Below are 144,179 nucleotides of genomic sequence, written 5' to 3'. Positions count from 1 at the left end.
CCAATGTACTAGTAGCATTGTACTACATGTTGATCAAATATTACATGCTGCTCCTCACAGTGAAGTGACAAGACCCTACGCCGGAGATGACAACTGAGTATAGACGCCGTGTTCGGCATACCATAGTCAGCCTCACCGTCTGTAGTCACTATCATCATGACTGTAGAGCTAGCCTGCTTACAACTAGTCGTGTTCGGCATAATTTCCTGTGTGTAGATGCCCAGGCATTGCACGGAACAGCAAGATTGGGGGTGGACGGTGCCGGCAGCGGAAATTGCGCCAGTTTTTTCATGGCCTTCTAGATGCGGTGGGGAGGAGATAAGGCTAATTGTGAGACACAAGGAGTTGTTTGTAAATAGGGAACAAGTGCGGGCATATTTTTGCAAAACTGGAGAAGTTTGGTTTGTATGCGTCAGATCTAGATCCGATGGCTATTGGTGAAAGATGGCAGGCACAACATCATGACCAACTCAGGACCTCTTTGATTTGCAGGTTTTTGAAAACGCAGGAATAGGGAATGACAATATTACAAGTTTCAAACTGATATTACAAATGTTAGGAGTAATGCTGCATGTACGAAGAGGGAATTACTAGGAAGTTTACGTAAGAACTTTTGTTACTTTAGGTGGATGCAGCATTATCGTACAAACTAAAATCCACCGCCCTAACAAGTCACTAATGGGCAAATAAATTTTCGAGTCTCTGGCCACGTGATGTTTCAAAAAAAAATCAGCTTCTGCAGAGACTTTGTCATTTAGGCTTAGAGGCTTGCGGTGATCAGCACACCATTCATTGTTGCGCCAGAGAACGCCAAACCTCATTACCTTGAGCACACTTTCCTCTAGAACAAAGAACCTGGCCAATTTAATCTCAGATGTGCTGCCTTGGTAGTCGATCAAATCAATTTCTGTAAGATGGAGATCAAGGTAGTCGATGAGATTGTTATAGTGGAGCACATTTTTCACTTTCGGGTCTTTTTTATCTTCAAAAGAAGAGAACATATTAGAGCAGATGGCTGTATAAGATTGCCATATCATCAAGAGGTACCAATATTATTCGCTCATACGATAGGGTTGGTGGCTAGTGATATTTTTTCACTCTCTCTCACTCTCTCTCTCTCTCTTTCTCTTTCCTCTCATTTACCTAGGAGCACGTGAAGAGCTTGGGCATTTGTTGCCTTCCACTATGTGGCTGATGCCATATTTCTCAAAAGTATGCCACATAATATGCATCGATGTCAAATCAAAATATGTTGGCACTGCTCTTGCGATGTAAGAGAGTTGGCACCGCTATGCACACAGACCCACATGTATAAACAAATCAATCAAACCAACTACACCATCCTCTCCCTCTCCCAAACAAGTGTATTTTATTGCCTCAGTCCTCTCTCTCTCCCACGCAAGTGTTTTTTCATTCCGTGAGTTAATTTGGCATCGGAGCAAAGTAGGTGATCCAGATTGGGGCACCAGGTGAGCAATGAAGGGGCACCGATGCTAAATGCATCACAAGTGAATTTGGCACGTGTTTTGGCCTACATAGTGGAGGGCCGTCATAGCCCACTTTTATACTACCTCGTATTTAGTGTAAAGTTTGACCATAGATTTTCCTAAGAAAATGCCAATGCATGTCACCAAAAATTGTACCATTTGAAATTATGTTCAAATACGAATCCGACGATATAATTTTTAGGGACATGCATTAACATTTTTTCAGTTAAATCTATGGTCAAATTTTGATAATACAAAATAGGAAGAGTAAACAGGACGGAGGTAGTACTTCCTCTTAGGGTAACCATAGAGTTACTAGTCTAAGTTACTTTCTACTATGACTAGCCTAGGCTACTATAGTAGTACAACAAAAAAACAATGAAGGTGATCACATGAGAAAAAAAATACTAAAAACATTTCTTTCGGTGTAGTGCATAGATGCAATTTTGAACACTACACTTGATGCGGAGCATCCCACGATCATCCCCATGGACGCACCTACACCTCCGATGACACCACTTGGACCAATGACAAGAGCCCGAGCCAAGGATATCGAAGATAAGGTGAACCCAGTCCTCTCCGAAATTCCACTTTCTATGGATGAGACATGGCTACTACCTAAGTCCAAGTTGTTGTGCATGATTAGGTACCAAGAGGACCCCCCCCCCCGAAGATGCACATGAAGATGTACAAGTCCCCAAGTTCACGAATGAAGGGAACAAGTGGAAGGAGTCAAGTAACCTCCCAGGCTCCAGACATCCGGCCACGACCCCGGACGTCCGGCCCTTGGAGCTTCTCCCACCACAGCCGCTCAGCCACCAGAAGCTACAGGCCCCGGACATCCGGCCTCGCAAGCTCGGACATCCAGTCCTTCCCGAGCCCCCGGATATTCAGCCCCCGTCCCGGAAATCTGGACCCCTCCGAACCCGAGAGCAACTAACTAACCGATCCAGCCCGGACATCTGGCCTCACGTGAAAGCCCGGACATCCTGCCCGATGCCCGAACGTCCGGCCTCCCCTATCTGTGCAAAATGAAGGGCCGAGGCCCGTGTACCCCCTCTCCCCCCTAGACTATATATACTCCTCCTCATCCTACTTTCTAGGGTTAGCAAAGGATTAGCTCATATTTCGTGTGAGAGCTTTGCTCATCCACTTGGTTACCTTCTCCTCGGAGATTTGAGCCTCCACCGGAGAAGATCCCCCAAGCGGATTCAAGGCCCCTTTTAGGGAAGAACTCAAGACCTCCTAACAGAGAAGACCGGCTACCCTTGTATCATCCTTAGTTGTCCGCGGATCGTGTATCTTTCCTTATGTACTCGATGATGTAGCACATGTGTGACTTATTCATGTTGGTTTAGTGTTTCCTCTTGTGTTTACCCCATGTTTTCCCTCATTCCCATCCTCTTGTTCTTCGTGTTCTTCGCGGGATCCGCTCCTTTCATGAAAGATCGGCCGATTAGGGTTACACCCTACATCATCTTGGTATCATGAGCCACGTTGATCATGATTTCGGAGCCTCCCTGTTGTGTTTTCTAGTCTAATTTTGTTCATTTCGTCCTAAATTCGAAAATTCCCCACAAAAATACCTGCCAATTTTTTTTGTGATTTGTTGGTGTCATGAAGTTTTGTTGGATTTGATCCGCAGATTTCATATGTTGCAGGTAGATCTAGCTTTCCATCCACCTTTCCACAATTTCCATCTAAAAATTTCTCCGAATTTTGCCCGGAGTTGACCTCTCCTCGCGAAGATCTTCGAATTCATCCCTGGATCCAGAGCCCGGACATCCGGCCCGACAAGCCCGGACATCCGGCCATCAGGCCCGGACATCTGGCCCCTAGCAGCACCACTTCCTCTCCACCGCCCATTTTCCGCCCATTTGTCGGCAGATTTTGTTCCGGTGCCCACATATACTTCCGCATACCTCCACCACTTCCGCATAGCACCACCATATACCACATACCACCACCATCGCTTACCAACTCCAACTCCGACAATTTTGGTCCAATTTTGCTTTGAGGATTTGAGTTGTGGTACCGTGTCCTACTTGTGTCTCGTCTATTTAGGTACGGTTTGTCATCAATATCACCGCCACTCATCTTCGCCATGGACGCGTCATCAACAACGACCACCTCGACTACATCTTGGTACTCGTGCCACCATTTCGACACTTTACCATCCACAAGAAAGGTAACCTCACCTTGGTATTTGACATATCACTCTTGCCATTTCATTGATAGCCATCTTAGCCTTACTCCTTTGCGTTGATTACCCATCGAGACTAGCCTTTGAGTATTGCCGGCAACGAGACTTGTGCACATTAGTGATCATACTTCCCATAGCATACATACATCATTGTTACATATCTTGGTATCATCTCTTGTGTCACAAGGTTGTCATCGCATACACAATTGCTATCTTGGTTCGTCAAGCACTGCATGAGAAAAGAGCTCAAACAACATAGAGACAAACAAGCTTTTAAGCAAAAGGGAAAGATACGCAAAGATATTTTAAGAAAGAACCATAGCATCATACAACATTAAGATTTTCATACTCGATCATCTTGGATCATATCATAGAAACACCTTGCATAGAACATACTTGCGATAGAAGTCATTGCATTTTTGCTTAGTAGGTTGTGCACAAGCCTTTTATCCGCCTATTGTGCAACTGTGCTAGCGTCTCTCTAGTGTTGTGCAACAAGAGCATTTTTGTGGATTCCACATTTTGGCTCATCCTTGGTTGCCCAACCCCCCTTATCTTTTTGCGTGTGTGTTTCCGTGTACATTACATTGCTTGGTCTACTTGTTGCATTGCAATCTTGCGAATATTTTCCAACATTATTGAAGCTCACTTACAATTGCATCAAATTTTGTGCCACCATCCGAACCAAGCTCCACCATAAGCTTTTACTTTTGTAGCTATGAGAAACCGACAAGAATTGGTACCAATTGTGCTATTTACTTGTCCACATTGGAGTGATCATTGATCCACTTTCAACTTCAGTCAAGGTATATTTGGTATACGTTGTTCTCTCCCTACCACTCACATTTTTCTTGGAATGATGGATAGGACAAGTACTTCTACCAACCCACACTTCATTGAGCACGACGACGACATAAAGTCCTACGTCACCAAGATCCACCTCTTTGGTGCACAATGTGATTTGCATCAAGAGCAACAAGAAATGAGTGAATGCATCGACAACCTCGCCGCCGACTTGCGACTCTCCGAGCAACGTACAAGGGACTACTTCGACCACAAGCTCGACGATCAGAAGCAAGAGAATGCGTCAAGGATGGATGAGATTCGGGCTTTGTTGCTCAACCGCTCTTCTTCCACTTCGTCCTCTTCAAGAAGGACCCGCTCAAGTCGACACTCTGACTTCACCCTCTCCGGCTGAAGTACACCGACATCGAAGACTCTTTGTCGTGCCGCGCACAATGATCGTCAAGCAAGCCTCAATCCTCTACGTGCCATCGACTCTCAAGAGCACCGACAATGTAAAACCCAAGAGGCTTTTGCACTAGCACGAGAACGGCAATGACAATGCCAACATGAAGAGGAAGAGCGAGCGCGTCTACACCAAGATGCACAAGATGCCGAGGCACAACGCCAAGAACAAAAACTCCGTGAAACTCAAGCACTTGCGGTGCAACAAGCCCTCCGAGATTCTACTCGAGATGTAGCCAACCGAGGCTGACAAGCTCATGAACAAGAAGAAGAACTTCATGAAGAAATTCAACAAAGAAGATTCCAAGCTCACGTGCACTGTCAAGTTCCTCAAGTTCCTCCTCGATCTCGACAAGCTCCTCCACAAGCTCGCCAAGAACATCAAGTTCATCAAGAGCATGTAGACAATGGAAATCCTCCACACAAAGAGCAACACGAGTTTGACAATCATCATCAACATGGGCGTCATCATCCCTGACCCCAACACAATGAAGGGCAACGCTATGGCAAGCTCAAGTTCACCATGCCCAAGTTCAACGGAAGCAACGATCCTGAAGAGTACCTTTCATGGGCATTGAAGGTCGACAAAATCTTCCCTTTGCACAACTTTGAAGAAGAGAAGAAAATCACAGTGGCATCCCTTGAGTTCCAAGACTATGTCCTCATTTGGTGGGAACAAGTTATCGAGCATCAAGAGGCAAGAGGTGAACCATCCATCACTACTTGGGCGCAAATAAAGGATGTCATGAGAGCACACTTTGTGCCTACCTACTACAACCGCGACCCCCTTCAAGAACCTTTAACTACTCAAGCAAGGAACGAAGAGCGTTGAAGAGTACTACAAGGAGATGGAGATTGCCATGATATGAGCCAACATCACGGAAGATGATGATCAAACAATGGCATGTTTCTTGAATGGACTCAACCATCTTATCAAGAAGATCGCCGACTTCCAACCATACTCAAACCTCATCGAGCTACTACATCAAGCTACCAAAGCAGGGCGTCAAGTGCAAGACGATTTCAAGAATTCCAAGTTCTCATCCAAGTCCTTCGGCTTCTCCAACACCCAAGCTTCAATGACTCCAACACCGTCTACCAAACCTTCTACAAGCAATGTCGACAAGTCGAGTCACAAGAAAGCTTCATCAACTACAAGTCATCCTCCTACTACAAGCAACTTCAAGCCGAGAGCTTCATCATCATCGACCCCCACCAATGAGACCGTCAATGCAAGTTCCTTCAAATGCTTCACATGCGGAGGCCGAGGCCACAAGTCCTATGAGTGCACCAACAAGCTTGCCGGATGCGGTTTTGGCTCGAGCCACCTCCGCTTGTTGGCTGTCTCACCGTCCATCTCAACCGGCAGCGACGCTGGTGTACACGTGTGCTGGTCTATGTTGTGTGCTGGCCTGCTGGGTGTGTGCGAGCACATCCTTCTGCACATGCCGCCGTGCGCTGGTGAATTGTGCGCGAGTGTGTCCTTCACGCGGTAGAAGTATGTCCTTAATGCGCCCTCAATTTACTAGCGTGCGGGGTGCTACCCCGAGTGGTTTCAACTTTGTCTACTTCACCGCATGTCAAATAGGCCTCTAGTTTACTTATTTTCACCCACTGCCACATGGGCCAGCACACGAAGATAGAGAACACGAGCTGATAAGGCAGCATGTGGACTGGTTGACCGGTCAACTAAACAATATACGGAGCTATATGCTGACACGGTGAACGTATAATCCGTCGGTATAGAGAGTTCGAGTGAGAGGGGAGGCCCATGAGAGGTAGCAGAGAGAGAAAGAGCTACTCCCTCCGTTCGATAATGTAGTGCCAACATTTTTTAAAGTCAAACTTTTGAAACTTTGACCATGTTTATAAAGAAATTACTTATATCTACAATACCAAAGATAAATGATAGTATGAAGTAAGTACATGTTGTGATGAATCTAATTATCGTTCCAGATGTAAATGTTTTTCTACACATATACCTGGTCAAACTTTTCTGAGGTTTGACTTTTCAAAACATCCATATGCTTATGGACGTGAGAGAGTCCCTAACTAGAGAGAGAGTGAGAGAATGTGTGTGTGAAATAGAAAGAGTGAGTGAAAAAAGTGCGTGTGCATGTGTGAAAGACACATCGATGACACACGATAAAAGTAGAGAAAATGGGTGTGTGTCTTATGCAAACATATCACACATGCATCTTCGACAAGGGAAGCAAGGTGAGGAGATAGTGTGTGGATGTCTGCAACCGAGAGAGAAAGACCCCTAGCACGTGGCCAACAGGGGTCTGACAAGCAAGGGAGAGAGGTCGAGAGAGACGTACGGAGAAAATGCAGACATGGGGAGGAGAGAGTGTATGTTTGTGATAGAGAGATCCCCTGGAGATCCTGATGGGAATACATGGGTGGGAGATTGAGTGACAAGGTGTGTGCGCGTTAGAAGATACCCCGAGAGATATCGAGATAGACATATGGATGGAAGGAGACAATATGTGTGTTCCTGATGGCTAGTGAGAGATAATCATACTTAGGGGGGAGTGCATGCGCCTAAGATGGAGTGAGGGATTATGGTACTTAGGGGAGTGTGTGTCACATAGAGAGAGAACAAGGGCAGAGAGTGTTGGATGGGTCTATATGTAGCGCGAGCGAGACATGTGTATGTGTGAGCCAGGGAGATATAAAGTTTGAGAGAGATAGAGGAGCCCCAATAAGGCTGAGTGGTGTGTCAGATAGCTGAGAGGGGGAAAGAGACATTCCATCCGCTCGATAATGCAGTGCATGTAAATTTTTTTTAAAGTCGAATTTTTGGAACATTTATTAGGTTTATTTAAATGTTACTTATATCTACAATACCAAAGATACATCATATGAAACTATATCTCACCATGAATCTAATGGTATATGTTTGACATTCTAGATGTAAATGTTTTTCTCCACGTACATGGTCAAACTTTGTGATGTTTGATTTTTCAATAAATCTATATGCTATAAACCGAAGAGAGTGCCTAAGTCGAGAGAGATCAAGTGCGTGTGAAGGAGAATCGGTGAGTGTGCAAAAAGAGTATTTGTGTGAAACAGAAAGGGACAACAAACGATAAATTAGAGAGAGTGTTTGTTTTTTCATTTCTTATGCAAACATATCATGCATGCATCTCCGAGATAGAAAAGCGAAGTGAGGAGATACACGACGATAGATAGTGCATGATTGTTTGCAATGGAGAGAGACACCCGTATAGCACATGTCCAATAGAGGTCTGGCCAACAAGGAACAAAGGTCGAGAGGGACACATGGAGAACATGGACGCATGGGGAGGCAGAGAGGGTGTGTTTGTGATAGAGATATCCCCTTGAGATCGTGAGCGGACTTATATGGGTGGGAGATCGAGGGAGGCGCGTGCGAGATAGAAAGATGCCCCGAGACAAATCGAGATAGACCATGCACATGTTTGTGATGGAGACTAAGATTAGCTAGTCATATACATATAGGGGGGACTGCGTGTGCCTACATTTGAGTGAGAGACCATCATACTTGGCTAGGCATGAGATTGTGTGTGTGTGCATGTGAGATGGAGAGAGAACGAGGGAGAGAGATAAAGTTTTTGATGGGTCTATCAAGTGCGAGTGAGATAGGCATGTGTATGTGTGAGCCAGGTAGATGGAGAGCTTGAGAGAGAGGGAAGAGCTCCGAGATGACAGAGTGGTGCGTGAGAGAGTTACGGGCAATGAGCCAAGGAATTTGTGTGCGTATGATGTGTGCACCCAAGATATTTAGCTTGGACTAGAGAATCATACATAGTGTGCGAGACAGACCTATAAATGGAGTATATATGCATGCGAACTAGAAAGACCCCCCCCCCCCCACACACACACACAAAGAGAGAGAGAGAGAGGGAGAGACGGAGAGAGACGAAGAGAGACGGAGAGAGAGGGAGAGGGACCAACAAGGTTTGTGTGTTGGATGCGTGCGACATAATTGAAGATTGTCTGCGAGAGAGAGAGAGAGAGAGAGAGAGAGAGAGAGAAAGAGAGAGAGAGAGAGAGAAAGAGCAAGAATCCGGGAGAGGGTGTTCGCGTTTTATGCATCAAAGACTAATATAAACCATGTTTCGATATAAACTTGCATTCAAATATTTAAATTGGAGAACATGTTGTCCGCAATCCACACATGAACGGAGATATGTGTATATCAAACATGTTTTTTGAGTGGGTCAACTATTTGTCATACAGTAAATCGCTAGAAACGAGCACGTAAAAACACATTACTCCTGAGCATCATCTCTCCATCTAAAAAAGAAGTGGCAAGCTAATATTTCAAAATTTGATTCGAATCGACTTGGTAAGGTAGACGTGGATGCTCGTTCTCCCAAAATTTGAACGAACCATTAAACACCCTCTGCTCGGTGGAATTTGCCCAAGCAAATAAATGGGAGACGCGAAATTACCGGCCTATGTGGGACACACATCAATTGGCCTGTTGTACATAGAGGGTAGGTTCGTAACTTCATCCAAGCGTGACTTCTCCTCGGCCGAAATGACATGTGCCGAATAATTCATAAACCATGGTCGGCAAAACACCCTCTCCTCGCCCGAAATAGCTCGCACCCACTATTTCAAAATAGGCTCTCCTCGCCCCAAATCGCTCGCGCCCACTATATTTCAAAAGACGCCCTCCTCGCCCAAAACTGCTCGTGCCCACTATATTTCAAAACAAACCCTCCTCACCCGAAATCGCTCACGCCCAATATATTTCAAAACAGGCCCTCCTCGCTCGAAGTGGCTCGCGCCCACTATTTGGGAGAAGCAAAGTTACTCTACTATCCCCGACCCTCATTACACAGACCCAAGTCGAGAAGCCTAAAGGCATGGGTAGAACTATAACTCCCCCACATTTCAGACAAATGCGTAAGTAAGACATGGTTCCCCCTCCCAATTCCCATTCTTACCTCGAGGGCACAAAATCACCTTCTCCCCGAAAGCTCCCTTCGCCCGAGCCGCGAAACCTCAGCCCCTCCTCCATGGCGCCCCCACTGCGCCAAATTCACAGCTGCCCTCCTCTCTAATCCCGAAGATGCTGTCCATTTGCCGTGGTGCACTGGGCCATGTGCCTCTTACTCCGTGCTACCGGAGCTGCCTCGACGACGGGCGCGTGAACCGTGCCGGAGCCGATTCACCCCCTCCATTGTTCATGGTGCCGGAGTGGCTCCAACTTTGGACCCTTCCAAAGCACCGGTGTTGCTTCCCCATAGCCGTCGACCATCGCGACATCTCTACTTCGGGCCACCGGTAGTCACCATAACCGCGCCGACCTAACCGACTAGGCAGCTGGAGCTACCTACTTCACCGGGCCGCCAGATAGGTCGCACCCTCATCTCAAATCACTTTATTTAGGCATCAGTTGTCTGAATTTTTATTCTGGGCCAATTGGTTCCCAATGGGTAGCGGCACCCCTCGAGCCGGCGGAGCTCCTAGGGTGCCGGTTGGCTGGTGTCTAACATAAGGGTGCGGAGGTGCAAGTTCACCGCGGAAGCAACGCTTAGATGGCTATCTTAGAGTTGTGTGGGTTGAAGGTACTGCCGCCGCCGGATCTGGATGACGGCGTGTCTTTGTGGATTGCCCTGAGGGCGGCACAACCACGGCAGTGCGGCAGGGTGGGGAGCGGGGTTTTGGTCGGGGCCATAGACGGCGGAGGCAGGCTGCGCTGCCGGTGGTCGCTGGCTCTTCGGGGAAGATTTCGAACAGGGTCAACTGGGAGGCACAAGACGGCCGTCAAGCCATCCGGCGTACATGGGACAGAACCAAAATAAAATAAATTGTGTGACCCCAATTTAGTCTTTAGTCAACAGACGTGTGACCACTATCGTACCTTGTTGTTGATCTCTTAGGGTATTTCTTCATATCAGAGAGATGTGTCGTTCTTAACATTATGCGTTCTCTGCTTCTTCAGCCACACCGTCGTCCGACTCACTGCAGCTGCCCCAATAATGGAAGCATGCACCAGAAGGGAGCTATAGTCCCCACTCAACAGTTCCCTGCATCGAATGCGCGTGCCCGACATGGACAGCCACAACAACTGCAGGGCCATCGACAAGTCAGCACATGATGCCTACTCCTATGGATGGCGGCCAGATAGGTTGTACCCTCATCTTACTTGTGTGCAACATTTATGGCTTTTTTATTCATCTAAGCTTTGAAAATAGATTATCACATTTCACTGTATATTCGTGTTGATCTCTTACGGGTCTTTTTCAGGAGTTAATGATGTTCTATCGTTCAGCTAAGAGACTTGTTCTTTAGGTAACGTTGTTCGATAGTTATCATCCATCAACCAATGCTATCCCACAGGCTGGTGATTATATTGTTATACCACTTCTAGTATAACCTATGTTGTTCCTTAATACTTTTGTGTGCCATCTAGTTAATCTCGAGTACAAATGATACATATTTTGGAGCTTTCATCTGTGTTCTCCCTTTAGTTTTTGAGACCTGTTGCTGCTAGTTAACCCCATACCTAATATTTATGCCGTCTCCTACAGGCACTCATTACATAAATCTAACTACTAGTTGTCTTCAATGCATGTCACATATAATTGCACACACTGATTTATCCACATGAATCTCACGAAGCAATGTAACGGCCAACAAACTTGACGCCAATGATACCCAATATGATGGAACATGTAAAGGAAGTTCTTCAGAAGACTTGCAGAAAGTTGATGAATCCTATTCACCCCATAAGGTCCTTGCTCTAACTTAGCCCTTGATATGGGTACAACATGCATATAATGTCCGAGAGTGCATCTACTCTGTTGCAATGCCTTGTGCTTCGCATGCTAATCATGCATGTAAATATGGCATGCTTTCCTGTTTTTCAGTACCTATTCCATTAATGATAACATGTTTTCAAATTCAAGTATTGTCATTCTACAACATCGTAATGTCATCTTCTTAGTTTGGACATCATGCTTCTCAATATCTTATGCATTGTTATTCATCAGTAAGTACATTATCTGTCTACCATACCATGTTCTTTTTTTACATTGAAGTGTTGTTCTAGTGGTCTCTTGCAATGCCATCTTAGTTTCCCAATCATACACGCATATGTTGCCTTAGTGTTTTTCTGTAATGTATTTCACTAGCATACAATTTTACATTCAAGTAGTGTTTTTTTACACCGTTGTCCTGTCGTATCCCTAGATCTTACATCATACTCCCTCCGTCTGAATAATATGTCGCAGAAATGGATAAAACTGGATGTATCTAGAACTGAAATACGCCTAGACCCATCCATTTCTTTCTGGATGGAGGGAATACATGTCAATATGTCATGCCTTTATATTCTTCATTACCTATTCCATCTCTGATGTAGCATGTTTTATAATTGAAGCACCATTCTTCTATATAAGGCATGCAAGGGGAAGATGGCTATGTTAGAATCTGAAGGGTTATAAACCAGGTCTTTGCAAAAGATCCAAACGCCTCGAGATAATAAACCAACTCCAGTTTTCATAGATACTGCTCCGGCACAGAGAAACCCGTCTCCCACTGATAATAAGCAGATTCCAGTGGCCAAAGAACTAGTCTGGTCCAGTCCAGCAAAAATATGTCAACTCCATTCTAAGAAGCATGTGCGTATCCTCGCATCATGAAATTTTATAGCATTCTGGTCATATTTTCTACATGTTTCTTACCCATCTCTCTTTTAGAAAATAAGTTTAAAGGATAGAAGACTTTCTGTACTGGGATCGTATTCGAGGAATGTATCTTGCGGGAATTCTCTGTGCTCCAATGCTGATGTAAGTACCTGTTGTTATCCCTGTATTTTTACATCAGAATGTCTTTTGTTAATCGGTGTGAATCCAACATTTATCTGATCTAAATTTAGTTGTAGCATTTTTGTAAGAAAAACAGCTTGGTAGTTTTGCATACTGTGCTGCATGAGTGTACTATCTCATATCATGCACATTACTAAATTGAAGTGCTGCTCTGGTTGCCCATGAATTCATTGTGTCAATGTTGCTTTCGTATTACCTTACCTGGCTGATGATAGATGTGCCATATTGTGTTAATTTGGTGTAGGCTGGTGTGTTATGGTTGCCCAAATGTTCGTTGTGTCAATGTTGCTTTCCTATTATCTGACTTGGCCAATGCTAGCAATGCTAGTGTGTTTATTTGGTGCAGGCTGCTGAAGATAAGAAGACAAATTCTGAAAACAGCAAGGCAAACCCATTGTTTCTTTCCAATAAATCTAGGACATGTAATATGGCAATAACTCATTATTAATCTGTTCGGTTCCCCTCCTAATTTATGTTATGAGCCTGCAAAAATTGCGATCTGAATCTATCCAGTTTCCACTGTCTCGAATGCAACAGAAAAAATGTATGTTTGTGAACCAATTAATGGCTGAAGCAATGATGGAAATGGTGGATGAATCAGAGCTGCACATTCCTGTGCAAAAACAAATGATCAATGTTTTCAGAGACAGTGTAGCATAGCAGCAAGAACATGCCCACATGCTTATGGGCGTCATTGATAACCCACAAGTATAGGGGATCACAAGAGTTTTCGAGGGTAGAGTATTCAACCCAAATTTATTGATTCGACAAAAGGGGGGCCAAAGAATATTCTCAAGTATTAGCGGCTGAGTTGTCAATTCAACCACACCTGGAAACTTAATATCTGCAGCAAAGTATTTAGTAGAAAAGTAATATGATAGTAATGGTAACAGTAGCAAAAGTAATAGTTTTGGTTTTATAGTGATTGTAACAGTAGCAACGAAAAAGTAAATAAGCGAAGATCAATATGTGAAAAAGCTCGTAGGCAATGGATCAGTGATGGATAATTATGTCAGATGCGATTCCTCATGCAATAGTTATAACATAGGGTGACACAGAACTAACTCCAGTTCATCAATGTAATGTAGGCATGTATTCCGAATATAGTCATACGTGCTTATGGAAAAGAACTTGCATGACATCTTTTGTCCTACCCGCCCGTGGCAGCGGGGTCCTATTGGAAACTAAGGCATATTAAGGCCTCCTTTTAATAGAGTATCGGACCAAAGGATTAACATTTAGTGAATACATGAACCCCTCAAACTACGGACATCACTGGTAAGTATCCCGATTATTGTCACTTCAGGGTTAATAGATCATAACACATAATAGGTGACTATAGACTTGCAAGATAGGATCAAGAACTCACATATATTCATGAAAACATAATAGGTTCAGATCTGAAATCATGGCACTCGGGCCCTAGTGACAAGCTTTAAGCATAGCAAAGTCATAGCAACATCAATGTTAGAACATAATGGATACTAGGGATCAAACCCTAACAAAACTAACTTGATTACATGATAAATCTCATCCAACCCATCACCGTCCAGCAAGCCTACGATGGAATTACTCACGCACGGCGGTTAGCATCATGAAATTTGTGATGGAGGAAGGTTGATGATGACAATGGCGACGGATTCCCCTCCCCGGAGCCCCGAACGGACTCCAGATCAGCCCTCCCGAGAGAGACTAGGGCTTGGCGGTGGCTCCGTATCGTAAAACGTGATGAATCCTTCTCCTTGATTTTTCCCTGAACATGAATATATGGAGTTGGAGTTGAGGTCGGTGGAGCATCAGGGGGCCCACGAGGCAGGGGCGTGCCCAGGGGGTAGGCACGCACCCCACCCTCGTGGATGGGGTGTGGGTCCCCTGGCCTTGATTCTTTCACGAGTATTTTTTATATATTCCAAAAATATTCTCCGTCCATTTCCAGGTCATTCTGAGAACTTTTACTTCTGCACAAAAATAATACCATGGCAATTCTGCTGAAAACAGCATCAGTCCGGGTTAGTTCCATTCAAATCATGCAAGTTAGAGTCGAAAACTAGGGCAAAAGTGTTTGGAAAAGTAGATACGATGGAGACGTATCAACTCCCCAAGCTTAAACCTTTGCTTGTCCTCAAGAAATTCAGTTGATAAACTGAAAGTGATAAAGAAAAACTTTTACATACTCTATTTGCTCTTGTTGTTGTAAATATGTAAAGCCAGCATTCAGGTTTTCAGCAAAGATTATGAACTAACCATATTCACAATAACATTTAGGTCTCATGTTTACTCATATCAATGGCATAATCAACTAGCGAGCAATAATAATAAATCTCGGTTGACAACACTTTCTCAAAACAATCGTAATATGATATAACAAGATGGTATCTCACTAGCCATTTTTGAGACCACAAAACATAAATGTAGGGCACCCCTGAAGATCAAGGGTTGACTAGAAATTGTAATTCATGGTAAAAGAGATCCAGTCATACTTAATGTAAACTAATAATAATACATGCAACTGACAGCGGTGCTCTCCAACTGGTGCTTTTTAATAATAGGATGATGACTCAACATAAAAGTAAATAGATAGGCCCTTCTCAGAGGGAAGCAGGGATTTGTAGAGGTGCCAGAGCCCAGTTTTGAAATAGAGATGAATAATATTTTGAGTGGTATACTTTCATTGTCAACACAACAACCTTGAGATCTCGATATCTTCCATGCTACACACATTATTGTTGGTTCCCAAGCAGAATGGTAAAGTTTATACTCCCCCACCACCAACAAGCATCATTCCATGGCTTGCCCGAAACAACGGGTGCCTCCAACTAACAACAATCTTGGGGGAGTTTTGTTTGCAATTATTTTGATTTGGTTTGAGCATGGGACTGGGCGTCCCGGTGAACAGCCATTTTCTCATGAGTGAGGAGCGTAGTCCACTCCTCTTGAGAATAGCCCGCCTAGCATGGAAGATACAGACATCCCTAGTTGATACATGAGCTATTCGAGCATACAAAACAGAATTTTTATTTGAAGGTTTAGAGTTTGGCACATACAAATTTACTTGGAACGACAGGTAGATACCGCATATAGGAAGGTATTGTGGACTCATATGGAATAACTTTTGGGGTTTATGGAGTTGGATGCACAAGCAGTATTCCCACTTAGTACAAGTGAAGGCTAGAAAGAGACTGGGAAGCGACCGACTAGAGAGCGACAACAGTCATGAACATGCATTAAAATTAATCAACACTGAGTGCAAGCACGAGTAGGATATAATTCACCATGAACATAAATATCATGGAGGCTATGTTGATTTTGTTTCAACTACATGCGTGAACATGTGCCAAGTCAGGCCACTCGAATCGTTCAAAGGAGGATACCACCCTACCATACCACATCACCACTATTTTAATAGCATGTTGGCATGCAAGGTAAACCATTATAAACTCCTAGCAAATTAAGCATGGCATGGGCAACTATAATCTCTAATTGTCATTGCAAACATGTTTCATTCATAATAGGCTGATTCAGGAATGATGAACTAACCATATTTACAAAAACAAGAGAGGTCGAGTTCATACCAGCTTTTCTCATCTCAACCAGTTCATCATATATCGTCATTATTGCCTTTCACTTGCACGACCGAATGGTGTAGATAATAATAATAGTGCACGTGCATTGGACTAAGCTGGAATCAGCAAGCATTCAATTCAAGGGGGAAGACAAGGTAATATGGGCTCTTTGTTAGATCAGCAAATAATGCATATGAGAGCCACTCAACATTTTCATCATGGTCTTCTCCTCTCGACCCCCCCCCCCAAGAAAAAGAAAAGAAACAAAACTATTTACACGGGAAAGCTCCAAATAAGAAAAAGAAGAACGATAAATCTTTTTGGGATTTCTTTTTAATTACTACTACTACAGGCATGGAAAGTAAACTAGCTAAAAACTACAACTATTTTTTTGTTTTATTTCTTAGGTTTTTCAAACACACAAGAAGAAAGCTTAAAAAGAAAATAAACTAGCATGGATATTACAATGAAAAAGTAAGAGCACCGACAACTGGAATGAGTGTGTGAACATGAATGTAATGTTGGTGAGAAATACGTACTCCCCCAAGCTTAGGCTTTTGGCCTAAGTTGGTCTATGCCCATGGATCAAAGTTGTAGCTGGGGTCATACTGAGATGCAGCGGCAATTGCCTCATGAGCTGCAGCTTGGAGGTGAGCTGCCTCCGTCGTCCTCTCATACTTGTTCGCCTCCTCCCTGGTTATAACATATCTCCCTTTTGTCTGAAAGTCAAAGAAAGCAGGAGCAGGGAGAGCAACATGGATGATGCGACGTTAGTCAAAGAATAGTCGGTACTGGAGGAACTGATCGTTCCTCTCAACAAACTGATGACGAACCATGGCATTATAATCTAGATAAGCAGGAGGCAATTCAATATCATATCCATGTATGGGTACCTCAAGAAAATTAGCTAAACAGGTTGCGTAAATTCCACCAAACAAATCTCCATTAATACTGTTATTATGCAACCTATGTGCAAAAATGGCCCCCAAGTTATATTGTCTATCTCCTAATACAGCACTCTTGAGAACACTAAGATCCAGAACACACATATGACATGTTGCATCCTTACCGTTTATGCATCTAGCTATAAAGAGAGCAAAATAATGTATGGCAGGAAAATGAATGCTCCCTATGGTAGCTTGTGTTATTTCTCTAGATTCCCCCACAGTGACACTAGCAAGAAATTCTCTGAATTGAGATTTGCGAGGTTTACTGACACTACCCCACTGCAGGAGTTTACAAGCAGTATTAAAATCTTCTAAGTCCATGGTATAAGATTTATCATAAAGATCAAATAGGAGAGTGTGAGAATTGCGTGACGATGTAAATTTAAACCTTCTCACAAAGGAATCAGTTAGGTAATGGTACTGAGGGCACTTATCTGACACAAAGCCCTCAAGTTCAGCGTTATGCACATATGCTTCAAATTCCTCCTTAATTCATGCTTAGACCATGAAATTTTCTGACGGCCATTCACAAGGCCGCACTTTAGCTTCTCTTGGTAGTTCATAGTCCGGCTCACGTATTGCGGGCCTGGGTCCTTGCATCTTTGAAGAACCACCTTGGTACATTTTCCTAAACATATTTCTTCCTGTGAAACATTTCTGAAATTTTTAGTGACTGAAAAATAAAAGTGAACCAAACTCAACAAGATTGATAGCAACTACTCATACTAGTGCATAGAGGCCATATCATGAATTAAAACTACTTTTGACCATATAAATTTGACATGCAAGCTCAAGAACAGGGTCACCTAAGCAGAAAAAAATTGCAATAAATAAAGCACTAGAAAAAAAATAATTGGACCATTGGAGGAGTCACATACCAAAGAACAATCCCCAAAGCAGTTTTGTGAATGGAGCTTTGAGCAAGGAGATCAAAAATTGCAGCAAGATGAGCTAGAACTCGGGTTTGAGCTGGTGGATGATTTTTTCTTGAGGAAGACGAAGTGTGTGGGTGCAAGAATAAGTGGAGGGGACCCACGTGGGGTCCATGAGGCAGGGGGCGTGCCCTCCACCCTCGTGGGCACAAAGTGAGGCCCCCTGGTGCGTTCTCAGTGCTAATAATTCTTAAATATGCCAAAAAGATCCTATTAAATTTTCAGGGCATTTGGAGAACTTTTATTTTCGGGGTATTTTTTATTGCAAGGATAATTCAGAAAACAGACAGAAAATACTATCTTTACTTTATTTAAACTAAATAACAGAAAGTAAAAAGAGGGTAGAGAAAGTTGTGCTTTCTAACATCATCCATCTCATGCTCATCAAAAGGAATCAACTAACAAGGTTGATCAAGTCTTGTTAACAAACTCATTTCGAATAACATGAAACTGGAGAAATTTCAAATAACACTAGGTTACCTCAACAGGGATATGCACGTGCCCAACAATAAGAATATCATATTTCTTCTTGACAGTTGGAAGAGGAAATTCAAAACCTCCAATAGTAATTGTTGAAATTTTCCAATAGAATTAATACTGTGGACTTGAGGTTGTTTCCTCGGAAAGTGTACCGTATGTTCATTACCATTAACATGAAAAGTGACATTGCCATTGTTGCAATCAATAATAACCCCTACAGTATTCAAAAAGGGTCTACCAAGAATAATAGACATACTATCGTCCTCGGGAATATCAAGAATAACAAAGTCCGTTAAAATAGTAAAATTTGCAACCACAACAGGAACATCCTCATAAATACCGAGAGGTATACTAGTTGATTTATGAGCCATTTGGAAATATATTTCAATAGGTGCCAACTTATTCAAATCAAGTCTACGATAAAAAGAGAGAGGCATAACACTAACACCGGCTCCAAGATCACATAAAGAAGTTTAAACATAGTTTCTTTTAATGGAGCATGGTATAGTTGGTACTCCTGGATCTCCAAGTTTCTTTGGTATTCCACCTTTAAAAGTGTAATTAGCAAGCATGGTGGAAATTTCATCTTCCGGTATCTTTCTTTTATTAGTAACAATATCTTCCGGTATCTTTCTTTTATTAGTAACAATTCATTTTAAGCATATCTATCAAACGCATATGCAAAAAGATAGGTCTAATCATTTCAGCAAAGCACTCAAAATCCTCATCATCCTTTTCATGGATGGTTTAGGAGGAAAAGGTATGGGTTTCTGAACCCATGGTTCTCTTTCTTTATTGTGCTTCCTAGCAACAAAGTCTCTCTTATCATAACATTGATTCTTTGATTGTGGGTAATAAAGATCAACAACAGGTCCAATCTCTACATCATTACCATTGCTAGATTGAGCATAAACAAGAACATAATCATTAACATTATCGCTAGGTTCATATTCATTACCAGATTTTGTTTCAGCATCAGAAATAGAAATATCATTGGGATTCTCAGGTGTGTCTACAACAGGTTCACTAGAAGCATGCAAAGTTCTATCATTTTCCTTTTTCTTGTTCTTAGAAGAACTAGGTGCATCAGCATTAGTTCTCTGAGAATCGCTCTCAATTCTCTCAGGGTGACCCTCAAGATACAAAGGTTCCTGAGTCATTTTACCCCCTCTAGTCATAACTCTAACAGCATTATCATTTTTCTTATTATTTAATTCATTGAGCAAATCATTCTGAGCTTTAAGTACTTGTTCTACTTGAGTGCTAACCATAGAAGCATGTTTACTAACAAGTTTAAGTTCACATTTAGCTCTAGACATATAATCACTCAAGTGTTCAATCATATAAGCATTGCGTTTCAATTATCTACCAACATAAGCATTGAAGTCTTCTTGCTTAACCGTAAAGTCATCAAACTCGTCCAAGCATTAGCTAGCAAACTTAGTAGATTGGATTTCACATTTACCAAATCTGTAGAGAGAATTTACCTTTAATACCTGTGTCGGGTTATCAAGACCATGTATTTCTTAAATAGGTGGTGAATTCTTAACATCTTCAACTTTAATGCCTTTTTCTTTCATAGATTTCTTTGCCTCTTGCATATCTTTAGGACTGAGAAATAGAATACCCCTTTTCTTCGGAGGTGGCTTAGGAGTTGGTTCAGGAAGTGTCCAATAATTTTCATCACACAACATATTATGCAATAGCAATTCAGCTTGATCAACAATTCTTTTCCTGAAAACACAACCAGCACAACTATCCAGGTGGTCTCTGGAAGCACCCGTTAGTCCATTATAAAAGATATCAAGTATTTCATTTTTCTTGAGAGGATGATCAAGCAAAGCATTATGTAATTGGAGAAGCCTCCACCAAGCTTTTGGGAGACTCTCTTCTTCAATTTGCACAAAATTATATATTTCCCTTAAGGCAGCTTGTTTCTTATGAGCGGGGAAATATTTAGCAGAGAAGTAATAAATTATATCCTAGGGACTACGCACACAACCAGGATCAAGAGAATTAAACCATGTTTTAGCATCACCCTTTAATGAGAACGGAAATAACTTAAGGATAAAGTAATAGTGATTTTTCTCATCATTAGTGAACAGGGTGGCTATATCATTTAATTTAGTAAGATGTGCCACAACAGTTTCAGATTCATAGCCATAAAAAGGATCAGTTTCAACCAAAGTAATTAACTCAGGATCGACAGAGAAATCATAATCCTTATCAATAATAAAGATAGGTGAAGTAGCAAAAGCAGGGTCATGTTTCATTCTAGCATTCAAAGATTTTTCTTTCAACCGAGCTAATAATTTCTTAAGATCATATCTATCATTGCAAGCAAGAAAGTCTCTAGCAGTTTCTTCATCCATAACATAGCCCTCACACACAACAGGCAATTCATATCTAGGGGGAGAATCTTCATCATCACTTTCATCAATATTATCAGTTTCAATAATTTCATTCTCTCTAACCCTAGCAAGTTGTTAATCAAGAAATTCACCTAGTGGGACAGTATTATCAAGCATAGAAGTAGTTTCATCATAAGTATCGTGCAAAGCAGAAGTGGCATCATCAATAACATGCGACATATCAGAATGAATAGCAGGAGTAGGTGTCACAAGTTTACTCAAAATACAAGGTGAATCAAGTGCAGAGCTAGATGACAGTTCCTTACCTCCCCTCGTAGTTGAGGGAAAAATCTTGGTTCTTTTATCTTTCAAGTTCTTCATAATGATCAGCAGATATAAATCCCAAGTGACTCAAAGAATAGAGCTGTGCTCCCCGGCAACGGTGCCAGAAAATAGTCTTGATACCCCACAAGTATAGGGGATCGCAACAATTTTCGAGGGTAGAATATTCAACCCAAATTTGTTGATTCGAACCAAGGGGAGCCAAGGAATATTCTCAAGTATTAGTGGCTGAGTTGTCAATTCAACCACACCTGGAAACTGAATATCTGCAGCAAAGTATTTAGTAGAAAAGTAAGAGGATAGTAGTGGTAACAGTAGCAAAAGTAATAGTTTTGGTTTTATAGTGATTGCAACAGTAGCAACGGAAAAGTAAATTAGCGAAGATCAATATGTGAAAATCTTGTAGGTAATGGATCAGTGATGGATAATTATGTCGGATGCGATTCCTCATGCAATAGTTATAACATAGGGTGACATAGAACTAGCTCCAAGTCATCAATGTAATGTAGGCATGTATTCCAAATATAGTCATATGTGCTTATGGCAAAGAACTTGCATTACATCTTTTGTCCTACCCTCCCATGGCAGCGGGGTCCTATTGGAAACTAAGGGATATTAAGGCCTCCTTTTAATAGAGTACCGGACCAAAGCATTAACACTTAGTGAATACATGAACTCCTCAAACTACGGTCATCACCAGTAAGTATCCTGATTGTTGTCACTTCGGGGTTAACGGATCATAACACATAATAGGTGACTATAGACTTGCAAGATAGGATCAAGAACTCACATATGTTCATGAAAACATAATAGGTTCAGATCTGAAATCATGGCACTCGGGCCCTAGTGACAAGCATTAAGCATAGCAAAGTCATAGCAACATCAATCTCAGAACATAATGGATACTATGGATCAAACCCTAACAAAACTAACTCAATTACATGATAAATCTGATCCAACCCATTACCGTCCAGCAAGCCTACGATGGAATTACTCACGCACGGTGTTGAGCATCATGAAATTAGTGATGGAGGAAGGTTGATGATGACAATGGCCACGGATTCCCCTCTCCGGAGCCCCGACCGGACTCCAGATCAGCCCTCCCGAGAGAGATTAAGGCTTGGCGGCGGCTCCGTATCGTAAAACGCAATGAATCCTTCTCCTCAATTTTTTTCTCCCTGAACATGAATATATGGAGTTGGAGTTGAGGTCAGTGGAGCGTCAGGGGCCCCGCGAGGTAGGGGGCGCGCCCAGGGGTGTAGGCACGCCCCCACCCTCGTGGACAGGGTGTGGGCCCCCTGGCCTTGATTCTTTCGCCAATATTTTTTATATATTCCAAAAATATTCTCCGTTGATTTTTAGGTCATTCCGAGAACTTTTATTTCTACACAAAAATAACACCATGGCAATTCTGCTAAAAACAGCATCACTCCAGGTTAGTTCCATTCAAATCATGCAAGTTAGAGTCCAAAACAAGGGCAAATGTGTTTGGAAAAGTAGATACGATGGAGACATATCAGTCATCTGCGCCGAGGTTGCAGATTGTGACGTTGTAGATCATTAGGTTCTGTTCACTTATTTGCACTAGCATCAATCTTTGATTGCCCAGTGGATGTAATTTCCTGTAATATATGCTGGATGTGCAACGATTTTCCCCGTATGCCGTACCTTTGCTTGATCGGTTTTGGTCATGTGCATAATTGCTCGTCGTAATGGACTCAAATTATCTAATTGGACCTAAAGACATGTATGAACTTTAGTGGGCTCATTAAGTTAATGGGCCATTACCAGGCCGAAACTTAATGGTCGGCCCTCTTACCTCCCGGGTCGTTAATAGGCCGACATTGAAGCGGGTAACAGGTGGGCCCATTTGATTTCATGGGCCGTTGACATGCCATTACTAAGGTCGGGCAACATATTGCCCAACTATATTGTGGGCCTTTAGCAGGCCGAAAGAGACAGCGGGCTCGTGCTGGACCATGAAGAGCATGGGCCGCCAAGAGGCCGAAAGTTAGGTCGTACTTTAAATGGCCCAACTGTGTTGTGAGCCTTTAGCAGGCCGAAAGTGAAAATGGGCTGGTATTGGACCATGAAGAGCATGGTCCATTAAAAGGCCAAAACTCATGTCCGACTACAAATGGCCCAAATCATTTATGGGCCGTCAACAAGCTGAAAGACACACCGGCCGGGAATTGGCCCAACACTTAAATGGGTCGCTAAAAGGCCAAAACTAGGGTCCGACTACAAATGGCCCAACTCATTTATGGGCCGTCAACAGGCTGAATGACACACCAGGCCGGAAATTGGCCCAACACTTAAATGGGTCGCTAAAAGGCTGAAAGATGTACATCCTGAAAATTGGCCCATCCCTTGAATGGGCTGTTAACAGGCCGAAATCACATCAGGCCGATATTGAGCCCAAATATATAGCGGGCTATTAACGAGTTCGAACTGACGATGGGTTGCAATGGTGTCAAATCTTTAATGGGCCGTTGACGGGCCGAATTGGCACATCTCATATGGGTCGTGGGCTTAAATGGACCTGACAGAAGTAGGCCTTATATTGGCCGACTAGCTAATTTTTACTGGGCCGACCTTTTTCGCAGAAATGGGCCACTGTTGGGCCGAGCCACGTGTCGACCTATAATAGGTGCCTCCTGTCCAATGAATGGATGACATCTGTCCCAACGGTGAGCCAACACGTGTTTCCTCCGGCCAATGAGAATTTTACACGTGGAAAATCGTCATTGGTCCGAGCTGTTAGCGGGTTATTGGATCCAAAACTGGACCCGATAGCTTAACGACGTTCCGTTACAGTGGATGCCATGTGCCGGTCACCCTTGACGAAAGCACTTCCATGACACGTGATTAATCGTCATGGAAGTGGACACTTCTGTGATGATAATTTTGGTAATGTCACAGAACACTTCTATGATAGCACATGTATGACTATCTTGATTCTGTCATAAAATCGTCATGGATGTACATACGTGACCTACTGTGACAAACACGTATCATCATGGAGGTGTATTTTTTTGTAGTGAGACTATTTAAGCTTATAGGTAGGATGTGGTTATGAGGTGGAGTTGCAGCAAGCACTAAGCAAATATGGTGGCTAACATATGAGTTCAAGAGTAAGATGATAAACTACACAACGGGCGTAACCTAGAAGTGATCCTAAACTACTTATGTTCAAACATAACCCCACCATGTTCTCTTTCCAAACCTCGTCGAAAAAAGAGCATCACGGTTACACACGTGGTTGGTGTATTTTAATAAAGTCAAATGTCAAGTTCTCTACAACCAGATATTAACAAATTCCCATCTGCTACATAACCATGGGCACGGCTCTCGAAAGTTTAAACCTTGCAGGGGTGTCCCAACTTAGCCCGTGACAAGCTCATGATCCATGGGGACAATCCTCCATTGCGGGATCCTCCGATTAGACTCAGAATCCTGATGCACAAGATATTTTGATAATGGTAAAAGTAGTTCAGCAACACCTCCCGATATGCCGACACCCGATTGGAGCCACGCGTATCTCGTCTCAGGCCATGATCGAATTGGCTAAGTTTCCGGCTGGCACACCCATTGGTGGCCCGGCTACTGCCAGTTCGGACCAACACTCATGAGGAGCACTGGCCCGTGGGGGTTGATTAAGTCCACGGGGTCCGGAAATTCCCTATGCAAGTTTTTAGTTGTTATTAGGAAAATGGTAAAACCAATGTTGGGCCTTGCTAGATGAGTTTTATTCAAAGTGAACTATCAAGAGGGGCCCATAAACCCTCACCGTGTTAGGGACGCAAAAATCAAGGAACATAACACCGGTATGACGGAAACTAGGGCAGTAAGAGTGGAACAAAACACTAAGCAAAATGCCAAGCCTTCAATCCTTTACCAAGTATACTGATGCATTAATTACATAAGAGATATTGTGATATCCCAACATATCCATGTTCCAACATGGAACAACCTGCAAGGCACCTGCAACTAGCAACGCTATAAGAGGGGCTGAGAAAAAGTGGTGACATAGCCAAACAACAGTTTGCCAGGAAGGTGGGTTAGAGGCTTGACATGGCAATATTGGAGGCATGATAAACAATCGGTAGGTAGCACGACATAGCGATCGAATGAACAACTAGCAAGCAAAGATAGAAGTGATATGGGGAGTAATGATCATCTTGACTACAAAGTTCCCAGAGTTGTCAAAATCTTGCTCCTTGTAAATGTACTCAAAAGGATCCTCGTTCACGAACTCATCTCCCGGATCTACCCAAAGCAAGAACACAAGCAACGGAACAACAATCAATCATGGTGCAATGCACAAGCAACATGATGCAAGACATGGCATGGGATGCAAGATATGAGGTGCAATGCATATGGGTACTCTGGAAGGGAAAAGATGATCATGGCATCAACTTGGGAAACCGAGCATGCCACTGGAAAGGTTAGGAGATTTTGGCCGAAATCAATATAAAGATCACCGAAAACGGATGCATGGTTTGCACAATGATGAGCAAAACAAGAACAAAGCAAAAGTGCGCTTAACAACACCATAGCATTTAAGATGCATTATGAAAATATGCTACAACACCCCAACATAAAAACAAAACACATGGCAGTGAAGTACAGGTGAAGCTCTAAAAATCATGAACACTGAGCTCCTCCTAGAACTCACTAGAACAAGTCTAAAACAGCATGGCCAAAATGCAAATGACAATCAGTTTACAGACTTAGTAGTTTTCATTGTTCTTGACAGAAACAACATCAGGTAGCAATGTTTAGCGCTAGTAAACTACATGCTACAGGAACATATTGTGGCAAACAAAGGCATGGCATGATTGTAGTATAGGAAATGAACAAAACTCCCTTAAAGAACTTAAGCCAAAAATGCACAGAAAAGATGGTAGCATCAATGCAAACATGGCAAGTGATATGAACAGGTTTCAGACTTAGAGGAAAAACAAGCATGGCAGGAGCAGATTCATGGTAGCAACTTTGCAAGCTTGTGCCACTCACCACAAAGCATTTCATGGCGTAACAAAAAGAAACCAACTGTAAGAAGACACATTTTTGAAGCTAAACATGGCAATAGCATGGTCATAGGGTGCATGGATCACTAGCAAAACACATGGCAAAAATGCACTTCCTGTTAATAGACTGATAGTAATAATATTTAGCAAAAGTAGAGCATGGTAATGACAATCTACAGTATCCCATAATTACCACAAAAGTCATGAATAGATAGAGCATAACCACGTCTTCAAAACAGCCTTACTTAAGTTCATCAAAATATGCATGGATTCACTTGTGGTAACAAGTCAACATAGCAACCTAATATAATAGGAAAAGACTTTGCAGAAAAACTAAGTAGCTGAAAACTACAACATCAAGTGGCCTACTTGGCATGCTTGTGCTAGTCACCATAGGGCACATAAAATACAAGGCTTGCACCACTATAAATATGGCATGGAGATGATCCTAAAACATGTAGGCATGATGCTCAAAGGACAAACACACAAAATTCTATGAAAAAGACAAATCAACAAGTTATGATAGTTCCCAGCAGATAACATCATTTAGCACTTTTGCAACGAAGATTAGGGCATCAATGTGGACAGTAAAATGTATGCAAATGACACTAGCATGTAGAGCATCACGATATGAACATTTCGGTATATCGTGCACGCAACACAGAGCTACATGCACATGAGATAGAATATCTGGGACTTAGATAAAATTCACCACCTCAGATCTAGGGTTTGATTGGCATGGACATCGAGGCAGCGGCGAACTCGGCCAACGGAGACGAGGGAGATGGCCGGCGATGAGGTCCGGCGAGGCGATGAGAGGCGGCGCGGGGCAGATCCGGCCGGGGGCTCCCCGGATCTGCACGGCGGTGAGGCAAGGGAGGTCGGCGAGGAGGCCAGGCGCGCGCGGCGGAGCTTGAGGCCGGCCACGTCGGCGGCGACCGGCGTCGATGAGGGCGGCGGCGGAGCTTGGCCGGCACGGGTGACGAAGGGTGGCGGGTGACGATGAAGGGCGGCGGCGTGGGGCGGAGGATTTGCAGTGGCGGCAGCTCGGGCCGCGTGGGTCCACGACGGGCCTAGCGGGCCGTGGCTGTGGGGGTCAGCGGAGCGCCACGTGGCAGCTCCTGATTAGTTCGGGCGGCGGCGCTGGACGCATCTGGCGACGATGGACGTGTTCGGCGCGGAGGGGGAGCTTTGGATATAGGGTTTGCCCGAATTTTGGAGTGGAGGCCTATTTATAGGTAGAGGGAGCAAGGAGAGTCAAAATGAGGTGCGGTGTTCGCCCACACGATCATGATCCAACGACGGATAGCATGGAGTGGGTTTAGATGGGCTAGTGGGCTGTTGTGGAGAGGTGTTAGGTTGAAATGAGAGAGGGGTTTCGGCGGTTACACAGTTAACCATTGGTGCATCAAACGACCTCCAAATGGAACAAAATTTGACAGGTGGTCTACTGGTGATGTACCAAGGCCCCTCGACAAATCTCAGCCCATTCCGAGAATATATTTCTCCCGCTCATGAAATGAGATCTGAGAGGTGCAATGGGTGCATGTTTGAGTATTGGATTCAGAAACGGACAATGGGGAAAATGACCAGATGCATGAGACGCACATGAATGCAAATGAGATGAACATGATGACATGAACAAAAAGCAAAATGAGGACAAAACCCAACCACGGAGGATATAACATATCACATAGCTGGAAATGGCAAGACTTGGAGTTACAATTATGGAATGTTACATCCTGGTCGTTATAGGCGACTCCCTGACTGGGTGCTCGTCGGCGTCGGCGTCATCAAAGAAGGCCCGAAGGAGTTCGGTCTACCAAGTAGGAGATGTCTCTTCCACCTCCTCCTAGGTCGCCTCTGAGTTTGCTTTCTCCTCCTCCCTGGGCTCGCCGGAGGACACTGGCACCGGGGAGCCCGTTGGCTGGGAAGGTTTCAGCGGCACAAGCCCACGCTCATTGAAGGTGGGCACCGGTGGACTACCTTCTCTCCATCGGGGCGGCGGTACAGCAAGAGATGGGCGTCCGATGAGCAACCCAGGTCCTTCATGAGCAAGGTGCGCACGACCTTCCTCAGCTCCTCGTCAGACAAGTTGTCCGGGCGCAGCCAGAGGCCATCTTCCATGCTCTTGAAGCTCCACAGGCGGCACAAACGTGCCTGAAGCGGAGCCAGGCGCTGCGTCAGGGACGCCTTGACGATCATGGCCCCCGTCAGCTTCTCCGCCTTCGGGTCCTCTGCCTTCAACTAAGCCCTCATCCTCTCCTGTAATAGCTCTGCTCCGGGGTCGGTGAGCTTCTCGTGAGCCCATCTTTCCAGGGTCGTTGGCACTGCGGTCGGTAGCTCCAGACGGGCATGGGTGCACTAGGTGTCCATGAAGATCCACTTGTGCCGGAAGACCTCCACCTTCTTCCCGGTCTGAGAGATTGCGTTGTTGCCATTGGCTGCGATGAAGCTGGCACACCTCGAGCACTGGCCGCTACTTATCCAGAGGTAGAAGAAGTGGCAGAATAGCGCAACGGAGGGTATCACCCCCACCAACGCCTCGCAGTAGAAGGCAAAGATCGACAGGAGGAGGATGGAGTTGGGTTGAAGATGGAGGGCGTGGAGCCCATAATGGCGGCGGATGGCGTAGAAGAAATTGGAGAAAGGGGGAACCAACCCAACAAGGACGCTGTGTAGGAAGAAGGGGTAAAAGGTGTCACCCAATGCTTCCATGTTGGCGGATCTGACCCAGAGCGCCATCACTCCACCTCATCGCAGTCGCCTGCTATCAATGGGAACACGACGGTGAGGTGCTTCTCTTCTGTGATGGTGGACGCGCTTAGGGCCGGCTCGAACCAAGAAGCAAGGCGCGTAGCCGGAGCCGAGGATTTCACCTTCTCGGTGGCCATCAACGGCAAGTTTGGGGGAAGGATTCAGCAGATCTGGAGGCGCTTGGAGCAGAGGAAGAAGCGAATCTGGAGCAAGACGAAGGAAAGGCAATGAAGGCTCTGCAACAAGCACCAGCCTTTTTGTCAGCCTGGAACATTTGCTGAGGCCACGTGGGGAAGCAGAGACGCCCACATCCCATCAATCACCATGCGTCAACCAAGGCTGCAGGCTGTTAGGGCCCGCGCCACTCCGCACTTGCCCCTAGGCTTCGCCTCAAAGCCAAGTTCGAGCGCGCCTTGGGCCCCGGGGCTACTGTCGGCGTTCTAGGAACGGGGGTACCCAGGCTTGCCTGCCTGCGGCCCACGGCTTGGCTCGCGAACAGCCTAGTATGGCCCAGCTTCGGCATCAACAACCCAATACCCTCGGGAGGGCCAAGCCTCGCGAGGCAGACGATACCAAGACCTCCACAAGGAGTGGCCTCCTCAGGGTGGCTCCCGAGGAGCTGAGATTTCTATGTGGGCTTGTCCTCATGAGGTTCGGATGACGTGAGCCATGATGACCAAGGCCAGGCAGGCACCAGCGGGCATGGTGTACCAGTTTCCTCTTTGGTACTAAGGAGGCAAGTGCAGGAGCTTAGTCCCGAGGAATGACCCAAAGGTTTCCATGCCGGTGCAACAAGACCAATACTGCCTGGACGATAGTAAGGAGGTCATCACCGAGCCCACCACAGCGTCACAACCAAAGGCTTTCACAGGAGAATACTACTTTTGTCAGGATAACATATACTAGTTGTCTCCCTTCGAATTTGGCCATTGTGGGATCCCTTCCCGCCTTCATTTGGGAAGAGGACCAAGGCTACTATAAATAGGGCCTAGCCACCACAATAGAGGGGGATCCGAATCCTAGAGATCTTCCTCTCCCATCAGCTCAAAAACACTCCTCCTCCCGAGGTTGTTCTCCCACTTTACTAGTTCTTCACTAGCCCCTCGAGGCCAATCCACCACAAAGAAGGAGTAGGGTTTTACACCGCAAGGTGGCCCAATCCCGAGGTTGTTCCGGGTGGGGCCGGAAGGTCCGAGCAGGGCCGGATGTTCCAAGGGGCACGATTCTACAAGAAAAGGAAATTGTGGATCGGGGATTTGGGCGGAAAAACTTCGGGAAAAACCCAAATCCGAGTGGGGAAAGAAAAATTTTGGGTGGAGGGAAGGGTGGGGAAGCTAGATGTATGTGCCACACCCAAAATCCATGGATCATATCCAACAAAACTTTATCACACAAACAAATAACATAATTTTTGGGAGGGCTATTTTTTGTGGGGATTTTAAAAACTGGGATGAATCACAACAAAATTAGGCTAGAAAACAAAGAAGAAGGCTCCGAAATCATGATCATCCTGGCTCATGATACCAAGATGATGTAGGGTAGATCCCTAGATGCCTGATCTTTCACGAAAGGAGCAGATCCCGCGAAGAACACAAGGAACACAATGGAAACATGGGGAAAACACGGGAGAAAACACTCAAACCAACAAGATCAGGTTACACATGTGCTAGATCCATGAAACACAACGAGCTACAAGATCCACGATCAAAAAGGGACTATACAAGTAGCACGTTCTTCTCCATGAGGAGGTCTTGAGGGGTGTTCTCGTTAGGGGTCTTGAATCCACCTGGGCGATCTTCTCCATAGAGGCCATGAACTTCTAAGGAGGAGGGGATCAAGTGGAGGGCAAAGCTTCTCAATGAGTAACTACTTTGCTAACCCTAAAACGTAGGTAGGAGAAGAGTATATATAGTCTAGGGGGCGAAAAGGTGCACGGGCCTCGGCTCAAGTCACAGTGCACAGGTAGGGCCGGAAGTTCCGGGCGAGGCCGGAAGGTTCCGGCCTTACCAGAAAGTTGGCACGGTGGGAGTTGGTTGACATCCGGGGGCCGAAAGGTTTGGGCAGGCCGGAGGTTCCGGGGGCCGGAAGGTCCGGGCCAGGTTCCTGGCGAGTTTCGGGCTAACCCGAGAGTTGACGCGCTCAGCCTTGTCTGGGTCGTCGGGGGGCGGATGTTCCGGGAGGGCCGGAGGTTACTCGCTCTAGCCGGAACTTCCTGCTGTACATAGAGTTGTCGCATGTTCCTTCTTCTTCAGCTCTTAGCTACGTGGCTTGTGCATTGTACTTGATCACACATAGCATTTATGACTTAGGTAGTAGCCATGTCTCACTCGAATGAAAGGGAATCTCAAGTAGGAGAGATGTCACCATGGATTGAATAGCATGTGCTTGAGCCCTTGTCATGGGTCCACTTGATTCTTGGGTAGTTGGGTTAGTGTCCATGGGGATGACCACGGGATGCTCCGCATCATATCCCCCGCTTGGGAAAGATCCGACCTCGGATCGAAATCCTCATCACCATGGTATGGGGAGAGATCTTTGACGTTGAAGATGTCGCTCACGGAGTACTTGTCGCGTGGGATGTCGATCTTGTAGGCATTGTTGTTGTAGCATTCAAGCACCTTGAATGGTCCATCAGCTCGTGGTAGAAGTTTGGACTTGCGTTCATTGGGGAAGCATTCCTCGCGAAGGTGTAGCCACACAAGATCTCCAATGTTGAATATCATGGGTTGCTTGTTGATGTTGAGCTTGGTCGCGAGTCATTCTACTTGGCGCTCAATGGTGTGGCCTATATCTTCGTGCATCTTCTTGAGGTAGCTTACTCGGGAACTCGCGTCCATGTTGATGCGCTCTTGTGGTGGTAGAGGAATAATTTCCAATGGGGACAACAGGTTGAAGTCGTAGACAACCTTGAAGCGGGACTTGCCGATAGTCGAATGTCTTGCGTGGTTGTAGGCGTACTTGGCGATGGGTAGACACTCCTTCCATTCCTTGATGTTCTTCTTGATCAACACGCGAAGTAGAGTGGAGAGTGTTTGGTTCGTGACCTCCGTTTGGCCGTCAGTTTGAGGATGGTATGCCAAAGAGAACAAGAGCTTGATTCTGAGATTGGCACATAGATTCTTACAAAAGTGGCTTAAGAACATGACGTCGTGGTCCGAGACAATAGTCTTTGGAACTCCATCGAGGCGCAACATTTCTTTACAAAAAAGATATGCAACATGTGAAGCATCGTCTATCTTGTTGCAAGGAATGAAATGGGACATCTTAGAGAATCGTTCTACAACAACAAACTTGGAATCTTTGCCATTTCTAGTTCGAGGCAAACCAAGAACAAAATCCATGCTAATATCTTCCCATCGGTGGTATGGAATAGGAAGGAGCATATAGAGACCATTGGATTGAGCTTTAGACATAGCTTTGCGACATGTAGAGCATCAGTTGGTGAAACGTGAGACGTCACTGAACATCTTGGGCCAAAAATAGTTCTTGGAGTGCGTAGCGAATGTCTTGTCGCATCCAAAGTGTCCCATTAGTCCTCCGCCATGAGATTCTTGCAAAAGTAACAAACAAAGATAACACTTGGGAATACATAGTTTGTTAGCTCTCATAAGATAATCATCTTTGATGTAATATCGCTCCCAAGATGTATGTGTCAAACATTTGGCATATGGAAGAGAAAAAGTAGGATCATGCGCATAGAAGTATTTTATGTGCTCAAAACCAATGACATTTAATTCAAGTTGGGTAACAAAGCATGCATCTACGAGAAAGAGCATCCGCCAAAACATTCTTGTTGCCTTTGATGTACTTGATGACATAAGGAAATGACTATATGAATTCACTCCACTTAGCATGACGCTTGTTCAACTTAGTTTGACCCTTAAGGTACTTAAGTGTCTCATGATCGGTGTAAAAAATGAACTCATGAGTGCGGAGGTAATGCTCCCAAACATGCAAGACTCTCACTAAAGCATATAGGTCTTTGTCATAGATGGGGTTGTTAAGTTGCGCTCTGGAAAGTTTTTCACTAAATTAAGCTATGGGGCATCTCTCTTGCATTAACACACCTCCTATGCCATAACCACTAGCATCGCAATGGGTCTCAAAAGGTTTATCAAAGTTGCATAAAGCAAGCAAAGGAGCATGTGTAAGAAAATTATTAAGATCATTGAACGCGTTATCTTGAGATGGTCCCCAAACAAAGGGTTCATTCTTCTTACTCAAAGCATGTAAAGGTAAAGCAATGGTGCTAAAGTCCTTCACAAATCTATGGTAGAAACCGGCTAAACCAAGGAAACTTCGCACTTGTGGGAGTTGGGCTGACATCCGGGGGCCGGAAGATCCAGGCAGGCCAGAGCTTCCGGTGGCCGGAAGGTCCGGGCTAAACCGTGAGTTGACGCGCTCAGCCTTGTCTGGGTCATCAGGAGCCGAAAGTTCCGGGACGGTGGGAGGTTTCAGGGGCCGAAAGTTCCGGGATCTGGTCGGAAGTTTTGGGCTGGACAAAGAGTTGTCCCCTATTCCTTCTTCTTCATTTCTCGGCTCCGTGGCTTGTGCGTTGTACCTGATCACACATAGCGTTTCTGACTTAGGCAGTAGCCATGTCTCACTCGAATGAAAGGGAAACTCAAGTAGGAGAGATGTCACCTCGGATTGAATAGCATGTGCTTGAGCCCTTGTCATGGGTCCACTTGGAGCTTGGGTAGTTGAGGTAGTGTCCAATGGGATGACCATGGGATGTTCCGCATCAACATGCCATGGCTCAGAAGGTCATTGAGCAGAAGAACAAGATTGATCATGAGAAGGCTGTGTTCAAGAAGCCTATGGCAAATCTTAGTGTTACTGATGCTCAAAATTTCAACATGATGATGGCTGATCTGAAGGCAGAATTTCAGAAGCATCATGATAAAGCCAAGGGCTCCTGAGATCACCTCAAATACTATGTCGAGAAATGCGTTCAGGCTCACAACGAAGCCATGAAACGAACGGCACTGGGGCGCCCAGGCATCGACCCCAAGCTTGCTACCAAGAATAAGAAGCCAGAAGTATCTAAGGCTGAGGCTTCCTAGCAACAAGTTCCTGTCGGCGTTCTGGGAACGAGGGTCCCAGACATGCCTGCCTGCGGCCCGCGGCACGGCTCCACCAGCGGCCCTGGATGGCCCATCTTCACCAGCAAACACTCAAGACCCTCGCGAGGGGCCAAGCCTCGCGAGGCGGAACACGCGGGACCTCCTCAGGGATGGCCTCACTTGGCCGGCTTGCGAGGGGCGGAGAGATCAAGGCGAGGGACACCTCACGAGGTCCCTGTGACGTAAGCCATGATGACTAGAGCCAGGCGGGCGCCAGCGCACAGTGTCCTTCTTTCCTCTTTGGTGCTAAAGGAGCAAGCGCAGGCGAGGAGTCCCGAGGCATCAGGAAAAGGTTTCCCATATCGATGCAACAAGACAAAGACTAGCAGGACGGCAGGATGGAAGTCACCATGGAGCCCAAGACGCCGTCACCACTAGAGCCTTTGGCAGGCTAAGACCACCTTTAGTCAGGATAACTTGTACTAGTTGTCTCCCTTCGAATTTGGCCGTTCTTGGATCCCTTCCCACTCAATAGTTGGGGAGAGGACCAGGGCCTCTACAAATAGGACTGGCCACCACAGTAGGAGGGATGGAGATCGAGATCATCCTCAACCACTCAAGCACACCAAGCACAAGAATACCTCTCCTCAGGAGGCTGTTCTTCCCTTGTAACTGTTCATCCTCAGCCCAAGAGGCAATCCACCACACCACACTGGAGTAGGGTACTACACCACATCTTGTGTCCTCTTGTTCTTGGGGTTCGTTCAGCTAGGTTGTGAGATCACAACGTGCGCGAGCTAGAGAGGGGGGAGAGATCTTCGTGGGCACCCCAGTGTTCGAACCTCAAGGGTTTTTCCAGAACCCGAAATCCGACATTTGGCATGCCAGGTAGGGGTGTGCCGTAGCTTTGCCCCCGACATCCTCATCTCTCTGTCCGGCTCTCAGGGATGCCTCCACTTCTCCGACTGGATCGACGGGTGCCCTCCACAGCGCCGTGGTGCTCCGGGACTTCACCCCTGCCTTGCGGCGGGTGCGGTGGCCGCACAAGTTCAAGCTGGTGATGCCGCCCCGTTATGATGGTGAAGCGGATCCGGCGGCCTTCCTGCTGACGTACGAGGAGGCTGTTCTGGAGGCTGGGGGTGACGGCCAACTAGCTCCCAATGGCCCTCGCTGGCGTGACGCGTGCCTGGCTCCTCCATCTCCCGGAATCTTTTGTGGCCTCCTGGGGGAGCTGCGTGACCTATTCATCACGTGCTTTGGGGGACCAGCACCCCCCCGTCGTCGTGGCTCTCCTCGGTGGCTCGCAGGCGCCGCCATCAGGCCGTCACACCAAGACGTTTTTTCACCGGATCGGCGCCGCCTCCATGAAGTAGGGGGCTCCCTCGGGTTGGGCAGTGCCGAAGGCCAACCCGACCTTTGACTCAGGGATCACCCAGTTACCACCGTCGGTTCGGGCGTGCTCCCGATGCTTTGCACGCCCACCATCTGCAGCATAGCCATTACCAAGACCCTCATCGACGGCAGCACCGGCCTCAACGTGCTCTCCATGGAGGCTTTTAGCCTCCTTCACGTACTGCTTGAGCGGCTCCGCCCCAGCAAGCCCTTCTCCGGAGTCGGCGGCGGCTCCTCCTACCCCCTGGGGTAGATTCATCTCCCTGTGACCTTCGGCACATGCGACGACTACCGCACTGATCTAATCGACTTCGACATCATCCGCATCGACTTACCGTATAACACCATCCTCGGGTAGCCGGCGCTGGCCCAATTCATGGCAGTTACAGATCCTGCCTACAACCTCATGAAGATGCCAGGGAGCAAGGGCGTCCTCACCATGGCCGGAGACACCAAGGAATCCTTGGCGGCCCTCAAACTCGCCTTTAGGGCCGCGGCGGCAGCTTGCCCGCCCGACAAGGCCACACCCAGGACCAAGGGGGCTGTGCCGACCAAGAAGAAGCAGCTATTCACTCAATGCCATGCCAAGACGAAGTAGATACCAGCCGAAGAGGACGGATCCTCTGGCACCACCTTTACTATAGGTGCCGACCTCGTCCCAGATCAAGAAAGGGAGTTGGTGCACTTCTTGCGTGCGAACAAGGAAGTGTTCGCCTGGGAGCCCAAGCAGCTAGTTGGTGTCCCGGGAGGAGTGATTGAGCATCATCTGAGGGTATGACCCAACATGCACCCTGTGAAGCAGAGGGCGAGGCGACGGTCCATGGAGAAGCAGTCCTCGTTCAGGAAACCCGCAAGCTGGAGGTAGCAGGTGTCATTCGCAAGGTCTGGTACCCAGAGTGGCTCGCGAACCCGGTCGTCGTGCCGAAGAAAGGAGGGAAGGAGCGCATGTGTGTTGACTTCACCCAACTCAAAAAGGCTTGCCCTCAAGACCCATTCCCGCTACCGCGCATCGACCAGATTGTCGACTCCAACGTCGAGTGTGAGCTACTATGTTTCCTGGATGCGCTCTCAGGCTACCACCAGATCAAAATGGCGGTGTAAGATGTGGATAAAACGACTTTCTTGACCCCATGCGGGGTATACTGCTACACTTGCATGCCATTCGGACTACGCAACGCAGGAGCAGCCTTCCAGCGGCTGATGCACATCGCCTTGCGAGGGAAGCTCGGGAGAAACACCGAGGCCTGGAGGAGACCTTCGCGAGCCTGCGCCAAGTGGTTTTGCGGCTCAACCCGGAGATATGTGTGTTTGGTGTCCCTTTCGGCAAGTAGCTCGGCTTCCTCATGTCCCATAGGGGGATCGAGGACAACCCGGAGAAGGTCAAGGCAATCGAAGACATGAACCCACCACAAAACCTCAAGGAGATGCAGAAGCTTGCAGGCTGCTTGACTTCACTGGGGCGCTTCATCTCCAAGTTGGGGGAGCGCGCCTTGCCGTTATTCAAGCTGATGAAGAAGAAGGGTTCCGAGTGGACCCTCGCGGCCGACCTGGCATTTCAAGACCTCAAGAGATACTTGACCAGCCCGTTGGTGATGGTGGCGCCTCCTCCTCTCGAGCCCTTGGTACTCTACCTATCAGCCACACCCCACTCCATGAGCGCGGCGCTTATGGCCCTCGGAGAGGAGCGCCGGGTCAAGGGCCCGCCAAATGGATTCGCCAAGCCGGATGAGGCAGCACAACACCAAGGCGATGCTCCTAAGACAGCGGCTACATCGGCTAGTCATCAAGCCCGTGAAGCTGGGGATCCGCAGGAAACACCTCAGCCCCCGGTAGCCAAAAACTCCGAAAACTCCCTCAGCCTCGTAGAGCACCCATTGTACTTCGTCAGCACAGTGCTACGAGATGCGAGAGCATGATACCCCATGCCTCAGAAGCTCTTGCTCGCACTCCTGGTGGCCTCGCGTAAGCTGCGCCACAACTTCCAGGGCCACCCCATCAAGGTCGCCTCAGCTTACCCGTTGGAGAGAGTTCTCAGGATCCCCAATGCTGCATGAAGGGTTGCTGAATGGAACATCGAGCTGCAAGTGTTTGACTTGGAGTTGAGCACAACCAGGGTCATCAAGGGGGCTGCACTTGTCGACTTTGTGGCAGAATGGACCGACACCCCGGAACTCGAAGCAAGCGAGAACCGATCCCTCTCGCAAGGGAGTGAAGCGCCGGATGTTTGGGTCATGTAATTGGATGGCACGTTCGCACGCCGAGGCGCGGGGGCTGGAGCCGTGCTCATCTCGCCCACTGAGGACAAACTTTAGTACGTCGTGCAGCTCTTCTTCCAGCGGCGTGAGAAGGTCTCCAACAACATCACAGAATACGAGGGCCTCATCGCCGGCCACAAGGCTGCGGTGGCCCTGGGGGTGAAACGCCTCACCATCAAGGGAGACTTGCAGCTCCTCGTCAACTTCTCCAACAAGGTGTACGAGCCAACGGATGAGCACATGGAGGCATACCTCGCAGAGGTACGTAAAATGCAGAAGCAGTCCTGGGCCAGGAGCTACAGCATGTGCCTCGTGACACCAACAAGGAGGCCGACGACATCGCCAAAAGAGCATCCAAGCGGCTACCCCAATAGCCTGGCGTCTTTGAGGAGCATCTCTTCAAGACTTCAGAAGAACCTCCGCTTGTGGAACCGGCGCCACCTCAGGAGGAACTCCCCCAGCCACTAGCCTCGGGAGCCCCCGCCTGCGGCCCGACCTCAGGAGTGCACCTCCTCTTAGCGCTCGAGCCTCAGGAAGGGTGCTGGATCGAGGAGCTCAGGGCATACCTGACGCCAGGCACGTTGCCGAAGAAGGAAGAAGACGCAGAGCATGTGGCCCGGCAGGCTACGGCGTACTGCATTCAGGATGGTGAGCTATACAGGAAGTGGCCAAATGATGTTTCTCTACGATGCATCTCCAGGGAACAGGGGAATGAGCTGCTGGCTGACATACATGGCGGAGACTGCGGGCACCACTCGTCGTCGTGCACCCTAGTCAACAAGGCTTTCCGTAGTGGGTTCTACTGGCCCACGGCACTCAACGACACGGCCGAGCTGGTGAAATCCTGCGAGGCCTACGAATTCCATGCCAAGAAGATCCACCAGCTGGCTCAGGGCCTCCAGAATATCCCGCTCTCATGGCTGTTCACGGTCTAGGGGCTGGATATCCTGGGCCCATTCCCTCGAGCGCCTTGAGGTTACCACTACCTCTACGTCGCCATCGACAAATTCACCAAGTGGGCGGAGGTGGAAGCCGTCCGCACCATCCCAGCTGGGTCAGCAGTCAAGTCCATCAAGGGCCTCGTAAGCCGATTTGGGGTCCCGAATCATATCATCACTGACAACGGCTCACAATTCACTAGCAATATCTTCAAAACAAAATGTGCTAACCTTGGAACGCAGATCTGCTACGCCTCCGTGGCGCAACCCAGGAGCAATGGCCAGGCCAAATGCGCCAACGCGGAAGTCTTGAGGTGTCTTAAGACTAAGACCTTCAAGAAGAAGCTCGAGGCCTGCGGCAGGGGCTGGCACGACGAGCTCCAGTCCGTGTTGTGGTTCATCCGCACCACCGCTGCCAGGCTGACAGGCGAGACCCTGTTCTTCCTCATCTATGGAGCAGAAGCGGTTCTCCCACACGAGGTCAGGCATCGCTCCATGCAGATCCTGGCATTTGATGAAACGCGGCAGGATACCATGCGGGAGATGGACCTCATGCTGGGGAGGAACACTGCCATCAAGCCTCGCTCCGAGCTGTGAAGTACTAAGGGAGTCATGGACTAAGGGGTCCTTGGGTGGCTGGCCTGTTGGACATGGGCTGGACTAATGGGCTGTGAAGAAACAAGACCGAAGACTGTCTCCTGTGTCCGGATGGGACTCTCCTTGGCGTGGAAGGCAAGCTTGGCGAGCCGATATGAAGATTCCTTTCTCTATAACTGACCTTGTACAACCCTAGACACCTCCGATGTCTATATAATCCGGAGGGCTTAGTCCGGATAGGGGAACAATCACAATCATAGTCATACATGCTAGGCTTTTAGGTATTAGCCGTCTCGATCTCGTGGTAGATCAACTCTTGTAATACTCATATTCGTCAAGATCAATCAAGCAGGAAGTAGGGTATTACCTCCATAGAGAGGGCCCGAACCTGGGTAAACATCGTGTCCCCTACCTCCTATTACCATCGACCTTAGACGCACAGTTTGGGACCCCCTACCCGAGATCCGCTGGTTTTGACACCGACATTGGTGCTTTCATTGAGAGTTCCACTATGTTGTCCTCAAAAGGTTTGATGGCCTCTTCAATCATCTACAACGATGCTGTCCAAGCGGAGGTCTTCCTCCCTGGACAGATCTTCGTGTTTGGCGGCTTCGCACTGCGGGTCAACTCACTTGGCCATCTGGAGTAGATCGACATATGCGCTCTTGGCCGTCAGGTCAGATTCGGGAGCTTGAACTACGTTGTAGATATCCATGGAGTCTTGATCTTCGACGGATTCGATACCACGGCAATTGCCCCTCGTCACCTCGATGAACATGACTTAGATCTATCATCGAGCCATACCTAGGAAGTCATACCTGTAACCGCTCTAGCCTTAGATCCGGAGCAAGTCGTGCCATCCGAGGACAGGAACCCCTCCATGGATACCTGTAACCGCTCTGGCCTTAACCCCTCCACGGATGCCGCAGACTCCACGACGTTGGAGCCGCACACAGACCTAACCTCTGGTAATGTCTGTGTCACTGGAACCTCGGGCTCATTTCCGGTTAAATGTTTCGAAATATGTGTGTCCATGCAGGTCGAGCAAGATCGGTTATCGGTCGCCAAATTCAGTGACGCGGACATCTTCCGGCACTCACCCTTGGGCGATGTGCTGAATTCATTGAAAAATCTATCCTTAGTGGGGGATTCACAGCCTATCTATATCCGGTTTGAACTAGAAGCTAATGACAGGGAATTTCTCTCCACACCCACCACCCACTTTAGAGCCACAGTCGAAAACTTAACAGACATGCTCGATTACGGCTCAGAAGACATCGACGTTTTGGACGACGATGCAAACGAGGAGCATGGCCAAAACCCGCCGTTTACCGGACGCGGATGACCACTTCTTCGTATGACGTATATATGGTGGATACGCCTAAATAATCTAACGAAGACGACAAAGAAGATCCAGTAGAGGACAAAGCTCCTGGGACACAGCCTAAGCGTCGATGTCAGCGGCGCTGCTCTAAGTCACGTTGTGCAAAAGATATCAATACCGGCACATGAGAAGATAATACTCCTCACGGTGCCGACGATAATGAAGACCTAGTTGAAGCAACTCCTGAACAAGAGAATGGGAAGATGGGCAAGTTAGCCCGGACGAACAGGCCATCAACAAAGACTCGGAGGACAGTCATTATCTTCCGCTCTCCGAGGATGAGGTGATCCTCGGCAACAAGGATTTCATCGTGCCTGAAGAACCTCTCGAGCAGGAGCGCTTCAAGCGCCAGCTAATAGCCACCGAAGAAGCCTAAAAAAGAAGCAGCAACAACTTCAAGCTGATCAAGACCTGTTAAAATGATAGATGGACTGATGTCCTGGCAGCCAAAGAATACGGCCTTAAGCGCCCAGCCAAAATTTTCCAGAAGCGCAAGCTGCTACCTCAGTTCGATGATGAGGCGCTGGAGCCCATACCATCATCACGCAATGAGGCTGTCTGATTACCACGTGGTCGGGATAAAGCGGCAACTCAAGCCGTACACTAGCCCGCCCCACCTCACTATAAAGGCAAAGATAAAACAGCTCGTGGTCACACATAGGACCTTCGGCAAGACCTGAACAATAGAGCAGGGCATACCAGATTGATCTACGGACCGCGAGGACGTACCTCGGCATGTGTCGACGACTATCTATTCGGATGTGAGAAGCCTAGTCATGCACGGGCCGAACACCACAGGCGGACTCCATCAGAGCTGTGTCCTGATGCGGCCCGATATAGAGGCACCGCACACCCTCTTTGCTTCACTGACGAAGTAATGGATCACGAATTCCTAGAAGGGTTTAAACCCGTAAATATTGAATCATACAATCGAACAACTGACCCCGCGGTGTGGATCGAGGACTTTATTCTCCACATTTATATGGCTCGTGGAGATGACCTCCACGCCATCAAATACCTCCCTTTAAAACTCAAAGGGCCAGCTCGGCACTAGCTGAACAGTCTGCCTAAAATTTTATTGGCAGCTGGGAGGACTTGGAAGATGCTTTCCTCGACAACTTCCAAGGTACATATGTCCACCACCAGATGCCGATGACTTAAGTCACATTGTCCAGCAACCCGAAGAGTCAGCCAGGAAGCTCTGGACTAGGTTCTTAGTTAAAAAGAACTAAATTGTCGACTGTCCGGACGCGAAAGCTCTAGCGGCCTTCAAGCACATCATCTGGGATGAGTGGCTCGCTCGCCACCTCGGTCAAGAAAAACCAAAATCCATGCCATCCCTTACCGCTCTGGTGACCGGTTTTTGCATGGGAGAAGACAGCTGGCTCGCTCGTAGAAGCAACAGTGCCAGCGATCCGGGCACTTCCAAAGTCCGGGACAGCAATGCTAGACCACGACGCAGCAAAAACAAGTGCCGCAGTGATAATGAAAGAACGCATGACACAGCGGTCAACGACGAATTTAGCGGCCCCAAATCCGGTCAACGAAAGAAGGCATTCAAGGCAAATATAGATGGACCATCCAATTTGGACCATATATTGGACCGGCCCTGCCAGATTCATGGCCACCCCGATATACCAGCTAATCATACCAACAGAAGTTGTTGGGGCTTCAAGCAGGCCGGCAAGCTCAACGCCAAACACAAGGAGAGGAGGCCGCCGGCCGATAGCGATTGTTGGCGTCCTAGGAACGGGGGTCCCCAGACTTGCCTGCCTGCGGCCCATGGCGTGGTTTTGCTAGCAGGCCTGTACGGTCCGTCTTCATCAACAAGGCATTCAAGACCCTCGCGAGGGGCCAAGCCTCGCGAGGTGGACGATGCAAGACCTCCTCAGGAGCGGCCTCGCAAGGCGGGCTCGCGAGGGGTGGAGAGATCAAGGCAAGGCAAACCTCGCGAGGTTCTCGTGACGTGAGCCATGACGATCGAGACCAGGCGGGCGCCAGCGCGCGCAGCGTCCTTGTTTCCTCTTTGGTGCAAAGGGGGCAAGTGCAGGCGTGGAGTACCGATGCATCAAGGAAAGGTTTCCATATCGGTGCAACGAGACCAAGACCAGCAGGACATCAAGACGGAGGTCACCATGGTGCCCAAGGCGGCGTCACCACCAGAGCCTTTTGCGGGCGAAGACCACTTTTGTCAGGATAAGCTGTACTAGCAGTCCCCTTTCGAATTAGCCATTGTTGGCTCCCTTCCTGCTCAATATTTGGGGAGTGGACCAGGGCCTCAATAAATAGGACTAGCCACCTCAGTAGAGGAGAGAGGAGGAAAAGAGGGGAAAAGAGGAGAAAGGCAGCAAGCAAGGGAAGCAAGCCTGAGCTGACCGAATCCTCACACACACAAGTTCGCCAAGCACAAGAACACCTCAACCCCAGGAGGTTGTTCTTCCCTTTGTACTGTTCATCATCGGCCCAAGAGGCTATCCACCACCACCACACTAGATTAGGGTATTACACCACAACGGTGGCCCGAACCAGTACAAATCTTGTGTCCCTTGTGTTGTGAGTTCCTCGAGTTAGTCTGTGAGATCTTAGCAAAACTAGGACGTGGATCGGTAGGGGGAAAATCTTCGCGCACACCCCAGAGTTCGAACCTTGAGGTTTTTGCCGAAACCCGTGATCCGACATTTGGCGCGCCAGGTTGGGGTGTGCCGAAGGTTCCCTTCTGTCGCTCTGCGTCGCGTTGCTTCATCGTCTCCATGGCGGACGCACGCTGCACCTGCGCCAAGCGTCGGGCTGCCCTCGCCACCCGCGTTGCTCAGACGGACCCTGTCGGCGGGCCACCCCGTCGCTCTCCGTTGCCTGCCACCAACGCTGCCATCGGCCCGGCGGGGAACGAGCAGTAAGCATCCTCACTGCACCCCTTGGTGCGACAGGACGGCCGCACCTCCACTCCATCACTGACTCCCGCTGGTTTGTCGTCTCATGCTCGTCGCGTTCCCACGGACGCACGGGCCACGCTCCTCATGGCGCACGAGCTTCTGCGTTACCGCCCAGTCGATGACCTCTACGAGGACTGGCTTGACCGCATCGCCGAGCTTGTCCGCGCCGCAAGGGGCTCCCCTGCGCCGTCCCTCTCTCTGCCTCGCCCTCTGCCAGCCATGGGCGACGCAGCACACGAAGCACCTCCACCCCCTCTGCACCAAGACGACGCCCTAGCGCCAAGGCGCACGTCTCCACGGCGCGACCCACCACGTCCGGCGCCTGCGCGTGAAGAAAGAAGCTGTCAAGAAGTCCCTCGACCATAAGAGAATGCTCCGTCGCTCCTCGCACCGCCGTGCTAGGATCGTTTGCTGTGGCAAGGCCCCGCGCTGCTTGCCGTAGCGGTGCGCGGGCGCCAAGACCAAGTTCCGCCTCCTAGGTGGGCACCGATGACCGCGCCCGTCTGCCGTGCCTTCACCCCCGAGCTGCATAGCGTCGCCTGGCCGGGCAAGTTCAAGCCAGATCTGCCTCCTCGCTACGACGGCACCCGTAACCCCGTGGAGTTCCTGCAGATCTACGAGCTGAGCATCGAGGCGGCCAACGGCGACGAGAAAGTCATGGCGCACTGGTTTCCCATGGCCCTCACGGACGGCGCCCGCTCCTAGCTCCTAAACCTACCTCCAAGCTCGATCTCCTCTTGGGACGAGATATGCAACCGCTTCATTGCCAACTTCCAGGGCACTCGTGACCGCCCCCGGTTGCGGGTGACCTTCATCGCATCAAGCAACAACCAGGAGAGACCCTCTAGAAGTACATCCAGCACTTCAACAACGTTCTTCTCAACATCCCCAAGTTGACGGATGAAGCCATCATCTCCGTGTTCTCTGATGGCGTCTGTGACGTCAAGATGAAGGAGGACTCGTCATCCACGAGGAGGTGTGCACGTCTCTGGAGTTGTTCAACCTGGCAACCAAGTGTGCCAAAGATGAGGAGGGGCGCCTCTACCTCCTTGAGCTCCCGGCTGTAGATCCGGAGGAGAAGAAAGCCAGGGCCAAGGACGTGAACCACAAGGGAGCAGCCGTGCTCGTGACTGAACCGGACACCAAGCGCGACAGAGACCTGCCCGAGTCATCCAAGAGCAGTAGACCATTCTGCACCTTCCATAACCTGCATACCCACAACACCAGTGACTGTCTAGAGCTCGGAGCCATTCGAGAAGGACACTTCGGTCGACGCCCCGAGTGCAGCAACCGGGGCTATGGCCGAGGAGGAGGACGTGGTGGCGGACGCTGGGACGACTGGGGCCTGCGCCAGGAGTGGCGCGACAGGCCTCGTGAGGACCGCTGGCAGGATCAGCCTCGCGAGGGCGCCTGGAGGGACCAGCCTCATGAGGATCATCCTCAAGGCAACGCTGGCCTTCCTCCACTACCGCCACCACCCAGAAGGAATGACAAACACCATCAAGAAGAGGGGGCTGGGGGCTTCCAGGAGCCGCGCGCTATCGCCTGCATCTTGGGCGGAGCTCAAGCCCCAGCCTCGCAGCATATCTTCAAACAGTTTGCTCGCAAAGTGAATGCACTCCTCCCCAAGCTCGAGGCCATACACCCGCTCAGATGGTCCAAGTGCCCCATCACGTTCAGTTCGGAAGATCATCTCAAGTGCGCAGCTACTGCACGAGTCCTCCCAATTCCTTGTTCACTAGTCCTCAGCAACGTGCAAGTTACCAAGACCCTCATCGACAGCGGCGCGGGGATCAATGTCCTGTCCGTCGACACGTTCGACAACGTCCAAGTGCCATATCACCAGCTTCAGCCTACCAAGCCTTTCTCAGGAGTGACCCACGGCTCTACTACCCCGATCGGGCAGGTCCGCTTCCCCGTTACTTCGGAGAACGCAACAACTACCACACCGAACTCATTGACTTCGACGTCGCCTACATCCGCCTGCCATACAATGCCATCCTTGGGTATCCAGCCCTGGCCAAGTTCATGGCGGTGACCCATCACGGCTACAATGTCCTCAAGATGCCGGGAAGCGGCGGAATCATCACAGTCCCGGTCAAGGAAAGACACGTTGTGTGCTCCCTCGAGCATGCCTTCCAAGCTGCAGCAATCGACGACCCCGACAGCCAGGGCGAGCGCCCTCCTGAGGCCACCCCCAAGAAGAAGAAGTAGTTGCGCCATGCAGGGCCTCAGGAAAGCAGCGGCTCATCAGGATCGGCGCCCGCGCTTGGGGTGCCTCCCTCCATCGCATACGAAAGTGCGCCCAATGCCCCTCTCGGGAAGGGCTTGGGGCCTCTCTTCTGGATGGCCTCAGACCTTGCCAACATCACGAGGGAGGCTCTTGGGCACCACTTGGAGGCATGCTTCGCGGAACGTTTCCCTCAGGAGAACACAGGGCAAGAAGTGCCCACCGTTCAGGAGTTCATCACCAAGACCACTCAGGAACTGCAAGACGCAAGGGCCATGCGCGGCGGCCGCCGCTCGCTAGGCGCAGGTCCCCATCCAGGTGAGGATGCCGGGCTATGCGTCTGCATCAACGTCCCAGGGCTCAACCGGGCCGCCTCTCAGGAGCTTTTCAGGCCTTCGCGTGTGGGATGCTGCGAGGGCACATGTCACAGCTACGTTTACATGCCTTTTGGCCTACCGAGCGTGGCGACCGCCTATCAGCGCAACCTGCGGAGCATCCTGGCGGCTCAGGAGGCCAGGCACCACGCTGCACTGACGAAGATGAAGACAGTTCTCAAGGAACCACCTGGACCCCAGAGCCTCCCGAGGCTCAAGGCCCCGGTGGCTCATGAGGAGTAGCCCCTTCGCTGCATACCTTCAGCTGCCCCAACTCTCCTTCATCAACAGAACCAGGTGACATTTCCCAAGTTCATTCAGCTGGGAGCATCCCCAGGGTTGCATCATTCCTAGGCCGCGTGGGTCCGTCCTTGTGTCATGTATCCCTTATTATGTCTTTAGCTTACCTTGTTGGGGGCGCCCCTCAGGCTGCATCACCCCCAAGCCGCTCGGGCCTGACCCAGTGGCATGCATCTTCCCTGCATTTACTTAAGCCAGTATGCTTTTCGTGCTTAATCTATCTATGAATATCACCTGCTTGACTTTCATCTCCCAAGGGGGCAACCCACGCTAGCATGGCGCTTGTGCACGGGTCCGTCCCTGCAACGTCGATAGATCTGAGCGGTCGAGCTCTGGCTCGCGGCACGCCCCGCGCACGTCACCTCACCAGGCCCTCACTACCCCCATTTCCTCACAGAGCAACCAGCAGCCGACCGGCGACTGTGATGGAAAATTGTGTTTCTCCTTGTGCTCGCTTGTAGGAATCTCGTGAGAATGACAGCAGGCGGCACCACGAGCTTCCTCTTCCCACATGTAATCCGCTTGCACGTTAAAAGGAGGGCTCCTGAGCATCGCGTCTCAGGAGCTCCTACTGGCTCTCCTGCCCTCACCCTCGAGCCTTGACCACGGCACACGACCTGGCATACCAACGGCGGCTGAGCTCGCTCGAGGGCCCGGACCTGAGGACATAGAGCATGAAGGAAAGCATGGGAGAGGGGGATACTCATATGGGCCCGACCTAGCTACACTACGGTTGCTGACGTACGAGTTCGGCACGACTCGAGGAGCCGACCCTGGACAGCCAAGATAAGTTCTCGCTCTGGATCCACCAGTCGCTACGGCACGAGACCCTCGCTCACTCCCTTCGATGCCCTACTGTGGCAACATTCTCTTCCTTTCCCATCCTAAGACAGCTGCTTGCACGCTAAAGGGGACCTCTTGAGCATCGCGCCTCAGGAGCGCTTACTGGACCTCGGGCCACTCACCTCCTGGCCTTGACCACGACACGTGACCTGGCATACCAGCGATGGCTGCAGCCTGCCTGGGGACCAGGACCTATCAGCATAGAGCACCAGCTGCCATAGGATTGGAAAGGGGAGGCCAAGCCTCGGCAGGATATGCGCACGCAAATCTTAATAATGAGGGCTATGTTGACAAAAGGCATTACACACGCTTTACACGCCCCCACGGGGTTCATTTCTTGATTCCTCTCAGGGAACAAAAGGGATGGAATTCCTAGGAGTTCTATCTATCCCCATCATCAACAGTGGGCCACTTGAGGCTGGCGCCAACCCCATCCAGATCAGCGGCGACGGCGGCTGGACGCCGCAGCCCTGCTCTGGGTTCGGCGGGAGCTCAGGGGCATGTAGCTGTCATCGCTTGTCTCCGGAGACTCCACGACCTCAGGAGAGTCGCTGGACCACCAGGAGTCTCCGCTGTCGCTGGAGGAGATGCTGGCGAAGCCTGCGGCAGGCCCAGCGCTCGTCGCGGCGCCGTCCTGTCGACCTCCTTCAGGGCGGCATTGCAGGTGGCGTCCTACTTTGTCGATGACCTTGAAGAATACGACTGAGGAACCGTCGTACTCGAAGTGGATCGCGAGGGCGCCCTCCGCATGATAGACTCGGGCAATTTCGCCCTAGCCTCGGGTCATGAAGATCCTCCCGGAGGCGACAGCCTCAATCTCCGCTCCAGTCACCGGGGCGTCGTAGTCGGCGTGCTGCAGCCAAAGCTCGAGATGGCTCCTCGGCGGCATCTCGGCTGAGAAGAAGCGGGAGAGGCAGAAGAAGAAATGGGTGACGGGGGATTTGCCCCCCTCCTCATTTATAGCAGGAGAAGGCCAACCAACGCCCCCCATGATCACTGGTAATGATGGTTTTCCTTGCATGTCGCAGGGACTTGTCATGTCGGGCAGTTGCCGAGGCAGTGTGGGGAAAGCGGAGATGCCCACATCCAATCAATCGCCATGCGTCGACCAAGGACACAGGCTATTGGGGCCCGCGGTGCTCCGCACTTGACCTTTGGCTTCGCCTTGAAGCCAAGCCCGAGTGCGCCTTGGGCCCGGGGGCTACTATCGGCGTTCTAGGAACGGGGGTCCCCAGACTTTCCTGCCTGTGGCCCACGGCGTGGCTTTGCTAGTAGGCATGTACGACCCATCTTCGTCAACAAAGCATTCAAGACCCTCATGAGGGGCCAAGCCTCGCGAGGCGGACGATGCAAGACCTCCTCATGAGCGGCCTCGCAAGGTGGGCTCTCGAGGGGCGGAGATATCAAGGAAAGGCAAACCTCGCGAGGTTCCCGTGACGTGAGCCGTGATGATCGAGAATGGGCGGGCGGCAGCGCGCGCAGCGTCCTTCTTTCCTCTTTGGTGCAAAGGGGGCAAGCAAAGGCGCGGAGTACTGAGGCATCAAGCAAAGGTTTCCATATTGGTGCAACGAGACCAAGACCAGCAGGAAGGAAAGACAGAGGTCACCAAGGAGCCCAAGGTGGCGTCACCACCAGAGCCTTTTGCAGGCGAAGACCATTTTTGTTAGGATAAGTAGTACTAGATGTCCCCTTTCAAATTGGCCGTTGTTGGCTCCCTTCTCGCTCAATATTTGGGGAGAGGACCAAGGCCTCTATAAGTAGGACTAGCCACCTCAGTAGAGGAGAGAGGAGGAAAAGAGGGGACAAAGAGGAGAAACACAGCAAGCAAGGGAAGCAAGCCTAAGCTGACCAAATCCTGACACACACAAGTTCGCCAAGCACAAAAACACCTCAACCTCAGGAGGATGTTCTTCCCTTTGTACTGTTCATCATCGGCCCATGAGGCAATCCACCACCACCACACTAGAGTTGGATATTACACCACAACGGTGGCCTGAACCAGTATAAATCTTGTGTCCCTTGTGTTGTGAGTTCGTCGAGTTAGTCCGCGAGATCTTAGCAAAACTAGGTGTCGGTGTACAAAAATAGGGGTGCATCTTAGTACCCCTTTTCCTGTGCATGGGCAGTCAGAGCCGCGCCCACGGCCACATCAAGCAGAACGAGGGAGGTGAGCCAAGGTAAGATCGAAGCCCAAGACAATCAAAGCAATGCCAAGGCCAAGACCAGAAAGAGCAGAGGGACGAAGAAAGTTCCCCCGGCAAGACCCTTGCCGGGTGGCCTCAGCGGCCCCGTCAAGACTCTTGTCGGGACAGCTTGCCCCGCACCAACAGAGCGAGCCACCCTTGAGCCCACGTCCCCCAGTGCCATCATCAGCGTGGGGCCAGGGATTAGGAAGGCACCCCTGTGGTGGCATGCAAATCTTTGTGAAGGCATATTCAAGATCAGATTAGAAGACAATGATTCTTGGCAAGATCCTTGCCAAGGAAGGCCACCAGACCCCCGGCAAGATCCTTGCCGGGGACGACAACACGCCAAGGAGAGACCCTTGCCTGGCCACCCAGCAAGGCCCTCGCCAAAGACACCGGCAAGGACACCGCCAAGCCCACTTCAACCAAGCTTCCACCGCCGTTCGCATGCAGCTGCCAGCCCAACCAGCTGGGCGGGCACCTGCGTGGCAACATGCACCTCCCAGGCCAACACATCAAGTGCTTGCGTGGGGGCATGCAGGTGTTCGTGAAGGCTCCACCACCGTGCCAACTCAGCTGCATGCCTGCCTACATGGCACCGCACGCATCCCAGGCTGAGGCGCGTGTCGAAGCGAGGAGGAGCGGCGACGGACGGGACGGGCCTCGCCCCCATCCCCGATAAAGCAAGAGGACACCTAAGCGATGCATTAAATGCACCTTGTCCTATAATACGAGGGATAACCTCGTGCCACTTTAGACCATTCCACCTCCTATGTGCCACTGTGGCAACCCCTTTTTCCTATAAAAGGAGGCCCGAGGCAAGGAGGAGAGGGATTCGGCTCTTTCGGACCACACGGAGACCATAGCTAGTTCGAGAGCTCAAGAACTCTCAGAAATACACCCACCAGAGCAGGACTAGGGTTTTACGCATCCTCTTGGCCCGAACCTGGGTAAACGATCCTTGTGCTGTCTACTAGCCCTGCTCTCCTCGCAACCCTACGCCCCGGCAACCGTAGTAGGGATTCTTGTGATCCCATCGGTGTTGTTGCACACCGACATCTTTGGCGCGCCAGGTAGGGGGCGCAATTGTGAGAATCTGGTCTAGTAGTTAGCCTAGCAGTTCGTCGTCGCCATGGCCCCTAAGAATAGGACGCCCACGGCGGTTGATTCGTTGGGAGCCGAAAGACCCGGGCCGCGGCCCGCGAGCACCAGCATCGTCCAGGCAGTCGGAGCCTGGCGAGCGGCATCGCTCGTGCGCCAGACGACCGGCTACACGTCGCCGGATCCAAGGACGGAGCTGGGCCCCCGTAGGCGGCGCGGGGCCCTCCAGGGGCGTCGTTGTGCCGACTCCGGGAGGCGCGGCGACTTCCGGGACGCCTACGCTGGCGACCACCGCGCGTTCTTCCCATGGTATGCGCGCCGAGCAGCGTCACCACGATGGTGACCCCGGGCACCACCGTGGGAAAAGCCCTGTGCGTCATCGGCAAGATGAGGGGGTTCAGCACGCTTGCTGAAGCGCTGGCGAAAATGGCACGCACCCGCTGGGTCATGACAGAGCACCTTCTAACGTAGTTAGAAGTCGAAGCGCGTCGCGATGCACGCGGCTGTCGCCGCCGCCCACGCCAGTGGAAGCTTTGGCACGCGCACAGCTGCTCCTCGACTTCCCTCCTGCTACGCAGAAGCTCGACGCGTGGAGGGCCACCATCCGGACCCTCGTCGCCGTCGCAAACAAAGACGATCCGTGACCAACGGGGCCCTTGGGCCAGCGCTCGACCGAGCCACCACATGCTGGCGCTGGGAGGACCGGGGGAGCTGCGGCCATGATGCACTCTCCTCCTCCTTGCCGGCCACCGTGGTCATCGGCCCGTCGCGACGACACTTGTGATAACATCTCCATAGCGTCGTCCGACCCGCGAACCCTCAGCGACCAGCGCCAGGTCCTTCGGGAGCGAGCTGAAGAAGACGCTCGAGCCACCATCGAGCGCCGGCGCGAAACGCACTGCCGGTCGGACAAGTGGGCAGGGCCCACCATGGACCACCCGGCACCGGGGGGGCCTCGGCGGCCTACCTTACGAGGTTGGCTGCCCGACTTTTACCCGTGAGCTGAGGCAGTTCCAGTGGCCGTGCCACCGCACGTTCAAGCCCGACGTCGGCGAGAAGTACACCGGCAAGACCCGTCCATCTGAGTTCCTCAGCATCTACACCATCGCGATGCAGGCCACTGGGGCTCGCGACGACAAGGTGCTTGCCAACTATTTCCTGCTGGCGCTCAAGCCCAATGTTATGTCTTGGTTGATGCACTTGCCGGTGGATTCCATTTCTTCTTGGTCAGATCTGTGCCATGAGTTCGTTGGCGCCTTCACAGGAGGCCACCAAGCTCATGGCCAGGCCAGTGATCTGCATATCATTCCCCAGAAGGAAGGGGAGACCCTGCACAAGTAAATCCAGAGATTCAGTCGGGTGCAGTACAACATCCCCGACGTTCATCCCGCCGTTGTGATTAACGCGTTCCACCAGAACATACGCAATCACAAGATGCATGAGGAGCTAGCGATGACCAAGGTTAAGGATGTGGCCGAGCTCTACGTTTTGGCCGATAGGTGCGCCTGGGCTGAAGAGGGAAGGAAGTACCCCGGCGAAGACGCCATCATGGAAACCGACTCTACTGATGAAGACGCCGCCACCCCGACGAAGAAGAGCCGGCGTCGCAACAGGAAACACAAAGGCAAGGCCGTGCTTGCTATTGAGGGATCTCATGATACCGGTGCCGGCCAGAAGGTCAAGGCAGACGCCCCCGGCAAGGAGATTGCCGGGTGTGCCACCTGCCGGGCCCTGGCGGCAACCGACAAGGCAGGAAGCTCCGACAAGCAAAACTACAAGATCCACTGCACCAAGGGCCACAACCTCCAGAACTGCCGAGAAGTCGAGCTACTTGCTGAGAAGCAAACATCTGAGTACGAAAGGCGGGACAAGGAGAAGGACCCGGACGGTGCTGAGGCATCCGGCAAGAAGCATGGCGGCCAAGGAGGCCACCCCAGCAAGGACAACCAGCAAGAGAGGCCCACCCGGGGCCGTGACAAGAAACAAGAAGACGAGATCAAGAAGAGGATGACGAGTCTGGTGAGCAAGGGTTCCAGAAGGCTACGGAGGCCATCTGCATCGATGGCGGCACCTTGCTGCATACCTCTCACCGCCAGCTCAAGCAGTGGGCGCATGAGATTACAGCAGCAGAGGCGTCATTCGATGCTCAGAAGCCGCTGAAGTGGTCCAGCACGCCCCTCATCTTTGACGTCGAGGACCACCCTGACCGCACTACCGCGGTCGGTTGTTTGCCGTTGTTGGTATCGCCAGCAATACGCAACCTCAGGGTGAACAAGATGTTGGTTGACGGCGGGGTCGGCCTGAACCTGATCTCGCCTGTCGTGATCAAAAGGTTGCAAATCCCTGATGGAGACCTCGAGGAAACGGGCATGTTTCAAGCGGTCAATCCGGGGAGGAGCCAGCCGAAGGGAAAGGTCACACTGCCCATGACATTTGGAGGAGAGTTGAACTACAGGACAGAGAGAATTGTCTTCGACATGGCCGAGATCCCCTTGCCCTACAACGGGATCCTCGGCCGCCCGGAATTGGCCCAGCTCATGGCGGCGTCACACTACACCTACAACATGCTAAAGATGCCCGGGCTGTTGACCATCATCTCCGTCCCCTCCGACAAGAAGGACGCACTGATCTGCGCCGACCAACTCTACCGGGAAGCAGTTGCAGCAGCTGCCGTCAAGGCACCTGCTCCTGCTGCTGACGGCCCGGGAGGGAAAAAGGAGCCCGGCAAGACCTCTTGCACCCACTCCAGCAAGCGCACCTCCTCGGAGTGTTGTGCTACCATTGATGACATGCCAGAGAGCTCTACCGACAAGAGCAAGGGATCCAGAGCCGAGCTACGGCAGACCAAGAAGGTGCCTGTCGGGGAGGATGGAACGGGAGGGGCCTTCATCATAGCCTCCACCCTCGACAGCAAATAGGAAGGCGCGCTCTTCACCTTCCTGCGCGCAATGTCGACGTGTTTGCATGGCAAGCATCCGACATCCCCGGTGTTCCCAGGGAGGTGATCTAGCACCACCTAGCTGTGTGCCCCCACGCGCGGCCCGTCAAGCAGTAGGTCAGAAAGCAGGCTCTGGAAAGGTAGGAGTTCATCACAGAGGAGATCAGGAAGTTGGAAGCGGCAGGTTTTGTGAGAGGGGTGCTCCATCCGACGTGGTTGGCCAATCCAATAGTGGTGCGCAAGGCGAATGGGAAGTGGAGGATGAGTATTGATTACACAGATATTAATAAGGCTTGCCCTAAGGACCCCTTCCCGTTGCTGCGCATCGACCAGATTGTTGACTCCACGGCCGGGTGTGATCTGTTATCATTCCTCGACGCCTACTCAGGCTACCACCAAATCTTCATGACGAGAGAGGATGAAGAGAAGACGACATTCATCACCCCATGTGGTACGTATTTCTTTATACGGATGCATTTCGGGTTGAAGAGTGCCGGCTCAATGTTTGCAAGAGCAGTCCAAATTGGTTTTGAACCTCAGCTCCATAGAAATATGGAGGCCTATCTAGATGATATAGTGGTCAAAACCAAGGACGGGCCAACTCTTGTGCAAGATCTGGAAGAGACATTTGCTAACCTGCGCAAGATCAACCTCAAGCTGAACCCTGAGAAGTGCGTCTTCGGCGTTCCGTCCGGCAAGCTTCTCGGATTCTTTGTGTCGCAGCGTGGGATCGAGGAAAACCCAGACAAGATCAAGGCTATTGAGTAGATCGAGGTTCCCAAGCGGATCAAGGATGTGCGTCGGCTCACCGGCTGCGTTGCCGCCATGAGCCGGTTCATCTCCAAGTCCGCCGAGCGCGCCCTTCCCTTCTTCAAAATCTTGAAGAAGGCAGTCCCAATAGAGTGGACACCAGAAGCCGACGCAGCACTGCAGGATCTGAAGAAATACGTTTCCTCCATGCTGATAGTGGTTGCGCCTAAACCACAAGAGCCATTGCTGCTATATCTGGTGGCGACGAATCAAGTGGTCAGCGCCACACTGGTGGCACAGAGGGAGGTCGACGAGGAGGCAGCAATGGCGGCAGAACCAGCGGATGGCAAGCCAAATATTCCCCCGGCAGGGCCTGGTGCCGACAAGGCGCGGCCCCCGGCGGAGTCTGGTGCCACCAAGGCAATGCCTGCGCAGTCGAGTGGAGTGGTGCCAAAGAAGAAGATGATGCAGCACCCGGTTTACTTTGTCAGCTCCCTCTTGTAGGGGGCTAGGTTGAGGTACAGGACCCCGACTTGATGTCACATCGATTTAGCCGGTAACACCTCATATCACTTTGCGGCCTCACGCACGGTATCCCCACGGGTGTCGTCTTACCCTTTTCCCGGGACCGTTTGCGCCTTTTGGCTCACGTATATGATAGTGTCGCTAGCATCCATATGATAAGGAGCCCGGGCTGACATGACTAGTCGTAAACCCAAAGTGGCACAGACTTACAGGGACAGGCATCCATGACCCAGCTTCGAACGTGTCGGTCATCAGCAAGTGGGTCCGGGCTGTAGCACTGGGCTAACAGGACTCCGGTAAACCGGGCTGTAGCGGGCTAACAGGACTCCGGTACTCAAAGCGTGACATTTCCCCGAAGGGACAGACACAGGAACGAAGAAGGACACATGCCGGCCAGCCTAAGTGTTCCAGAGCAGTAGCAAGCTACCATGGCTCAGCGGTAACACTAGGAGACATTTCCCGGTAAGAGAGGCTACTAAAGATAAACAACTAGATAGTCAGATCCCACACATACCAAGCATTTCAATCATACACACAATATGCTCGATATGTGCAAATACAACGAAGCATCACAACATGACTCTATGACACAAGTACTTTATTTAAGGCTCAGGGAGCCATACATAACATACACCAAGGTACGGGTCTCACGACCCAACATACAAGTCATACAGTCATACAAACCAGCAGCGGAAGTACATTGTCTGAGTACAGACAACTAGTAAAATAAAAGAGGCTTGGAAAGCCTAGCTATACTACGTGGTCCATCACAAGCTCAGGGTCACCACCTGGGTCTTTAGCCTACTCGTTGATGTCAACGTCTACATAGAACCCATCAGAAGGGGTTGCAGCGTCTTCTGTAAAAATGTAGATTATAGCAACATGAGTACAAGGGTACTCAGCAAGACTTACATCAGATCCTACATACATGCATAGTATCAAGAAGGGTTGGTGGAGTTATTGCAGCAAGCCAGCTTTGACTCTTGGCTAGGCTATCCTACGATACTCCAACTTGAAATGGTTTTGCGCACACGAGTCCACTACTCACCACTTCAATACACTACCGAGGATCCACCTCCGTCTTCCTACGGAAGAGCCATCCTCGGCACTCACACTTATCTTGAGGCTTTTAGTAGTTTCCATTTACTTGTCTATGAACTGTATAGGCAACCAAGTAGTCCTTTACCGCGGACGCGGCTATTCGAATAGATCATGTTAACCCTGCAGGGGTGTACTTCTTCATACATGTTTCCACCACTTAGCGTCTGCACACGACATGTGCTCGGCAGACTTCAAGCGAAAGCCGACGTGGGTGTAGACCACGACCTACCTAAACACTTAAGCCTCTAGTCCAGGTTTATCGCCTATTCAGGTTCCATCCGCAGGGAGTCCGGCCGAGGTTTCCCATACGGCCCCGAACGATGTGAACAGGGTTCCCGAGATACCTAACGGGTATTCGGTACACCCGGCCACGTACCTACCGCATCACAGCCCACCCCTACGGTCAGCGCTGTCCACGGCCTCCAGTAGGCTACAAACACCAGAAACTACTTGCAACTCCTGGACAGAGAGCTAGGGTGAATAAGAAGTCGAGCGGGGTCATATTTCAGGGCCCAATGCATGGTAGTAGCTGTATCTTAAATCACATATACAGATCTCAGTGCTTAAGGTCGGCTTCAATGAAACAACCCACCATGTACTCCTACATGGCCTCTCATCGATACCTTTACCAAATCGTGTTCACCACACCACTCTCATTACCGACATTAACATTTCACTCTAGCCCATCACCCAGATGAACCAGACCTGACACGACTCTAAGCATAGCAGGCATAGCAAGGTAGGAACAACACATACACATGGCTCAATCAACTCCTACACATGCTAGTGGGTTTCATCTAGTTACTGTGGCAATGACAGGTCATGCAGAGGAAATGGGTTCAACTACCGTAGCACACAGCAGTTTGAAACGCGTTGTCTTAAAGCAGTAAAAGAGAGCAGGAGCGAGAACATGGGATTGTATCGATATGATCAAATGGTTGGTTGCTTGCCTGATGGTTCGATGCACTGATACGGTTCTTCGTTAGGGTAATCACGGTACTCTTCGGAGGCAGAACCTGTCGCAAAGGACATTGATACACAAGCATCACCAAACAATGTGCAACAATATGATGCATGCATGAAACATGGCAATATGAGTGTGTTGGGCTAATGCAACTAAAACCAGAAGGGTTTGAACAAATTTGAATCATAGATTCAAATTTCAAACTCAAGCATGGCCTTTTAAAGTGCTTTTCCTTGTTCTGCTTAAAACATCAATTTAACTTGTTTGATCATGCATGAAAATAGTACAGATGGATAGATTGGATTTTTCTGATCATTTTTCATATATAATTTGTCCAATTTGGAGTTACAGAATAAAAGTTATGAATTTTTGAAGTTTAAATAATATTCTGGAATTTCCTGATTTAAATTAAATCCAGAAATTATAATTATTGCGCCAGCATGACGTCAGCATGACGTCAGTGGTCAACTGCGGCTGGCTGAAGTCAAACCTGACGTGTGGGGCCCACACGTCAGTGACAGGGGGGTTAAACAGAGTTAATTTAATCCTAATTACTAATTAGTGGCGCTGGGGCCCACTAGTCAGTGTCAGGGGGTTAACTAACAGTGGTTAGCGCTAATCCTAATTAGCTACAGGGCTGGGCCCACCTGTCAGGGACTCAGGGGGTGTCCTGCCGTGGTCAAAGTGGGTCAAACCCACCGGCGACGTGACGCCGGCGAGGCCCGAGACGGCGGCGCGACGCGGAATCGCGCTATAGGGCACGGGAGAGGCCGTGCTTGGGCTCGTTGGAAAGCTCTTGCTCCCGCGCGTCGAACGGTGGCCGTGGCTGGGCCTGGGGTGGCCGGAGTCGACGGCGGCGAGCTCGGCTGCGGCCGCCGGAGTTCGGGTGCGGTCGGGATCGGTGTTGCAGGGGGTTTGGGGAGGCGTTAGCGCGTGCTGCGTACTCCTAGTGAGGTGTGGAGCACGATAGTGTGCTCGGTTGGGTGCTACGGTGACCGTGGCCACGACGGCGACATCGCCGGCGGCGTGGAGCTCTCGGCCAAGGTGGGGCTAGGGCCTAGAGGTCGGGAGAGACCAGGGGAGAAGGGGGAAACGATCCGGGGGCTCACCGCGGAGCTGCAGGGATGGTTAGCGGGCTCGGGGACGCGCTGGAGACGACGAATTCGACGGCGACGATGGTCGGAGCCCGAAGAGGGGAACGGCGACGTGGCGGCGATGCAGGGCTTCCGGGGAGCTGTGGAGCGGTGGGGAGGAAGAGGGGGTCGTGGCGGAGCTTCTGAGCTAGTCGGGGGAGCGAGGGGTGGCCGGAGATGGCTGCTATGGCGAACGGCGGCGACGGTGGTGTTCGGCCGTGTGAGAGAGAGAGCGAGGTAGAGGAAGGAAGAGCCGGGGGAGAGTGAGAGAGAGCAGGGGGGAGGCGTGGCGTCGTCCAGGGCATCGAGGCGAGGAGGGGAGGGCAGGCAGGCAAGGAGAGAGGTGGCGTGGCGCGGTGGCGCGCGCGCGCGCCGGCCACACTCCCCTCCCTCTGTCGGGACGAAGACGACAGAGGAGGGAGGTGGGCTGGGCCGGCTGCTGGCTGGGCCGCACAGTGGAGGAGCCCAGGTAAGCTCCTCCTGTTAATTATTTCTGTTTTTCTAATTTCTGACATTTGTTTTGATTTAAAAAAATATTAAATCATTTATTTAACTTATGCCAATTTTTGCAGGGGCTAGATATATTATTTCAGAGCTCCTTTATAAATGGCATAATATTTGGACATATATTAATATATATAATTAATATATTTCCAAAGAAAATATTTATGCATTAATTCCAAATGCCCAAAATAAATACCTATGAGCTCTTAAAAATATTGGTTTGATTATTATCTCTGTCCAATATTTTCAGAGAGCAACATGAGCATTTTCTTGGACCTTTTTGGAGAAATTTTTATTTGGATCATTTTCAAAAAGATTCTGAGGGTTTCACAGATCCCCATTTCAAGTTTCTGATGAAAGAGTAAACATGATGCAACACTCTAATGCATGGCTAGCTAGGATGTGACAACTCACCCCCACTCAAAAGAATCTTGTCCCGAGATTTGGGTTCCTCCGGGAAGAAGGCGGGATACTCGAGTCGAAGACGATCCTCCCTTTCCCAGGTTGCTTCATCTTCAGAATGGTGCGACCATTGAACTTTGAGAAACTTGATGTTATGACGCCGCGTGGTACGTTCGGCTTGATCGAGGATACGAATGGGGTACTCTCGATATGTAAGATTATCTTGGAGATCAAGCGTTTCGTGGTCCACTCCACGGATAGGATCCGAGAAGCAACGCCTGCGTTGAGAAACGTGGAAGACATCGTGAACTCTGGAGAGGTGCGGAGGTAGTTCCAACTGGTAGGCAACTTCTCCTCGTTTGGCAAGAATGCGAAAAGGTCCAATGTAACGAGGAGCCAATTTGCCTTTGATACCGAAACGATGGGTTCCCTTCAGAGGGGTGACCCGAAGATAAGCCTTCTCGTCAACCTCGAAAGTCATAGCCTTATGTTTTCGGTCATATTGACTCTTTTGACGAGATTGGGCTGTTTTCAACTTTTCACGAACGATACGAACTTGTTCTTCTGCTTCCTGAATCATATCCGGGCCAAAGAATTGTCTTTCCCCGGTCTCTGACCAGTTAAGGGGTGTTCGACATCGTCGTCCATAGAGAACTTCAAAAGGGGCTTTACCCAAGCTAGATTGATAGCTGTTGTTGTAAGCGAATTCGGCAAATGGAAGGCACTTCTCCCAGTCCATTCCGAAAGAGATAACAGAGGCTCGAAGCATGTCTTCTAGAATCTGGTTGACGCGTTCCACTTGACCACTCGACTGAGGGTGGAAAGCGGTGCTAAAGGAGAGACGAGTTCCCATAGCATTTTGGAAACTTTCCCAAAATCTAGAGGTGAAAAGACTTCCTCGATCCGAGTTAATTTCCAAAGGAACACCATGGAGAGACACTATTCGGGAGATGTACAAATCTGCCAGCTGACTAGCGGTTATACTCTCACGAACAGGTAAGAAATGGGCTACTTTGGAAAGACGATCGACCACGACGAAAATAGCATTATTCCCTCTCTTGGTCCTGGGAAAACCGGTAATGAAATCCATACCAATTTTATCCCATTTCCATTCAGGAATAGCTAAGGGTTGAAGGGTGCCAGCAGGCCGTTGGTGCTCTGCTTTTACACGACGACAGCCGTCGCAATTAGCAATAAACTGAGCAATTTATCTCTTCATCCTAGTCCACCAGAACCTCTGGCGTAGGTCCTGATACATCTTAGTACTACCGGGATGAATAGTGAGAGGAGATTCATGAGCTTCTTTAAGGATCAACTGCCGTAGATGCTGGTTCTTGGGAACCACTAGACGGTTCTCAAAGTACACAACACCATGATCATTTGTGGAGAAACAACTAGCACCTCCTCTAGCAATGTTCTCTTTGATTTTAGATATTCCCTTATCTCGCTTTTGGGCAGCGATGATTTGATCCGTAAGAGTAGGTTTTGCTACCAAGGTGGAAAGAAAACCTTGAGGAACAATGTGAAGGTTAAGCTTCCGAAATTCCTCATGGAGAAGCGGTTGACTTTGTTGTAACATCAGGTTGTTACAATAAGATTTACGACTTAGCGCATCAGCCATGACGTTGGCTTTCCCTGGGGTGTAGGTTATTCCTAAGTCGAAGTCTGTGATCAATTCAACCCAACGTCTCTACCTGAGATTCAAATCTGGTTGGGTGAAAATGTACTTCAGACTTTGGTGATCAGTGAATATTTCGCAACGATTACCGAGGAGGTAATGTCGCCAGGTCTTAAGTGCATAGACTACGGCTGCAAGCTCTAGATCATGAGTAGGATAATTCTCCTCATGTGGGTGCAATTGCCGTGAAGCGTAAGCAATTACGTGTCGATCTTGCATAAGAATGCAACCTAGTCCTTGTCGCGAGGCGTCGCAGTAGATAACAAAGTCCTTGGAGAAGTCTGGCGGTACCAGCACGGGAGCAGAGGTCAGGCGTCTTTTCAGTTCCTGAAAACTGTGCTCACATGGTGGAGTCCATTCGAACTTCTTATCTTTCTTGAGGAGTTCGGTTAGAGGTTTAGCAACTTTGGAGAAGTTCTCGGCAAAGCGACGACAATAGCTCGCTAAGACTAGAAAACTCCGAACTTGCTTGACCGATTCAGGTGGAGTCCAATTAAGGACGGCTTGAACTCGCTCAGGGTTAACAGCAATACCTTTACCAGATATTACATGACCCAGATAGGTCACTTCTGACAACCAGAATTCACATTTCAAAAATTTGGCATAAAGGCGATGCTCTCGAAGTTTCTTCAACACTAGCCTTAAATGTTCGGCATGTTCTTCCTCGTTCTTGGAGTAGATGAGTATATCATCGAGATAAACTACGACGAATTTATCCAAATACTCCATGAAGATTGAGTTCATTAACCAAGGAAAGGTGGCTGGAGCGTTGGTTAGACCGAAGGACATGACGGTGTACTCGTATTGGCCATAACGAGTAACAAAGGCCGTTTTAGGAATGTCCCCGTTTCTGATTTTGATTTGATGGTAGCCCAACCTCAAATCCATCTTGGAGAAGACTGAGGATCCAGCAAGCTGATCGTACAGGTCGTTGATCCTGGGAAGTGGATATTTGTTCTTGATTGTGACCAAATTGACAGGTCGGTAATCTACAACCATCCGGTCCGTACCATCCTTCTTCTTAACGAATAGGACGGGGCAAGCCCACGGAGATGAGCTAGGTCGGATGAAACCCTTTTTCAAGGACTCATCGAGTTGTTTCTTAAGCTCGGCCAGTTCTAGTGGTGCCATCTTATAAGGTCTTCTAGCAATCGGAACGGTTCCGGGGATGAGGTCGATTACGAACTCAACATCCCTGTCAGGTGGAACACCTGGCAATTCCTCTGGAAAGACATCCGGGAAGTCACAGACTACCGGCACGTCCTCAAGGTCTGGCAAAGTGCTGGCGTTAAGAGAATATAATTGTCGCTTGGCTATTCGGTTCAAGACATTGACTATCTTCCCCGAAGGATGGGTGAGTTGAACAGTCCTAGAGAAGCAATCAATTTGGGCATGATGAGCTGACATCCAGTCCATACCCAGAATGATATTAATATCTGAAGATTTAAGGGCTATCAAAGACGCAAGGAAAACAAGTCTGTCGACTTGGATTTCATTTCCATAACTTACCCTAGAGGTCTGCCATCTAGAACCAGGGGTAGAAATTTCCATAGTGGATGGCAAGTCACAGAATGCAACGTTATGCAAACGAGCATAATTTTCAGATATAAAAGAATGAGAGGCTCCTGTATCAAAAAGAACAGATGCCGGGTGGCAATTAACAAGAAGCGTACCGAGAACGACGTTGGGAGCCTCTTGAGCTTCTTCGGCAGAGATACAGTTGACATGGCCACGTGAAGCGGTGACCGGCTTGGCGTGGAATATTTTTCCTGTCGGCTTGCCACGGCCAATAGCTTTAGCAGATTGGTTGGGGTTGGTCTGGGGACACTCACGCATATAGTGACCAGATTCCCCACACTTGAAACAAGTCATAGAACTGGTAGGTAGAGGAGCATTATTGATTGGACCCCCATAGGGCTTGGCTGGAGCAGACTGTTGAACGGGGCGAGGCGCCTGGAAAGATGGCCTCGGTGTGAACCTGGGTGGCAGGGCGGTGTTGGGTACCCACACGCGACGCTTCTGAGGACCAGCACCGGATGAGGAACCCATGTCACGGCCATGCTTGCGTGTTGCGTCATAGTCAGTCTGACCAGTTTCAGCACTGATGGCTTTGTTGACAAGTTTCTGAAAAGATGTGCACTCATGCAGACGGAGGTCGCGGCGAAGCTCAGGACTAAGGCCCTTACGGAACCTTGCTTGCTTCTTGGCATCAGTAGACACTTCCTCAGTTGCATATCGGGCGAGATTACCAAACTCCCTGCTATAGGCATCCACAGAAAGTCGGCCTTGGACCAACAGACGGTGGCTTGCGGGGACCGCGAGGTGGGGTGATGCCTCCTACATCACGCCAAACCATCACGTCCGGCAGAGCAGATCTCACAGGATAGAGATCGCGCATATCTGAATATCCAGCTTGCACCGCCGGTGCGAACCGAGTCAAAGTAGCCCAATGGTCAGCACGGGTATTGAAGAGCTCTAACCTTAAGGCCCGAATTTCACGGTCCTTATCCTCGAGCATCTCAGCAGTGGTGCGAGTCCGTGAATCCTCCTGAGTGGGGTCAGCATAAATAGCCTGGAGATACCCTTGTGCTCCCGGAAGTGATCCTGGCATATACCGGAAGTCAGAGTCCCGAAATAGACCAGATCTGACTCGCATAATGGTCATCATAGAGTAGGCGGCGTCCTGCACAGCCATCTCAATAGTAACCCCGAGTCCATAGGAGCAGTGAAGAGGCTCGGTGGATCCAGGATAAGATGGAAATATCCTGACAGTGCAGAGATACTGGCTTTGATTAAAATCTCGGAATTGCTCTTCGACCGTGTACTCGGGATACCAGCGGTATCCAGCCTCAGTCATTACCCTGACCAACTTGGCAGTATGGCCGGGTACATCTAGACATCGAGTCAGGCGAACCACTTGATTGAGGTCGCGAGTGGCCATCTGAAAGCACAGTCATAATGCAAAGGCATTAGAGTTTCTAACAAAATTTCGGCAGCATAACAGCTGTAAATGCTCAAAAAGGATTTTGAGACATTTGACAAAGGATTTCGTACATACTCAACATCATCATATCAAAGTTCTGAAACCATTCTAACAACATAAGGTGGTAGTAGAACTGAACTAGGCTTGTATCCATCAAACCTATAAGGTACTACTGATTAGTAACACGTGATCCTGATAGAGAGAACAGATCCTAATTCCTTAGTCCCCGGTGGAAGAATAGACTGACTCAGATCAGAATGTCATAAGACAAAGGAGTAAAAAGAGCCTTACGTTCCATCCCACAAACAATTCCCCTACCTATAACTAAAGAATGTCTAGACTCAACATCGACCAGTTTGGCTTGGAGAACCTACAGGCAGTCCGGCTCTGATACCAACGCTGTCAGGACCCCGACTCGATGTCACATCGATCTAGCCGGTAACACCTCATATCACTTTGCGGCCTCACGCACGGTATCCCCACGGGTGTCGTCTTACCCTTTTCCCGGGACCGTTTGCGCCTTTTGGCTCACGTATATGATAGTGTCGCTAGCATCCATATGATAAGGAGCCCGGGCTGACATGACTAGTCGTAAACCCAAAGTGGCACAGACTTACAGGGACAGGCATCCATGACCCAGCTTCGAACGTGTCGGTCATCAGCAAGTGGGTCCGGGCTGTAGCACTGGGCTAACAGGACTCCGGTAAACCGGGCTGTAGCGGGCTAACAGGACTCCGGTACTCAAAGCGTGACATTTCCCCGAAGGGACAGACACAGGAACGAAGAAGGACACATGCCGGCCAGCCTAAGTGTTCCAGAGCAGTAGCAAGCTACCATGGCTCAGCGGTAACACTAGGAGACATTTCCCGGTAAGAGAGGCTACTAAAGATAAACAACTAGATAGTCAGATCCCACACATACCAAGCATTTCAATCATACACACAATATGCTCGATATGTGCAAATACAACGAAGCATCACAACATGACTCTATGACACAAGTACTTTATTTAAGGCTCAGGGAGCCATACATAACATACACCAAGGTACGGGTCTCACGACCCAACATACAAGTCATACAGTCATACAAACCAGCAGCGGAAGTACATTGTCTGAGTACAGACAACTAGTAAAATAAAAGAGGCTTGGAAAGCCTAGCTATACTACGTGGTCCATCACAAGCTCAGGGTCACCACCTGGGTCTTTAGCCTACTCGTTGATGTCAACGTCTACATAGAACCCATCAGAAGGGGTTGCAGCGTCTTCTGTAAAAATGTAGATTATAGCAACATGAGTACAAGGGTACTCAGCAAGACTTACATCAGATCCTACATACATGCATAGTATCAAGAAGGGTTGGTGGAGTTATTGCAGCAAGCCAGCTTTGACTCTTGGCTAGGCTATCCTACGATACTCCAACTTGAAATGGTTTTGCGCACACGAGTCCACTACTCACCACTTCAATACACTACCGAGGATCCACCTCCGTCTTCCTACGGAAGAGCCATCCTCGGCACTCACACTTATCTTGAGGCTTTTAGTAGTTTCCATTTACTTGTCTATGAACTGTATAGGCAACCAAGTAGTCCTTTACCGCGGACGCGGCTATTCGAATAGATCATGTTAACCCTGCAGGGGTGTACTTCTTCATACATGTTTCCACCACTTAGCGTCTGCACACGACATGTGCTCGGCAGACTTCAAGCGAAAGCCGACGTGGGTGTAGACCACGACCTACCTAAACACTTAAGCCTCTAGTCCAGGTTTATCGCCTATTCAGGTTCCATCCGCAGGGAGTCCGGCCGAGGTTTCCCATACGGCCCCGAACGATGTGAACAGGGTTCCCGAGATACCTAACGGGTATTCGGTACACCCGGCCACGTACCTACCGCATCACAGCCCACCCCTACGGTCAGCGCTGTCCACGGCCTCCAGTAGGCTACAAACACCAGAAACTACTTGCAACTCCTGGACAGAGAGCTAGGGTGAATAAGAAGTCGAGCGGGGTCATATTTCAGGGCCCAATGCATGGTAGTAGCTGTATCTTAAATCACATATACAGATCTCAGTGCTTAAGGTCGGCTTCAATGAAACAACCCACCATGTACTCCTACATGGCCTCTCATCGATACCTTTACCAAATCGTGTTCACCACACCACTCTCATTACCGACATTAACATTTCACTCTAGCCCATCACCCAGATGAACCAGACCTGACACGACTCTAAGCATAGCAGGCATAGCAAGGTAGGAACAACACATACACATGGCTCAATCAACTCCTACACATGCTAGTGGGTTTCATCTAGTTACTGTGGCAATGACAGGTCATGCAGAGGAAATGGGTTCAACTACCGTAGCACACAGCAGTTTGAAACGCGTTGTCTTAATGCAGTAAAAGAGAGCAGGAGCGAGAACATGGGATTGTATCGATATGATCAAATGGTTGGTTGCTTGCCTGATGGTTCGATGCACTGATACGGTTCTTCGTTAGGGTAATCACGGTACTCTTCGGAGGCAGAACTTGTCGCAAAGGACATCGATACACAAGCATCACCAAACAATGTGCAACAATATGATGCATGCATGAAACATGGCAATATGAGTGTGTTGGGCTAATGCAACTAAAACCAGAAGGGTTTGAACAAATTTGAATCATAGATTCAAATTTCAAACTCAAGCATGGCCTTTTAAAGTGCTTTTCCTTGTTCTGCTTAAAACATCAATTTAACTTGTTTGATCATGCATGAAAATAGTACAGATGGATAGATTGGATTTTTCTGATCATTTTTCATATATAATTTGTCCAATTTGGAGTTACAGAATAAAAGTTATGAATTTTTGAAGTTTAAATAATATTCTGGAATTTCCTGATTTAAATTAAATCCAGAAGTTATAATTATTGCGCCAGCATGACGTCAGCATGACGTCAGTGGTCAACTGCGGCTGGCTGAAGTCAAACCTGACGTGTGGGGCCCACACGTCAGTGACAGGGGGGGTTAAACAGAGTTAATTTAATCCTAATTACTAATTAGTGGCGCTGGGGCCCACTAGTCAGTGTCAGGGGGTTAACTAACAGTGGTTAGCGCTAATCCTAATTAGCTACAGGGCAGGGCCCACCTGTCAGGGACTCAGGGGGTGTCCTGCCATGGTCAAAGTGGGTCAAACCCACCGGCGACGTGACGCCGGCGAGGCCCGAGACGGCGGCGCGACGCGGAATCGCGCTATAGGGCACGGGAGAGGCCGTGCTTGGGCTCGTTGGAAAGCTCTTGCTCCCGCGCGTCGAACGGTGGCCGTGGCTGGGCCTGGGGTGGCCGGAGTCGACGGCGGCGAGCTCGGCTGCGGCCGCCGGAGTTCGGGTGCGGTCGGGATCGGTGTTGCAGGGGGTTTGGGGAGGCGTTAGCGCGTGCTGCGTACTCCTAGTGAGGTGTGGAGCACGATAGTGTGCTCGGTTGGGTGCTACGGTGACCGTGGCCACGACGGCGACATCGCCGGCGGCGTGGAGCTCTCGGCCAAGGTGGGGCTAGGGCCTAGAGGTCGGGAGAGACCAGGGGAGAAGGGGGAAACGATCCGGGGGCTCACCGCGGAGCTGCAGGGATGGTTAGCGGGCTCGGGGACGCGCTGGAGACGACGAATTCGACGGCGACGATGGTCGGAGCCCGAAGAGGGGAACGGCGACGTGGCGGCGATGCAGGGCTTCCGGGGAGCTGTGGAGCGGTGGGGAGGAAGAGGGGGTCGGGGCGGAGCTTCTGAGCTAGTCGGGGGAGCGAGGGGTGGCCGGAGATGGCTGCTATGGCGAACGGCGGCGACGGTGGTGTTCGGCCGTGTGAGAGAGAGAGAGCGAGGGAGAGGAAGGAAGAGCCGGGGGAGAGTGAGAGAGAGCAGGGGGGAGGCGTGGCGTCGTCCAGGGCATCGAGGCGAGGAGGGGAGGGCAGGCAGGCAAGGAGAGAGGTGGCGTGGCGCGGTGGCGCGCGCGCGCGCCGGCCACACTCCCCTCCCTCTGTCGGGACGAAGACGACAGAGGAGGGAGGTGGGCTGGGCCGGCTGCTGGCTAGGCCAGCCAGCTGGCTGGGCCGCACAGTGGAGGAGCCCAGGTAAGCTCCTCCTGTTAATTATTTCTGTTTTTCTAATTTCTGACATTTGTTTTGATTTAAAAAAAATATTAAATCATTTATTTAACTTATGCCAATTTTTGCAGGGGCTAGATATATTATTTCAGAGCTCCTTTATAAATGGCATAATATTTGGACATATATTAATATATATAATTAATATATTTCCAAAGCAAATATTTATGCATTAATTCCAAATGCCCAAAATAAATACCTATGAGCTCTTAAAAATATTGGTTTGATTATTATCTCTGTCCAATATTTTCAGAGAGCAACATGAGCATTTTCTTGGACCTTTTTGGAGAAATTTTTATTTGGATCATTTTCAAAAAGATTCTGAGGGTTTCACAGATCCCCATTTCAAGTTTCTGATGAAAGAGTAAACATGATGCAACACTCTAATGCATGGCTAGCTAGGATGTGACAATTCCGGCGTGCAAAAATTGCCCTTCGGCCTCCTTATGGCCTCGAGAGGAAGCTGCATCACTACTTCCAGGCCCACAAGATCACTATCGTCACTCGCCTTTAGTTGCAACGGATGCTGCACAACCCGGACGCAACCGGAAGGATTGTGGAATGGGCCTTGGAGCTGTCAAGTTTCAGTTTAAAGTTTGAAAGTACCTCGACAATTCAGAGCAGAGTCTTGGCGGAATTCATCGCAGAATGGACCTCGACGCCTGACGAAGAAATCCAGGAGATCACTCTCCCCGGCAAGGAAGCAGACCACGACTGGATCATGTACTTTGATGGGGCTTTCTCGCTGCAAGGCACCGGTGCCGGTGTGCTACTCGTCGCACCCACCGGAGAGCACCTCAAGTACGTGATCCAGATGCACTTCCCCAGGGAGATGTCCACCAACAACACCGCCGAGTACGAGGGATTGTTTGCCGGTCTCAGGATCGCGGCAGACCTCAGTGTTAAGAAGCTCATCGTCAGGAGCGACTCGCAGCTCGTTGTTAAGAAGGTCAACAAGAGTTATCAGAGTGCATTGATGGAAGCCTACATAGATGAGGTGAGGAAGCTAGAGGAACGCTTTGACGGAATCCAGGCGGAGAAAATCCCACGAGCAGAGAACGACATTGTCGATTACCTGTCAAAGTGTGCTGCATTCAAGCTACCTGTGGAACGAGGTACCTTTTTGCTCTGGTTAACTCAACCATCTGTCGAACCATCAGCGGGGCAGAACAAGCGGAGGAAATCAGGTCCCTGGGGCTGCCGGCAAGGTTGCTGCCGCGGACGCTGAGCCTACCCAAGAGCGACTGGCTCCGACAGGGCGCCAAGCCCTGGCCTTAGAGACAGCCGCTCTCATGGCGGAAGAAATGCCTTTGGTCCTTGCCATTGAGCCCCAGGCTCCGGCATGGGCGCAGCATACCGTCCACTTCCTCCAAATAGGGGAGCTTCCTGCGGAGCAGGAAGAAGCAGAGAAAGTAGCCCGTCGGTCTGCCCTGTACCAGTTCGTCGATGACGTCCTATACGGGAGGAGGCCAAACGGTGTGAAACTCAAGTGCATCCCCCGAGAGGAAGGACTGGAGCTATTGGCGGAGATAGATGGAGGCCTATGTGGCTCCAACATAGGGTCAAGGGCCCTTGCCAGGAAGGCATTCCGACAAGGTTTCTTCTGGCCCACCGCCCTCGAGGATGCAACATCACTAGTAACCAAGTGTGAAGCATGCCAGTTCCATTCAAAGAAGCTTCATCAGCCGGCTCAAGCCCTTCAAACAATCCCTCTCTCCTGGCCATTCTTAGTCTGGGGGCTCGATATACTGGGCCCTTTCCCCCGTGCTATCGGGGGCTTTGAATACTTGTATGTTGCAATCGACAAGTTCACAAAGTGGCCGGAAGTGGAAGCAGTGAGGAAGGTGACTACTCAGTTAGCCGTCAAGTTCTTCAAAGGACTGATTTGCCGTTTTGGTGTGCCAAACAGAGTCATCACCGACAATGGCACGCAGTTCACAAGCTACACCTTCATGCAGTCCATCCAAGACCTTGGCAGCAAGGTCTGTTTTGCTTCCGTGGCACATCCACGGAGCAACGGCCAAGCGGAGAGGGCAAATGCTGAAGTGTTATGAGGGCTGAGAGCGAAGACCTTTGACAAGCTGAACAAGAGTGGAAGGCGTTGGATTGATGAGTTGTCGGCGGTTCACTACTAGGAAAAGGCATGCTAGTGGCGCACCGAATTTGCCTTCTAATGGCGCACTACCGGTGCGCCACTGGCATCACGCCATTAGAATTAAATTCTAATGGCGCACCACCGGTGCGCCATTAGTATCTGCTGTTCTAATGGTGCACCACCGGTGCGCCATTAGTATCTAGTGTTCTAATGGCACACCACGTAGTGCGCCATTAGTATAGCCTGCAGTGCGCCATTAGAATGCCTCCTAGGGGGCCATATGTACCCATGTGCTTTGGCATTCTAATGGCGCACCAGCAGTTAATGCACCATTAGTGTGATGATCACAGTGCGCCATTAGTGTCTTGTGTGGTGCGCCATTAGTATGAATATTAGGTTTTATTTTTATTTTTTGCTTTTATGATTTTTGCACAGGTTACAAAATATATTATCGGACAGAATATAGACAGCAGCACATAGCAACATCAGATTCATCGAATACAATAGAAGATTAGTCTCCGAATACAATTCATCATATTAGTCTCCGAATTCAAAAGACCGAACAAAGATAAAACATTACAAGTCTCAAGACCGCGAGTATCGAGTTTGTCGGAAGTAATACTAATCCTAACAAGTCCTACTAATCATCATCATACAACTTCTACTCATTATTCATAACCAGTCATACGATCATCATCTTGATAGTCTTCGAACCAACCCTACTTAATTGTTCTTAGCACATGATCATCAGTATTAGGCAGGACCTAAATACCCTATTTAAGCTAAAATAGCATAAAACAATATAGACCCTGACTCTCCATTATGGAGAATGGAGAACATCCTGTCTCCAATTCTTGCGCTTCGCTTCCTTTTGCTTCCAAGAAGCTCCTTACGACTGTCCATACATTTTTTCCATCCTTTGATTTTCATGTCTCCACTTCTTTTAGAAATCTCGTATGGACAGTTGATATTCGTAGGACGACCTGGCTGTATGTTCAAAACATTAACACTACCTTTCAGATACATCATATGAGGCACACAATTCTCTGGGATTATCTGTTGAAAAACATAGTAATAACTTCATAGTTAGCAATGATGTACTAATTTTAGAAGTATGCAAAAGATGCACGGATGTCGTAATAGTAAAAATCTTACCAGGGTATCTCCATGGTAGTTACCGTAGTTGAACACATGCACTAGTGGCACGTATTTACCATAATATTGAGGAGTTTGATTGTAGATATTGTAATTCTCAATGTCAGTACAAAATCTCCTTGTAAGTTGTTAATTCGGAGCCATCGGTGTAGTGGGTTTTGTCTACCACCTCCCGCACATTCTTGGAACAATAAAAATAAGCTATCAATGGAAATAAGCTGTCAACTATTTTGAAATAAACAATATAAATTAGCTAATAACTATGTTGGAGAAACTCACATAGCGGTAGAACTGGAGGCGTATCAACAAGGACCCAAATGTCCATATTATCTTGGTTGATGTCAGGATTACCAAGATCCATGGTGATAAGCATACCCTCATCAAAACCATACATCTTGCAAAATGCTTCCCAATTTTTGCAACCAAAATGAGTTACGCTCTCAGAATTATATAGATTTACTTCAAAGTCCACATCGTGATGGGTCCTTAGGTGAATTTTCTTTGTTTCAGAAATTTCATGGTCTTCAAAATCCATCCTCTCCAAGACATGGCGTCTTGCATGGCATGGGATAAGCTATAGTCGAATTGTAAAAGATGAAAATTACACGTTGAAATAGTTGAAGTCATGCTTAATTATGAAAATAACACTTGTCGTCGTTGTGTACCGTTTCAACTTCGAAGGTCTCCTCGAGCTTAATGCTGAAGCGCCGATCATCGTCCAGGTGAGGCATGTCGCACAGACCTCGATCGTTGTGGCACCAGTCGCACTCCGTCGGGAGACTTTCATCGTCCGATGATGATGACGACATATCCTACGTTCATAATTCAAAACTACATCATTTAGGGTTTGTCGACACCGAGGCACCCTAAAAGCCTAAGCTTTCATCATTTAGGGTTTGTCGACGCCGAGGCACCCTAAAAGCCTAAGCATACATCATTTAGGTTCTCATCGACACCGAGGCATCCGGGGCAGCCAAGTTAAGTTTTCATCATTTAGGGTTTATCAATGCAGAGGCACCCTAGGTTGGGCCTAATCACTTGGCACTAATCACATGGCTCTATTGCCACGTATGTTGGGTTTATCATCTAGGGTTTATCGATGCTAAGGAGAATTCTAAGTTGGGCCTAATAACTTGGCTCTATTTCCACCTATGGTTTAATGCAGCAAGAATGGCAGGGCAGTTGATCCTACTTAACTAAGTACTAAGATACCCCGGCCCATGCATTAGTCGCAAGTATGGAGTACCCAAATTTGCCGAAAATTTTAGCAAAGTCATGCTAAAATTCACGGAAAATTTTAGCATGACCTTTGCTGAAAATAGGACATATGGAGTACCCGAATTTGCCGAAAAGGTAGTTAATCGACATTTCGGCAAACTCAAGGGCCTCTCGGGGTACCTGCAAAATCATCACGAGACGAAGGGCCTCTCAAGGGCCTCAAGCAGCAGCGGCATCTCCCAGGACCCCATTTTTTTGCTAAATTTATTTGAGCAACAATCAGAGCAGAAAATTCAGCATATTTCTATACAACAACACTGTAAAGATGAAGAACAGTTCTACAGCAGCCCATCTTTGATCATCATCTTTGCATCTCTTTCTCAATGTGATCAGTAATGTAGACATATTCATGATCTAGTTTAGCAGCAGGTTGCAAATACTTAACTGTCTAGAACATCACAGCATGCACAGTAATAAGAATAATGTAAATATAACAACACATGTTCACTGGGTGCCAATATGCCAAAATATAAAAAAGAGGCATACAAGAGACCCATCAAAGACAACACATGACTAATGTTGTACTAAGACCAGTGACATAAACAAAGCACAGGTGATGTGGTGCTAAACTGCATATACCCTCCCAGTCCCAGTGTCCAGATTTATAATGCCATGTCTTATGGCTGACAGGCACTGCTTCAGGCACATAGTATACTTGATCCTGCACGTCGAACCATATACGTACTATCTTACATGACAAATAAGCATAGAGAGCATTGCACAACTAAAACAAACAAATAAAAACATGGTAGCAAAACATATAGTGAGAATTGCCATCTACCAGTCCTATGTGACTGAACCAAACATGCACAGCTTTCTTGCGCCATCATCATTGTTTTTTGAATTTTCATCATCAACTAATTAACACCCTCTGTGATGGTGCATTAGCATAGGCATAAGCTGCACTACAACTTGTTCATGCCGCCTCTTTGAACTATAAAACTCTGCACTAGTACTTTGGCATGGTGTCAGACTTTGTACATAAGTACATGACCCGTATGAGGAGTAGTTATCTCGATTGTGCAGTCACGAACATACAGAGCATTGCATGATTAAGACAACTAAATAAAAACACGGTAGAAAAACATATAGATAGAATTGCCATCCACCAGTCCCATGTCATTGAACATATATATGATGCACTTGCCTTAACACATATCTCCAGAAGGGACCTGAATCGAGCAACAACCAGCCTAGGGGGAGGAGGGGAAGGGGGGAGAGGTGAGGAATCACCTGTGGATAACGGCAGGCTGCCATAGGAGGGCGCCGGCGTCGAGGAGGCGGCGGGCGGCGGTGCGTCGAGGAGGAGGCACGTCAAGGAGGAGGCGGCGTGTCGACCTTGCCACCCACCTTGGAGCCGGAACCCTAGGGCGTGCAGGCGCGGCGGACAAAGGGGACGGAGGGGGCGGCGCTCGCGGGGGAGGCGGGGCTCGGGGGGAGGCGGTGCTCGAGGGGGAGGAAGGGGAGAGGGAGGTGGTGGGGGCGCATGGGCGGTTGCGGCGGACGGAGGCGGCGGATGGCGGGGGCGCGTGGGCGGCTGCGGCGGCGGCGGATGGCGATGGTCGATCGAGGGGATTCTGGCAAGGGAGGGAGGGAGGACACAGTGCGAGGGCAGTAGGTGGAGTGGGGGGAGGGTTCTAATGGCGCACCACCCCCTCGTGCGCCATAAGTACGACTATTCTAATGGCGCACCACCCGTCGGTGCGCCATTAGAATTTTGTTTTAATCTAGCCCACTAGCCCTATCTTCAACCTAACCCTATCTACAACAGAAGCCCCCCACTAGCCCGACTGGTCAGCATGCAACACACACACACACCAGGAGGTCCTGGGTTTGATTCCCAGGCTCCCCAATATTTTTTATGCATTTTAAATGCTGTTTGATATTTATTTGTGTTTAAATATGTTCAAACTTGTTTAAATCATAACAGTAATATTTTTTTATAAAAACAGTAATAATTTTTTAAAAAATATGTTCAAATTTGTTACTTGAAAATATCATCATCGGTGGCGGTGGAACGGGGGAGGGTGCGGGGGTGCCCGTTGGCGGCGGTGGAGCGGGGGAGGGTGCGGGGGGCCGGGTGCTTGTTGGCGGCGGTGGCACGGGGGAGGATTGCGGTGGGTCGTCGGCGGTGGTGGAGCTAGCAGGGGAGGGTGCGGGTGGGATCGAGATGGAGGGGGATCGAGATCGAGATGGAGGGGGAATCGAGATCAAGATGGAGATCGAGATGGTGGTGCGCCATTAGTAGTTTTGCAAAAAAGTAAATATATATATATATATATATATACTAATGGTGCACCGGGTAATAGTGCGCCATTACTAGTTTAAACTAGTAATGGCGCACTGTGAAACGATGCGCCATTAGTAGTTTTGCAAAAAAAGAATAATTTTTTTACAGTAATGGCGCACTGTCTGCTTGGTGCGCCATTACTACTTAGAACTAGTAATGGCGCACTTCTACATGATGCGCCATTAGTATGTATGGAAAAATGGAAAAAATAATAATTTAATACTAGTGGCGCACCCTGTTTCTGGTGCGCCATTAGTGTCTTCCACACTAATGGCGCATCACCAACCGGTGCGTCATTAGTATATAGTAGTGGCGCACTGCTTCCATGGTGCGCCATTAGTATGAATCCTATCTATAGCCCTTTTCCTAGTAGTGGTTCTTTGGTCGATTAGGACGTCGCCAAATCGAGCCACTGGCCAGGCACCTTTTGCCCTGGTATACGGGGCAGAAGCAGTTCTCCCCATGGAACTCAAATACGGGTCACCTCGAGTGCTCGCTTATGATGAGCTTGAGCAAGAGCCGTTGCGCCAAGATTACGTGACGCTCCTTGAGGAAGATCGTCTTCGGGCGGCTGTGAGAGCGGCATGCTTCCAACAAGCCTTGCGCCGCTATCATAGCCGCAAGGTTCATGCCTAAAGTCTTGAGGAAGGCGACCTTGTTCTTCGGCGCTTTCAGCCGGCCAAGAATTCCAACTAGTTGACACCAAAGTGGGAAGGCCCTTATCTGGTAATGCGAGTCACCAGGCCTGGCGCAGTCTGCCTGGAGACCGAAGATGTCGTCCCAGTGAGCAACTCCTGGAACATCGAGCATCTTCACAAGTTTTACCCATAAGGCGCGGCTTGCCGGGCCTCCCGGCAAGGCACCTTTTGTACTAGTTTTTCCAACAAGGCATGTGACCCTTTGTACAAAGCCAGGCGCAGACCCTGAGCATAAATAAATGAAGCGTTGGCGCCCTAAGTTATAACATGTATGCTAGGTCGAGTATCTTCCTTGGTTAGGGTTGATAGTTCTTAGCAGCGACTAACCCCTAGCCTAGAGGTCGAGTGCACGTCTGTGTGTTCCTTTTCTGTCCTCGTTTGCTTCGCAGGGCACATGAGCACTTCTGCTGAGCTACTCGGAAAGAAGGAAACGGACCGGCGCCCCGACCCCGGCAAGTCAGAGTTGTTGGGGGCTGCAAGCACAGGGATCCAACCGCGGCAAGATGAGATTGCCCAGGGCTGTGGATCCAGATAAGTCTTTTATCCTCTGTCATGCATTTCAGAACCGGACTGGGGCATGTGAAACCTCGTTTTTATCTCTAGGCTGTCGTGCTCCCCTTTTTCCTATACCTAGGGATGATTTCCTAGGTTCGGATTTGGTCGTAGCCGCAACGGCAAGGAGGTGGGACGGGGAGCCTAAAGGCCACTTCGTCCCTGCCTCCGCCAAGAGCGCGAGAACGATCGAGTGGAGTGGGGGGAAGGCAAGGCCTGTTGCTGGGCGAAAAAACTTTATCTTAAAATAATAACAAGGATTCGCTCCTTGTCACGGGATTTACCGTGAATGAAAAACCCAGCAAGCATCCCTTTTTCATTAAAAACATCCCATACAGGTACAGTTCGTGCGAGATGAAAAACATGAGCAAGGGGATTACAAGTTTTAAATTTAACAAAGGCCTGCAGGCTTACAAACTAAAAAAGAGATAAGATGCCCATAATCCCTTTCTTGTCCCTCTCCTCAGGAGGCAGGTCAAGGAGGATAAAGGGCAAAAGGGGCATCTAGGCAAGCTATGAGCAGCAGAAAGCACCAAGAGAACATCTCGGTGGCCACCCATGGGCGGGCCGGTGATGACGGTGCCGGGAAGGGAGCTGGAAGACGAGGCGGCAGGACTGGCAATACGCGATGAAGGCGTCGGTGCCCACGTACTCCGAGTTGACGGCCTTGCCGCCCACCCTCTTCCTCTTCTGCAGCCTCCCGACGCCAGCCGCCCAAGGAGACAGCCCCAAGAAGTTCAAGGAGCTGGCCCTACTGCCGGCTAGCTTCTGCCGAAGGAGCAGCCAGGTGCAGATGCTGCTACTGCACCCGCCCAGGCGCGGGGCGTCCGACGCCTAGTCGGACTTGTCCCCGCTGTCTGCCCCGCTGTCCTCCTCGTCGCTCTCGCTCGAGGATGAGCTTCCATCGTCAGAATCTCCATCAGAGGAGCTCTCCATGTAGCATTTCAAACGAGTTCCAAGATCTCTGAAGACCTTGACGGAGAGCAGGCCATCCTCCATTAACTTGAAATAGAGGACAAGCCCCGCCGTCACACTGTGGATGCGGGCGAACATCTTCCATCCATGGAGGAGATACATAACTCGAGGAGCCGAGAAGTCGACGTCGACCCGTGTGCCCCGTTCCCACAGCCCCTCATGTGCAACCTAAGGGTCTAGGGCAGGGCACGCTCCATCACCCGAGCGAACGGAGTGGGGAGACGAAGACGATGACACGGGGGAGGCGGAGCCTGGAGAGGAAGCAGCAGAAGCAGAGGGAGATAGAAGATGGAAGAATGCGGGGTGCCATTCCCCCCTTCCTCCTCTTTATAAAGGAACGGGGTTGAGGCTCGGCCGCCCCGCTCGACCAATCCAGACACCAGAGGCGCGGGGAATCAGGACCGACCCGCCGCCCCAACTAGCGGCGGCCCGGTTTCTCGCCTCCACTGTTTGCCACCACAAGGGCATGAAAGATGCGTGGCAGACGTGCAGAACTGAGCGGACGGGTGAGGCGACCTCTCCCCACCCCGTGATCATGGGGAGTGGACGCCTTGAAGACCGCACCCCAACCCCACTCAGTAAATGAGTCGCGCCTGCACGCCTTCCTCTTTTTACGAGGAAGACGCGAGCCGCCTCTTTACTGCGATGTGACGCATGCGTGTGGAAACCGCCCCACGCATGCCGCCCACATCACGCATGCCCCTCCACGCCACGCCACACGCGCGGGTCGTGGGAGGCGGAGCGCGTGAAGAATCTAACCACGGTAAAAACCGCCCCACCTGCCCGCGCACCGTTTTGGGCATGGCCCAACAACGTGTTGCGCTTATGTGTGGCCCAGGCCCGGGGGCTCCTGTCGGTGTACAAAAATAGGGGTGCATCTGTGTACCCTTTTCCTGTGCACGGGCAGTCAGAGCCGCGCCCACGGCCACATCAAGCAGAACGAGGGAGGTGAGCCAAGGTAAGATGGAAGCCAAAGACAATCAAAGCAGCGCCAAGGCCAAGACCACAAAGAGTAGAGGGACGAAGCAAGTTCCCCCGGCAAGACCCTTGCCGGGTGGCCTCAGCGGCCCCGCCAAGACTCTTGCCGGGACAGCTCGCCCCGCACCAACAGAGCGAGCCACCCTTGAGCCCACGGCCCCTAGTGCCATCATCAGCGTGGGGCCAGGGCTCGGGAAGGCACCGCTGTGGTGGTATGCAGATCTTTGTGAAGGCATATTCAAGATCAGATTAGAAGACGATGATTCTTGGCAAGATCCTTGCCAAGGAAAGCCACCGGACCCCCGGCAAGATCCTTGGCGGGAACGACAACACGCCACGGCGATACCCTTGCCGGGCCACCCAGCAAGGCCCTCGCCAAAGATGCCGGCAAGGCCACCGCCAAGCCCACATCAACCAAGCTTCCACCGCCGTTCGCATGCAGCTGCCAGCCCAACTAGCTGGGCGGGCACCTGCGTGGGAACATGCTGCTCCCAGGCCAACTCATCAAGCGCCTACGTGGGGGCATGTAGGTCTTCATGAAGGCTCCACCACCACGCCAACTCAGTTGCCTGCCTGCCTACATGGCAGCACACGCATCCCAGGCTGAGGCGCGTGTCGAATCGAGGAGGAGAGGCGACGGATGGGACGGGCCTCGCCCCCGTCCTCGATAAAGCAAGAGGACACCTAAGCGATGCATTAAATGCACCTTATCCTGTAATACGAGGGATAACCTCGTGCCACTATAGACCTTTCCACCTCCTATGTGCCACTTTGGCAGCTCTTTTTTCCTATCAAAGGAGGCCCGAGGCGAGGAGGAGAGCGATTCGGCTCTTTCGAACCACACGCTGACCACAGCTAGTTCGAGAGCTCAAGAATTCTCAGAAATACACCCACTACAGCAGGACTAGGGTTTTACGCATCCTTGCGGCCCAAACCTGGGTAAACGATCCTTGTGCTGTCTACTAGCCCTGCTCTCCTTGCAACCCTGTGCCCCAACAACCGTTGTAGGGATTCTTGTGATCCCATAGGTGTCGTTCCACAGACACTAGGACGTGGATCAGTAGGGGGAAATCTTAGCGTCCACCCAAGAGTTTGAACCTTGAGGGTTTTGCCGGAACCCGTGATGCGACAGCTATGACGAAGAGGGTCACCAACCAAATACCGGGGGTCAGAAGCAATTTCCCCCTAAAGTAAAAACAGTGAACATGGTATACGGGACACACAACTCTGTAGGGGAGCAGGGGAAACACTCCCTCTGGACTAAGGATCACACTAAGGCACCCTCATCCAAAGTACAAAGCGGTCTAATTAAACCGCATACCTTGTTAACGATTAAGCCACCGGCCTCCGTTCAATAGGATAGACCAAGTTCGGAGCAGGACTAGCAGTTCGTATTCCGCCGTCCGCCTCATATACCTGCAAAATATGTACCGCGCATACATAACTATGCACTTCAAATAGCCTGGGCATCGGCGGAAGCACAACACTGACGGATCTACAAGTACTCCCATAAACTACTTCCCTTTTCCTCTTTTTAAATCACTCTTTCTTTTTCCATCATCCTTCGACACAGGTAGCGCAAAGGCTGGTCATCTCATGGACGGTATCAGAGTCAGGGTTCATAAATTCACCCAAAGGCTACTACTATTAAGGAGCCCCTCCACCGAGGAAAGGCGGCACAGACGTGCTACAGGAGGTCCAAAATAACTTTTTGTAGACCGCACTCTCTATTTTTCGAGCCTATAAAGTGCTTGTTTCCTCAGCCGCCGACCCCTAGTATGTCAAATAGCCGGGGTTGTGGCGTTATTATCTATAAAATGACAATTGGCATGTCACTTAGGTTCTAGTGAATATACTCTGTATCTGGTATTCACTTTTCTATAAAGAACCGAATTCTGCTCCTTTTGGTTATTTCACACACCCACCCCGGCATACCTTGCCAGGGGCTTGTCATAGGAACAAAATAAGTTGCCAATAAATTCCGAATAGCTTCATTGCATACTTCGGCGTCGTGAGCTCGTCCTTATACGCATCAGCTCCGAATCATGTCTTGGGTCAATAGTTGGGTTGCCCGGCTTCTGTACTTGCTACCTTATGTTCCGCTCTACTGGCTAGGGTAGTAAAGGGCGAACTACTACGATTGTGATCCCGGTTCATTTGGTTAAACACATCAGTAGAGAAAGCCGAAAACTGACTATCATGATGCGGCGAGAGCTGGTCAACCGCTGGACAACTTAAAGGGATCTTTTGAGACTCCCCGTATTATACGAAGGACCTTCTTTCGGGTCATACATGTAACGCACCGCATTGGGATAATTGCCTACATAACAGGATCTATATCATAGATCCACCATAAAACTTCTATGCCTAAGTGAAAGTGTTAACGCCCAATAGTTCGGTTGCCTAGTTCACCGCATTGACACCTCCTTTTTGGACCAAGACGTTGGGTTAAGAGTGATCAATTGAATTTCCGAACACCCCCGTATTTCCTACGAGGGAGCTGAAGCTGACGACTGGAAATCTGTCAGATTATATAAAAACGGCCGCACAGGAGGATTCAAAGCATTTAAGCAACTCTAAAATAAACTTTATTATTTCATAATTCCGTTTTTCACAATGCAAATACATCTCACTCGAATATCATATCTTTCGAGCACTGACCCTCTATCAACCAGGCAACCTCTAAGACATCTTCGAAATAATACTCTGGCGCGTGATGGTCCTTGCCCTTGGGTGGACTCTTCGCAACAACATCGATGGCCTTCATCTTCGTCCAGTATGTTTTCACATGGGCGTAGGCCATCCGTGCACCTTCGATGCATGTTGATTGCTTAACGGCATCGATGCGCGGTACCGTATTGAATTAGCTTGGCCAGCCACGTCCGGACTGCGAGGTCTTTCGTGGCAGCGCCGGATATTCAGTGCAGTTCTGCCCATTGGGTCATCTGCTCATTTTGAAAAAGTGGGCTCTTTGACACACCAAATTGTGACCAGAAAAGCTTCTCCGTTGCATACCCTTCTTGCGCTTGGTAAAACTGCGCCGCATCAGAAGCACTCTTCAGCAAATCCAACAAAGCATCTGGAGAACTCCACACTTGATTAAGTGGGGCATAATTCGGATCGCCAAATTTAGTTTGCAATAAAAAGGGCTTACCAGCCGCGATCTCCCCAGCTTGCGGGATCTCCTCCCGGGCCGCTCTAGATTTGGACTGGGCTTCTCTTGTCTCTTGCAAGGCCTTGTCAAGATCAGCCGTTTTGGCTTTATTATCCCTCTCAAGAAATCTGCTGCGGTTAGCGGACTCCTTTAGTTCAAGAGTCATCGAGGATATTTTCTCCTCGTAGTGGTGTCGAGCAGCCTGTTCAACCTTTAACTTGGCAGATGCCTTTTTGGTAGCCACATTATTAATCCGGGCCTGCTCCTTGGCCCAGGCTAGCTTAGCTCGAAGGATCTCGACCGCGGCAGCACAATCTGTAGATATGTACATCTTATTATACAAATCTTCACATCATGCTTATATTGTAAACACGCGCATAGTATGGCTGCGCCAAAAACATACCTTGCGCCTTGTCAAGTCGCCTGTTGATAAGAGCGATATCATTTTCCGCCTTATCAATCTTGTGTTGCAAATCCGCAACTTCTGTAGTCCGGGCAGTTACCGGGGAGGTCACAGCCTATGTTCCAGTTGATTAGATTATTTCCTGGGCATATCTTTTGATCCTCTGATCACCTCCCTCGGGAAGCCAAACAGAGTCTCAGGGGCTACTATCTATACAAAGGTGTATTTTGTGAATAAAACACAATCGAACATGTTACAGTACAAACCTCGAAGCCTCTTAGCAGGCCCACGAAGGCCTCATTCAATCCGCTTTTCGCGGACAGGGCCTTTTCAGCCACTGTGCCCATCAACATACGATGTTCCTCTGAGATAGACACCTGCCACAACATGTTCCCCAATATATCCGGCGCTTCGGGGTCTCCGGAAGCTGCTAAAGGAATACGCCTCCCTTTGAAGGAATCTGTTTATTCGCATCCGGCTGTGGACCGGACTGCTTGGGACCTCCATTATTGGTCTCCGGACCCTGAGCCACCGAAGTATCATCTTCGGGTAGTGTCTTCGTCATCCCTTGCACCACTTGTTGATCGGGGGAGACCCTCCGCCACGACACCTCAAAGTCGTCCGCCCTATTGGGCGAGGAGACCGGTGGAGGCGTCTCGCTTTCCATCATCTCCAGGAGAAGGTCCCCCGAGGAAGAGGATTGTTGAAGAAAATTGTGTGCCGAACTTCAAAAAACATATATTCTAGACGTCACAAGAAAGGAACATGACATATTTAAAACACCCTTGTTCACTTATGATTTGGCTTGAGGCTTGTCCTCGTCATGTGAGTGTGCGATGACGTCGTCCTCCAAGCCTAACAAACCCGATAGAGGCATCTTGCCTCGCTTAGGAGCTTTTTCCTCCCAATTTATGGAGGCGACCCTTCTCTTTCCATGGGGGGAAGATATGTTCACTTCCACTTCATTTTTGTCTTTGAACAATGGAATCTTGATTCCCCCGGACATAATGTCTGATATACCTTCGGGATGGAGGTCATCTTTCATCCTCCCACTCTCCGCCTTGCTCTCCTTCACAGGCATCTGGTATGGAGCCGGGGCCAGCATCCTTGTTTATACGGGATCCGGTGAGCCTTCGGGAAGGGGGACGAACACCTAATTAGTTCCGCTTTCTTTATCCAGCCCTGGAAGAAGATACTTTGCTTAGTAATGTATTACGACATACTTAAATACAAAGTGTTCGGAAGTCAAGTGCTTACCGAGGTATCTGGATGGTTGAAGTCAAAGCCGGCGTCCGCAGTGGTGTCTGGCCAATGGTTTCGTTTCCCAAAGAATAACTTCCAGATCCCTTTGTGCGTATTGCCAAAGAAGTGTTGGAGGGTTCGTGGTCCTTCTGGATTAAACTCCCACATGCGAAGAGGCCTACACTGGCATGGTAGAGCTCGATGGACTAGCATTACTTGAAACACGTCGACAAGATCGATGTCCTTCTCAAGGAGGGCTCGGATGCGTCTCTGTAGAGTCTACACTTCATCAACTGATCCCCAGTCCAGCCCCTTATTGATCCATGATGCAAGCTGTAACAGAGGGCCGGAATGGAAAGCAGGTATAGCTGCCCACTTGGTACTACAGGGTTCCGTGATGTAAAACCACTCTTGTTGCCATTGGTTGGAAGTTTCGGTGAAAGAGCCTTTTGGCCAGAGAGTGTTGGTAAGCTTGCTTACTACAACACCGCTACACTTCGCCTATTCCCCATCGACTACCTTTGGCTTCACACTAAAGGTCTTGAGCCATAGACCGAAGTGTGGGGGATTCGGAGGAAGCCCTCGCACGTGATGATTAACTCGGAGACGTGGAGGAGGGAATCCGGAGCTAGATCATGAAACTCTAGTCCGTAATAAAACATTAGCCCCCGGACAAAGGGGTGGAGAGCGAACCCTAACCCTCTGAGGAAGTGAGAGATGAATACGACCCTCTCACCAGATATGGGGGTCGGAATAACCTGCCGTTGAGCAGGAAGCCTGTGGGGGATTGATGACCCACAAGTATAGGGGATATGTCGTAGTCCTTTAGATAAGTAAGAGTGTCGAACCCAACAAGGAGCAGAAGGAAATGATAAGCGGTTTCCAGCATGGTATTCTCTGCAAGTACTAAAATAAGTGGTAACAGATAGTTTTGTGAGAGGATAATTTGTAACGAGCAACAAGTAACAAAAGTAAATAAAGTGCAGCAATGTGGCACAATCCTTTTTTTAGCAAAGGACAAGCCTGGACAAACTCTTATATAGAGAAAAGCACTCCCGAGGACACATGGGAATATCGTCAAGCTAGTTTTCATCACGTTCACATGATTCACGTTTGGTGCTTTGATAATTTCGTATGTGGGTGGACCAGTGCTTGGGTACTGTCCTTACTTCGACAAGCATCCCACTTATAATTAACCTCAATTGCAAGCATCTGCAACTACAGCGAAAGTATTAAGGTAAACCTAACCATAGCATGAAACATATGGATCCAAATCAGCCCCTTACGAAGCAATGCATAAACTAGGGTTTAAGCTTCTGTCACTCTAGAAACCCATCATCTACTTATTACTTCCCAATGCCTTCCTCTAGGCCCAAATAATGGGAAATGTTATGTAGTCGACGTTCACATAACACCACTAGAGGAGAGACAACATGCACCTCATCAAAATATCGAACGAATACCAAATTCACATGACTACTAATAGCAAGACTTCTCCCATGTCCTCAGGAACAAACGTAACTACTCACAAAGCATATTCATGTTCATAATTAGAGGGGTTTTAATATGCATATAGGATCTGAACATGTGATCTTACACCAAATAAACCAACTAGCATCAACTGCAAGGAGTAATTAACACTACTAGCAACCTACTAGTACCAATCCCGGACTTGGAGACAAGAATTGGATACAGAGATGAACAAGGGTTTTGAGAGGAGATGGTGTTGGTGAAGATGTTGATGGAGATTGCCCTCTCCCGATGAGAGGAGCGTTGGTGATGATGAAGGCGATGATTTCCCCCTCCCGGAGGGAAGTTTCCCTGGCAGAACAGCTCTCACTACTAGGAAAAGGCCTACTAATGGCGCACCTAATTTGGCCATTAATGGCGCATTAGCACGCCATTAGTATATTTTACTAATGGCGCACCACTGGTGCGCCATTAGTTTCTGGTATACTAATGGCGCACCCCACATGTGCCATTAGTATATACAATAGTGCACCATTAGTATGCCTCCCAGGGGGCCATGTATACCCAGGTGCTTTGGCATACTAATGGCGCACGACAGCAAGATGCGCCATTAGTAACTTCGGCATACTAATGGCGCACTGTTTAATGATGCACCATTAGTATCCTTTGGCATACTAATGGCGCACTATGATGTGATGCGCCATTAGTATGAATATTAGGTTTTTTTATTTTTTAGTTTTCTGTTTTTTGCACAGGTTCCAAAATGTATAATTGGACAAAATATAGACAGCACACATCAACAACAGATTCATCGAATACAATAGAAGATTAGTCTCTGAATACAATTCATCATTTTAGTCTCCGAATACAAGTCATCATATTAGTCTCCGAATTGAAAAGACCGAATAAAGATAGAACATTATATTACAAGTCTCGAGACCGCGAGTTTGTCTTCACATTACAAGTCGATATCGATCATCTAAACTACCATCACATAGAAGAGAGCTGCGGTCATCGCGATGAGCATCATCACGATGAAACTCGTCTTCATCCGGTTCCTCCAACGCTCCCTCCCCTCTCCCGCTAGATAGCCGGCGTATCTAGATTTGGCCTCGGCCCTAGTGGCGTACCCTTTGTAACTGTTACCGCTGAATCGGTGAACCTGTCTCCGACACTCCTCCCAGTCGTCGTAGACTCTGGGAACCTTACCCTTGTACACGACATACCACGACATCGCTATGCAGTAGCCAAACAAAATGTTAGTACCAATTCATAGACAATACATAAGCAATATATAAGTATGCAACAGAACGATCGGAAGAGAAAAGCAAGACATTAATAGCATCGATTACATCTTAAGTTCAACGACTCTCGAAACCAAAGAGACATACTACAAGTTCATTAAAGTTTAATTACAACATGAGCCAATCGATGTTTCAGAACTAGACACAGCATCACTGCTTTCGACTCGACTCAAGGGACCGGAGCATGGATGAAGCCGCCGTCTATCGTGGGAGTCATGAAAGAACGGGCATCTATCGTAGGAGTCATGAAAAAACGATCGAAATCTAAGAATTCATATGTTACGGGGCGGTTGAGGGGAGGACTTACTCGGGAAAGTAAGGCACGAGGAAGTTATCCTTATCTTGGTTTGCCAGAATGACGCCTTCGAGGTAAGAACTCGCGACTTGCCGGTCCCCAGCGCTGCCCAAGATCTTGGCACGCATGTAGAAGGGGTCGACTATCACGATGTCCGGGGTCTTGTCGCGAATGATCCGCATCTCCATACTCAGCGAAAATAGCCGAGCGAAGGTGTAGTGCAGCGGATGAAGGTTCAACATAGCGTGGATGTCATCAAACCGCAGGGCGATCGTACCCCCAATGGAGTTATCCACAAAGCCCTTGCCCTCTGGCACCTTGGCCGCGAAAACCGGGTATGCCACATCCTTCTCTCCGAGACGCCGCTTCTCCAAAGAAAGAACACTGTCATGCAGACTCCGCATAGCACCGGTTGCAGCATCGAGCATATTTCTCGGTAGCATCGGCTTACCCGCCACATGCACCCTCCTCGAGATATCCTCAGGTGAAGGTGGCCCGTCCTGAGCACGGATCGTACTCGGTGCCGGCTGGCCCGCACCCTTGTTAGTCTTTCTTTTGCGTGCCTTCTTCTTCTCCTGTAATGGGACCGAGTTCTGCTCACAGACCGCCTTCTTGAGTGTGTTGGGGCTGATCATATTTTGCACCTCGCCTATCTGAGGCTCGGTGAAGTCGGCAGCTGGAGGCGTCTCCTGAGAGCTGAACTGCAGACGACGCCTGTTGCAACTTGGCTTCTCCGCGGTACCAGCTAGATCGTGCACGTCTTTTGTTGGGTTGGGTTCTTGAGAAGGAGGCCCCATGAAGTCGCCACCGTACCCATGATCAGCAAAGTACTGATCGACGTTGGCAAATGTATCATCGTCATCGTCGTTCTGATCCTGTGCCATATGCATGTTTGGATCCAGTGGCATAGGGATGTCCGGCACTGTTGCGGCGGTCTTGCCATGGGGCCGACTTGGCGCCGGCACGACTGGCGGTGTTGTCTTTGGGGTGGTGTCCCCCGCCCCCAAACGAATCTAGCTCTTCGTCCAAAGCAGGGGCCAGCTCAGGCAGGCGCTGAGGGTCATCACGTCATCATCGTCGGCCCTGACGGGTCGAATCGGAGGTAACAACTCGTTGCAGCCTGGCAACACCCAAACTAGTTGAACCCTCAACAAGTTGGGTGGCATCTGGGTACCGTGGAACAAGGGGTTGCCCGGTTGAACGATTTTGCCCTTGGCGACATCGACCAACTCGTTGTTCACGAAGTGCAGGAGAGTGCACGGAACGTCGGCGGCGCCCTGCAAAAACATGTAGGGCGTCAGGGATGCCCAGTCAAAGGCAAGGAGATGAAGTCCTCGGCCGAGAGAGGCTTAATTAGTTATCGTGATGACGGCGTCGAGCTCGGCTAATGTCGAGGCACCGCCAACGGCGGGCGTGCAGTTGACGGAGGGGCCGCTTGCTGCAGAGGTGCCGGCCGACGTACACCCGGGTGCATTAAGCTCCCGTGCCGGCGTCGGAGACACCAATGCCGCCTCCGCTGGAGACACCAATGGCCCCGCCATCGCGTTCTGCGAGTTGCTGGCCGTGAAGCTAGGAATCGGGGGGGGGGGGGGCCTGTTGGCCGCCCGCAATCCACGCACTAATCCCCTGGATCAAGGTAGGCACAATGGCGGTGATCGTCGCTCCGAGTTGTTGTTGCATTTGCTCTTGTACAATCTCCGGAATCTGCGCCACCTGTGCCCTGAGTTCTTGAACCTCACGCGCCTGGCTTTCCGAGCTGGTCTTTTTCTCCTTTCGCCCACCAGTGTTATACTATGACGACCATTTTGTCGACAAGCCTTTGCCGGCCACACGACCAGCTGACGTCGGCTTACTGAGCTTATCCTTGTTCTTCATTACATTCAACGCCCTATTTAGAGTGGTGTCCCAAGGGTTGCTCTTAGTCGACCCCGCGCTACTGCTTTCAGTCGCCTGCGGAAGGAATGTGAACCATTTAGAAATTTGGCTTCATTAATTAGAATGCAACCATATGGAGCTAATTACGCGGGGGTGTATTCCTTACCAGAACAAGCTCAAGCGCCCTGGTCTTCGGATCCGTGGTAAGCTCCTTTGTTTTCGGGTCCTTCTTGTACTGGGCCCTGACAAAGTTCCTGGTCTGCTTGTCACCATACTTACCGAAGAGGGTCGGTAGGCCTTGCTCGACACGGTCCGCCTCCTCCTTGTCCCATATAGGCTCCGCCACTCTGTAGCCGCCGGGACCGAGTGTGTGTTCCCCTAAGTTTAGCTCCCGCATTTCTTTCCCCCACTTACTTGATTCGGAGCTTGCAGTGCTCGAGCAATTGATCTTGAAGTCGTTGTAGTCATCTTCGGTGATCGAAGGATTTTTCTCCTTGATTTTCTCATAACTCTCACCTTTCTCGATCATTCTCTTCACATTGCTTTTCCAAGTAGACAGGGCCGTGCTCATCTTCATGAGGGCAGCATTGTTCACTTTATTCCCTTTGAGGCTTGTATTTTCAAATTCAGCGGGGAACTTGTATCGTTCGTGCAGCTTCGTGAAGAGGAGGTTGCGCAAATTCCCTCAGTCAGGATGCCTGAGGTTCTCGGTGTTGACCGAGATAGTGCTCCGGAGAATGCACCCGAGCTGAAGCGAGTACCCCTTGACTATTCGTTCGGGCGCCGTTGGATTCCCGTTGGAGTCCACTTCAGTAACTTCCTCCTTGAGGGTGCGGAGCACGGTCGGGTGCCGGTCCTTCCATTGCCTCTTCGGTTGGCTGCCATCTGTGCGTGCGCTGCCATCATCAGTGGTGGCATCCTCGGCGGCACCATCAGTGGTGGCATCAGTGGGGTCATCCTCGGCGGTACCATCAGTGGTCTCAGGATCGGTGGGGAAGGTCGCGTCCTCATACAAGTGAGGTTGTTCCTCCATCTCCTGGGACAGCTCCCAGAATTTCTTGCCGCCCGAACCCCCGGCCTCATCGTTGTTGGCCATGTTTCTCTATAAATAGGAACAAAGTTTGGTCAAAAAGTTGGTTATTGTCAAGGAACAAGATCATGGTCTCATCATTTAGGATTTGTTGACACCGAGGCATCCTAAAAGCTAAGCTTTTATCATTGAGGGTTTTTCGACGCCGAGGCACCATAAAAGCCTAAGCTTTCATCATTTCGGTTTTTATCGACACCGAGGCACCCTAAAAGCCATGCATTAGTCACAAGTACGCCGGGGCACTTGATCCTACTTAATTAACTACTAAGATACCCCGGCCCATGCATTAGTCACAAGTACCCCATATGTCCTATTTTTAGCAAAGTCATGCTAAACTTCACGGAAAATTTCAGCATGACCTTTGCTGAAAATAGGACATATGGAGTATCCGAATTTGCCGGAACGGAAGTTAATCGACATTCCAGCAAACTCAAGGGCCTCTCAGGTGGACAAGGCAAAAAAGGACACGATGGTCGGAGACATGACCTTTGCCTAACAGTTTTGAACTCCAGCCAAAACTGAACACTACATATATATACCAAGCATCTTGCCAGCTAGTAGACCATCATTTGTCTGGCCAAATTGAGGCCAAACGGAAAACCAATGTGGGCATGGCACAAAGTTCATGACCCAGAACAGGAGACATACCAAGCACTAAATGAGGACAGAAACAAACATTTAGAATAATTAGTTATTAGCTAAATTGTCTTGCTTGAATGCATCACAATTTATTCACTACTCCAAGGAGTACTATTTCTCACAATCCCAAGGAGAATAACTAGCAACAGAAAACAAAACACTTATGGTAGTATGTTGATGTCCAGCCAATGCACAGAAGTTAAAGGCACCCATTTAACTACGAAACAACATTTTTTTGGAGCAACACTCTTAACACTGGAGAATGAAAACTAAACTCAGTCATTACTCATTAATACAACTTTTTTGGTAGCAAAGTAGGTTGACAGCTCTTGCATAAGAGAACAGGAAAGTAGTGATTGTATAATAAATCATATAACTTACAGGAGGGGTTATCCGATATTCTGGCTTTATAACAACTTGTATGCCCACTGCGGCGAAACAATGAATTACGTTAGTAACCATGAACTGTTCTCAATAACAGTACAGAAGGGCACAATATTGGGCAGTTTGTTAGTCTGGCATGGTAGCAACAGTAAAATATATACAAGCAGGCACTCCCTTCTCTGTATACCAATTCAAAGTCCAACCAATGTCTCACAATATTTTTCAATTTTCAGCATGACCCCCTTCTTCGCGAGGAAGCATGCTCTGACAAGCTAAGTTAAGTTACACATGTAATGGCCAAATTGGGGGAAATTACTAGCTAAACAAACAAACAAACTCATGTAAAACTGCCTCAGTTTCAGGTCTAGATTGTTCAATTCCACTTTCCACTCACGAAACCACTCTCAGTTCGATCGAACGAATGATCAATAGTGGCCAAAACTGAAGAAAAAACTGAATAAAAGCATGACTTGCATACAGAGCACATACCAAGCAGCGGCCTAAAATAGCAAGCATCAAATTAGTAGCAGTATCAAACTGGAAAAAGTACATCCATCGATTTCTAAGAATCGGTAGCATTACCAAATTATCAACTAGCACTAAGCAGCAAGCAGCAACAAGCAAAAGGGCACTGATTTAGTACCATTGACAGTTCATAGCAGCAAAAATCTGAGACGGACTAACACGAGCTATCAATCACAGTAGCAAAACAAATCCATTCGTCCATCTATTCAGTATGCAACAGCAACATCCACCCATCCGGCTAACAAATAGAGGGGTGGGGAACAGGGAGATGAGAGGCACCTGTTCTCGAAGGAGATGTGGGCGGCTGGTCGAAGCAGGGGCGACGGGAGGGCCGGGGGCTTGTCTAAGCAGAGCAGCAACAACGGGGGGGAGGGCCGGCGGGAGGCGGCAAGGCAGGGCCTAGCGCTGGTGATGCTGAGAGGAAGGGGCCAGCGATGCTGACCGGGCCGGCTAGGCAGGATCGCCCTGGCGGCGGCGCGGATCCTCCCTCGAAGGCTCGAACCCTAGCCACTGTGGGAGGAAGGAGCGGGGTGGCAAAGGAGACGACTGTGGGGGCGTGGGGACTGCGGAGCGGGAGGAGGAGCCCGACGAGGTGGACGGGGCGGCGTCCGGGCAGCCGGCGATGATGGGGAGGAAGGGGAGAGGGAGGCGGCGGGGGCGCGGTGGAGGGATGGAGAGGGAACTGGCGAGGGGGAGAGGGAAGGAGGGATCGGGCGAAGGGGGAGAGGGAAGGGGGGATCGGGCACAATACTAATGGCGCACCACCCCTCAGTATGCCATAAGTACATCCATACTAATGGCGCACCTCACCGTGGTGCGCCATTAGTACTTTTTTTTCTTATAGCAATGGCACAATACTAATGGCGCACCACCCCTCGGTGCGCCATAAGTACATCCATACTAATGGCGCACCTCACCGTGGTGCGCCATTAGTAATTTTTTTATGAGACAGTAATAATTTTTTAAACTTGTTTAAATCATAACAGTAATATTTTTTATAAGACAGTAACAGTAATATTTTTTTATAAGACAGTAATAATTTTTTTAAAAATATCATCAAACAGTAATGCCGGTGGAGCGGGGGAGGGTGCGTGGGGTGCGGGGGGTCGGCGGCGGCGGTTGAGTAGGGGAATCGAGGGTGCGGGGGGTCAGCAGCGGCGGCCGGTGGACCGGGGGGTGCTCGGTGGCGAGGGGGACCCGATCTGGCGAGGTGGGATAGCGATCAAGATGGAGGGGGATCGAGATCGAGTGTGCATGAAATTTAAAAATATTCATGATAGTTCAAAAAGTGCCCATGAAATACAATCGAGAAATGAAGGCTACGATTTAAATACAATCGATCTTAGCTAGCTATCTGTTCACAATCTTCTTGCCCTTCTTTTTCGCAAATGGAGTTCTTCTGTGGAACGGACGTCCTTTAGGTAGGGTGGTCCTGCTTCTTCTTGTGGTGTATGCTGCTACTTCATCATCGTCGTCATGTTCGATCCTCGGGTCGCCGTACTTGTCGAAGTCTTGCTCATTGGCTCCTCCATCCATTCTAAGGATCTTCCTTTTGCCTCTCATCATGACAACATGACTGGGCTTTGACGGGTCGGTAATGAAGAAGCATTGGTCCACTTGGGAAGCCAGTACCCATGGCTCATTTTTCGCGGTGACATTTGCGCCCGCGGTCTTGGATTTGGCTTCGGGTATAACCATGGTGGTGAAATACCGGTCTTCTTTTAGGACGCTCTTGGCCCATCTGACACGGAACATCGGGACCTTCTCTCCAGCGTAGCTCAGCTCCCAGATCTCCTCGATCCTTCCGTAGTATATGTCCTTGTCGTTACCGGTGTAGGATTCCATCGTTACCCCGGAGTTCTGATAACCATCGCTCTTCATGTCCTTGGCCTCGGTGTAGAATGTGTAGCCATTGATATCGTACGCCTCATAGGTAATCAGGTTGTGCTCGGCGCCCTGTGACAAGGCGAATATGAGTTGTTCTTCCGCGGAAGAATCCTCATGTAAAGGGTACGACAGAAGCTTCTGCTTGAACCAACGCGTGAAACATGAGTTGTGCTCTTTGAGTATATCTCCGTCCGTCCTCTGTTGGCCTCGGTCATTGTATGTCTTCTTAATAAAGGTTTTGTGCTGTACCACCCAAGGATCGACCACGTCTATGTGTTGTAGCGCGACTAGGTTTGCTTTTTCAAAGTCGGCGAGTCGACCCTCGAAGTTGACATGCATTTCGCGACGACCCTCACAGTGACCCCATCCAGCGAGCCAGCCGAGGTGCCTGTTGACGGGCAGACCAACGGGGTTCTCGATGCCTAGATAATTCGTGCAGTAGGAGATGCACTCTTCGGTCAGAAAGCCCCTGGCTATGCTTCCCTCTGGACGTGACATGTTGCGAACGTATCCTTTGATGACACCATTCATCCTTTCGAACGGCATCATGATGTGCAGGAACGTCGGCCCGAGTTGGATGATATCGTCCATGATATGGACCAGCAGATGCAACATAATGTTGAAGAATGCGGGCGGGAAGTACATCTCAAGCTCGCGTAGTATCACCACGATCTCTTCCTGTAGCCTTCTGAGTTGCCTCACGCCAACAGACTTTCGAGAGATGACATCGAAAAAGTTGCATAGGCCAAATAGGGTTTCACGGACGTGCACGTCCATGATCCCATGGATTGCAACTGGAAGTATCTGCGTCATCAGCACATGACAGTCGTGAGACTTCATCCCGCTGAACTTCAGCTTCGCTGGGTCTAGGTATCTGCTTATCTTCCCCGCGTAACCGTAAGGAAGTTTTACTCCTACGAGGAAGGTGAAAAACTGCTCGATCTCCTCCTGACTTAGAGTGAAGCACGCGGGAGGGTAGTCATTTCTGGTCTTCTTGGCCTTCTTGCCTTTGCGACGACTTTCCGTGTCCTGCTTCGCCTCATCATCATCATGATCATCATATATAGCGTGAAGCTCCTGCTTGATGCCCATTGATTTCAAGTCTGCCCTTGCTTTCGGCCCATCGGGAGATATAGTCGCATCGAGGGTGTTACAAGTTGGTAATCAGAGCCTTCCCCGACCTTAGGAGCCCCATTGCTTGATCGTTTTTAGCGGCCGAGTTGTGTCTAGAAAAATGTTTTGAGTCATTTAGGAATTATATATCGGAGAGTTTTGGAATTCTTTTTACTTCCCAGTCTCCTCATCGCTCTGGTAAGGCATCCTGACGTAGAGTTTTGACTCTTCTCTTCTCAAATTTTACTAAAAAAATTTAGGATCACGCGGGTATCTTGGAATCGTTCCGATGGTTTTATGATGAGAACATTGTCTTGGTGCCTCCTGTCAGGGGTTTTGTGGAAGTGTCCCGGGGAGTTGAGCTCTGAGGTGTTGTCGTCATAATTTTATCGTTGCAGTTCTGGAATACCTGAGTCTAGTATGCCGACATCGAAAATCTCTTTTATGTAGTTCGTTGGTGAGATAACCTCGACGCCACCCAGTACTGGGGCGGGAGTTCGGGAGTATCGCCATAACTTGTATAACAGATGCTTTTCGAAGGTTGAGGTAGATGGTTTCCGAAGTTTTTCTCGATTATGTGTTGAAGGATGGATACAGCTGGATGTAGGATTTGCTAGATTTGGGTGAGATATTATGCTTCCCCTGTATCCCCAACACCTGATTGCATAACCGGAAAGGTTCGGGAGTTTCAAAGGTGGGAATTCTTGTAGCTCTAGTTCTTCTTCCACGGATATTGGTTTGAGATTGGGATTTCTTACCGATTATTCATTCTTGATCCGTACCTTGTTGATTTATTTCTCTACCTTAATTCTACATGGCTTCTCAATTTATGGATATGTGACCATTTCAAGAGGAATGCATTCGTTCATTTTGTTCGGATGTGAAGACTATATGTTGCAATTTTCATTCCATTGGATTCAGCTTCAATATTTATCTATCTATGTGCTAATGGATGTCAACCTCTTCAGGATGGCTCCTCCAACGCGCACAACTCTGAATCCTGGTCCGCCACCACCTCCACCTCCTCCAGAGGCATGGCAAGCTGTGATGGCCACAACCAATTCAAACACACAGTTGATCATGCAAATTCTCCAAGAGCGTAATCAAGGCAACCAAGGGAACCAAGGAAACAATCAGAATCACTTTGCTACACTCAACCAGTTCCTTGCTAACGGGCCAAAGACTTTCAGCAATTGTGTTGAGGCAACCGATGCTGACGATTGGCTTGTGGATCTGTGCAAGCATTTCGAGTGCAGTAACGTCAGGCCTGAGGACTTTGTCAAGTTCGCTTCCTTCCAACTCAAAGATCAAGCTGCAGAATGGTTCCAGCAGTACAAGGATTCCAGAGGTGGACGTGTTATTACCTGGGATGAATTCCGTCAAGATTTCAGAGCTCACCATATCCCTTGGAGCGTGGTTGAAAGCAAGTGTGAGGAATTCCGCAACCTGAAGCAAGGCTCTTTGTCTGTCTATGACTACAATAAGTTGTTTCAGAAGCTTGCCCGCTTTGCTAAGAAAGACGTACCTGATGAGAAGAGCATGATATATCAGTTCAGGGGTGGTCTCAGAGAAGAAATCCAGTTCGCTCTTGTTCTCTTTGAGCCCTTGAGGTACGATGAGTTCTACAACATGGCATTGAAGCAAGAGGCCGCTCAACTGAGGTATGATGCTTCCAAGAAGCGAGTCAGAGATGCTACTCCTTCTTCCTCTACTCAAGTGGCCAAGCAGCAGAAGTATTGGCTTCCTCCTCCTCTGTTCTGTCAGCCGTATCAGCAGAAGAGCAAAGGTGGCAGTGGATCTTCCCACCCACCCAGCCCTGGCTTTCAGAACAAGACTTCGTCTCAACCTCCAAGATTGAGTGCTCCATATCACCGTCCGCTTTCAGAGGTCACGTGCAACAAGTGCCAACAGAAGGGGCACTAATCCAACAAGTGTCTCAACCAGAGGCGTCTTCCTCCTCCTCCTCCTGTCAGATCGGCAAGTACAGCTATGGTCAAGCATAACACCAAGCATGCCAAGGTCAACTTGATGAATGCAGCTCAGGCAGAGGATTTGTCAGATGTCATCATGGGTAACCTTCCTGTTAACGATGTTCTAGATAAAGTTCTTTTTGACTCTGGTGCATCACATTCCTTCATGTCATTCCCATTTGCATCAGAGAACAATTTTAGTACTAAGGCTTTACCTAGAGCTATGCAAGTCGTCTCTCCGGCTAAGCGTGTGAGTTCTAGTATGATGGTTCCGGATATTTCTATCTTGATGGGTGATTTCAAGTTTCTGGCTTCTCCAATGGTTCTTGGTAACTCGGATATTGATCTTATTCTCGGGATGGATTGGCTTTCTAAGCACAAGGCTCTTCTTGATTGTGCAGCCAGACAGATTCAATTGACTCATTCGTCTGAGGATGTAATTGTCTTTGCCGCTCGGGATAATACCATCCGTCTATTTTCTCTCAATGAGAAGGGTGAACTGGATGCTATCTCGCAGATTCCAGTCGGTTGCGAATATCAAGACGTCTTTCCAGAAAAGCTTCCAGGAATGCCTCCGCACCGGCCAGTTGAATTCGTTATTGATCTTGAGCCTGGCACGGAACCAGTGTGCAAGCATCCTTACAAGCTCGGACCTGGAGAGTTGAAGGAGCTGAAGAAGCAACTTGATATTCAAGAAAGAATGGGTCTCATCCGGCCTAGTTCTTCTCCGTGGGGTTGTGGTGTTCTTTTGTGAAGAAGAAGGATGGAACGGACCGGCTTTGTGTTGATTACCGTCCATTGAACAAGAAGACCATCAAGAACAAATACCCACTTCCTAACATCAATGAGTTGTTCGAACAACTCAAAGGTGCCCAAGTATTCTCCAAGCTTGATCTCCGTATGGGTTATCATTAGATTCGAATTCGTGAGCAAGATATTCCCAAGACGGCCTTCAGGACAAGCTATGGTTCATATGAATACACTGTCATGTCTTTTGGCCTCGTCAATGCTCCTCCGACATTCTCTCGCATGATGAACTTCATTTTCAATGCCTACACCAATGACTTTGTTTTGGTCTATCTCGACGACATTCTGGTTTTCTCGAAGAACAAGGAAGATCATGCCAAGCACTTGCGTTTGGTACTTGATAAGTTGAGGGAACACAAGTTCTACGCCAAGTTCTCCAAGTGCGAATTTTGGCTCGATGGGGTTCTTTATCTTGGTAATATCATCTCTGCCAAGGGCATTGCGGTGAATCCTGAGAAGGTGTCTGCAATTGTGAATTGGGAACCTCCTCAGAACGTGAAGCAACTCCGTAGCTTCCTCGGTCTCGCAAGCTGTTGCCAAAGATTCGTTGAAAACTTTTCTAAGATCGCGAAGCCTCTCTCTAATCTTCTCCAGAAGCACGTCATGTACGTTTGGTCTCTAGAGTGTGACATTGCTTTCAACACTTTGAAAGAGAAATTGATCACTGCTCCAGTTATGACTCCACCTGATGAATCCAAGCCGTACGAGGTCTTGTGTGATGCCTCTCTCCAAGGTCTTGGCGCAGTGTTGATGCAAGAGAAGAAAGTTGTTGCTTATACCTCTCGCCAGTTGAAGCCTAATGAGAAGAACTACCCCACTCATGATCTCGAGTTGGCAGCAGTTGTGCATGCTCTTTTGACTAGGAGACATCTCTTATTGGGAAGAAAAGTGGACATTTTCACTGACCACAAGAGTCTCAAGTACATCTTCACTCAGCCTAATCTCAACCTCAGGCAAACTCGATGGGTCGAAATGATTCAAGAGTATAATCCGAGTATCGAGTATACTCCAGGCAAGGCCAATGTGATTGCTGACGCATTGAGCAGGAAGGCTTATTGCAACAGTCTGATTCTCAAGCCTTATCAACCCGAGCTTTGTGAAGCTTTCCGCAAACTTAATCTGCAAGTTGTTCCTCAAGGTTTCCTCGCCAACCTTCATGTCTCTCCTACCTTGGAAGACCAGATTCGCCAAGCCCAGCTTCTTGATGCTATGGTGAAAAAGGTGAAGACTGGGATTGCCAAGAGTCAACCCAAGTACAAGTGTTACCGCCTTGATGACAAGGATACTCTCTTGTTCGAGGATCGTATTGTTGTACCCAAAGGTGACCTTCGTAAAGTGATCATGAACGAGGCTCACAATTCTCTCCTCTCCATCCACCCTGGGAGCACGAAGATGTATCAGGACCTCAAGCAGGCTTATTGGTGGACTCGAATGAAGTGCGAGATTGCTCAATTCGTGAATGAATGTGATGTCTGCAGAAGAGTGAAGGCAGAACACCATAGGCTAGCTGGTCTCCTCCAACCTCTTGCCATTCCAGAATGGAAGTTTGACCACATTGAGATGGACTTCGTGACTGGGTTTCCAAAGTCCAAGCGTGGCAATGATGCTATATTCGTTGTCATCAACAAACTCACTAAAGTGGCTCATTTTCTGCCTATCAAAGAGTCGATCACTGCAGCTCAATTGGCGGAACTCTATACCACTCGAATTGTCTCTCTGCACGGTATTCCACAAGTGATCTCTTCAGACCGTGGCAGCATCTTTACCTCCAAGTTTTGGGATTCTTTTCAGAAGGCCATGGGCACCAACATCCGCTTCAGCACAGCTTTCCATCCTCAAACTAGCGGTCAAGTCGAGCGTGTCAATCATATTCTTGAAGATATGCTCAGGGCTTGTGTGATTTACTTCGGCATGAAGTTGGAGGATTGTCTTCCATATGCTGAATTCTCCTACAACAACAGTTTTCAAGAAAGTTCGAACAAGGCCCCATTTGAAATTCTGTATGGCAGGAAGTGCCGTACCCCTCTCAACTGGTCTGAAACCGGTGAACGTCAGCTTTTGGGTAATGACTTAATCACAGAGGCAGAGGAAATGTGCAAAGTTATTCGAGATAACCTCAAAGCAGCCCAATCCCGCCAGAAGAGCTACTATGATAGTAAGCACCGTGATTTGGCTTTCGAGATCAGAGATCATGTTTACCTCCGTGTCTCTCCAATGAAAGGTTCTCGTTGCTTCGGTATCAAAGGGAAGCTTGCCCCTAGATACATGGGACCTTTCAAGATTGTCAGCAAGAGAGGCGATCTCGCCTATCAACTCGAGCTTCCTTCAAACTTTGCAAATGTTCATGACGTGTTCCATGTCTCTCAGCTCCGAAAGTGCTTCAAGACTCCTGACCGCACCATCAACTTCGAGGACATTGAGCTCCAAGAAGATCTCTCCTATCGTGAGCACCCCGTTTCTATTCTCGAAGAGACTGAACGCAAGACTCGCAACAAGTCAATCAAATTCCTCAAAGTCAAGTGGTCACACCATTCCAACCGTGAAGCTACCTGGGAACGCGAGGATCACCTCCGTTCTGAGTACCCGACGTTCTTTCAGTCCTAGATCTCGGGACGAGATCCTTTCGTAGTGGTGGAGTGTTGTAACACCCCGGATATGACTTTCCCAATTTGTATTCCAACTCTTGCCGTTTCCGGCGTTAAGTTATTTTATTTTCTCGGGTTCGGCTTTTTTGCCTCCGTGTGTTGTTGTCGTTGTAATGCATCTCATATCATGTCATCATGTGCATTGCATTTGCATACGTGTTCATCTCATGCATTCGAGCATTTTCCCCGTTATCCGTTTTGCATTCCGGCGCTTCGTTCTCCTCCGGTGGTCATTTCTACCTTCTTTCGTCTGTGGGGATTAAACATTTCCGGATTGGACCGAGACTTGCCAAGCGGCCTTGGTTTACTACCGGTAGACCGCCTGTCAAGTTTCGTATCATTTGGACTTCGTTTGATACTCCAACGGTCAACCGAGGGACCGAGAAGGCCTCGTGTGTGTTGCAGCCCAACACCCCTCCAATTTGGCCCAAAACCCACCTAAACCCTCTCCATCATCTAGAGCGTTCAACCACGATCGCGTGGCCGAAAACCGCACCTCATTTGGACTCTCCTAGCTCCTCCTACCTATAAAACTAGCCTCCCCCAAAAAATTTCGGATCATTCTACCCTAACCCTAGCCCCCTCGTCTCTCCGCGCGCCGGACGTGTCCGGGCGCGCCGGACATTCCCGCCGCTGCCAACCAGAGTCCGCCACCTGTCGCCACCGCGTCGTCCGCCGCCGCGGCCCACGGAAGCCCGCGGCCGGCCCTCCCGCGCCGCCACCGGGCCGCGCCCCGCCGCGCCTCTCCTCCGCCCTAGCGCCGCCCGTCCGCCTCCGCCGCTCCACCACGCAGCCGCCGACACCCCTCGCCGGAGACCACCGTCCTTCGCCGCCCGACGACGTCAGCCGCCTCGCCGCTTCCTCCGACCACCGGCGCCGCCCCGCTGCTGGCCAGATCCGGCTTCCCCACGCCTGGATCCGGAGCCCGCGCCCCTCTCCGGCGAAGATCCGGCCCGACTCTGGCGACCCCCCCATTTCCGCCGAACTTCGATCTCCGTGCTGCTAGAGTACCCGATCTGGATCCAGATCCGGAACCCTAATCCTCGGTTGACTTTTTGCCCCATTTCAGTAATATTTTGCATTATTCATCGCATAGTAACTTTGCATCCGTAGCTCCATTTTGGGCATATAGCATATCAAAATGTTCGTCTCAGAGAGTACATCATTTCATTCCATTGCATCATTTTCATTTGAGTTCATCTTGATGCCCGAAATGCTGTTAGAAGAGGGCTACTTGAGGTAATTGTCAGATCTGCTACTCCATTTAGATATTTGTCATTTTTGCCATGATTATTGTGTGCATGATATGTCCATGAGTTCTACATATGTTTTGTTAAGAGTTTTGCCATCTTTCCAGAGGTGCAAGCCATGTATTTTTCTGATGTGTGTGGTTACTAGCACGAGCTTGCAAAGTGAGGTACTTGGTAACGCTGATTTCGGGGACTTAGCATTTCCACTAAGTCCTTGAGCTGTTTATTTCATATGGCCATATCTTCATGTTGTTTCCTAGTGATCCGTGCCTCTTTTGAGGATGATCAGTGAGGATGTTTTGTTGATCTTGTAGTGCTCTATCCATCCATGTCTTTGTTTGCAATTATGGAGCACCCTAGCTTGAGTCAATCGAGCTCTACTTTTACTACTTCGTGAATCTGGGCAGATTGTCTACTTGTTAGCGATTTTGCCGATGATGTTGTAGTTGATCCGTGCATGTTATGTTATTGTTCTCGCCATGTCTAGCTTGCATAATGTGTATTATTGATGGATGTATGCTCAGATTGTCATGACTTGCTCTGTGGTGAGTGCATCGAGCTCGTAAACATGCCTACTTGATATCTGTTTTCAGCATGCTCCAGTTTTCACTAAGTCTGTGATCTGATTATGTTTTTGCCATGTTCACATGCTTGCAATTGTATTTTCTGATCCCTTTTGGCTCAAGGTCACGAAGGGACTTTTGTTAAGATCTTTGAGTAGCTCCATGCCATGCTTTACTTTGCCATGTTCAGGTCCTGTAGCATATAGTTTTGTTGCTCCGAAGAGTGCTACCTGATCTGAAATTCCAGACAAGTGTTAATTTCGCTAAGTCTGAAATCTGTTTGCCATATGCATTTTTGCCATGCTTGTTTGAACCTGTTAATGGATGAATTGGCCGTAGCTCAGTGCTAGACTTTTGTTAAGCATCTTGAAATAATCCCTGCCATGTATTTTGTTGTCATGTTTGGGTGTTGTAGCTTGTTCATCTCTTTGCATTTAGATGGCTACTTGCTGTAAATCCCAGACCGGTGTCATATTTGAATTACTTGCCATTTCCAAACCGTAACTCCGATTCCGGCGTTCTTTATATCGTTTTCAAGCGATTTCATCTCATCTTTCCAGTGGCACACTTGGATTTCCATGTTGAGGCAAGGTTCATGCATTCCTTGTCAAATCTTGCATATGCATCCCGCATCGCATCCCGCATAGCATATCATCTTTGCATCATTTTGTTTGAGCCTTGCACGTGGTTGATTGTGTTCCGTTTGCTTGTTTGTCTTGTTTGGGTAGAGCCGGAAGACGAGTTCGCTAACGAGGAGCCCGTTGAGTTTGCTTTCGAGGATCCAGTCAACTCTGACCACTTTGCAGGCAAGATGATCATACCCTCGAAATCACTACTATCTTTGCTTTGCTAGGTGCTCGCTCTTTTGCTATGCCAATGCTACGATGCCTACCACTTGCTGTCAAGCCTCCCAAATTGCCATGTCAAACCTCTAACCCACCATGTCGTGGCAAACCGTTGATTGGCTATGTTACCGCTTTGCTCAGCCCCTCTTATAGCGTTGCTAGTTGCTGGTGAAGATTGGAGGCCGTTCCTTGCTGGAACATTTATTTACTTGTTGGGATATCATTATATTATCTTGTTATCTTAATGCATCTATATACTTGGTAAAGGGTGGAAGGCTCGGCCACTCGCCTAGTGTTTTGTTCCACTCTTGCCGCCCTAGTTTCCGTCATATCGGTGTTATGTTCCCGGATTTTGCGTTCCTTACGCGGTTGGGTTGTAATGGGAACACCTTGATAGTTCGCCTTGATTAAAGCTTTTCCAGCAATGCCCAACCTTGGTTTTACCATTTGCCACCTAGCCTCTTTTTCCATTGGGTTTCCGGAGCCCGAGGGTCATCTTATTTTAGCCCCCCCCCCCCCGGGCCAGTGCTCCTCTGAGTGTTGGTCCGACTGAGCTGCCTGCGGGGCCACCTCGGGGAAACTTGAGGGTTGGTTTTACTCGTAGCTAGTCTCATCTGAGTGTGCCCTGAGAACGAGATATGTGCAGCTCCTATCGGGATTTTTCGGCACATTCGGGCGGTGTTGCTGGTCTTGTTTTAACCTCTCGAAGTGTCTTGAAGAACCGAGGTACCGAGTCTGATCGGAACATCTCGGGAGGAGGTCTATTCCTTCGTTGACCATGAGAGCTTGTCATGGGCTAAGTTGGGACTCCCTGCAGGGATTACTTTCGAAAGCCGTACCCACGGTTATGGGCAGATGGGAATTTTTTAATGTCCGGTTGTAGATAACTTGAACCTTAAGTTAATTAAAATGAATCAACCGTGTGAGTTACCGTGATGGCCTCTTCTCGGCGGAGTCCGGGAAGTGGACACGGTGTTGGAGTAATGCTTGCCGCAGGTTGTTCTCTAGTTTCTCGCTCATGCTTTGCCTCCTCTTCTCGCTCTCTTTTGCGAACAGGATAGCCACCATATTTGCTAGTCGCTTGCTGCAGCTCCACATATTTACCTTGCCTTACCTATAAGCTTAAATAGTCTTGATCGCGACGGTGCGAGATTGCTGAGTCATTGTGGCTCACAGATTACTATTACACCAGATGCAGGGCCTGATGATTCCGCTCCAGGTGACGCGCTCGAGCTCAAGTGGGAGTTCGACGAAGACTCTCAATGATACTATGTTTCTTTTCCTGATGATCAGTAGTGGTGCCCAGTTGGGGGTGATCGGGACCGTGTCGCATGTTGGGTTATCTATTATTTTGGCGCTGTAGTCGGGCCATGAGTGTTTGGATGATGTAATGTTATTTATGTACTTGATTGACGTGGCGAGTGTAAGCCAACTATGTTATCTCCCCTTTTATTATCTATATTACATGGGATGTTGTGAAGATTGCCTAACTTGCGACATATGCCTTCAATGCGATTATGCCTCTAAGTCGTGCCTCGACACGTGGGAGATATAGTCGCATCGAGGGTGTTACAGTGGGTATCTTCATACCTAGTTCAATCTCATTACCGACAAGTCTCTGTACTTGTTTGTAATACATCATCCCGCAACTAACTCATTAGTCACATTGCTTGCAAGGATTATAATGATGTGCATTACAGAGAGGGCCTAGAGATACCTCTACGATACTCGGAGTGACAAATCCTAATCTCGATCTATGCCAACCCAACAAACACCTCCGGAGATACCTGTAGAGCATATTTATGAGCACCTAGTTACTTGTGCTGTTTGATAGCACACAAGGTATTCCTCCGGTACACGGGGGTTGCATAATCTCATAGTCAAAGGAATATGTATATGACATGAAGAAAGCAATAGCAATAAAACTTAATGATCATTATGCTAAGCTAATGGATGGGTCTTGTCCATCACATCATTCTCCTAATGATGTGACCCCATTCATCAAATGACAACTCATGTCCATGCTTAGGAAACTTAACCATCTTGGATTAAGGAGCTAGTCTAGTAGAGGCTCACTAGGGACACTGTGTTTTGTCTATGTATCCACACATATATCAAGTTTCTAGTTAATACAATTCTAGCATCAATAATAAATATTTATCATGACATAAGGAAATATAAATAAAAACTTTATTACTGCCTCTAGGCCATATTTCCTTCAGTCTCCCACTTGCACTAGAGTCAATAATCTAGTTCATATGGCCATCTGATTTAACACCAATAGTTCACATCTTTATGTGATTAACATCCATAGTTCACATCGCCATGTGACCAATACCAAAAGGTTTACTAGAGTCAATAATCTAGTTCACATTGCTATGTGATTAATACCCAAAGAGTACTAAAGTGTGATCTTGTTTTGCTTGTGAGAGAAGTTTAGTCAACGGGTCTACCACATTCAGATCCGTATGTGTTTTGCAAATTTCTATGTCTACAATGCTCTGCATGGAGATACTCTAGCTAATTGCTCCCACTTTCAATATGTATCCAGATTGAGACTTAGAGTCATCTGGATCAGTGTCAAAGCTTGCATCGGCGTAACTCTTTACGACGAACTCTTTGTCAGCTCCATAACCGAGAAATATTTCCTTATTCCTCTTTAGGTACCTAAGGATAATTTTGACCGCTGTCCAGTGATCTACTCCTGGATCACTATTGTAACCTGAGGGAGTCCTGGATTATGGGGTCCTCGGGTGTCCGGGCAATGTGACATGGGTCGGGCTGATGGTATCTGAAGATACAAGGTAGAAGGCCTTCCCCCGTGTCTGGATAGGACTCTCCTTTGCGTGGTTGGCACAATTGGCGTCTGGATGTGTGCTTTCCTTTCTCTGTAAACCAACCATGTACAACCCTAGGTCCCTCCGGTGTCTATATAAACCGAAGGGTTTAGTTCGTGGAGGCTATTAAAATTCATATAGGCAAGACATCTAGGGTTTAGCCATTACGATCTCGAGGTAGATCAACTCTTGTAACCCCTATACTTATCAAGATCAATCAAGCACGAAGTAGGGTATTACCTCCATTAAGAGGGTCCGGACCTGGGTAAACATCATGTCCCCTTTGTCTCCTGCGACCTTCGATCCTCAGACGCACAGTTCGGGACACCCTACCCGAGATCGGCCGGTTTTGACACCGACATTGGTGCTTTCATTGAGAGTTCCAATGTGCCGTCAGCAGAAGGTTCGATGGCTCGTTCAATCATCAACAACGATGATGTTTCCGGGGAAACCTTCCTCCCCGTTCAACTTTTCGTGTTCGGTGGCTTCGCTATGAACGCCAATTCGATTGGTCACCTCGAACAGATCGACAGCTACGCCCCTGGTCATCAGATCCGATTCGGGAGCTTAAGTTACATCGCCGATGTCCGAGGCGACTTGGTATTCGAAGGGTTCATGGCCTCGACCGCTGTTCCTCCGTTCCAAGAGGGAAACTCATCGGACTCGTCATCAGGCACTGCTCAAGGACCAACTATCATGCCTACCCTGGCCTTAGATCCAAGGCAGACTACTTCTTCAGAAGATGGGTATCTAAAACCCACTGGACCCTCTCCTATTATGGAAATTTTCTCCAGAGACCCGGAGGTAGCTATGTCTTCGGCGGGACTGGAGTCAAACAGGACTCTCCCGATCATCGGACAGCCGAACCCCCCAGAGGATGCAAACTCCAAACTGTCGAGGCCTGCTGTAATGACCAAACCTCATAGAATTTGAGTCGCTGTGTTTACCGTGCTAGTCCCTGGGTCAAACTCGCTAGCACACACAGTATAGATGAATACCAGAATAGCAAATGCATCATTTATTACAACGTACGATCCAGAATGTATAAAATAAAACAATCTGCATAACACTTGGCTAGCTTTATTCAGTCAAAAAACGGAAAGTAGCAGAAAATAATGATGAGTCCCATCATAGCCCACTGGCGATGCTGAGTGCAGACTCGCGACCCTAACGGTACCTTACTCTTCGTCTGAATATCCTGCAACATGAGACATTGCAGCCATATAGGTTAATACTTGGAATGTCTTGGCAAGTTACACAGGAGTAATAATAAAGCAGACCTACATGTAAATGCATATTATATCAAAAGGAAGGCTTGAGGGTTTATTTTTGTAGAAAGCTGATTTTGTCCTCATAACTACCTAATAGTCAAATTTTTTTTAGTTCTTTTATTACTACAATTAAATACACGAGGTTGAGTTGGCAAAATCAACTCCAACCTACCCTTTATTAAGTTGCCCAAAAATATTATTAATTGTCTCATCTGTCAAGATCATCCAACAACTGTAATGGCATAGTGGCTCAAATTTGCCCATAACCGGGGGCACGACTAATCATGATTAGTTTTAATACTCTGTAGAGTTTAGTATGCTTTACCCACTAGACCCAATCCGAAGATTGAGACGAAGTCATTCAGAAAAGGTTCCCTTAACAACTTGATGGCCACATCCCACCTACATATGCTACATCTGTCGACATTGTCTGGGCCAGGGTTCCAACAACTGATCAACTAAGCTAGAGCCCATATAGCTAGTGGCCGCACATGGAAGCTACTAGTCACTAAGTCTGTCTGATCTTTCTGAACCTGGGCGACATTCAACTTAGGGTGCACTCTCATGAGCGCATGGCCTTAGAAAAGGTGCAAGACGCCAAGATGCCTTCCCTCAATGCCAAGCAATACCACTTCCGCCCAGAGGTGAGTTAAATCCTAAGTTACTACTCAATTTGTTAAATATATAATCCTCACATAAGCTCTTTGAATACTCGAACCACCCCCGTCTACAAAGCATAGAAAAACAACAATTACCACGATCTGCAATGACGGGAGATAGCTCAACAATATAGCAAAATAATATAATAATCCTATACATGCATATATTCATAATGTGATATAACTACATGCATAGAAAACAATAGGTAAATGATGATCAACATGTAACTTTCCTTGGTTCTGGTTCAGAAAGTCACACTCCTGACAATAGTTCGCGCCGCACTCCTGACAATCTACACGTTGCACAATATCAACAATCAATCATCGGAACACAAATAGAACAAAAACAAAACCAACAGCAATAAAACCATTTGAAAATGCAAATAACATCAGCATAAAAGCATGCAAAAATCACCTAAATTGCACTATGATCACAACGCAAAAAGAATCACTCGATTCCGATAAACAGTTTGAAAGTTACGGCCTCCGGAAGGTTTATTTCAAATTTGAACGAATTCAAAATTAAACACTGCAAACATGTGCAAAGTTGGTACTGTGATAAAGTGCTGATTTTTGTGAGTGGATAGGAAAAAGAATTAACTAAATTGGATAAATAGACTACTAGTTATAGCTATTTGAAGTTTTGGTTGCAAATCTGAAAAAAAGACAAGAACCAACAGAAATCTCCTGGCCGTTTACTATGCAGCACTGTAGCTAACTACCACGTGGCAGCGGCTAATTGGCCGAAAACCTCTTGTGCGCCCGTGCTCACCGTGTACAGAGGAAAACGACGGTGACGGTCAGCATCGGCGGTGTCACTTCTCCGGCGGCTCTCTGGCGAACATGAGGGGCTGGGCGGGTGTGGTGTTGAGTGGCGGATGTGGTGGTGGTGTTCGACAACGGCGAGGACCTCCTCTGCGGCTGGGGAGGCGGAGTGAACTGGAAGAGCTCCGGCGGTGGCGAACATCGGCGGTGGCAGCATTTTGGTGCTCTGTAGGGTACTTCGAGGTGTCAAAAGAGTTTGTCATCGAGTGGGGGTTTGAGGGGTGCAGGCAGCGCGGCTCTGGGGTTTCTTATGGCGGTGGAAATGACTGGCAAATGGCGGCGGGCAGCGTAGGTTCTTGGCGAGATCCAAATCCTGAGTGGCCGAGCTCTGGCGGCGGGGACGAAGTGAGAAGGGGCGTGCGAGGCTGCGGGGAACCTAGGAACTCTTAGGCGTCCAGGGGGGGTCACGGGGTCGGCTAGGGCGTCGGGTTCAATCCGGGTTGGCCTCGGCGTGAGCGCTCGGGCGCGGCAGCGTCCCGGTCCGGCTCGGGGAGAAGATGGGTGAACAGGAGCGCAAGGTTGCTGGTCAGCGGCTGGAGCGAGGTGGATCAAGTGTGGGCGAGCGATGCGGGTCAAGTGCGGGCGTACCGCGTAGGCAGCGATTGCGAGCGAGCGGCTGCGGGACTGGCGGTTGGCTGGGCTGCGCGGTGGCTGGCGGCGCTGCTGCCTTCTCCTTTTTTAAGGACAGCAGCAGAAAAAAATACACAGTATAAAATCTAAATAAAAATACCTAGACACACAATAAAATAGCGCTATCAATATAAACTATAGGAACACTAGTTCCAAAACTAATGCAATTTTGTAAAATCATTTTGATGCAATAGACCACTTAAACAACAAAATAACACATAATTAAAATATTTTGGAGAATGCAAAAATTACCAGAACATAACAGATGAACTGGAAATAATATTCTGGACATTATGAACATTTTTAAAACAGGGGATAAGTCATGTTATCTCCACTCCAATAAATTGCCTTTGTTGCATAATGAAAAGAATATTTCAGAAAAGCCAATAATGAAATAAGAATATGAGATTCATATGAATGATCTAATAACATCCTAATTTATTAAAATTGGGTTGTTACAAACCTACCCCCTTAAGATGAATCTCGCCTTCGAGATTCGGGTTGGCTAGGAAATAGGTGTGGGTGATCCTGCCTAAGATCTTCCTCTCGTTCCCAGGTAGCTACCTCCTTGGTGTGATGATCCCACTGAACCTTGCATAACTTAATTGTCTTGGTGCGAGTAACTCTCTCTGTTGTTTCCAGAATCAACGGAATTGCCTCAAGTGGCACTGTGTCCCTCAATGGAACATCCATCATCTCTGCATGGCACTTCTTCAACTGGGATACATGAAACATATCGTGAACTCCTGACAAGGATTCTGGCAACTCCAGCTAACAAGCTACCTCTCCTCTACGCTCCAAGATCTTGTAAGGCCCCACAAAATGTGGTGCTAACTTACGTTTGATTCAAAACCTCTTAATTCCATGAAGTGGTCAAACTCTGAGATAAGCACGGTCTCCTACCTCATATGTCACCTCCTTACGTTTTGCATCTGCATAACTCTTCTACCTGGACTGTGCTCTCTTCAACCTATCATGAATCAACTTGACCTTCTCCTCAGCATCTCTGATCAAGTCTGGTCCAAAGAACGAACGCACTCCAACCTCATCCCACATCAATGGCGTCCTGCACTTTTTACCATACAATACCTCAAACAGTGCCATCTTCAGACTAGCCTGATAAGTGTTATTATATGAGAACTCTGCATAAGGTAAATTATCATCCCAACTGGACCTGTAGTCCAAAGCACAAGCTCTCAACATATCCTCCAAAATCTGATTTACCCTTCTGTCTGCCCATCTGTCTGTGGATGGAAAGCTATACTGAACTCCAGCCTGGAGCCCAAGGATTCATGCACCTGATGCCAACACTTAGGCGTGACCCAAGTACCTCTATCAGAATCTACCTTCCTTGGAACTCCATGTAGACAAACAATTTTAGACATATAAATCTTTGCTAGCTGAGCACTGGTATAAGTAGTCTTTACCGGGACAAAGTGAGCAACTTTAGTCAAACGATCAACAACTACCCAAATAGAATCATAGCCTGATCGAGTCCTGGGTAGACCTGTAATGAAATCCATACCAATCTCATCCCACTTCCATCCATACCAATCTCATCCCACAAACCTGCTGGTCGCTGATGTTCTGCTTTAACTCTCTGGCACACATCACATGTTGCAATATATCCAGCAATTTCCCTCTTAAGGCTAGGCCACCAAAATCTTTCCCTCATATCCAAATACATCTTAGTATTACCTGGGAGAATAGAATAAGGTGAATCATGCACCTCCTGAAGAATCAACTTCCTGATATCTGCATCCTGAGGTACACAAATACGCTTCTCAAACCATATGGCTCCATGTTCATCCTCATGGAAACCTTATGCCTTACTTTTAACCGTATTCTTTGTTATCTCAGCAATCTCTTTATCATCCTTTTGAGCTTCTCTGATCCTGTCAAAGCAAAGTAGGCTTAACCTCCAGTGTTGCTAAATATCCCTTAGGAACCATGTAGCTATCCGACCTCAAACGGTCAAATCTCTGTGCATATGTGTCATCCCTGGATCGGTAATGCTGACACACATAGTACTTCAAGGATTTATAACAGAGTTTCAACACACACTTATTACATCGATAGTCTCAAAAGAGATATTATTACAATAATATGGATTAAGGCCATCTAATTAAGATAACAGCAGAAGGCTTCGAAGATAAAGTGAGTCAATCAACTTCAACGACATAGCTGAGTGCACGACAACGACCTAGCGCACCTTAATCTTCGTATGAAAAGTCTGAAACATAATACGTTCTAGGCTGAAACGGGTCGGCACATGGAATATGCTTGCAAAATAACACTGTAGAGCAATGAACAAGAATAACTGCTATCACTAAAATGTATATATGGCTGGTGGAGGCTCTAAGGTTGAATGTTTTTGCGAAAAGCCAATTTTTCCCTACTGCAAAGGAATAGTTTTTAACTAACAAGTTGGTTGATAAAACATTGAGAAGGTTCCTCCAACTCAATCCCAATTAAAAGTAATTAACAACCCAACAAAATTAATTAAGAGTGATGAGATCAAATCAATAATTCAAGAACCAGATACTCAAGATGTCCATAACCAGGGATACGGCTAACCATGATTAGTTTATACACTCTGCAGAGGTTTGCACACTTTTCCCCACAATACTCGATCTCCTCCGTTGATTTCTTGCACTACAGGGTGTTTGAGAAATGGATGACCGAGACACAGTCTTTTCGAAGAGGTCCCCTTAACCGATAGATAGGTCGGTACACCTACAATCCCCTACATCTGCTAGCCCATCATGGAAAGGATACCCACAACTTACTCAACTATGCCAGAGCCCATAATGGCTTGTGTCTGCACATAGAATTTTCCAGCATGAATAATCTTATGATCCCTTTGAGCCTGCGTGGCAGACCGTAGGATGATCACATGGGTACTCCGGGATATCCTAGGACAGCTGTGGATTGCTCCAGGTGCCTAGACAACCACTGGGTGCTCCAGGGTGGCTCAGCCAATCCACCCAGATGTTTATTAAAATAACCACCTTAAGTTAATCATTATTTAACAACTCTCCCATCTGTCATGGATACACTCAACCAAACCACGTCTATGAGCATAGCATAGCAATATAAGCATAACGTAGAAGTAACTCGCAGGGTATGATATAAAAAGGGTAATAGGTTCTACGTCATCATCTACTTGCCAAAACCCACATGTTAAGAAGATCCTACTCATGCAATATTTGAGGGTTGAAACTAATGCATAAAAACTGGGTAATAAAGGGTATGATCGAAGTGTTACTTGCCTTGCTGACGATCTGAAAATCCTAGAGACTCGTAGTAGCATGCTTCGCACTTCAGAAACTCTGTCGCAAACAAACAATAGCATACATAAGCACTCAAGCATAGATACAAGGGTAAAACTCAAAAGAAAATATCCAAATTGAAAGTTCATGGGAAGAGCTTCGATTTGCAAAAAGAATCAATCGAAACGGAGGTACGAAACTCAAACTACTATCAAAAGAAGTTCGAATTCAAACCTGCTTGAAACCAAATTTTAAATTTTCAAAATCATGTTAAAGTTGGTTAACTTGAAAGAGGGGCTCGAGACGAAGATTTTGGCATTGGTTTCATTGGATTTGAACAAACGGTTAAAAAGTTGCGGGCGTTCGAAGATCAGGGGCTAATCGCGGATAGGTCCCTGGCCGACAATAAAATAAAACTAAAAGAATAACGAACAAACGTTCGTTATCATAGACAAATGAACAAACGCATTCGCGAACAGAAGCGTTCGGGCGAACGTTCGCTAAATAGAGTCGATCGGAGAAAACCGGGAAAACCCGAGAAAGCCCTAACACAAAAAAAACGAAACCCAGCTAGATCTAAACCAAAAAATGGTGGCGGCGGCGGTTTTTTACCGGTTCTCTAAGAAAACCCGGCGGCGGCGACGACACGATCCAGCCGCGGCGCGGCAACAGCGAGGCGGCGGCGGCGCGGCTCGGGGTGGGAGGAGAGGCGATGAGGCTCGGCTATTAAGGGGGCGGGGGCGGCGCTGGCTTGGGGAGTGGGCCGGCTCGGACTCCCGTCAGCGTCCGTGCGCGGCACGGCGGCAGGGAATGGCCGGCTGGGTTTCCGCTCAGTCGGTCCGGAAAATTCTTTTTGTAAATAAATAAATTCCGCAAAAAATTCCTAATAAAGAAACTAAAAAAATTCTTAAAATGACAAAATCAATTTTCATCGTGTAAATAAAATATTTAGAACAAAGTGAACATTTTTCTGGCCTAAAAATGCAGTTTTGAGAAATGCATATTTTTCTAATTCAAATAAAATCTCGAATAAAATCCAACTAAAATATTTATTTGATTGCAAAATTTTTCCTCCAATATTTCTTTCCATTTGAAGAAGTCGTATTATGTTCTCTGTTTTACTTTGGTATTTGAATTATTCGGACAGAAAATTTATTAAAACCAAAATGATCCTCTTTTCAAGTTTGAGAAAATTCAAATATGAAAATTATGAAATCCCCAACTCTCTCCGTGGGTCCTTGAGTTGCTTAAGATTTCTAGGATCACAAACAAAATGAAAATAAAATATGATATGGATATGATGACCTATGTGTAACATCCAAATAGAGAATTTGGGATGTTACAAACCTACCCCCCTTAAGATGAATCTCGCCCTCAAGATTCGGGTTGGTTAGAAAATAGTTGCGGGTGGTCTTTCCGTATGTCTTCTTCTCGTTCCCAGGTGGCTTCATCCTCAGTATGGTGGCTCCACTGAACTTTGCAAAACTTGATAACCTTGCTGCGGGTTACTCGGCTAGCAAACTCGAGAATCTTGAAGGGTTTCTCCTCGTAGGTCAGATCACTGTCCAACTAAATTTCTTCCAGGGGCACTGTCTCTCTCAGAGGAATAACAACCATCTCTGCATGACACTTCTTCAACTGGGAAATGTGAAAACATCATGAACTCCTGACAATCCTTTGGGTAATTCCAACTTGTAGGCAACTTCTCCCATTCGTTCCAACACTCGACATGGTCCTACAAATCTCGGGGCTAACTTTCCCTTAACTCCAAATCATTTAACTCCTCGCAGAGGTGAAACACGAAGATATGTTGTGCCTCCGATCTCATAGACTACCTCCTTGTGTTTTGAGTCTGCATAACTCTTCTACCTGGACTGAGCTATCTTCAGTCTATCTCGAATCAACTTGACCTTCTCTTCAGGCTCCTCAATTAAACCTAGCCCAAACAACTGGCGGTCTCCAACTTCATCCCACATTAACAGTGTCCTGCACCTTCTTCCATAAAAGGCTTCGAATGGGGCCATACTCAAACTAGCCTGATAACTGTTGTTCTAGGAGAACTCTGCGTAAGGTAAATTGTCATCCCAACTAGATCCATAATCTAGCGCACAAGCTCTTGACATGTCCTCCAGAATCTGATTGACTCTCTTTGTCTGTCCATCTGTCTGCGGATGAAAGGCTGTACTGAACTCTAGCTTGGTACTCAAATTCTGGTGCAATGATTCCAAAACTTTGAGGTAAACCGTGTCCCTCTATCTGATACGATGGTCCTCGGAACTCCATGCAGACATACGATCCCGGTCATAAATATCTTGGCCAACTTCGCGCTTGTATAGGTAGTCGTTACTGGGATAAAGTGAGCTACCTTGGTCAAGCGATCAACTACTACCCAGATTGAATCATATCCTGATTGGATCCTGGGTAATCCGGTGATGAAATCCATGCCAAGTTTGTCCCACTTCCATTCGGGTATCGGCATAGGTTGTAGCAATCCTGCTGGTTTCTGATGTTCTGCCTTCACTCTCTGGCATACATCACATACTGCTACATACTTGGCAATGTCCTTCTTCATAACCTTCCACCAGAAATGCTCCTTCAAATCCAAAGACATCTTGGTGATTCCAGGGTGTATCGAGTATGGTGAGTCATGAGCTTCCTGAAGTATTAATTTCCTAGTCTCGGCATTATTGGGCACATATATACGATCCTTAAACCATAAAGTCTCGCGCTCATCCTCACGAAATCCCTTGGCTTTTCCTTTGCTCATTTTCTCCCATATCTCAATGATCTCCTTGTCATCCTTTTGAGCTTCTCAAATCTTTCCCAATAATGTAGACTGAACCTCCATTCTTGCCACGAAACCACTTGGAACTATCTTCAAACGAAGTTCCTTGAGATCGTCAACTAACTCCTGCAGTAAGCCTCTACTTACGAGGGTATTGGCATAACTCTTCCGACTCAAAGCGTCTGCTAGGACATTGGCCTTTCCTGGATGATAGTGCAGCTTCATGTCGTAATCCTTTATACGATCCAACCATCTGCTTTGCCCGAGATTCAGCTCCTTCTGCGTGAAAATGTACTTTAAACTATTGTGATCCATGTACACATCACATTTGTTTCCAATCAGAAAGTGTCTCCAAGTCTTGAGCGCATGCACTACGGCTGCCAACTCCAAATCATGCGTGGCATAATTCAACTCATGAGCTCGAAGTTGATGTGAGGCATATGAAACAACTCTTCCATCCTGCATAAGTACTCCTCCAAGTCCTAAGCGAGAAGCATCGCAATACACTTGGAAATCCTTGCGTATATCCGGAAGAATCAGCACTGGGGCTGTAACCAAACGTTTCTTCAACTCTTGAAAATTAGCCTCACATTTATCCATCCATTTAAACTTAGTGTCCTTCTTCAACAACTCTGTCATGGGTTTCGCAATCTTGGAAAAATTCTCAATGAACCTCCTGTAATATCCTGCAAGTCCCAGAAAACTACGGATCTCTCCTACTGAGGTGGGTGTGAACCACTCAGTGACAGACTAATCTTTGGTTGGGTCTACTGCTATACCTTTTCCCAATATAACATGTCTAAGAAATCCAACTTCCTTCAACCAAAACTCACACTTGCTAAACATGTCATACAACTGATGTGCCCTGAGCTTCTTGAGAACTAAGTGCAAGTGTTCCTTGTGTTCCTCTTCGTTCTTCGAGTATACCAAAATATCATCAATGAAAACCACAACGAACTTATCCAAAAACTCCATAAACACCTTGTTCATCATGCTCATGAAATAGCTAGGGCCTTTTTCAATCCAAATGACATAACCGTGTACTTATATAGGTCGTACCTTGTAGTAAAAGTTGTTTTAGGTATATCCTATTCTCGAATCTTCAACTGGTGGTAACCTGATCGAAGATCGATCTTGGAGAATACTTTAGCTCCTTGCAACTGGTCAACCAAATCATTGATCATCGGTAGTGGGTACTTGTTCTTGACCGTCACTTCATTCAAGGCCCGATAATCAACAACCATTCTCAAAGATCCATCCTTCTTCTCAACCAAAAGCACTGGGCTCCCCATGGCGACGAACTTCGTCGAATGTAACCTTTGTCCAGTAGCTCCGTAATTTGCTTCTTAATTTCCTCTAGATCATTAGCGGGCATCTGGTATGGTCTCTTTGATATTGGTCTGGTGCCTGGCAACAGCTCTATCAATAACTCAATGTCTCGATCCAGCAGCATGCCTGGTAGTTCCTCTAGAAATACATCCAGGTAATCCTTCACTACAGACACTTCCTCATGAACAACTCCTGAGAGGGAATTCACTTGGGTCCTCCTCGGCGCATGCCTGGACACATACTTAATCCTTTTTCCCTCAGGGGTGGTGACTAAGATTGACTTAGTAGCACAATCGATGTTTCCTCCATACTTCGATAACCAATCCATACCTAATATTATATCCAATCCTTGTGACTCCAAAATTATTAGGTCTGAGGGGAAAACATACCTACCTATGGTCAATGGCATCTGAAAACATCCTCTGCTGGCCATATACTCCACTCCTGGCGAGCTTACTAACATAGGTGTCTTAAGAACTTTGCTGGGCAGCTTATACTTATCCACAAACCCCCTCGAAATGTATGAATGCGATGCACCAGTATCTAAAAGAATGATTGCAGTAAATGACTCAATCAAAAACTAACCTATAACTGCATCTGGCTGATCTTCAACCTCCTCCACGTTAACGTGGTTCACCTGTCCCCTGTTGAAAGGTTTGGGCTTCATCCTAGAGCTTCCGTTGCTGTTTCCATTCTTTGCTTCGGGGCATTCGGTGGCGTAGTGTCCAGTATTCCCACACTTGAAACAAGTAATGTGACTTAAATCCTTCCGGGCGGGTGTTGCTATGTTGGAACGGTTCTTTCCGTTGCTTCCTCCATTCCCATTCCCATTTTGGGGCCACTGTAATTATGCGAACTCCCTCCATTGTGGGTGTGGCCTCCGTGGTTATGGGTGTATCCTCCCGAGTTCGGGGTAAAACGAGGCTTCTGTGATGCTCCAGAATTATACTTCCCCTGTCCATACTTCCTTTTGTGGCTCTCTATCTACTATTGCTTGCTTTCAATCATAATAGCTCGATCTACCAACTCCCGGTAGTTTGTGAATATTGCCACCATCAACTGCATACTCATCTCATCATTCAGCCCTTCCATGAACTTCTATTGCTTCGCGGCATCTGTGGCCACATCATTTGGGGCATAGCGTGCTGACTTGCTAAACTCATCCACGTACTGCCCCACAGTACGATTTCCCTGGCGTAAGTTGTAAACTCACGCTTCTTCATATTCATTGCTTCTGTAGAGACATGTGCAATGTGGCATGCTTGCTGAAATTGATCCCAAGTAACATTGGCTATGGGGAACATGGCTATGTAATTCTCCCACCATGAGGCTGCTGGTCCATTCAATTGATGTGCGACAAAGCACAACTTCTCAACATCTATGCAACCTACGGTGGTCAATTCCCTTCCAATCCTGCGGAGCCAGTCATTAGCAACAATCGGCTCAGTGCTACTTGAAAACACCGGCGGATTCAACCTCAGAAAACGGGCTAAGTTGTCAATTGGAGGTGGTGGCGGTGGGTTGTTGTTGTTGTTGTTGTTATTGTTGTTGCCTTGGTTCTGGACTAGTAGCTGCATCCAGGCATTCTGCTGTTGGATCAACTAAGTGAGCTCCTGTGGGAAAACAAATCCGGGGTCACGTCTCGGAGCCATATGATGGGTTTAGAGGGAAGAGTTTAGAATAGAATGAGGTCTAAGGAGAAAACACTAGCCATATGCACATGAGACAAACACATTCAAATGACACCACTCAATTCAAAGAGGGGCATACAAGCCATCTAACTACCATTACAAAGTGCTCGAACTACTACTATATACATGGGGGGATATTACTGATAATATGGTGGTCATCTAGAAATTTTGATCGGAAGAAGATTCCATGATATCCGCTCCAGCTTCGTCTTCATAGTCATCATCACTATCGGGGTCGGAGACGGTGTCGTCGATGATGATGTAGTTCTCCGGATGGTCGTCATCTCCTCCTAGCATGGGGTCTCCCATGAATAGTCCTGGCTTCTTCAGATCTTCATTCTTCTCTAGTAGGACTGCAATTTCCTCTTCATATCCAGTGCATGTAGACATGAGTTCCTCTACTATCTCCATGTTCCTGGTCATCACCTTCTTCAGGTCTATCACTCTAGCGCACATCTGGTTCTCCTGTGGACGAATGTGTTGGTTTAACTCCTGGATATATGCTGCAATGGACTTATCCCTCCTGGTGCTGATCATCTCCCATTGCTCATCTCAACGCCCACATATCTGGTAGATGGTGTCCTTAAGATCCTTGCGGTAAACTTCGCCAATGCGTCCCATGGCGATGTGAGCTGCCATGCTCTTTCCTAGACTCCATGTTGGTGCATCAAAGGAATACTCTATGGGCTCAGTCACTGGTATGAATGTTCTTCCTGGAACATGTACTTGAATAGTCCAGCGCTCTTCTTTAGGTAGAGTGGCGGTGTAGGTCCCGATGAAGCTTGGTATTCCGATGTTCAGGTACCTAGTGACTTCCTTCAAGTGTCGTTCAAAAGGTGTGTCTTCATCCGGTGGAGCAAACTTGTTCCTAGGGTCTGCCATCTATAGAGTGGAAAATGGAGAGGAGTCAGAAATGAGTAGAGAAGAGTGACCTATGTCTTATCTTAGTGGTCGTGTCCTATACTCAGCGTGTGCTCGGATATCATCTTGTAGCGATCCGACCTCAAACGGTCAAATCTCTGTGCATAAGTGTCATCCCTGGATCGGTAATGCTGACACACACAGTACTTGAGGGATTTATAACAGAGTTTCAATCACACATTTATTACATCGATAGTCTCAAAAGATAACTTATTACAATAATATGGACTAAGGCGATCTAATTAAGATAACAACGGAAGGCTTCGAAGATAAACTGAGTCCATCAACTCCAATGGCATAGCTGAGTCCACGACAACGACCTAGCGCACCTTACTCTTCGTCTGAAAAGTCTGCAACATAACATGTTGCAGCCCGAAATGGGTCAGCACATGGAATACGCTGGCAAAATAACACTGTAGTGCAATGAACAAGAATAACTGCTATCACTACATGTATATATGGCTGGTGGAGGCTCTAAGGTTGAATGTTTTTGCGAAAAGCCAATTTTTCCCTACCGCAAAGGAATAAATTTTATTCAACTATCAAGTTGGTTGATGAAACATTGAGAAGGTTCCTCCAACTCAATCCCAATTAAAAGTAATTAACAGCCCAACAAAATTAATTAAGAGTGATGAGATCAAATCAATAATTCAAGAACCAGTTACTCAAGATGTCCATAACCGGGGACACGGCTAACCATGATTAGTTTATACACTCTGCAGAGGTTTGCGCACTTTTCCCCACAAGACTCGATCTCCTCCGTTCATTTCTCGCACGACATGGTGTTTGAGAAACGGATGACCGAGACACAGTCTTTCCGAAGAGGTCCCCTTAACCGATAGATAGGTCGGTACACCTACAATCCCCTACATTTGCTAGCCCATCATGGAAAGGATTCCCACAACTTACTCAACTATGCCAGAGCCCAGAATGGCTTGTGGCTGCACACGGAAGTTTCCAGCATGAATAATCTTATGATCCCTTTGAGCCTACATTCTAGACCGTAGGATGATCACACAGGTACTCCGGGATATCCCAGGACAGCTGTGGATTGCTCCAGGTGCCCAGACAACCACTGGGTGCTCCAGGGTGCCTCAACCAATCCACCCAGATCTGTATTAAAGTAGCCACCTTAAGTTAACCATTATTTAACAACTCTCACATCTATCATGGATACACTCAACCAAACCACGTCTACGAGCATAGCATAGCAATATAAGCATAACGTAGAAGTAACTCCCAAGGTTTGATATAAAAAGGGCAATAGGTTCCACCTCATCATCTACTTCCCAAAACCCACATGTTAAGTAGATCCTACGCATGCAATGTTTGAGGGTTGAAACTAATGCATAAAAACTGGGTAATAAAGGGTATGATCAAAGTGTTACTTCTCTTGCTGATGATCTGAAAACCCTAGAGACTCGTAGTAGCACCCTTCGCACTCCAGAAACTCTATCGCAAACAAAAAATATCATACAAAAGCACTCAAGCATAGATTCAAGTGATATAACTTAGAAGTAAATAACCAAATCGAAAGTTCATGGGAAGAGCTTCGATTTGTAAAAAGAATCAATCGAAACGGAGCTACGAAACTCAAACTACGATCAAAAGAAGTTCGAATTCAAATCTGCTTGAAACCAAATTTTAAATTGTCAAAATCATGTTCAAGTTGGTTAACTGGAAAGAGGGGTTTGAGACAAAGATTTTGGCGTTGGTTTCACTGGATTTGAACAAAAGGATAAAAAGTTGCGGGCGTTCGAAGATCAGGGGCTAATCTGCGATAAAAATAATCACAGATAGGTCCCTAGCCGAAAATAAAATAAAAGAAAAAGACTAACGAACGTTCGTTATTAGAGACAAAGAAACGAACGCGTTCGTGAACAAAAGCGTTCGGGCGAACGTTCCCTAAATAGAGTCGATCGGAGAAAACTGGGAAAAACCGAGAAAACCCTAACCCAAAAAAAAACAAAATTGTTCTAGATCTAAGCCAAAAAAACGACGGTGGCGGAGGTTTTTTACTGGTTCTCTAAGAAAAACCGGCGGCGGCCGCGGCAACGCGATCCGGCAGAGGTGCTGCAATGGCAAGGCGGCGGGGCTGTGGTGGCGGTGCGTTGAAGCGACGCGGCTCGGAGTGGGAGGAGAGGCGGCGGGGCTCGGCTTTTAAGGGGGCGGGGGCGGCACTGGCTTGGGGAGGGGGCTGGCCCGGGGGTGTAGTCCGGCTCGGTCTCCCCTCGGCGTCGGTGCGTGGCACGAGGGCGGGGAAGGCGGCGGCGCGGGAGTTGGGCCGGCTGGGTTTCGGCCCAGTCTCTCCGGAAACTTCTTTTTTTTTTAAAAAAAATTCCGCCGAAAAAAATCCTAATAAAATAAATGAAAAAATTATAAAAATGCCAAAATCAATTTTCACCGCTAAATAAAATATTTGGAACAAAGTGAACATTTTTCTGGCCTAAAGATTCAGTTTTGAGAAATGCATATTTTTCTAATTCAAATAAAATCTCAAATAAAATCCAACTAAAATATTTATTTGGTTTTAAAAAATTTCCTCCAATATTTCTTTCCTTTTGAAGAAGCCATATTATCTTCTCTCTTTTATTTTGGTATTTGAAATATTCGAAGAGAAAAATTATTAAAACCAAAATGACCCTCTTTTCAAGTTTGAGAAAATTCAAATATGAAAATTATGAAATCCCCAACTCTCTCCATGGGTCCTTGTGATGGCCCGGCTTATTAGGGATGATAGACTACTCATATCAATAAGAAAATCCTTCTTTTCCGGGAGCCCATTCGGACAGAACTTCAAAGTTAAGCGTGCTCAGCTTGGAGTAGTGTCAGGATGGGTGACCGACCGGGAAGTTTCTCCCGGGTGCGCACGAGTGAGGACAAAGTGCGTAGAAAAGACTAGTAGTATTGATTTGTGGGGCCAGTCTAGATCCTGCCAGGAGTAACGACCATCGGTAGGTGTGTCCGAGGTGTTACAAGTTGGTATCAGAGCCGACCCTCGCGGTTACACGGATGTTTGTGGACAGATGCGCAGTCATATTGTTCATGACGTTTGTGACCCGTCGTGGCACCCGACATGGCACATGTACCGAACTGGATGCATAGACGTATGTGCCAAGAGGGAACGTTCATGTGACCCAACGAGGACGTCGGTTCCTCTGAGTGGGTGTGTGTGTGATGGCCTCGCTTATTAGGGATAATAGACTACTCATATCAATAAGGAATTCCTTCTTTTCCGGGAGTCCATTCGGACAGAACTTCAAAGTAAAACGTGCTCAGCTTGGAGTAGTGTCGGGATGGGTGACCGACCGGGAAGTTTCTCCCGGGTGCGCACGAGTGAGGACAAAGTGCGAATAAAAGACTAGTATTGATCTGTGGGGCCAGTCTAGATCCTGCCAGGAGTAACGACCACCGGCGGGTGTGTCCGGGGCGTTACAGTCCTTGAGTTGGTTAAGATTTCTATGATCACAAACAAAATGCAAATAAAATATGATATGCATATGATGACCTATGTACCTATACCTACTAATAAAGCAAGGTGCGTTTCTCCAATTTTTTCATCCGTTCACCTATATTATTAATTTTAATTTTTTGAGTTTTGTTGTATCCGAGGTGATACTATTTTTGGCGAATAATTTTAAAAATGGTTTGCACCATCGCAATAATGGGCCTCGGCCCACGTATATCACACAACTTTTTGCTCACAATATGTAATGGGCCTAGGCCCACGTATCTCACATGATTTTTCGTTCACGGTATATATAAAAACTAACAGATATGTGTGGGGATCGATCCCAAGACCTCTAGCAAAATAGTACAACTGCGGTAGCCAACTAAACCAAAATCTATTTGTGAATTTAAATGTGGGCTTTCTTTATAGTACTATTATAAAAGACAGAAGGTGCACAACTATTCGTTGTGTCACTTCGATCCCATACATCGAATTCAATCAATTTATATACCTTCAACAATTACATGAAATATAAATGAGATGCCTAAGAAATTGAGGACATGAAGAATCGTTATAACGCGGAAGAAATTAAGCTATTGGGCATTAATCACATAATCAAACGAGGGATTGCATCCTCCATTGTAAAGGAGGAATTAATTGGGACATTATATTAATGTAAAGGAGGGACCGTTGCACCATCAAAGTAAAAGAGGACGGGTCAGAACAAATTATTAACCGATTGGGCACTTAATTGCATGATTATCAAGGAGGACCATCATTTATTGGGACTCGCCATAATCAGAGGCTGGTAGCAGCGGTGTTCACTATAAATTGAAGAAGGAAATTGAGGCCGAACGTGGAAACGCCTAATTGTAGGCACCGTTGTAAGCAGGATTTGGGTATACATAAATTGAAGAAGGAAATAAATAAAAAGAAGGAATAAACTTAGAAGAAAAGGAATTAAAAGGTGCCGTCACAATTATGCGCCAAATTGACATTGCGAGTGCGGAAGGGACGTATAATAACACAATTGTAAACAGGATTTCGAGTATATTTTAAAGAAGGAAGGAAATTAATAGAAGGATCTCAGACGGAAAAAGTTTCAAAAGGAACGATCATAATTATGGGCCAAATGACACGCTGGTGGGATCTCTGTGGTGGAACGGCGATATAAATAAGGTGTTATATTCAGCGCGTCATCATATCAAGAAAAAAATCAAATGAATACGGGTCAAAATTTTTGCTCACAAGTTCTAATTTTTTATTTCCTTTTGAAAGATGTTACTATTTTTTAATCTGTTCATGCTTTTTTATATAGTCCCAAGAAAAGTGTTCATGTATTAAAATAATATTCATATAATTGAAAAATGTTCACAGTTGTTTTAGAAAAAAAATCATGTAGTTCTAAAAAGTGTCCACGTGCTTAAACATATATTATAATTTTAAAACTATTTATGCTCTTAAAAGATCATGTTATTTAAAAAGTGTTTACATTTGAAAAAACAATGTTGATGCATTTTAGAAAAGAAATACACAATTTAAAAATGAGCCGGCATATGTGGGATGTTGAATGGACTAGGTGTAGGCCCTAGATCGGGAAACATGACGGTCACTATATTAATTTGAAAATTATTAGACATTCACTTGCAATTGGGTGGTTCGGTGACAGGTGTGTGTGTGTGTGTGTGTGTGTGTGTGTGTGTGTGTGTGTGTGCATGGTTGCTGAAATCATCATATTGGGATTGATCATGTTTGGACGCATTGCGATCAGAAGGACACCACAGCCCTGGTCGGTGAATGGGAGAAGGAGCATAAGTGCCAACATAGGTGAGACACTATGTTGGAATAGATAATGTGGACCGATGGAGGGGTCCTGAGCCATCCTTAATGTGCTAGGAGCATGCGACTTTCTCCCGTTACAACGCACGGGCATGTTTGCTAGTAACATCCAAATTGAAAATTTGGGATGTTACAAACCATCTCCAACCTGAGATTCCTGAACTGCTCACATAACTCTGGAGGCATATCATCAATATTAACTGCATTAACATGGCTCCTACGACTCAATGCATCAGCAACAACATTAGCCCTACCAGGATGATAATGTACATTCAGATCATAACCCTTAATAAGCTCCAACCATCTCCTCTGCCCGAGGTTCAAATCCTTCTGAGTAAAAATATACTACAAGCTCTTGTGATCGGTAAATATATCACAATGATTACCATAAGATATGGCCTCCAAGTTTTCAATGCATGCACAACTGAGGCTAACTCCAAATCATGTGTAGGATAGTTAAGCTCATGATTCTTAAGCTAACGTCAAGCATATGAAACAACTTTACCTTCCTGCATCAAAACACTCCCAAGTCCTTGGCGAGAAGCATCACAATATACCTGGAAGTCCTTATGTATATCCGGTAGAGTTAAGACTAGTGCTGCAACCAAATGCTGCTTCAACTCCTAAAAACTGGCTTCACATTCATCAGTCCAAAAAAATTTCTTCTCTTTCTTCAACAATTAAGTCAAAGGCTTTGCAATCTTGGAAAAGTTCTCAATAAACCTCCTGTAATAACCTGCAAGGCCCAAAAAGCTGCGAATCTCCCCAACTGTCGTGGGTGTCTCCCACCCTGTAACTGGAGCAATCTTAGATGGATCAACTACAACTCCATTACCTGAGACAACATGTCCAAGGAAGGCTACCTCATCCAGCAAAAACTCACATTTGCTGAACTTCACATACAACTGATGTTACCTCAATTTCTCCAATACAAAACGCAGATGCACCTCATGCTCTTGCTTATTCTTGGAGAACACCAATATATCATCAATGAAAACAACCACATATTTGTCCAAGAACTCCATAAACACCTTGTTCATCATATTCATGAAGTATGAAGGAGCGTTAGTCAGTCCAAATGACATAACAGTATATTCAAACAACCCATACCTCGTAGTAAAAGTAGTCGTGGGAAAGGACCGCCAAGCGAGGACGATGAAGAGCCCCGCCCACCGAACATAGGGGGCAAAAGAAATTTCCCCCTGAGGTGAAAATAGTGAACATGATCTACATCACGCATATCCCAAAGGGGGAGCGCAAACGCGTTCTAAGGGACGTCTATGTCATAGAGCCTGTCGCCCCTAAATTCAACCCGTGGTCGGCTTGTCCAATCGCCTTCCATCGCAGTGACCACCCGACCAGTATCCGTCATGGAGGTTTGGCAGCTCTGGCCCTCGATCCAATCATTGACGGATACCATCTCACTAGACTCCTCATGGACGGCGGCACCAGTCTTAACTTGATTTATCAAGACACGGTCCACAAAATGGATATCAACCCATCAAGAATTGAGCCTACTAAAACCACCTTCAAAGGAGTGATACTCGGTGCAGAAGCCCGCTGCACGGGCTCAATAACATTGGAAGTAGTCTTCGGTTCACCGGATAACTTCCAAAGTGAAGAGTTGATCTTAGACATCGTCCCCTCCGCAGAGGTTATCATGCACTGCTCGGACAAACCGCCTTCGCTCAATTCAATGCGGTCCTGCATTATGCTTACTTAAAGCATAAAATGCCTGGACCCCGCGGCGTTATCACAGTCAATGGAAACATGGAGCGCTCCCTCGCGACTGAAGTGTAGAGCGGCCTTCCTAGGATGAACACCTCATTGGCTATCAAGCCCCCGGACACTGTTAAATGCGTCCGATCTACTATGCATGAGGACAACTCGGTGACTCCAGAGCTAGACTAGCAGTTTTGCCTTCATCAATCGCCACACATATATGTACTGCGTGTGCATAATTATGCACTCAAAATACCCTAGTCAACGACAGAGGCACAATATGGATAAGTCCATAGTGCGGCTCAACCCTATGTGACCTTGACCCTTTTTTCCCTTTGATCTTTTTTCTTCTCAAGTATCGTAGATGCATTAAAGCCTAGCTACTTCATGATAATCCCCTAGTGCAGGGAATCATCGTAGAAAATTCCAAAGGAGGAAGTGATAAGTATGGAGTTTGGAACCCACAAGGAGCTAAAGGTAAGATCAATATTCTCTCAAGCCCTATCTTCCACTGATACGACTCTACGTACAATGAACGTTTGCTTCCAACTAGAGGTGAGAAATAAAACTACGTTGTGGGTATGAAGTGGATAACTTTGTATGTTATCGGAGAGCTAAAATATAAAAGTAGGTGTTGTTATCATAAAGTTGGAATATATTACTAAATATTATAAATAGCGAGTGTGGAATAATGGTGGTTCGGTGTGCGGAATTGTCCTAGGTAATTATTAACAAGACTGGTAGTCGTCATTGCAATTTCATATGAGGGAGAGGCATAAGCTAACATACTTTCTCTACTTGGATCATATGCACTTATGATTGGAACTCTAGCAAGAACCCGCAACTACTAAAGATCATTAAGGTAAAACCCAACTGAGGGAGTCCTGGATTAGGGGGTCTCCGGACAGCCGGACTATATCCTTTTGCCGGACTGTTGGACTATGAAGATACAAGATTGAAGACTTCGCCCGTGTCCGTATAGGACTCTACTTGGCGTGGAAGGCAAGCTGGGCAATACGGATATGTATATCTCCTCCTTTGTAACCGACCTTGTGTAACCCTAGCCCCCCCCCTCTCGGTGTCTATATAAATCGGAGGGTTTTAGTCCGTAGGACAACATACAATCATACCATAGGCTAGCTGCTAGGGTTTAGCCTCTCCGATCTTGTGGTAGATCAACTCTTGTAATACTCATATCATCAAGAATAAATCAAGCAGGACGTAGGGTTTTACCTCCATCAAGAGGGCCCGAATCTGGGTAAAACATCGTGTCCCCTGCCTCCTGTTACCTTCCGCCTTAGACGCATAGTTCGGGACCCCCTACCTGAGATTCGCCGGTTTTGACACCGACATTGGTGCTTTCATTGAGAGTTCCTTTGTGACGTCACCGTAAGGAAGGATGCCTCATCTCGTTGTTAAAAACAACATTACCACTGGGGGAGCTCTTTCTGTCGGCCAAACTCTCCGGCTAGGCAGTTTCGTCATGACCGCCTGTTCGGCCGCTGCATCGACGATGACTTCTCGGGTCATCAAAAACAGCCTCCACGTCGGCTCGGAATTCGCCGAGCAGATGGATCCAATGGAGCTCTCTTCCCTAAACGAACTCTTGGATCGCATCGCCGCCTTGGGAGTCGCTACGGACTATGATCGGATTGGGCTTAAACCCGATCGAAGGGAGATTAACTCTCCACCGGTCACCCATCATGTTGCGGTGGTGGAGGAACAATGCGGCGATTCTTCCTCTATCTTGAGGACTAACTATGTTCGAATTCCTGAGCTCTCCGAGCCGGATACCCGTTTACGGGAGGACATCACCCAAACCCTGAACCTAGAGTCAGGCAGCGGGCCAGACTCATCGGCAACATACCGGAATCCGAACTTCCAAGATCGGAAACCCCTCGGCCCCTGGGTCTCAGATCGGGTAGGGGTCCGGACTCAAATCCACCCACCCACCCAGACATAAACGATCTTTCCCACATCAGGCAAGAGCCCCATGAAACAGTACATCATTATTGGGCCAGATTCCTCCTTGTGATGAACAAGGTTAAGGACTGCCGCGAGGAAGACGCAGTCTCACTTTTCTGCAATAACTGCACGGACAAGGGAATCCTTAATGCCATAAGTCGCCGTGACATATCACGCTTCGCCGACTTGGCGTCCATAGTACGAAAGTACTGTGCGATGGAAAGTGCCTGGAAAACCGAACCAAAATTTGGGGGTAATCTGGCTCCGAATATGCACCTAGTCCGAGGTAAAAGGGTGCACTATCATAAGACACCCGAGTTCATTACAAAGAAGGAAAAACCCTCTACAGGGCACAGAACCGTATTGGAGGGATGGCTTAATGGACCCTGCAAAATTCATAGCACAGTGGATACAATACCAACGCACATCCTTAGAGCATGTTGGATACTCCGGCAGGTGGCCAAAAGTGGTGATGATCTTCTTATCCCAAATGCCACAGAGCACCATCCCATGGATAAAAATATGGTATTAACAGTCTTTGAGACCTTCGCGTCAAATAATAGGCGCAAGCGAACACTCCGCAGCATTGCCGAAATCTGCAACGTAGCAGCAATAAATCCATGGAGTGACACGGCTATTACCTTCAATGCTAGTGACGAACCTAAATTCCGAATAGCCCGAGCACCAGCCGCACTGGTCCTCAGCCCAATCATGGACGGCTTTCGACTCACCAAAGTACTCATGGACGGCGGCAACGGTTTAAACCTCATCTATGAGGAAACTCTTCAGAAAATGGAAATAGACTGGAACCGCATTGAGCAAAGTAGCATAACCTTTAGAGGAATCATACCCAGTCGGGAAGCACGATGTGCTGGGAAAATCACACTAGATGTGGTATTTGGTACGCCAGAGAACTATAGGTCCGAAGAAATTACATTTCAAGTGGCACCGTTCTGCAGTGGATACCACGCCCTTTTAGGACATGAGGCTTTCACGATCTTCCAAGCCGTACCCCATTATGGGTACATGAAGCTCAAAATGCCCGGGACCAACGGAATCATCACTCTCACTGGTGATCGGACACAGCACTCCGCGCCAAAAACAAAACAGCCGCACTGGCCCTCTAGGCATTATCCAAAGCCCTCTCTGCCGAGGAATTAACCACGCTAGGCTCCAGAGTGGACAGGGATGACGTGATACTCGACAACAGATCCAAGTCCACCTCTTTTAAACTAGCAGGTGAAATAGTCAAATTCCAAGTCCACCCGACGGACCCTACAAAAACTGCCTCCATCGGGGCACAGTTAAACCCCGCCGTGGACGCCGCACTATGAGAGTTTCTGCGCAAGAATTGGGACATATTCGCCTGGCATCCCTCAGACATGCCAGGAATCCCACACAGGCTGGCCGAGCATAGCCTCAATATCCTAAAGGGATTCAAGCCGGTCAAGCAGGCTCTTCGGCGTTTCTCCGAACCTAAGAGACAGGCCATGGGAGAGGAACTAGCCAAGTTATTGGAGGCCGGATTCATCAGAGAAATAAAACACCCGGACTGGCTAGCAAACCTGCTGATGGTACCAAAGAAGGATAAATCCTGGCGCCTTTGTGTCGATTTCAAGGACCTCAATAAAGCTTGCCCAAAGGATCCCTTCCCCCTCCCCCGCATTGATCAAATTATTGATGCTACCGCAGGACACGAGTCATTGTGTTTCCTCGACGCATACTCCGGTTACCACCAAATCAAGATGGCGGAGTCCGACCAAGCCGCAACGGCATTCATCACACCATACGGTCCCTTCTGTTTCAACACAATGCCTTTTGGGCTCAAAAACGCCGGCGCAACATATCAGCGCATGATTCAGACATGTCTGGAGAAACAAATCGGCAAAACAGTAGAGGCATACGTAGATGATGTGGTCGTCAAAACCAAACACGTCGACTCTCTGATAGACGACTTGAGGCTCACATTCGACAACCTCCGAACATACGACATCAAGCTCAATCCGGAAAAATGCGTTTTCGGCGTACCAGCCGGAAAGCTCCTGGGTTTCATTGTCTCCAGTAGAGGTATTGAAGCTAATCCGGCCAAAATCCGAGCTTTGTCACAGTTGGCTACCCCAACAGACCTCAAACAAATCCAGAAGTTAACTGGATGTGTGGCGGCTCTAAGCCGCTTTATCTCCCGCTTAGGAGAAAAGGCATTACCCCTTTATCGCCTCCTTCGGCGCACCGAACACTTCGAGTGGACGGACGCTGCCACAGCCGGATTGGAAGAAATAAAAGCCATACTGGCAACCAACCCAATCCTGGCCGCGCCAAACATCGGCGAACCAATGCTATTATACATTGCGGCAACTCATCAAGTTGTAAGCGCAGTGCTCGTCGTCGAACGAGAAGCGGACGGACATAAATTCCCTCTTCAAAAGCCGGTATATTATGTATCCACTGTCCTCACTCCATGCAAATCACGGTACCCACATTATCAAAAGATAGCCTATGCGGTATTCATGGCATCCCGGAAACTGCGACACTACTTTCAAGAGTGTTCGATTACAGTAGCCTCGGAGGTGCCACTCAATGATATTATAAATAACCGCGACGCCACGGGCCGGATTGCCAAATGGGCCATTGAGCTCCTCCCGTTCAACATAATATACAAACCTCGGCGAGCCATTAAATCGCAAGTATTGGCCGACTTTGTCGCCGAATGGATGGAAGCCGAACTCCCTAAAGAGTACGGCGCATACTCCAATTGGATTATGCACTTCGACGGCTCCAAAATGCTGGCTGGACTGGGGGCTGGCGTCGTCCTGACGTCCCCAACCGGAGATATAGTTCAATAAGTACTGCAAATACTATATACATACTCCAACAATGCAGCCGAATACGAAGCCCTGTTACATGGTCTTTGGATGCAGTTTCCATGGGCATGCAACGCCTGGAGGTACGTGGGGATTCAAACCTCGCAATATCCCAAATAAATGGAGACTTTGATGCCAAGGATTTGAATATGGCGGCCTATCGTAACGTCGTCCTAAAGATGTCAGCTCGGTTCGAGGGGCTCGAATTTCACCATGTGGCTCGGGAAAACAATCAGGCGGCAGATATCCTCGCCCGCATCGGCGCAAAAAGTGATGCGGTCCCCCCAATGTCTTTTTAGAAAGGTTGTTTAAGCCATCCGTGGTATGGGAGGGGGACACCGGCAATATTAGTCCGGACCCAGCCACAACACTCGATACCGAACACTCTGACATAATCGGAGGCTCTGCCACCGAAACAACACCTTCAGCCCATGTAATAATGGCCATCATAGCCCCGTGGACAGAACCATTCCTGGCCTACCTAACTAGGCAGGAACTTCCGGAGGACTAAAATGAGGCACGCTGCATAGTATGGCGATCTAAGGCCTATAGGGTCCGTGAGGGAGAACTTTATAAAAAAAGCACTACCGGAGTCCTTCAAAGGTGCATCTCCGAAGAGGAAGGGCGGAACATTTTGGCAGAAATTCACGCCGGACTCGGCGGCCACCACGCCGCAGCCCGGGCTCTTGTAAGCAAGGCCTTCCATACAGGATTCTATTGGCCGACGGCCCGGGCAGACGCACAGGACTTGGTCCAACGCTGCGCCGGTTGCCAGCTTTTTGCAAATCAAAGCCACATGCCACCCACCGCCCTCCAAACAATCCCCATGATGTGGCCCTTCGCGGTATGGGGGCTTGACATGGTTGGACCCCTTAAAGGGGGAACCCACAAGAAAAAATACTTACTGGTCATGGTCGATAAATTCACGAAATGGATAGAAGCCAAACCTGTTAAAACAACCGAATCCGGACCGGTGATAGACTTCATATCCGGGGTCGTACACCGTTATGGCGTCCCCCACAGCATCATCACTGACAACGGCACGAACTTCATGGCTGACGAGGTAAAACTCTGGTGCAGCAAAATGGGCATCCAGCTCGATTATGCTTCAGTCTATCACCCACAAACCAATGGCCAAGTTGAGTGAGAAAACGGTCTTATAATGAGCGGCATTAAACCCAGATTAGTGCGGTCCTTAACGGAGTCTAACACGCACTGGGTAGAGGAGCTCGACTCCGTACTCTGTGGGCTGCGGACCACGCTGAATCGTAGTACCAGATATACACCCTTCTTTATGGTGTATGGCGCAAAGGCCGTCTTCCCGTGTGACATAATTCATGACTCACCTCGAGTGCGCATGTACGAAGAAAGAGAAGCCGAGCTCGATCGGTAGGACAGTCTGGACACCCTAGAGGAGGAGCACGACGTGGCAAAAGCCCGTTCCGCATTTTATCAGCAACAGGCTCGCAGATACCAAAGGAGAGAAGTACGGCCCAAAACTTATAACGTTGGCGAACTAGTTCTACGCCTGCCAGATAAGAAAAAGAACAAGCTCAAGCCCAAATGGGAAGGTCCCTTCATAATTGACCAAGTTCTGACCGGTGGAGCGTACCATCTACGGGGTGCATCGACTAATCGACTCGAGCCGAACCCACGGAACGCGGCCAGGCTCTGAAGATTCTACGCCTAGCGCCGGACTCTATGTTCATCTCCTTCCTCTGTCCATTTTTTGCATATACATTATCTGTCTTGTTTTTCTTTCTTTCTTTCTTTTATTCTTTCTGTAGGACTTCAAGGGCCAACTTGTGCCTTGCTTGCACATTATAGATGCGCTAGCCGCGCTCATCATACCTAGGGGCTTCTTTCATAGAAGCTTAATTATTTATCTGGGCCTCATGCCCCGCACATGTGTTATACTTCCGCATGTACCTTTTTTCGCCATTATATGCATCGATATTACTTAAGTTTTGGCCAAGCTGGGTTGCCTGGCTCTTGTATTTATGCCCTACGTTCCCGTTAATTCGGCTAGGGCATAAGGGGAGCACCTCTGCGATTGTTACTGCCGGGTCAGCCAGATGTGTACCTCAGACTGGGTGAAGCCGAAAGCTAGCGTTCTTAAGGTAATATTCGGTCGGTGAACAAAAGATGATTTTTATTTATTTTCCATATGTGCCCCCAGATGTTTTTTCCTGCGTTTCCTATCGCAGTCCGGACATGCACTTTAGGGCATGCGTACCCAGGGAAAGGAACCCTTAACGGAACTATTCTCCCTGGAAGATGTTTCTTACTACCCATGTAATATAACATAACTAGTTGGGCACTTGTCTGTTCAAGCACTAATGACCCCTACGCCTGGTCTCCACGCATACCCCGGTTCTTATATAACTGAGCGGGTATTCGGATACACTCCGGACTATCGGGTCCCGAGGTTGAAGCGAAAAGGTCCGCCATGACAAATGATCTACAATCCGGCTAGAAGGCATTATACATGTCACTTTAATTACATAGTCATGCAGACTGACTAAATTCCTCTTCTATACCATCCAACAGGCGGTCTAGCCTACAATCCTGTTGGGAATAATTTGCGGCTAATTCTACCTGCCCATAAACTAAGCTAACGGGGATCTCTTTTCCGTCGGGCCCCATGGGTCCAACCTCGGCCATGTGATTTGGGTCAGCCTTGGTATACCGCCTCTTCACCATGGCCCAGGCCTCCTGGGCACCTTGACGGCAGGTCGATATGTTCCACAATCGAAAGCGCCGCCGTGCTCCCTTGAGCTTCTCCGTAAGCTCTGCAACACCTTCTGGCAGGGAGACGGATGGCCACAAGGCCTGGGCAACACCTTGCATCACCTGCCGAACTTGTTCGTGCAGTTGTGAGAGCTCGGATAGAAGATCACCTGCAGACCCGGGCATTTCCTCCGCGGGACGACCCGTCAGCATACCTACAGACATAACACTGTTAGTCGGCTTCTTCGCCGAACTCCTTCAAAATGATTCATTCAAGCACTTACTGAAAAGGCCGCGTCGAAGCCGCTTATTCTCCTTCTCGGAGTCTGCAAGTTGGGCTCGAACGTCTTTCAGTTCTATGCTCATCTTGGTATTGGAGTCTTGGAGATTGTTTTTCTCCCGGCTGACCTCAGTCAGCACGCGTTCGCTAGCCTTTAGCTATCGCATGACATGCTGGTCCTCCGGATTTTCTCCGGATTCATCTGCAACATCTATTGTTAGATCTACAGCCACGCCGCACACTATATGGTAACCATCATTCTTTAAAGTAAATGTTACCAGCGGGGGACTTTTTCGGTTCCTTCAATACGTAAACAGCGGCCTGCAGTTGGGTCTTGCATTCCTCCAGCTGCTGTGACAGCCTAGTATTCTTCTCTTTAAGAACCTGCACAATAAAGATGATCCTTAAATCAGTTCTGCTAACTGTTTCAAGTCTCTGGGGCTACTGATACATATAATCGTCAGATTTACTAACCCGTACACCCTTTACATATTGATCCGTGGCTCTGGCTAGACCATCTTGAGCAGCACGGAGGTACGCCTCTCCAGAATTGAAGGCATCAAATGCCTCTGGTGAGAAACAAGCGTCGCGGAGTATGGCCCGGCGGCGCCTATGATTCATGGTGCTTTCCACTTTTGAATTTGTGGTGGATAATCTATCTGCATCCTCTGTAGGGGGATTATCCGGCGCCCGCAGCATATCGGCTTCCGCCTCTATGTCCGGTCCTGGCGCCCGACTGGTGGAAGCGTGATTAGCAAGATCGCCGGACATATTCTGGCGAGCGTTTTTTCTGTTAAAGAAACACGGGCGTCATTACATTTCAAGAAAGACGACAACCACGGAGCGGGGTTTCTATTATACCTTTGTGTCGGCATCTCCGTCCTGACCGCCTTACTTTTTGGCCTGCCCGGCCTCGGTGCCTCTTGTTGGCGAGTTGCTGCGGGTTCGGCATGGCGTCCCGAATGCCTTCCCTATAGAAACGCCATATGTATATGATAGGTGAAGTGTCTAAAAGGGGATCCTAGTTTTTGGAGTTGGGATTTTTTGTTTTTCTTACGTGCGATGCAGGAAGCAGTCCGGGATAGTCGGCCGTAATGGCCACCATGGCATCATCGCAGCTTAACTAATAGAACTACCGGTCTATCAGGTCCACGAATATGACCGAATCTTCTTCGAGGCTGGAGTCAAGCGCCTGGTTAGGGTCCTCTGGTTGTGGGTAGGGGCTGCTGACCTCCTTTATGGCTTTTCGCAGTTCCTGCCGCAAAATGGCAAGGTGAATACCTACGACAAAGAATGCAGGAAAGAATGGGAGTAAGGGGATATAACTCACCCAACTTGGAGGATCGTACATGGAGAATCCATCCCGTGGCTTGATACGGATGAACTCCTCTTCCTCTCCCTTGAACAATTCGGACATAATTTTTGCTAAAGCGGCAGCATTGTCCGGACCCTTACGCCCGCAACGGGTGGCGTCATCCGCCCCGTTAAAACACCATAGGGGGTGCCCTCGATATTGAAGTGGTTGCACTCCCTGCATTATGCATATTGACATAACTTCGATTACTGTCAATCTTGATTGAGCCAGTGCTTTAATCTGGTTCATCAGGTAGAGGACTTCTCCATTGTCTTCCTCCTGCGGGCTCCATGGGCGCCAACATCAGCGTTTCTTCAGAGGAGCATTGTTGAACTCAGGAACACCCCGCTGAACAGGGTCTGGAAGGGCAACGTCCTCCATAAAAAACCATTCCGAAGGCCAGTCTTCGGATGACTTCTTCGGGGTACCGGACAGGTATCCGGTTCCAGCGATGCGCCATATTTCGGCTCCGCCCACTTGATAAAGTGACCCCCTCTATGTGTGAGGGACGACGCAAAAGAGCCTTTTCACAGCTCAAAATGAGCCTCGCAGCCCAGTGACAACTCGCAGAGAGCAACATAGCCGGCGATGTGTAAAATGGAGGCATCGGTGAAATTGTGTAATTGGAGGCCATAGAACTCCAGGAGCCCACGGAGGAACGGATGAATTGGAAATCCGAGTCGCCTTAGTAAATAAGGAATAAGGCAGACCCGCTCCCCCGTAGAGGGACTGGGGAAGCTCTCTGCTTGCTCCCCGCCATTGTAGGCGCCAAGCCCGGCTCGAACGGGCACCATGTATGATGGAGGGAGAAATCCCTTAGTCTGCAGTTCGATTAATCGACTGTGTGGGAATGAACACCTCTCCCAATCACCCGGCTTAGGGCTACGGGGGTGGGAGGAGGAGCTGCGGAGGTCGGCCATGCTGGAATGGATCTTTCCGAAGCGCGCACTGATGGGTTCTCCCTGGGGGAGGATGGTATGGATCGGATATGAGAATCCCCATCCTTTTAATAGACAATTTATTTATCTGGCTAGGGGGGCGAATGTAAAAATTCCCTGGCGCCTCGTATTCATTCGATGTGTGGGAGATAGCCCTTATTGGGCGCAGAAGCTAAGAGGTCCAAACATTTATGGGACCGGACACTGCTTAACAAACGTTCGAAATTTGGGGAAGAACCCGCCTTGCAATGCCGAAGACAACACTGCGTGCCGGACTCATCGTCATTGAAGCCTGGTTCGGGGGCTACTGAGGGAGTCCTGGATTAGGGGGTCTCCGGACAGCTGGACTATATCCTTTGGCCCGACTGTTGGACTATGAAGATACAAGATTGAAGACTTCGCACCGTGTCCGGACAGGACTCTACTTGGCGTGGAAGGCAAGCTGGGCAATACGGATATGTATATCTCCTCCTTTGTAACCGACCTTGTGTAACCCTAGCCCCCCCCGGTGTCTATATAAACTGGAGGGTTTTAGTCCGTAGGACAACATACAATCATTCCATAGGCTAGCTTCTAGGGTTTAGCCTCTCCGATCTCGTGGTAGATCAACTCTTGTAATACTCATATCAGCAAGAATAAATCAAGCAGGACGAAGGGTTTTACCTCCATCAAGAGGGCCCGAACCTGGGTAAAACATCGTGTCCCCTGCCTCCTGTTACCATCTGCCTTAGACGCACAGTTCAGGACCCCCTACCCGAGATCCGCCGGTTTTGACACCGACACCAACCATAGCATTAAAGCATGAAGTCCTCTTTATTCCCATAAGCAAGAACCCCCTTACTCGGTTTTGTGTTTCAGTCACTCACCCACCCACTATAAAGCGAATCATGAACATATTGCAACACCCTACAGCGGGAATCCCTCACGCATGCGCGACACGGAGGGCACCATAGGACAACACCAAAATAAAACATACAACTCGTACCAATCTAGATCATCAATCAACCCAAAGACAAAGGATATCTACTCAAAACATCATAGGATGGCAACATATCATTGGATCATAATATGTGGCATAAAGCACCATGTTCAAGTAGGGATTACAGCGGGGTGCGGGGGAGTGGACCGCGTAAAAGAGATGAGGATGGTGATGATGATGGTGATGTTGATAAAGACGATCACCGCGGTGGCGATTCCCCTCCCGATGGCACTCCGGTACCACCGAGGGAGAGGAGGAGAGGTTCTCCCCCTTGTGCTTCCTCCTCCATGGCCTCCCCCTAGATGGGGAGAGGTTCTCCCTCTAGTCCTTGGCCTTCATGACGACAATGTCCCCTCCAGGATCCTCCTCCATGCCCTTCGGTGATGATGGCCCCCTCCGGCAGGGTGCCGGAGAGGGCCTAGATTGGTTTTCGGTGGCTACAGAGGCTTCTGGCGGCAGAACTCCCGATCTAGGTTAATTTTCGGAGGTTTCTGTACTTATAGGAGAAGTTGCTATTGATTTCATGTCAGGGGCCCCTCGAGGAGTCCACGAGGCAGGGGGCGCGCCCCCACCCTCATGGGGCCCCCATGACTCCCCTCTAGTGGATTTTCGTTCCAGTATTTTTCATATTTTCCAGAAAAAATCTCCGCTGATTTTCATCGCATTCGGAGAACTTTTATTTCTGCACAAAAACAACACCACGGTAGTTCTGCTGAAAACAACGTCAGTCCGGGTTAGTTCGAATCAAATCATACCAAAATCATATAAAAATATTGTAAACATGGCATGAATACTTCATAAATTATAGATACGTTGGAGATGTATCACCATCCCCAAGCTTAATTCCTGCTCGTCCTCGAGTAGGTAAATGATAAAGGAAATAATTTATGAAGTGTGAATGGTAGCAAGTGCACAAGTTTGATCAATAATAGTTCCACTCTGTAGCAACCCGACCTCACACGGTCAAATCTCTGTGCTTAAGTGTCATCCCTGGATCGGTAATGCTGACACACACAATACTCAAAGGATTTATAAAAGAGTAGCAATCACACACTTATTACATCGAATGTCTCAAAAGAGAACTTATTACAATAAATATGCCATAAGGCCATCTAATACAATAACAGCGGAAGGCTTGGAATATAAAGTGAGTCCATCAACTCCAACTGCATAGCTGAGCTGCACGGCAATGACCTAACGAACCTTACTCCTCGTCTGAAAAGTCTGCAACATAATACGTCGCAACCCGAAAACGGGTCATCACATGGAATATGCTGGCAATATAACACAGTAGAGGAAAAACTGAATAATGCTATCACTACATGCATATTTTGCTGGTGGAAAAGCTCTATGGTTAAAGTTTTGTGAAAAGCCAATTTTCCCCTACAACAAAGGAATAGATTTTATTTAACTATCATGGTAGTTGAAACATCATTGAGAAGGTTGCTCCAACTCAATCCCAATTAAAATTAATTATCAACCCAACAATATTAAATTTGAGTGATGATATACATATGATAATCCAAGTACTAGATACTCAAGATGTCCATAACCGGGGACACGGCTAACAATGATTAGATTGTACACTCTGTAGAGGTATGCACACTTTTCCCCACAAGACTCTATCTCCTCCGTTGGATTTCTCACACTACATGGTGTTTGAGAAATGGATGACAAAGACACAGTCTTTCAGAAGCATTAACTCTAACCCCAAGTAGACAGTACCAACCTACATCCCTCTACATCTGCTAGCCTACCACTGGAAGAGGTCATGCAACTTACTCAACTATGCTAGAGCCCATAATAGCTTGTGGCTACACACAGAAGTTGCTAGCAAGAAATATCTTAGTTCCCTTTGAGCCTGGGTGACGGACCTTAGGATTATCACACGGTTACTCCGGGATATCCTAGGACAACATTGGATTCTCCAGGTGCCCGACAAGCAATCCACCCAGTTGTGTATTAAAGTTGCCACCTTATGTTGAACCATTAATTAACAATCTCACATTTGTCATCGATTCACTCACCCAAACCACGTCTACGAGCATAGCATAGCAATATAAGTACTACGTAGAAGTAACTCCCAAGGGTTTGACAATGACATGGCGATATGTTCTACCTCATCAACTACTTCCCAAACCAAAATGTTATATCACAACCTAATCATGCAATGTTTGAGGATTGGAACTAATGCATAAAAACTTGGTGATAAAGGGGTATGATCAAAGTGTTACTTGCCTTGCTGATGATCCGCAAAACCTAGAGACTCGTAGTAGCATGCTTCGCACTCCTGGTGTCCTATCGCAAACAAACAATAGCGTACATAAGCAAACAAGCAAAGAAGCACGGGTAAAACATGAATAATAAGATCTAACCAGATAGTTCAACTTAAGAACTCTGGTTTGCAAAAAGAGTCAAATCAAACGGTGCAACGAAACCAAAACTGAGAAAGAGATAAGATCCGATTACTAAACTGGACTAAAGTCAAATTTTACAGTACCAAAATCTTGTTCAAGTTGATTAAATGGAAAGAGGACTTCCAGACGAAGATCTAGGTGCTTGAATCACCTGATTCCGATAAACGAGCAAAAAGATAAACTAAAACAAAAATCGAATCGGAAATCGCGATAGAAAATAATCACGGAAAAACCCTGGAAAAAGAAAACTGACGAACAGGCTAACAAACGGACGTTCGCTGTCTGCGGCTAACGAGTGAACACCGTTCGTTCAAACGAACGTACGGACGAATGTCCGCTAAGTAACTAAACCAAGAAAACCGGCGAACCGTTCTAATAAAAAAACCGAAACTAGGGTTTAAAAAAACCAACCGTTTTTACCTAAACTGAAAAAAACGGACGACGAGATTTGCGAACTCCGGCACCGCTCCGGCGGCTTCTAGCGATCGGGGTGGCGGAGGGCGGCGTGGGGCAGCTCGGTGGCGGCGCAGCAGCGGCGGCGAGCGGCGGCGGAGGCAGAATCGGTGCAGGGCGGCGAGGCGGCTTGCGGGAGGCGGCGACTGCGGCTTGGGGCTCCAGGGGGTCCCCGGGTCGGCTTTTAAAGGGGGGAGAGGTGGCTTGCGGGAGGGGGCGGGGAGGCGTGGCCGACTCGGCCACGGCGAGCGGTGGCCTGGCGGTCGCGGTCTCCGCGAGGAAGACGGCGGCGCGGGAAGGCTGGGCCAACTGGGCCTCGGCCCAGTTCGGTCCGGCGGGCTTCTTTTTTTTAAATAACATTTTGACGAAAATAAATCCTAGAAAAATAAATAAAAATCTAAAAATGGCAAAACAAATTTTCACCGTCTACATAAAATATTTAGAACAAGATGAACATTTTCATGGCCCTAAAATGCAATTTTGAAAACATGCAATTTTTCTAATGCAAATTTTTTTTGCAATAAAATCCAAATAAAACATTTATTTGATTTTAATATTTTTTCCTCTAATATTTCATCTATCTTGGAGAAGTCATTTTATCTCCTCTCATATATTTTTATTTTAGAAATATTAGGTAGGAAAAATAATCAAAACCAAATGATCCTCTTTTCAAAATTTGAGAAAACTCAAATATGAAATTAACGAAATCCCCAACTCTCTCCGTGGGTCCTTGAGTTGCGTAGAATTTCTAGGATCAAGCCAAAATGTAGTAAAATATGATATGCAATGATGACCTAATGTATAACATTCCAAATTGAAAATTTGGGATGTCACACACTCACTTTTTCTAGCATCATTATATATCATATCAGTAGCTCATCTTCATAAAACTTTTCATGATCAAGTAACAAGCTATTCACATGTTAAAGTATAGATCATAAACTTTCTTGAAACTAACAAACTATATTCTCAGTCATCAAACAATAGCAATTCATATTATTTTTAGGAAGGGTCTATGTCAGAGCTTTGATTTAGCAAACTCCACATACTCAACTATCATTTAATCTTTCACAATTGCTAACACTCACGTCATATTTATGGGTTCAAAGTTTTAATCGAACACAACGAAAGATAGGGGCTTATAGATTCGCCTCCCAACTTTTACCTCAAGGGTAATGTCAACAATAATAGTTCATGATAACTTAGATCCAATTGGATATATATATCAGGATCTTTCCAACACAATGTGCTTGCTATAGGATAAAATGTAAAAAGGAAAGGTGAAGATCACCATGACTCTTGCATAAGGTAGAAGATAAAAGAAAAGATAGGCCCTTAGTAGAGGGAAGTAGAGGTTGTCATGTGCTTTTATGGTTGGATGCACAAAATCTTAATGCAAAAGAACGTCACTTTATATTTGCCACTTGTGATATGGACCTTTATTATGGAGTTCGTCGCTTTTATTTCTTCCACGTCACAAGATCGTATAAAGCTTATTTTCTCCACATTAATAGATCATACATATTTAGAGGGCAATTTTTATTGCATGCACTGATGATAACTTACTTGAAGGATCTTAGTCAATCCATAGGTAGGTATGGTGGACTCTCATGGCAAAACTGGTTTAAGGAATGTTTCGAAGCACAAGTAGTATCTCTACTTGGTGCAAAGAATTTGGCTAGCATGAGGGGAAAAGCAAGCTCAACATGTTGGATGATCCAAGACAATATACTTTATTTCGGATACAAGAAAACATAACCCATTATGTTGTCTTCCTTGTCCGACATCAACCTTTTAGCATGTCATATTTTAATGAGTGCTCACAATTACAAAATATGTCCAAGATAGTATATTTATATGTGAAATCTCTCTTCCTTCAATATTCTTTCATGAATTGTTCAAGTGACCAACGCTACATTTGCTAACTTTCAATAAGTTTACTACCTATACTTATTCTATGTGAAGTCATTACTCCCCATGGTATAAGCATATGAGACATATATAAATTCAGATTTACGATATTCAGTTATTCAACCATTTACTCATAGGATATACGTGAAGCACGTCAGTAAATGACAAACTGCTCCAAAAAGATATAAGTGAAGGACACTGAGTGGTCAAATAATTAACTAGCCATGGGAGGATTCCCCCTTTTTTCATTCACGATTTCAGATGCAATGATTTTATTCAAACATCAAGTAAGATTGAAAATACGCTCCAAGCAAAACACATATCGTGTAACGAATAAAAATATAGCTCCGAGTAAGGTATACCGATAGTTTTTTAAGATGAAAGAGGGGATGCCTTCCGGGGCATCCCCAAGCTTAGGCGCTTGAGTCTTCCTTGAATATTATCTTGGGGTGCCTTGGGCATCCCCAAGCTTAGGGTCTGTCCACTCCTTATTCTCCTCATATCTGTCACAGCCCTAGAATTTGATTGCAAATAGTTGCACAAGCATCTTGCATCATGTTTAAGTTCATGAAAGTTGAATTGGGGAAAGTGGAAAGCCCCAGAAATCATTTCAAAAAAATGATCAACATTAAAAATTGCTTCAAATAAACTCAAGAAAATGTTCCTGTTAAGCTATAAAAATATTTGCAAGAGGTAAAATTTAAACCAATATTTTTGGAGTCACAGAAATATTTATTTTCGGCATTTGAGTTAATCCAATAATTATTCGCATTGGATTTATATAGGTGATATATTAACTATATGTCCAATAATTCTGATAATTGTTGAGGGGCTTTGGAATAATCCATTTAGTCCCTGCAAAAATTGTCAGAAGCAGAAAAATTAGTTTGGTTCAAAAACCAAATTAAAACAAATGTCAGAAATAGAAAACAGAAACTATAATGAAGGAAAGAGAGAGAAAGTTTTTTTACCTGGGCTTCTTACCTGGCCCAGCAGCCGGCCCAACTCCTGTTCAGGCCCACCCCACCAGGGGTAGCCTTGTCTTCCTCCTCTCGCCAGTAGGCAGAGGGGAAGAAGTGCATGGCGCCCGCGCGCACCGCCACGCAGCTGCCTGCCTGGCTCCCCCTCGACGCGCCTAGACGACTCCACGGAGACACCCAAACCACCCCTCTCTCCTCTCCCTCAGCCGCTGCTCTCTCTTCCCTCCCCTATCTTGCTCTCTTCCCCACCACCGAGTGTGCCCGTCACCGCCGCTCACCGTTGCCGCGCCCTGAGCCACCGCCTCGCCTCCCCGACGTATCCCTTATCGCCGCCACGTTGTCCTGAAGCTCCGCGCCTACTCACGCAAGCCAGGGAGCCCCGCAACATCGCTGATGTCGTCGTGTTCATCGTCGGGCGCCAGAGATCGTCATCGCTGATTTGTCGTCCTCAGTGCATCCCCGAGCTCTCTGCTGACTCCTTCGGATCCGCTGTGAGCCACTGCGTCGATCCCCACTCTCCCCTAGCTCGTTTCCTTCCTCTAACGCCGATGCCCATCGAAGCCGAGAGCTCTTCGCCGCCGTTCATGTTGCCGCTGTGGCCACTGTCACCTAGGGCCACGACCAAGCACACCACCGTGCTTAGTGCAACGCCAGGACCCCAAAACTGTCACTTGTTGCTTCTGTCGTGCACCGAAGCACCGAAACCACCAACTTTCGAGCTTCGGCCGCCGCCTTTGAGCTCGCCGCGGTCGTCTCCGGCCGTCTGCTCCGCACCGAAACCCCAGCTCCCGCCGTCTGCTCCATTAGCTACGCGTGAGTAGCAGCTCTTCGTAGAGCCTCTGCACGCCCAAAACCATCGCTTGTGGGCGATTTCCGAAGCCCTCCGCCGTCTCTGGCCTCGCCGGCGACGAGCTGCGGGTCAACTCCGGTGGGGTTGACCCCGGTTTGACTGGGGTTTCACCCCCCTGAGTCTATGACATGTGGGCCTAGGCCTGCTGACACTTTTAGTTAAGTTAGTCTAACCACTAACTAGCTCTGTTAACCATTGGGTCACTGACCAGTGGGCCCCATTGGTCAGGTTTGACCCAGACCGCTGCGTTGACCGCTGATGTCAGCATGGTGTCATGCTGACGCAGTAAATCATTTATCGGATTTTATTTAATTCTAAATAACCAGAAAATCCAGAAAATGATTTGAACTTCCAAAAATCATAGAAATTCAACCGTAGCTCAGAATGAAATAATTTATATATGAAAAATGATCAGAAAAATATGAGGAATCTGTTTATGCCATGATCATGCGTGTTTGAACAAGTTAACCTCACTGAATAGGACAAATGATGATTAGGGCAATTTATGAAATAACATTTGGAGTTGGAAGTTGATCTTGTTTGAGTTCAACTTCAATTAACTTGGCTAGATATTGCATTAGGTGAATTCAGTACCTTAACATGACATGTCATTCATGTGAATGTGCATTGCATTGATTGTGTTCCTTCTTTGCTAGTCGGTGGTTGTTCCCCCTGAGTGGACGTATGTTCCGACGATGAGATCGATGACACCTATGAAGAACTATACTATCTTCAGAAGTGCCAGGCAAGCAAAACCCCCTTGTTCATTCCGATACAATCCCACTCTATCGCTCCTGCTCTCTTTTACCGCATTAGGACAACAACGATTCAACTGTTACATGTTGCGGTAGTTGAACACCTTTCCTCTGCATGACCTGTCATTGCCACAGTAAATAGATGAAACCCACTTGCATGAGTAGGAATTGTTTGAGCCCTGATGTGCCTACTCATTCATGCTTGTTGTCATGCCTGCTACTGCTTAGAGTTGAGTTAGGTCTGATTCATCGGGAATGAATTGGAACGCGGTGAACATGTCCTACCATTGAGAGCTAAGTGTGTGAACACGATTTGGTAAAGGTAGCGGTGAGAGGCCATGTGGGAATACATGGTGGGTTGTCTCATTGCAGCCGTCCTCAGGAACTGAGTTCTGTGTTTGTGATCCATGAACAGCTACTACCACACATTGGGTTCTGGTAACTCGGCCCCTCTTGGCTTATTAATCAACTCGATCTCTGTCCAGGAGATGCAACTAGTTTCTCGTGTTTGTAGGTAGTGTTAGTAGTATACCAAGTGGCACCCGGTACAGGTGTGCTTGGGACAGACTAGGCACAGTGGCACGGTGTACCATGTGGCACCCAGATGGTGGGCTTGGGAACCCTGCACACATCGTTTGGGGCCGTGAGCGACACCCCGGCTGGATCTCCTTGCGGATGGAACCTGAATAGGCGATAAACCTAGACGAGAGACTTGTGTGTGGTTAGTCAGGTCATGGCCGACTCCCTCGCTAGGCTTCCGCTTGAAGGTTGCCGAGGTACACGACGTGTACATGGTGGTAAGTAGCGAGAGCGTGTGTGAAGAAGTACACCCTAGCAGGGTTATCATTATCTATTCGAATAGCCGAATTCCACGGATACGGAAACTTGGACCCCTTGCATAGTTCATAGACAAGTGAAAGTGGATACTCTAAAATGCGCAAGATAAGTGTGAGTGCTATGGATGGTGTTCTCGTAGGGAGAACGGAGCGGATCCATAGTGGTGTATTGATATGGTGAATATGTGGACTCGTGTGCGCCACCTCAAAGAGTTATTTGCAGTGGTAGTTCAGGTTAGCCACTGAGTCAAAGCTGGCTTGCTGCAGTTAAACTCCACCA

This window comes from Triticum aestivum, chromosome 4A (genome assembly GCF_018294505.1).
Source record: "Triticum aestivum cultivar Chinese Spring chromosome 4A, IWGSC CS RefSeq v2.1, whole genome shotgun sequence".
NCBI classification, from domain to species: Eukaryota; Viridiplantae; Streptophyta; class Magnoliopsida; order Poales; family Poaceae; genus Triticum; species Triticum aestivum.
This window is presented reverse-complemented; position numbering follows the sequence as displayed.